The sequence below is a fragment of the Heterodontus francisci genome, chromosome 4 (assembly GCF_036365525.1).
Source record: "Heterodontus francisci isolate sHetFra1 chromosome 4, sHetFra1.hap1, whole genome shotgun sequence".
NCBI lineage: Eukaryota > Metazoa > Chordata > Chondrichthyes > Heterodontiformes > Heterodontidae > Heterodontus > Heterodontus francisci.
This window is the reverse complement of record NC_090374.1, coordinates 44,478,904-44,623,082: the sequence shown is the minus strand read 5'-3', so window position 1 is coordinate 44,623,082 and position 144,179 is coordinate 44,478,904. Positions and strand designations below refer to the sequence as shown.

The 144,179-nt window shown below is 40.4% G+C and overlaps 1 protein-coding gene across 3 annotated transcripts; it reads right to left on the bottom strand.

Moving 5' to 3' along the window:
• Window positions 1–36,239: 36,239 nt before the first annotated feature.
• On the bottom strand, window positions 36,240–139,583 carry pik3r1 (phosphoinositide-3-kinase, regulatory subunit 1 (alpha)). 3 transcript variants are annotated; one of them, XM_068029441.1, is made up of 16 exons: window positions 139,462–139,583; window positions 136,674–137,380; window positions 64,419–64,511; window positions 63,469–63,543; window positions 62,068–62,199; window positions 60,385–60,586; window positions 60,083–60,177; window positions 46,710–46,812; window positions 45,503–45,601; window positions 45,217–45,397; window positions 44,772–44,897; window positions 44,393–44,535; window positions 41,393–41,569; window positions 40,704–40,778; window positions 40,441–40,611; window positions 36,240–39,532 (listed from the first exon to the last, which is right to left on the bottom strand). In XM_068029441.1, the coding sequence occupies exons 2-16, from the start codon at window positions 137,002–137,004 to the stop codon at window positions 39,343–39,345; spliced, it is 2,193 nt and encodes a 730-aa protein (XP_067885542.1). In that variant the 5' UTR covers window positions 137,005–137,380; window positions 139,462–139,583; the 3' UTR covers window positions 36,240–39,342. The 3 variants fall into 3 exon arrangements, with proteins under 3 accessions (XP_067885542.1, XP_067885544.1, XP_067885543.1); XM_068029443.1 differs by lacking the exons at window positions 60,083–60,177; window positions 60,385–60,586; window positions 62,068–62,199; ... (2 more) ...; window positions 136,674–137,380; window positions 139,462–139,583 and adding an exon at window positions 51,377–51,610; XM_068029442.1 differs by lacking the exons at window positions 60,083–60,177; window positions 60,385–60,586; window positions 62,068–62,199; ... (2 more) ...; window positions 136,674–137,380; window positions 139,462–139,583 and adding an exon at window positions 49,315–49,488.
• Between the last annotated feature and the right edge of the window lie 4,596 nt (window positions 139,584–144,179).

Genomic DNA, 144,179 nt, shown 5'->3' with positions numbered 1-144,179 from the left:
AGCAGGGCACCTAGTTGAGACATCTGCCATCAGTTAGTCTTGCCCTTGCATGTTTGGGTTTTTAAATTGTTTGCATAGCAAGTTACCGAATGGCTGAGTTGATTATGTTGAGCGAGGGAAACTGGGCATCTGGGACCTGGGTTAACAGGGAAAGCAACTGTGGATTTCCTTAACCAGTCAGATTGAATGATTGCGAAGGAAACAGAAGAATGGCAAAAAAGCAATTATAGAGTGGGTGAATTCAATACTATGTGAAATAAAGAGAAATAAAGAAGGATTTGATTGAGAGACAGAAGAAAAGAGACAGAAAGGAAAAGTTTAAAACATTCAAACTCCCCACTTGTAATAATTAATTTTCAGTACCAGAAAGGCAGAAATTAATGTGTATCACTTCATTATTAAAGAAACTTGAAATGACTTGACTTAACTTTCTGTGGTGAGTTTACTTTGTATCTACCACACAACAAACGTCAATTCACACTGTTCAATGCATTTCATTGGTGAGGCAGAGAGCATAGTGCCATTTTTGTGAAGCTAATGCGGAGCAGTGCAACTTGGATAACAACACGTTGATTTTTGAGTTTAATCTTGCATCTGCCCCTCACTTGAAGTTGCTGTACCTTTTGCACATAAATAAGGAAAAGTGCCATTATCCTCACTGTTATTTTGACAGCAAAATTTGGGCCACTGTTCTGTTTATTTTCTTTATCTCATTAGGTATCTTAAATATCTCCATAAAAGTCCCTCTGAGCTATCTTATTTCTGGGTCTGAAATGCCCCAGTTTAACTAGTCATTCTAGCTCATCACTCTAACACCAGTGATTGACTTTGTTATTGTCCTCTGAACCATGTCTAAGGCCTTAATGGTCCTCTTATATATGGCAAGCAGAACAGTGTTCAGCACTCCTAGCAGACGTAGGGCAGAACACTGAACAGTTTCTTCATGACTTCTGGGAACTAGAGCTCAGCAGATTAGATAATATAATTCAGCATCCTGTTCACATTGTTTCGTGCAATATCAAGTTAACAAATAGTTCTAGGGCTCTTTCCACTTCCCACTTATCAGATTCACACTACGTCTTTTTATAAATGGAAATCAAGACTTGTTTATCTTGATGTACCCGAAGAATGTGATGACAATGCAACAGTAGACAACCGAAGCTGCTACTACAATATAACAGAGGTTAAAAGTGACAAAATACATCAGAGGATTTAAATTAGAACAAAATGTGACGTTACATTTTTGAAGCAGCAATCGAATTAAGCCCCCAAAAAAACACAAGCCACATGCATAATGATTCACTGGCAATAACAACGGATACTGAGGAACATTGTAGCACAGCTAAATAGGCATCGTTGAATTAATAAATTGAGAGATGAATGGGCACCAATGATCAATATATTAATTGAGCAGTTAGCATCAGTAAGTATATAAATTGATATAGCAGCAAGTTCATAAGAAAATTAAAAAGAAATAATGGAGCAGCAAGCATCAGTGGTTGATAAATGAATATAACAGCTGGTTCCAGCGAATTAAATGGAGAAGTGGACAGCATTGGATTAATAAATTCATACAGCAGTGGGTAACCAACAAATCAATAGATTAATGCTGCAATAGGCATACCGAGAAACCAATAAACTAATGAAGCAGCCGGCACCAGTGAATTAATGAAACATTGCCAACAACAAATCAATAGGCGGATCAACAAATCAATATGTTAATGAAGCAGTGGGTAGATCAAGAAATCAATAAATTAATGGAGTCGTGGGCACCAGAAAATTAATACATTAATGGAACAGCAGGTAGGTCAACAAAACAATAAATGAATAGAGCAGGAGGCATTCAGCATGGTCTTGAATATAAGAAGCAAAGAACAGTAAATCAGTGTTAATAGTACAATGGATGCCAGTGAAATAATAAATTCATAGAGTAGAGGACAGTCAATAGATTAAAGGAACATCAGACACACCAACAAATAAATAGGTTAATTGAGGATTGAGCATATGTGAGATCATCAAAGCTATGCCACAAAGGGTTTCTTCCTCCTGTGGTCGAAATTAGACTTTTGTTGATTTCATCAACTTTCTACTTTTCAAAGTGGTTTCCAAAATGTGCTTGTAAGGATTCTTGCTAATTAAAAATTCTGCGTACGACTCAGCCACCATGAAGATAGGTCACCAGGAAAGCTCCCAGAGAGGAGTGCTGCTGCAGCTAAACATGTGATTGGAAGAGTCAGCGGTCGTAAGAACAAAAGAACATAAGAACATAAGAAATAGGAGCAGGAGTAGGCCATTCGGCCCCTCAAGCCTGCCCCGCCATTCAATAAGATCATGGCCGATCTGCCCCAGTCCTCAACTCCTCTTTCATGCCAGCTCCTCATAGCCCTCAACTCCCTGACATTTCAAAAATCTATCTACCTCCTCTTTAAATACTTTCAGTGATCTAGCCTCCACAACTATCTGGGGTAGAGAATTCCAGACATTCACCACCCTCTGAGAGAAGAAATTCCTTCGCATCTCAATTTTAAATGAGTTTCCCTTTACTCTGTAACTATGTCCTCTAGTTCAAGATTCCCCCACTAGTGGAAACATCTTTTTAACATCTACCTATCAAGCCCCCTCAGAATCTTGTACGTTTCAATAAGATCACCCCTCATTCTTCTAAACTCTAATGAATAAAAGCCGAGCCTGTTTAGCTGTTCTTGGTAAGTCAACCCCTTCAAGCCAGGAATCAGCCTAGTGAATCTCTTTTGAACTGCCTCCAATGCCAGTATATCCTTTCTTAAATACGGGGACCAAAACTGTACACAGTACTCCAGGTGCGGCCTCATCAACACCCTTACAGTTGTAACAAGACTTCTCTATTTTTAAACTCCAACCCCCTAGCAATAAAGGCCAAAATTCCATTTGTCTTCTTAATCACTTGCTGCACCTGCATGCTAACTTTTAGTTTTTCATGCACAAGAACACCCAGATCCCTCTGTGCTGCACTTTTTTGGAGTCTCTCTCCATTTAAATAATAGTCTGCCTTTTGATTCTTGCTACCAAAATGCATGACCTCACATTAAACGCCATCTGCCAAGTTTTTGCCCACTCACTCAACCTATCTATATCCCCTTACAGATTCCTTACGTCCTCATCACAACATGCCCTCCCACCTATTTTTGTATTAACAGCAAATTTGGATATATTACACTCTGCCCCCTTCTCCATGTCATTAATATAGATAGTAAATAATTGAGGCCCTAGGACTGATACTTGTGACACTCCACTAGTTACGTCTTTCCAACCTGAAAAAGATCCATTAATCCCGACTCTCTGTCTTCTGTGAGTTAACCAATCGTCAATCCATGCTAATACATTACCCCCAATACTGTGAGCTCCTACCTTGTACACTAATCTTTTATGTGGCACCTTATCGAATGCCTTCTGGAAAACTAAATACACTATATCTACCAGTTCCCCTTTATCAACTCTGCTTGTTATATCCTCAAAAAACCCTAGCAAATTTGTCAAACATGAGGGCGGCACAGTGACGCAGTGGTTAGCACCGCAGCCTCACAGCTCCAGCGACCCGGGTTCAATTCTGGGTACTGCCTGTGTGGAGTTTGCAAGTTCTCCCTGTGTCTGCGTGGGTTTCCTCCGGGTGCTCCGGTTTCCTCCCACATGCCAAAGACTTGCAGGTTGATAGGTTAATTGGCCATTATATAAATTGCCCCTAGTATAGGTAGGTGGTAGGGAAATATAGGGACAGGGTGGGGATGTGGTAGGAATATGGAATTAGTGTAGGATTAGAACAAATGGGTGGTTCATGGTTGGCACAGACTCGGTGGGCCGAAGGGCCTGTTTCAGTGCTGTATCACTAAACTAAACTAAACTAAACATGATTACCCCCTCAAAAAACCATGTTGACTCTGATTGTGTTAAGCTTTTCTAAATGTCCTGCTGTTTCTTCCTTAATAATGGACTCCAGCATTTTCCCAATGACAATGTTAGGCTGACTGGCCTGTAGTTTCCTGCTTTTTTGTCTCCCTCCTTTCTTGAACAGGGACGTCACATTAGCAGTTTTCCAATCCGCTGGGACCATCCCAGAATCCAGTGAGTTCTGGAATATTTTGACCAATGCCTCCACTAACTCTGCCGCCACCTCCTTTAAAACCCTTGGATGTAAGCCATCAGGTCCTGGTGACTTGTCTGCCTTTAGTCCCATTAGTTTGCCAAATACTTTGTCTGTCGTGATAGAGACTGTTACAAGATCTTTCCTCCCATTAGTTCCTTGCTTATCTGATATCTGTGGGATGTTTATAGCGTCCGCCACCGTGAAGACCATGCACAATATTGGTTTAAATTATCTGCCATTTCCCTGTTCCCCATTATCAATTCTCCAGTCGAATCCTCCAAGGGTCCCACACTCACCTTAGCTATTTTCTTTCTTTTTATATACCTGTAGAAGCTCTTGCTGTGTGTTCTTAAATGGGCTGTAGACCTGAGGTAGTAAGCTTGAAGGTGGTCACAAAGTTGGGTAGCCAGCCACTAAACTAACAGGGTTATGGGATGTGTAGGATATAGGTAGGCCACAGGCCACAATTGGATAGCTGTGGAAGGGGTGTCCTGGGTGCCCTGTTTATTGAATGAAAAGCTGACAATTTTGTTCCAAACTCCTGATAAACTGGAATGGGGGGTGGGGCAGCAGAGCAGGAGAGGGAGAAGTCTAAAAAATCTATGAAAAAACAAAAGGGCTGTTGGAGTTGGGAGACAGAGTTCAGAAACTTCTGTCGCTGTATCACCAATTGGTTGGAGTCAGTAACTGCATCATGATAATGACTGCTAACGTACTGATTGGCGTTACAATGTTTACTTCAGCAGATTCAACTTCAAATGTTAACAGGAAAAGTGTTACTGAAAATCATAACAAAAATTAACTAAGGTTTGTGGACAGAAGATGTGTGCTACAGGCAAAACATTTAACAATATCTAGTTATGCCCGACTCTGCCCCTGTCTCAGCTCATCTACTGCCGAAACCCTCATTCATGCCTTTGTTACCTCCAGACTTATCTATTCCAACACACCCCTGCCTGGTCTCCCACATTCTACCCTCTGTAAAGTTGAGGTCATCCAAAATTCTACTGCTTGTATATTAACTCAGTCCCAATACCCATCATCCCTGTGCTCGCTGACCTATGTTGGCACCAGGGCAAACAAGCCTTGATTTTAAAATTCTCATCCTTGTTTTCAAATCCCTCCATGACCTTGCCCCTGTAACCTCTGTAACCTCTTCCAGCTCCACAACTCTGCAAGATATTTGTGCTCATCTAATTCTGGCCTCTTGAGCATCCCCAATTTTAATTGCTCCACCATTGGTGGCCACGCCTTCAGCTGCTTAGGTGCTAAGCTCTGGAATTCTCTATGTATATGTTCCTGTCTCTCTACCACTCTTTCCTCCTTTAAAGCAGTCCTTAAAATCTACCATTTTGACCAAGCTATTGGTCGTCTGCCCTAACATTGCCTTATGTGGCTGGGGGTCAAATTTTGTTTTATAATGCTCCTGTGAAACAACTTGGGACGTTTTATTATGTTAAAGGTGCAATAGAAATACAAGTTGTTGTTAACTAGTAGTTTGCATGGACTATATTGAACTTTATTTGCCATCAATCAGGCCATGTATTCTCTCAAGCTCGCTCTTATTCTCAAACTTAAATTGTTACTATTGAATCTGTTTCTACCATCCTTTCCGGCAGTGCATTCCAGATCACAACAGCTTGCTGTGCAAAAAATGTTTCCTCATGTTGCCTCTGATTTTGCTGATTAGCTTAAATCTGTCCTCTAGTTATTCATTTTTCTGCCAGTGGAAACAGTTTCTCTCTATTTAGTGTATCAAAACCATTCATGATTTTGAACACTTCAATCCTCTCAACCTTATCTGCTGTAAGGAGAACAACCCCAAATTCTCCAGTCTTTTCACATAACTGTTGTCCATCAACCCTGGTACCATTCCAGTAAATCTCCTCTGCAGCCTCTCTAAGTCCTGGACATCCTTCCTAAAGTATCAAGCCCAGAATTGAAAACAATACTCCAGCTGAGACCTAGCTCGTGTTTTAGAACAGTTCAGCATAACTTCCTTGCTTTTTCATTCTATGCCTCTATTAACACAGCCAAGGATCCCAAATGCTATTTAAACAGCCTCCTTAACTTGTTTTGACACTTTCAAAGATTTATGGTTATAAACCCCCAGGTGTCTCTGTTCCTGCACCCCCTTTAAAATTGCATCATTTATTTTATATTGCCTCTCCTCATTGTTACTACCAAAATGTATCACTTCACATTTCTCTGTGATAAATGTCACCTGCCATGTGATTGCCCATTTCACCAGTCTGTCTATGTCTTCCTGAAATCTGTTACTATCCCCCTTATAGTTTACTACATTTCTGAATTTCGTGCCATCTGCAAACTGGGAAATTATGCCCAAGTACAGGCCACTAATATATATCAAATATATGTGGGTGTACCTATCCCACATGGACTGCAGCGATTCAAGACGGCAGCTCACCACCACCTTCTCAAGGGCAATTAGGGATGGGCAATAAATACTGGCCTAGCCAGCGACGCCCACATCCCATGAATGAATTTTTTAAAATGCAGCGGCCCTGATACCGACCCCTGGGAAATACCGCTGTCTACTTCCTTCAGTCTGAAAAACAACTGTTCATCACTACTCTTTAGTTTCTGTCCCTTAGCCAATTTCATATCCACACTGCCACTTTCCCTTTAATCCCATGAGGTAAGCAGTCTATTATGTGGCATTTTGTCAAATGTCTTTTGAAAGTCCATATACACAACATCTACTGCACTAGTCTCATCAACCCTTTTCATTACTTGGTCATGGACAAGGGATTCAATTAAGTTAGTCAAACATGATTTGCCTTTAACAAATCTGTGCTGACTTTCATTAATTAGCCCATACTTTTCCAAATGCCAATTAATTTTGTCCCAGATTATTGTCTCTAAAAATTTCCCCAACACTACTGGCCTACTGGCCTGTAGCTGCCAGGTTTCTCCCTCTCTCCATTTTTAAACAAGGGTGTAACATTTACAATCCTCCAGTCCTCTGGCACCACCCTGATTTCTAAGGAGGATTGGAAGATCTGTGCCAAGAGTCTCTGCAATTTCAACCCTTACTTCCTTCGATACCCTACAATGCATCCCATCTGTACCAGGTGACTGCTGTACTTTGACAACTCTCAACATTATGAGTACCCCTTCTTTATTCTATCCAATATCACTACTGTCTTCTCCTTTACTGCCACATTGGCAGCATCCTCTTCTCCAGTGAGAACAGATGCAAAGCACTTATTTAGTACCCCAGCCATGCCCTCTGCCTCCACAGCTATATCGACTTTTTAGGCCCTAATTGGCCCACCCTTCCTTTGATTACCCTTTTACTATTTACATGTTTTCAAAGACTTTTGGGCTCGCTTTTATGCTATACTCATACTCATTCTCATTCTCTCAATTTGCCCCTTTTACTGCCTTTTTTAGATCTCCTCTGTACTTGTTATTTACAGCGTAGTACTCTATTGTAATATGTATTTTAAGCCTTCTTTTACCGTTTCATTTTAACCTCTCTATCTTATATCATCCAGGGTGCTCTGGCTTTGGTTGCCTTTCCTTTCACCATTGTGGGAATATGTCTATTCTGTACCCAAACCATCTTCTCTTTGGAGATTTCCCATAGGTCAATTACTGTTTTGCCTACCAATTTTTTAATCCAATCCACCTGGACCAGATCCCTTTTCAACTTACTGAAGTTAGCTGTCCTCCAGTTATATATTTTTACACTTGATTGCTCTAAACCTAATAAGACCAAATATTTGTCACACCAAATATTTAAGCTTCTTAACAGTAAAGTTGTGTTCCAAAGGTGTTACATTAATCACAAATGATTTGCAAAACATCCAGAGCATGAAGTAGTAGTTGCCAAATTTTAATCTTTCCACTTTAAATGATAAATACTTTACAACATCTAAAGACATTTTGTAAAATTATATTTTTAACTCTTAAACTGCCAGCAGGTACAAGAATATTCCTTTCCTGGTGGCCTAAATGGTTTTGAACGCTTCCTGCCCATAAACCGTTACACTGAAACAGCACTGATACTATAGTAATAAACTAAATTGTCAGGGTTTTTATTACCGTAGTTAACACTAAATTGTTAAAATAAAAATAGGCCGGAATTTTACCTTATAAAAACAGGAGTCCTCCGAGGCGGCTGAGGTGTAAAATGGCGAGCGATGACGTCGGGTCGGGTCTACGACGTCAGGATGCCCAAACGCCATTTTACGCTGGTTGGACGGCGGACGAGATCGAGGCGCTGCTCGCCGTCCGCTTAGAGTCAATGAAAGACCAATTGAGTTTGTTAATAAAGCACTTGACAGCCATTTTACGTCGGCTGTCACATTTTACGGCAGTGGGTGTGGAACCTGACAGTTTTAAAAGAGCGACAACCAGTGTATCTGTGAAGGAGTTGGAGGTACCTTTTTTTGATTCATTGTTCGTTGACATTTCTTTGCGTGACTTTTAAGTTTGGGATTGCTTCTGCTGGCTCACTAGGGGTCAACTGATCAGGCCACAGCAGTATTGATTTATTGGGTGGAGGGGAGTGCCTGTTCTTACAGCAGGCTGGTAATACCTGTACTAATTACATCTCTGGAACACTACATCAATGGGAATTGTCCACTCTGGAGGCGGCTCATCTAATGAGGAGGACTACACCCCAAGGAGGGACAAGAGGACAACTGGCCAGGGGAACCAGCAACCTGCTGGCCCAGTGCAGCCTCGTAATGGGGGAGGAGGAGAAGAGTGGCCCGGGTGCAACCACCTGTCAGGAGACAAGCCTACCCAGCAGACAGGGTCTATCGCCCGCTTTTGAGCTTTCTACAAATGTCAAGCGCCAGTGCCGAAGAAGACTGCGCCTGCCATGGGAGACTGTCACACCTCTGTGTGAGATATTGGCAGCAGAGGTCGCTTCCAACTGTGTGGGTGGCCATCCAATGCCAGTTGCACTGAAGCTAACAGTTGCACTAAACTTCTATGCATCAGGCTCATTCCAGGCTTCATCAGGAGACATGAGCGGAGTCTCAAAGTCATCAGAGCATCACTGCATTAAGGTGGTAACTGATGCTATATTCAGGCATGACAACCAGTTCATCAAGTTCAAGAGGGATGTCATCAGTCAGGCCGAGAGAGCCAGAGGCTTCAGTGCCATTACTGGGTTCCCCATGGTCCAAGGCGTAATTGCCTGCACTCGTGTGGCCATTAGAGCACCTACAGGCCAGTCAGGGGTCTTCATTAATTGAAAGGGGTTTCACTCAATGGATGTTCAAATCGTCTGTGACCGTCATAAGGGAATATTGCAGGCGTGTGCTCGTTACCCTGGAAGCAGTCACGATGCATTCATTCTCCAGAACTCCCAGGTGACAGCATTATTCAGCCCTGCTGAACGCCTGCAAGGATGGATACTTGGCGACAGGGGCTATCTGCTGAAGACATGTCTGATGACACCGGTGAGGAACCCAATGAGTGAGGCGGAAGAACGTTACAATGAGAGCCATGCAACCAACAGAGTCACCATAGAACAGACCATAGGTCTTCTCAAAATTAGATTTAGGTGTCTTGATCGCTCAGGTGGAACCCTGCAGTACTCGCCATTAAGGGTTTCTAGAATTATTGTTGTCTGCTGCGCCTTACATAACCTGGCGATGGAGAGGGGAGAGGCCCTGGAGGATGATCAAGTTCAGCACGAGGCTTCCTCAAATGAGGATGGTGATACGGATCAGGAAGAGGGGCTGCAGCCACCTGAACAGTGGGGGGAGGGAGCTCGAGGCTTGGGGGAGTTAAGTGCAAGGGAGACCCGGGAGGCTCTGATACTCAGGCGTTTCTCCTGAACAGAGACTCAGCAACCAGAAACTGACATGGCAGTCTGAGATGAGGCATTAATGGGAGCTGGAAGTGCAGAAGCACTCACCTTCATGGGAAGGAAATCTCAGCTGCTACGGGCCACCTTTCCATCAACCACCACACAGCCCTAATGTGTCACCTTCCCAAATATCCTTCTCATGCAGAACAACCAGATCACCTAAAACATCAACATTGACTTGTGACATATGAAAATGCCAAGTGAAAAATTTAATAAATTTTAGAAGGTTTATACATCAAATAACTATTTACAAATTACACCTGTGACCCTGGAGTGCTGTTACTGTGATTTTCTGAAATATTAGCGAGTGCTCATGCGTGTGGACGATTCCTCGCCGCCAGCCACACCAGAGGCAGATGGTTTATCAGGCTGCCGGGTTGCTCTGGATGACATTGGTGGGTGCCTTCTGCCTGCCCGAGGTCATGCGGGCCGCGGCATGTGAAGGTGACCCTGCAGAGTCTCAGGAACACCCTCTGATACCCTGGGATTACGCGTTGCTGATGTCACTGGCAGAGGGGACAAGGAGATGCAGGATGCATCAGGAGTGCCCTGAGAGAGCTCCCATATACAGTCTGCTGCTACCCCTGTGCCCGCTCGATGCTCAACTGGTCCTCTCTGCTGACCTCGGAGGGACGAGCAACTTCCAAATGTCGCCTGAGCATCAGAGACAGATCTCTCATGCTCTGGTCCATGGTTATGCATGGCCTCCAGAATCGGGCCCTCCAGCGCAGCCACCAATCTGTCAGTGGAGGAAACCTGATGGGCAGATGACAGGGACTGTGCGGTAGTCATGGCCTGTATGGAGATCTTCAAAGTCCGAATCATAGCATGCAATGTCTTTGGTATCTCCGCCAAATCTCCACGCACTGCATGCTGCACTTGCAGCATCTCCCACCGAATGGATGTCAGCAGAGGCTCATCATGAGCTTGTGGCTCTGCACTGGCCTGGCCTACCACAGTTCTCCAATTGTCAGAGGCATCGGCTGGTACTGCTTCTGGCAGCTGGTCAGGCAACTGTGTGGTGCTGACACCAGATTGTGACCACGAATCCAAGGAGACACACATCCCAACCAAGGTGTATGTCTCTGAGCTGGCGCTTGGTGCGGGGCAAGGATGTGACCCTGCACCCTCTGAGGTTCACTCCTCCTCCTCAGAGGTGGACGGATGTGCCCCAGAGACACTTCTTGACCGCTGCTGTGTTCACCTGTAGGGAAAATCAGAATGATCAGATGTGATCAGCACTCTTGACTGGAGGACATGTCATAGACTGCATTGTGGGCACTTCTGTGTGATTTTAAGTTTGTGGGCGCCCTTCATTGCCTGAAACAATCGCCGCACCCCCCACCCCACCACCTCCACCCCTTGACTACACTCTGGGGAACGCACCCGCCTGGCCAAGTGCGCCGGCTTCACCATCATTACTGCGAGTCCTCCATCCTCTCCTGCAATCGTCAATGCATCCTCCTCCAATCTAGTCAAAAAGGCAAGGTTGGCCACTCCACCACCGGTCTGGGCTATCTCACACGCATTATGTGCCCTCTTCTCCTGTGAAGACACAAGGCAATTAGTTAAGACCCATTACTTAATAGATCACCCACTCACCCCTTGGGCTGAGTGCTGCATCTCAAACCAATGCCAGTGAAGTGCACGGATGGAACACATCTGGACCACTGTGCATCACAGATGTGCCCATTACAGCCAATCACTGAAGATGGATGATTTCGACCTTGCAGCATCAGCACCCATTGGCCCTCCCGTGTCAGTTAAAAGCTGCAATGGCTGCGGAATGCCCCTTACCCTGGCAGAGAGCAGAAGGTCACTGACACGCTTGTGGCACTGCAGCCATGTCCTCCTCACTACTCCGCGACTACTGACCTCCTCCGCTACCTCCAGCCATGCCTTCTTGCTGACCTGGGGAGGCCTCCTCCTTCTGTCTGATGGGCAGAGGACCTCCCAACTTGCCTGGAGGAGGACCTGCAAGGAGTCCTCTCAGAACCTGGGGGCCATGCTGCTGCTTCTCCCTTCCGTTGCCGTCAGCGGGTTCTGGTGGGCTTTTGTTTTATTTCAAATAGTTGGATTAGTGGGCACTTTCATTCTTCCTCCAGTCCTTTCACTCTCAGGCTGCTGTCTTTCCTTTGGTGATATGCTGTTGCTGCTACAAATGAGATGTTTGCTGCGGAGCCTCTCGGAGCCACAGAGGTTGCTGAAAGCCCTTTTAAATGGCTTTCAGCAACCTCTTCCGGCTCCAGCCCCGCTCCCACCGATGCTCAGCCTCCGCCCACACGTGCGCTTTTCATTCAGAAATATACCCTGGAGCCGTTACTTGGCTGCTTTGCGCGCGATAGCGGCGGCTGCTAGGTGCAGAGCGGCAGTGAGTTCTGCAACCGCTTCTGCCTCCCCGAACTTGGAGCTGCCGACAACAACACAATTCCACCCATAATTTCAATTACAACACACCTAATTCTGCTTGTCCTCTTGTGTCTTACGTTAAGTTTACCTTTTACTTGCTCCGAGCTAACACCATCTATTAGAGGTGGCAAGTTACAAAAAATTTGGTTTTGATTGGGTGAAACTGGCTTTCACGGTGATCAATTCAATCTTTTACACATGAAACACATCAAATGTGGAATGAGGTTGATTTCCCCAAAGGGACGTAGGAGCATACAGGACCAGAAAAGACCAATGGGCTCCATCGGCCACTTCCAGCCTCTAAGAAACATCATATCCCATAATACCTCTTATATTCCTCTATCTAATATTTAACCCGATGCTTATTTAATTCAAGACATTTGATGCAGTCAGTCCCCAAGGAGTAAATGCTTCTCTGATTCTAGAAGAGTGAAGCAACCTTGAATTTCGAGCACAAAGGAAGAATAACTTGCATTGCTCCAATATGATACTGTAGGAAATTCCAAAGTGCTTCATAGGCCATGGAGTACTTTTGACACGTAGTCACTAATCTAATATAGGGAAATATAACAGTCAATTTGCATTTAACAAGGCCCCACAACAGCAATGATCAGATTTATTTTTTATTCATCACTGGTAAGGCCAGGATTTATTGCCCTTGAGAAGTTAGTGTTGAGCCTCCTTCTTGGCAACTGAATGGCTTGCTAGGTGATTTCAGAGGGTAGTTAAGAGGCAACCACATTGCTGTGGAGTCACATATAGGCCAGAGCAGGTAAGAACTGCAGATTTCCCTTTCCTAAAGGATGTTTTTATTACAAACCAGTAGTTTCATGGTCACCATTACTGGTACTCACTTTTTAATTTCTGATTTGTTTAATTGAATTTAAACTCCCCAGTTGCCATGATGAAATTTGAACTCATATCTACAGTTCATTAACCAAGTAAATTAACTCCTATGTTACCATACCCTATGTGTATTTTAGTGATGTTGGTTAAGGGATGCACGTCGGTCAAGATACCAGGAGACCTCCCCTGCTCTTCTTCAAATAGTGCCACAAGATCTTATACATCTCTGTCAGGTTTAACATCAGTTTTGGTGTAACATCCCGTTGGTAGGCAAGTTGATGGAAAAGGTGCTGAGGGATAGGATTTCTGAGCATCTGGAAAGACACTGCTTGATTCGGGACAGTCAGCACGGTTTTGTGAGGGGTAGGTCTTGCCTCACAAGCCTGATTGAATTCTTTGAGCAGGTGACCAAGCAAGTGGATGAGGGTAAACCAGTGGATGTGGTGTACATGGATTTTAGTAAGGCATTTGATAAGGTCCCCCATGGTAGACTTATGGAGAAAGTCAGGAGGCATGGGATAGTGGGGAATGTGGCCAGTTGGATTAAGAATTGGCTAACTGATAGAAGGCAGAGAGTGGTCTTAGATGGTAAATACTCAGCCTGGAGCCCAGTTACCAGTGGCGTGCCGCAGGGATCAGTTCTGGGTCCTCTCCTGTTTGTGATTTTTATTAACGACTTGGATGAGGAAGTCGAAGGGTGGGTCAGTAAATTTGCAGATGATACAAAGGTTGGTGGAGTTGTGGATACCGAGGAGGGCTATTGTCGTCTGCAAAGGGACTTGGATAGGTTGCAGTGCTGGGCTGAAAAGTGGCAGATGGAGTTTAACCCTGAAAAGTGTGAGGTCGTCCATTTTGGAAGGACAAACATGAATGCAAAATACTGGGTTAACGGTAGGGTTCTTGGGCATGTGGAGGAGCAGAGAGACCTTGGGGTCTATGTGCATAGATCATTGAAAGTTGCAACTCAAGTGGATAGGGCTGTGAAGAAGGCATATGGGGTGTTAGCGTTCATTAGCAGAGGGATTGAATTTAAGAGCCGTGAGGTGATGATGCAGCTGTACAGGACCTTGGTAAGGCCTCATTTGGAGTACTGTGTGCAGTTCTGGTCGCCTCATTTTAGGAAGGATGTGGAAGCCTTGGAGAGGGTGCAGAGGAGATTTACCAGGATGTTGCCTGGAATGGAGAATAAGTCTTACGAGGAAAGGCTGAACATTCTAGGCCTCTTCTCATTAGAAAGGAGAAGGATGAGGGGTGACATGATAGAGGTTTATAAGATGATCAGGGGAATAGATAGGGTAGACAGTCAGAAACTTTTTCCCCGGGTGGAGCAAAGCGTTACAAGGGGTCATAAATTTAAGGTGAAGGGTGGGAGATATAAGGGGGATGTCAGGGGAAGGTTCTTTACCCAGAGAGTGGTCGAGGCATGGAATGCCTTGCCCGGGGAAGTTGTTGAGTCAGAAACTTTAGGGACTTTCAAAAGGCTTTTGGATAGGTATATGGATAAAGGAGAATGATGGGGTATAGATTAAATTGTCCTTGACAGAGGACAAAGGATCGGCACAACATTGTGGGCCGAAGGGCCTGTTCTGTGCTGTATGTTCTATGTTCTATGTTCTATATGTTCAAACTATGGTCTTCAAAAGTGCGGCACTCTCTCAACACTGCACTGAAGTGGCAGCCTAGATTACACTCTCGTCTATGTATCTGGCTATTACAAGATCATCAGTTACATAAAAGACAATGTTGAAAGTGGTGTGCATTTATTTAAATAGCGTGCTTGTCATTCATTCTTGCATTATACATTTTGGAGCACACACCTAACTTAATACTTGCAAAACTCCAAATAACAAGATAGTAGACTAAACACCACAACAGTTTAATTATTTTAGAAATATATTTTGAACTACTCATGGCCCCAGGTATCTGTAAAGCACTAATGAAGGTGGAATCCAACATCAACTGTTGTTTCAGTTCATTAAATGATTTTTATCTTAACCTCTGAAATAATTACACCACACCACAAATCATCAGCTTTCATTGTCTTGGCTAAATTTTATAGGCTTAATAATAATAAATCTATGCTTTGAAATAGTTTCTACAGATTATATCAATCAGTCAAAATTCTGCAAGCTTAAGAACTATTAATGCCATATAGCAATAACCCAAGCACTGCAGAAATCCATCTAAATCATCCATTATCACTGAAGATACACTTTAAGAGCCTTAAGATAAAAGCTGCAGCATAGAGGTTATATTACACTGCTATTTGTGTCACTCACTCAATCATACAGTTGAGTCATTGCAATGGTCAATCTTTTTGCATTATCTGGAGACTATTAGCGGTGATAATTAGGTAGACGACATGATGTCTGTGGAACTCATTTTCCTGCTATATTAGACAGAACAGCATTTTCAGCATGGAGAAATGCAGGCCAATTCTATCTGCACTGCTAGACTGTTTGCTTCAAACCCTTCCCATGTAATTTCCAAAAATCAAACTCTTGTGTGTTATGTGACATGAATACCCATCAACCAGGTTCTGAAAATGACATGGCTGCAGAAAATAGGAAGTTAGCAAAGTGCAATTAGGGAGAATGAGATGACACCATTGCATCACCAATTCTACCCAGATACCATGATTTTTATGAAAATGCAATTTTAGATATTCTGCACTTTGTGCACAGTTTTTAAAGAGGTATTGTTCCTGATTGTTTCAGTAATTGATTGTTCAGTAAACTCTCTAATGAGACATTCATGTGCCTTCGATTATACAAGCAATAGCTTCTTGGATACTTTGACTTTATTTTCGTTAGGTCTGACGTGATTTGTACAGAATGCAATTTGGATTTTAATTCACAACTTTCAAATAAATCTTCTTACTCTAATTCCCCAGCACAACACACAGAAGGGCCAATGTTCAATTACAAATTTCTGAAATTAAGAAGACATTTCATATTGTCTGCAGAAATCCTTGGGCTTTCGTTAGCATTTAAATTGCCGAGTCATGAGAATTTTTAAAAATTCATTCATCGGTTATGGACGTCAGTGGCAAGGTCAGCATTTATTGCCCATCCCTAATTGTCCTTGAGAAGGTGGGGTTGAGCCATCATCTTGACAACTGAGTGTCTTGATCAGACATTTCAGGGGGCAGTTAAGAGTCCCCACATTCCTATGGGTTTGAAGTTACATTAGGCCAGACCAGTTAAGGAAGGTAGACTTCCTTCCCTGAAGGACATTAGTGAACCAGATGGGCTTTACAACAATCCAGTAGTTCTGGTTACCATTACAGATACTAACTTTTTATTCCAGATTTAATTAATTAATTGAATTTAAATTCCCCAGCTGCTGTGGTGCGATTTAAACTCATGTCTCACAGATCATCAATCCAGGTCTCTGGATTACTAGTCTACTGACAGAACCACTGTGCTACCCTTCCTCAGCCGCAGTTGCAGATACAGCATATGGAATGTTGCCTTTCACACTGGTATGAAAAAATAATCACCTTTCTGAATGTACAATTGAAAATCTATGCAGAAAATGGGGGAAAATGTGATGGGTTCAGTATACAAACCTTTGAGAGAAGTTTCCAAAATGTTAACATTTCAAAGTCAACCAAATTCTGGACAAGCTCAATAGCAAAGGAATAATAACTGAAGGAATGCTCAGGAAATCAAAAGGGTGTACTACCACCAACAATTTATCCTTCTGTTTCATAGTTGGATGTTAGTCCTCATGGTAAAACGTAACCAATGTTATGTCTTCCTATGGAGAATGGGTGTTGATAATGATCTGGATCAGCAATGGGGTGCAGCCTGAGGTACTGATGAGGGTGATAAAATTAGTCCAGCATTTGCCAGACTTAAATGGCTGAGCTGCTCAGATGGAACCAGTACCAGGAGTTGTTAACCAGCTGCTGAATTCAAATTCTGGGTGAAGTATTTGATGGTTAAAATGGAAGGATCGGAGTGCCCTAGCAAATTCACTAACCATGTTAGCTGGTGCACAAAGAATGCTACTTGACCAGTACATCTGCATTTTGTTTTGGAATGCAGGCAACACCTGTCACTTATCCGCAAATGTCTAGCTGAGTTTTAGGTAAACTCAGCAGAACCAAAAGGACGTCTGAAAATTGAAGAGTTCAGCTGTATGTGATGCAGTCAGGACAGCTTGGCAGTGAATGAGTGGGTTATGCAGGGTCCTTGTACTGAGTTTTCAGCTTATTTCACTCTTTTGAAAAGCAACAGAACCATAGAAAACAACAAAGACATGGATGGGGATGCAAAAACGTGGTATCGCATCTGGTCCCCATTATACGTCCCATTCAATATTCAACTCCATTGACATCAATGGAACTGAATTCAGACGGGGTGTATAACTGGAGCTCATGCTTACTTTTATTTTTTTTATTCGTTCCTGGGATGTGGGTGGCACTGGCCAGGCCAGCATTTATTGCCCATCTCTAATTGCCCGAGAGAAGTTGGTGGTGAGGAAGGTCATTGATGAAGCAGCTGAAGATGGTTGGGCCAGGACACTACCCTAAGGAACTCCTGCAGTGATGTCCTGGAGCTCAGATGATTGACCTCCAACAACCACAACCATCTTCCTTTGTGCTAGGTATGACTCCAACCAACGGAGGGCTTTCCCCCTGATTCCCATTGAACTCAGTTTTGCTAGGGCTCCTTGATGCCATACTTAGTCAAATGCTGCTTTGATGTCAAGGGCAGTCACTCTCACCTCACCTCTTGAGTTCAGCTCTTTTGTTTATGTTTGAACCAAGGCTGTAATGAGGTGGTAGAACCCAAACTGAGCGTCACTGAGCAGGTTATTGCTAAGCAAGTGTCACTTAGTGGCACTTTGTTGTCCTCCGATGGGTAAATTGGGCCTATACTCTCTGGAGTTAGAAGAATGAGAGGTGATCTCATTGAAACATGCAGGATTCTGAAAGGGTAGACACTGAGAGGATGTTTCACCTGGCTGGGGAATCTAGATCATGCAGGCACAATCTCAGGACAAGGGATTGATCATTTAGGATGAAGTTGAGGAGAAATTTCTTTACTCAAAGGGTTGTGACTCTTTGGAATTCTTCATCCCAGATGGTTGTGAATACTCCATTGTTGAGTATATTCAAAGCTGAGATAGACAGTGTTATGATCCTTCTGGAGACCACCAACAAATCAAAAGAATCGAATCCACTGACTGATCCCAATTTAGGAAACAAAAATCAAACGGACTTTACTGTGTGGCTTTTAAAGGGCGGCACAGTGGTGCAGTGGTTAGCACCGCAGCCTCACAGCTCCAGGGACCTGGGTTCGATTCTGGGTACTGTCTGTGCGGAGTTTGCAAGTTCTTCCTGTGACCGCGTGGGTTTTCACCGGGTGCTCTGGTTTCCTCCCACAGCCAAAGACTTGCAGGTTGATAGGTAAATTGGCCATTATAAGCTGCCCCTAGTATAGGTAGGGGGATATAGGGAAGGTGGGGATGTGGTAGGAATATGGGATTAGTGTAGGATTAGTATAAATGGGTGGTTGATGGTCGGCACAGACTCGGTGGGCCGAAGGGCCTGTTTCAGTGCTGTATCTCTAAATAAATAAAAAAGATTTCACATTTATAAATTTTACTTTAACACTCAAACCAAAACCAACATAAATTAAACTTTAACTAACAGTTAACTCACAATTGATGTTTGAAGATTACCTATTAACTAGCAGGCAACAAAGATAGTCCTTACTGATCCTCTGAACAGACTTATCAGCAAGTTGGCGTTGAACAGTTCCACAATACGACAAAATCAGGAACCTCCTCAGGTACTTTTCCATGTCCTGTCTTCCAGTATGCAGATAGGGAATTAATGAGGTTCTGTCGATAGTCAGTGATGCAATCTTCCCTTTAACAGTTTGGTCTTGTTGCCTCTCGAACAACCTCAGCTTCGTCCACCATTGTCCTGATGGCGTGGTTCTGCTGACAACTTTTTAAGTCGCCGAAGACAATTGCCGTAAGTCATTCACCAATGGTCAGGCCTCAGTCCAGGCTCCTCTGCCTGCAGCCAAAACAACTACTTTGTAGTCTGTTTCAATTCTAAGCAGCTTCTTTGGAAGCACAAAAATCTGACGCTCTCAGCTTGTCTCTTTAAACAACAACTGGCTGCTTTTTTCCTCTTCACTGCAGAGTTCTTCTAAACCCTGAAACCTGAGCACCAGTCACATGTCTCAGGTTAAAAAAAAAATTTAAACCTGGTTCTGACCTCCCAGAATCTTGAAGCTTTTAGGTTCATTTTTAAATTGGGTTCTGTCTCAGAAAACACACTTTGAATCCAAAGTCTTAGCACCCAACAGTACAGCTGCACAGAATGCAGTCTGCACGTGAGGACTACATCACAACAGATCTTTGATTTCTCAGGGAATTGAGGGATATGGGGAGTGGGCACGAAAGTTGAGTTGAGACAGATCAGCTATAATCACATTGAATGGTAGAGCAGGCTCGAGGGGTTGTATGGTCTACTATTGCTCCTATTTCTTAAGTTAGGTCCCTCTGAATGCAAACATTTCCCTGTCTCTCACCATTCAGAAAATATTCTTTTTTATTTTTCCTACCAAAGTGGATAACTTCACACTTCCCTACATTGTATTCTATCTGCCATGTTCTTTTCCATCCATCCAGCCTATCTACGTCCCTCTGCAGTCTCTTTGCCTCCTGCTCACCACTTACTTTCACACCTAATTTTGTACCATCAGTACCTTGAATACGTTACACTCGGTCGCCTCATCTAAGTCATTAATATAGATTGTAAATAGCTGAGATCCAAGTACCCTGCTAGTTAAAGACTGCCAACCTGAAAATGTTCCATTTATTCCTCTCACTGTTTTCTATCTATTTACCAATCCTTAAGCCATGCTAATATATTTTCTCCAATCCCATCAGTCCTAACTTTGTGTAATAACCTGTTGTGCAGCACCTTATCGAATGCTTTTTGAAAATCCAAATCCACTACATCCACTGGTTCCTTGCTTATCCATCTTAACTAGTTGCATCAAAACATTCTAACTGATTTGTCAAATATGATTTCCCTTTCATAACTTTGTGTGGACTCTGCTTAATCATATTATGATTTAAATATCCTGTTAGTACGATCCTAATAGATTCTCACATCTTGCCTGATGTTAGGCTAACTGGCCAATAGTTCCCTGTTTTCTCTCTTCCTCCTTTCTTAAATAGCAGGGTTACGTTTGCTACCTTCCAATCTTTGGGAACTGTTCTGGAATCTAAGGAATTCTGGAAGATCAAAACCAATGCATCCACTCTCTCTGCATCTACCTCTTCTAAAACTCTAGGAGTTGAGTTTCAGGGAAGATGGGCTGAGGCAAGGGTGGAGATGGGTGATGTTACGGAGATGGTCATTATGACAGAGTATGTAGGGTTGGAGGTTCAGCTCCGGGTCAAATGGGTCACCGAGACTGCGAACAGCCTGATTCAGCATGAGGTAGTGGCCGGGGAGGGGGATGAAATTGGTGGATAGAGAGTTTGTGGCTTTAGTCTTCCCAATGTTTAACTGGGACAAATCACAGCTCATTCAGGACTGGATGGTGGAGAAGCAGCCTGACAATATAGAGGCAATGGAGGTGTTGAGAGAGGTGGAGCTGGGTACCGTCAGCATACATGTGGAACCCGATGCTGTGCCTTTCGATGATGATACTGAGGGGCAGCATGTAGATGAGAAATAGGAGGGTGCTAAGGATAGATTCTTGGGGAATTTGAGGTAATAGTGTAGGGGCAGGAAGAGAAGCCATTGCAGGAAATTTTCTGGATTCCATGCAACAGTAGCCCCACAAAGCTGGACAGCGGAGAGGTATTGGAAGATAATGGAATAGACAACATTATCAAGGAGCAGACAGGCTGAGAAGGATAACACAATCTTCCATCTTTGGCCTCCTTGTCTCGAGAGCCAATGGGTAAGCGCCTGGAGGTAGTCAGTGGTTTGTGGAGCAGCACCTGGAGTGGCTATAAAGGCCAATTCTAGAGTGACAGACTCTTCCACAGGCGCTGCAGGTAAAAGTTGGTTGTCGGGTCTGTTACACAGTTGGCTCTCTCCTTGCGCTTCTGTCTTTTTTCCTGCCAACTGCTAAGTCTCTTCGACTCGCCACGCTTTAGCCCCGCCTTTATGGTTGCCCGCCAGCTCTGGCGATCGCTGGCAACTGACTCCCACGACTTGTGATCAATGTCACAGGACTTCATGTCGAGTTTGCAGACATCTTTAAAGCGGCGCCATGGACGGCCGGTGGGTCTGGTTCCAGTGACAAGCTCGCTGTATAATGTGTCCTTGGGGATCCTACCATCTTCCATGCGGCTCACATGGCCAAGCCATCTCAGGCGCCGCTGGCTCAGTAGGGTGTAAATGCTGGGGATGTTGGCCGCCTCGAGGACTTCTGTGTTGGAGATACGGTCCTGCCACCTGATGCCAAGGATTCTCCGGAGGCAGTGAAGATGGAATGAATTGAGACGTCGCTCTTGGCTGACGTACATTGTTCAGGCCTCGCTGCCGTAGACCAAGGTACTGAGGACACAGGCTTGATACACTTGGACTTTTGTGTTCACAGTAACAGAGGATGTCATGTCACTTTGATTAGGGTTGTTTGTTGTGTCTGATAGAAGTCTGATTGGAGAGGTTCAAATGCGGAGTTATGGGAAAGATAGGTACAAATTTGGGAGGCGACCAATGTTCCCTCTAATTTTTCTTTGATGCGCTTGGCCCATTTGCTGCAATGCGCCATCCCTTTAAGATTGCCTTGTGGCTGTGCATTGCACCCACCACAAAGGGACTGCTTCTTGTGCACAGCCTGTTTGTCCCCTAAGTTCTGGACTGCTGTGCAATTGCACAGCTTAGAGAGAAAGTTGGAAACGACAAGTTAAAAGGACTTGTGGAAAGGGAGGTTGGAGGTGGGGCAGTCATTTTCAAGGATTGAGAGGTCAAGGGTGTTTTTTTTTTTAGGGAGAGGATGATTATGGTAGATTTGAAAATACAATGCAGAGAAATATGAAGTAATATGTCTTGGGAGAGCAAATTTCAAGTAACAAGAATTTATCAATGGAGGGAAAGAGATCTAAGGACAAAGATAAATAAATCATTCTGGTGGGAGTGCAAGTAGAAAAGCCCATAAGCAGGCAAATGGTTCTCTGCGTTTTTTTATATGGTGTATAGAAGTGACAAAGCGATATTGAATTTATACAAAACATGGATTTGGCCAGTTACAGATTAGATGTCCATTAAATGCAGCCTTGCCAACAAATTATATAGGGTTAAAATAACTTGTTTTGATTTTAAAATGCCCTCAAGGCATATGCTGGTATTTGGATTTGCTGCATTAATAAAACAGCTTTGTCAGAGTGAGTAATTTTCCTTTTCCAATGTTGAAAGACATTCATTGTGTATATGCATATTGGAACAAAAAGAGTGAAATGCATTTTTAACTACATTAAAATCCATCTGCCATTTCTCAATTTACTCTGTTCAGATTCTTTGAATGCTACCTTATAGTAATTAACATGATAAAATTAGGCTTGGCTTTGCACATATGTTATTTTAAAAGTTGAACATTTTTCTTCACTTAAGAAGAATTGCTCGAAGAGGAACAAAATAGGGAAAATACTGCGGCGTCACCATTTTTAGGAACATAGAAACATACCCCTCGAGCCTGTATCACTATTCAATTAGACCATGGCTAGGTACCTCAACTCCAGTTACCCATCTTTGTTTTATAGCCTTAACCAACAAAAAAATCTATCGATCTCGGTCTTGAAAATTTCAAGTGACCCAGCAACCACAGCATCTTGGGGGAGCAAGTTCCAGATTTCCACTAGCCTTTGTAGGAAAATGTGCAGCCAGATTTCATTTCTAAAATTACCTAGCTCTAATTTTAAGGTTGTTCTGGATTGTTTTCTTAGTCTGGATTATCCCCACCAGAAATAATTTCTCTGTATTTACCCTATCAAATCTCTTAACTATTTTAAATACTTCAATTAGATCACCCTTCAACCATTTAAACTCAAGGGAATACAAGCCAAGTTTATGTAAACTGTCCTCATATGTTAACCCTTTTAATCCTAGTATCGTTCCAGTGATTCTGCACTGTTCACTTTCCTATGGTTTGGTGCCCAAAACTGAACTTTATTCCATTGGAATCCAACCAAGGCTCTGTACAACTGAAATATCACTTCCTCCTTTATGAATTCCAATTCCCTTTAGATAAAGTTCCAAGTTTTTTGATTACTTTGTGTATGTGAACTAGCTTTTAGTGATTTGTTTCCATAGACACTTAAATCCCATTGTTCCTAATTTCTCATCATTAAAAATAATTCCAAAGTGTCTTTCTTGGCTCCAAAGTGGTTAACCTCACATTACTCCCACATTGAACTTCATTTGCCATTGTTTTACCTATTCACTTAGTTTATGTCCCTGTGTGTGCTCCTTCCCTTATCCACACAATATACTGCATCTCCTTAGTCATCTGCAAACTCAGATAGACATTTTTTTATTCCTTCATACAAGTCATTAATATATTAGAGTAAAATGCTGTGACCCCAAATTGAATCCCTAGGGAACGCCACTCATCACTTTCCACCAAAGCAGGAACACTTTACCCCAATTCTCTGTCTCTTACCTCTGTCAGAAATGGTCTACCCTCCACAAATCCATGCACACTCTCTTTGATCAACTGATAATCTGTCTAAGAACTCAGTCACGCTGTCTTTGATGGTGGATTCCAGTAACTTCCTGACAATTGATGTGAAATTTACAGGTCTGTAGTTATCTGGTTTTTCATTCTCTTCTTTCTTAAATATTTAATATTGAGGCTTAAACACTATTATTCCGGAATGTGCAATGCCATATAGCTATCTATATATATCTATCCAGTAGAACAGACAGGAAAAGTTAGTATTCCTAGTAAGGCCAAATACTGTATGATTGGTCAAAGGTTTCTAAGGAGTAATGTGTATTGCAATAGCAGTTCAAACTAATTAGGTAGTGATTTCCCAAGAATGCAAATAGGTGCTGATGGTTCACACTTATTGCAAAATTGATATGCAAAATTGATTACACACAATTTAGGCTTTTGTGCAGATATACCACAGCCACGAAGTGTTAGATGAGTAAGTTGGTGCTGCATTGAATTTCTTTTCATTCGTATTCTCAAATACTGTTACAGGCTCTTTAGTAGCACATAATATATTATGCGAACTGCCCATGCACATACGTACATTTTAAATAAATTCACCCATTTCTGGTTAAATGGCTTAGATAGCCTATTTATAGAAAAAAAAACTATTTGGAGCTAAGTAGTACAGTATGGGTATGGGTGCATAGTGGTTACGTTACTGGATGAGCATCCAGAGGCATGGACTAATAATCTGCAGATATGAGTTCAAATCCCTCTACAGCAGCTAAGGAATTTAAATTCAGTTAATTAAATAAAAAAAGAACCTGGAATAAAAAGCTAGTGCCAATATTAGTGACCATGAAACTACAGGATTGTTGTAAAAACAAATCTGGCTCACTAATGTTCTTTAGAGAAGGAAATCTGCCGTCCTTACCTTGTCTGGCCTACATGTGACTCCAAACCTGCAGCAATGTGGTTGACTCTTAACTGCCCTAGCAAACCACTCAGACACATCAAACAGTTACAAGAAGCAGTAAGAATAAAACAGGACAAACCATCCAGCATTGATCAAAGCACCAGACACAACAAAGAGACTCCCAGCTCTGTCGACCCTGCAAAATCCTCTTCACTTTCATCTGGGGCCTTGGACTTGATAAAAATGGGAGTTGTCCTATAGACTAATCAAGCAACACAGTTTTACTCTGAGAATCACATCTTTTGTGCACAGTTCCAAAGTGTTCCATCACCATCCCTGGATATATCCTGTCCCACCAGGACAGACCCACTAGAGGTGACTGCGCAGTGGTAGTCAGGAGAGTGCGGCCCTGGTAATCCTCAACATTGACTCTGGATGCCTTGAAGTCTCATGACATCAGGTCAAACATGGGAAAGGAAACTTGCTGTCCTCCCTAAGCTGGTGAGCCAGTGCTCCTCCATGTCAAACACCTCTTGGAAGAAGCAGAGGGTAGTAAGGGTACAGAATGTACTTTGGGTGGGACATTTCAATGTCCATCACCAAGGATGGCTTGGCAGCACCACTGCTGGCTGAGCTGATCGAGGCCTGAAGAACATAGTTGTCAGACTGGGCTTGTGCCAGTCAGTTAAAGAAATATGAGAAACACCTACTTGGTTTCAACATCACCAATCTACCTATCTTTCTTTCTTTGGCCTCCTTGTCTCGAGAGACAATGGGTAAGCGCCTGGAGGTGGTCAGTGGTGTCAGTCGCTGTGAGGCAACTATGGAGTGACCTCTCCATGGCGCATGCCTAGGCGAATGTGACCAGCATACAGTCTTGTGGAGATGAAGTCTTGTCTTCACACTGAGGATACCCTCCATTGTATTGTGAGGCATGAGCATCTTGCTAAATGGGATAGACTCAGAACAGATCTAGCACCTCAGAATTGGGCATCCATGAGCTGCTGAGAGCCATCAGCAGCAACAGAATTGAATTCCACCACATGGCCCGGCATATGTGGTTAGCACCGCAGCCTCACAGCTCCAGCGACCCGGGTTCAATTCTGGGTACTGCCTGTGTGGAGTTTGGAAGTTCTCCCTGTGTCTGCGTGGGTTTCCTCCCACATGCCAAAAAACTGCAGGTTGATAGGTAAATTGGCCATTAGCAATTGCCCCTAGTATAGGTAGGTGGTAGGGAAATATAGGGACAGGTGGGGATGAGGTAGGAATATGGAATTAGTGTAGGATTAGTATAAATGGGTGGTTGATGGTCGGCACAGACTCAGTAGGCCGAAGGGCCTGTTTCAGTGCTGTATCTCTAAAACTAAAAAAAAACATATCCCTCACTCTACCATTACCATCACCATCACCATCAAGCCAGTGGACAATTAAAAGGAAAATACTGCAGGTCCTGGAAATCTAAAATTTCTGATGTAAGGTCACTGACCTGAAACGTTAACACTGCTTCTCTCTCCACAGATGCTGCCAGACCTGCTGAGTATTTCCAGCACTTTCTGTTAAGCCAGGGGACAAACCTTGGTTCAATAAGGAGTGTAAGAGAGCATTTTCTTTTTATTGATTTGATCAGAGGATGTGGGCTTCGCTGGCTAAGCTAGCATTTACTGCCCATCCCTAATTACCCTTGAGAAGATGGTGGTGGGATGCCTTTTTGAACTGCTGCAGTCCTTGGGGTATAGGTACACCCACAGTGCTGTCAAGAAGAGGGTTCCAGGATTTTGACCCAGCGACAGTGAAGGAACGGCGATATAGTTCCAAGTCAGGATGGTGTATGACTTGGAGGGGAACTTGCAGATGGTGGTGTTCCCATGCATCTGCTGCCCTTGTCCTCCTAGGTGCTAGAGGTCATGGGTTTGGAAGATTCTATCAAAGGAGCCGTGGTGAGTTGCTGCAGAGCATCTTGTAGATGGTACACACTGCTGCCACTGTGCGTCAGTGGTGGAGGGAGTGAATGTTTGTGGATGGGGTGCCAATCAAGCAGGCTGCTTTGTCCTGGATGGTGTCAAGCTCCTTGAGTGTTGGTGGAGCTGCACCCATCCAGGCAAGGAGAGAGTATTCCATTACACTCCTGACTTGTGCCTTGTAGATGGTGGACAGGCTTTGTGGAGTCAGGAGGTGAGTTACTCGCCGCAGGGTTCTAGTCTCTGACCTAACATAGAAAATAGGAGCAGCAGTAGGCCATTCGGCCCTTCGAGCCTACTCTGCCATTCATTATGATCATGGCCGATCATCCAACTCAGTAGCCTGTTCCAGCTTTCGCCCCATACCCTGACCCCTTTAGACTCAAGAGCGAGAGCTAACTCCTTTTTCAAAACATACAGTATTTTGGCCTCAACTGCTTTCTGTGGTAGCGAATTCCACAGGCTCACCACTCTCTGGGTGAAGAAATTTCTCCTTATCTCAGTCCTGAAAGGTTTACCCCATATCCGTAGACTATGACCCCTGGTTCTGGACACCCCCACCATCGGGAACATCCTTCCTGCATCTACCCTGTCAAGTCCTGTTAGAATTTCATAGGTTTCTATGAGATTCCCCCCTCACTCTTCTGAACTTTAGCAAATATAATCCTAACCAACTCAATCTCTTCTCATACGTCAGTCCCGCCATCCCAGGAATCAGTCTGGTAAACTTTCACTGCACTCCCTCTATAGCAAGAACATCCTTCCTCAGATAAGGAGACCAAAACTGCACACAATATTCCAGGTGTGGCCTCACCAAGGCCCTGTATAATTGCAGCAAGACATCCCTGCTTCTGTACTCGAATCCTCTCGCTATGAAGGCCAACATACCATTTGTTTTTTTTACCGTCTGTTGCACCTGCATGCTTACCTTCAGCTACTGGTGTACGAGAACACCCAGGTCTCGCTGCATGTTCCCTTCTCTCAGTTTATAGCCGTTCGGATAATAATCTGCTTTCCTGTTTTTGCTACCAAAGTGGATAACCTCACATTTATCCACACTATACTGCATCTGCCAAGCATTTGCCCGCTCACTCAACTTGTTCAAATCACCCTGAAGCCTCTCTGCATCCTCCTCACAATTCACCCTCCCACCCAGTTATGTGTTATCTGTAAATTTGGAGATATTACATTTAGTTCCCTCATCTAAATCATTAATGTATATGGTGAATAGCTGGGGTCCTAGCACCGATCCCTGCGGCACCCCACTAATCACTGCCTGCCATTCAGAAAAAGACCCATTTATCCCTACTCTTTGTTTCCTGTCCACCAACCAATTTTCTATCCATCGCAATACACTACCTCCAATCCCATGCGCTTTAATTTTACATGCCAATCTATGTGGGACTTTGTCGAAAGCCTTCGGAAAGTCCAAATAAACCACATCAATTGGCTCCCCGTCATTAACTGTACTAGTTACATCCTCGAAGAATTCTAGTAGATTTGTCAAGCATGATTTCCCTTTTGTAAATCCATGCTGACTCTGCCCGATTCTACCACTGTTCTCTAAGTGCTCTGCTGTAAAATCTTTGATAATGGACTCTAGAATTTTCCCCACTACTGACTGGTCTATAATTTCCTGTTTTCTCTCTACTTCCCTTTTTAAATAGCGGGGTTACATTAGCTACCCTCCAATCTGTAGGAACTGTTCCAGAGTCTATAGAATCTTGGAAGATGACCACCAATGCATCTACTATGTCTAGGGCCACTTCCTTAAGTACTCTGGGATGCATACCATCAGGCCCTGGGGATTTATCAGCCTTCAATCCCATCAATTTCCCCAACACCATTTCTCTACTAATACTGATTTCTTTCAGTTCCTCTCTCTCACTTAGCCCTGTGTTCCCCAACATTTCTAGTATGATATTTGTGTCCTCCTTTGTGAAGACAGAACCAAAGTATGCATTTAGTTGGTCAGCCATTTCTTTATTCCCCATAATAAATTCCCCGTTTCTGACTGAGAGACCTACATTTGTCTTCACCAATCTTTTTCTCTTCACATACCTATAGAAACTTTTACAGTCAGTTTTTTATACTCCCCGCAAGCTTGCTGTCGTACTCTATTTTCCCCTTCTTAATCAATCCCTTGGTCCTCCTTTGCTGAATTCTAAACTGCTCCCAATCCTCAGGTCTGTTGTTTTTCCTGGCAAATTTGTATGCCTCTTCCTTGGATCTAATGCTATCTCTAATTTCCCTTGTAAGCCATGGTTTGGCTTCCTTTCTCGTTGTACTTTTGCGTCAGACAGGGATAAACAATTGTTGCATTTCATCCATGTGCATTTTAAATGTTTGTCATTGCCTACCCACCGTCATCCCTTTAAGTGGCGTTTCCCAATCCATCATGGCCAACTCGCGCCTCATACCTTCGTAGTTTCCTTTACTAAGATTCAGGACCCTTGTCTCAGCATCAACTACATCACTCTCCATTTTGATGAAGAATTCTATCATATTATGGTCACTCGTCCCCAAGGGGTCTTGCACCAGTAGATTGTCAATTATTCCTCTCATTACACAATACCCAGTCTAGGATGGCCTATTCTCTAGTTGGTTCCTCAACGTATTGGTCCAGAAAACCATCCCGTATACACTCCAAGAAAACCTCCTCTGCGGTATTGTGACTAATTTGATTTGCCCAATCTATATGCAGGTTAAAGACACCCATAATTACAGATGTTCCCTTATCACATGCATCTCTAATTTCCTGTTTAATGCCATTCCCAACATCACCTATATACAACCCCCACTAATGTTTTTTGCCCTTTAGTGTTTCTCAACTCTACCCATACAGATTCCACATCATCAGAGCTAATATCTTTCCTCACTATTGCGTCAATTTGCTCTTTAACCAGCAATGCAATTCCATCGCCTTTTTCTTTTTGTCTGTCCTTTCTAAATACTAAATATCCCTGGATGTTCATTTCCCATCCCTGGTCACCTTGCAGCCATGTCTCCGTAATCCCAACTATATCATACCCGTTAACATCTATTTGCGCGATTAATTCATCCACTTTATTGCGAATGCTCCGCGCGTTAAGGCACAAAGCCTTCAGGCTTGCCTTTTTAACATTAGTTGTCCCCTTCCTACTATTTTTCACTGTGGCCCTGCTTGATTCTGGCCCTTGATTTCTCTGCCGATCACTTTTCTTATGCCACTTACTGTCTTTTGTTCTTGTCTTTGATCTCCCCCCTCCTCTGACTCCTTGCAAAGGTTCCCATCGCCCTGCCATTTTAGTTTAAACCTTCCCCAACCACTCTAGCAAATACTCCCCCTGCTCTTGTAGCTATAGCATTTATGTTTTTGGGCAATGGTGACCCCCAGGATGTTGATGTGGGGGATTCAGCGATGATAATGAACATCAAGAGGAGATGGTTAGATTCCCTCTTGTTTGAGATGGTCATTGCCTGGCACTTGTGTGGCATGAATGTTACTTGGCCCACATCAACCCAAGCAGTGATGTTGTCAAGGTCTTGCTGCATATGGATATGGGATGCTTCAGCCTGACCACCTCCAGGCGCGTATCCGTTGTCTCTCGAGATAAGGAGGCCCAAAAGAAAAAAGAAAGTATGAGGAGTCACGAATGGTGTTGAATATTGTGCAATCATCAGTGAACATCCCCACTTCTGACCTTATGCTGAAGGGAAGGTCATTGATTAAGCAATTGAAGATGATTGGGCCTAGGGCACTCCCCTGAGGAACTCCTGCAGGGATGTCCTGGGACTGAGATGATTGACCTCCAACAACAACAACCATTTTCCTTTGTGCTAGGTATGATTCTAACCAACGGGCAGTTTTCCCCCGATTCCCATTGACTCCAGTTTTGCGAGGCATCCTTGATCAAATGCTGCCTTGACATCAAGTGCAGTCACTCTCACCTCACCTATGGAGTTCTGCTCTTTTGTCCATGCTTGGACAAAAGCTGTAATGACGTCATGGCCCAGCATATCCCCCACTCTAACATCACCATCAAGCTGGGGGACCAACCCTGGTTTAATGTCTCTCTGGGCAATTGTCTCACAGAATGCAAATTTGCAGCCATGTTTTCAGCCACTGCTCTGTGGTCTTTTTAAACAAGTTATTTCAATGTCCAATAAACATTCAAATAATGTTCCATATGACAAAATTAATATGTTTCCGTTTGGCAGGTGTGGTTTTCCGTCACAACTATTTTTGGAATGATTAGGGCCCATAGCCTTTGCAGTATCCAGTGCCTTCAGCCATTTTTTGATATCACGTAGAGTGAATCGGATTGGCTGAAGACTGGCACCTGTGATGCTGGGAACCTCAGGAGAAGACAGAGATGGATCATCCACTTGGCACTTCTGGCTGAAGATGGATACAAATGCTTCAGCCTTGTCTTTTGTACTGATGTGCTGGGCTCCCCCAGCATTGAGGATGGGGATGTTTGTGCAGCCTTCTCCACCTGTCAGTTGTTTAATTTTCCACCGCCATTCACGACTGGATGTGGCACGACTGCAGAGCTTAGATCTGATCCGTTGGTTGTGGGATCACTTACCCATCTATTGCATGCTGCTTCCGATGCTTGGCATGCAAGTAGTCCTGTGTTGTAGCTTCACCAGGCTGACACCTCATTTTTAGGCATGCCTGGTGTTGCTCCGGCCATGTCCGCCTGTACTCTTTATTGAACCAGGGTTGGTCCCCCAGCTTGATGATAATGGTAGAGTGGGAATATGCTGGGCTATGTTGTTACAGATTGTGGTTGAATAAAGTTCTGCTGCTGCTGATGGCCCACAGTTCCTCATGGGTGCCCAGTTTTGAGTTGCTAGATCTGTTTGAAATCTATCCCATTTAGCACGATTGTTGTGCCGCACAACACAACGGGGGTATACTCAGTGTGAAGACAGGATTTCTTCTCCACAAGGATTGTGCAGTGGTCACTCCTACACAGATGCATCTGCGACAGATTGGTGAGGATGAGGTCAAGTAGGTTTTTCCCTCTTGTTGGTTTCCTCACCACCTGCTGCAGACCCAATCTAGCAGCTATGTCCTTTAGGACACAGTCAGTAGTGGTGCTAATGAGTCACTCTTGGTGATGGACATTGAAGTCCTCCACCCAGAGTACATTTTGTGTCCTTGCTACCCTAGTGCTTCTTCCAATTGGTGTTCAACATGGAGAAACACTGATTCATCAGCCGAGGGGAGCGGGAGTGGAAAATCAGCAGGAGGATTACATTTCCATGCCCATGTTTGACCTGATGCCATAAGACTTCATGGGGTCTGGAGTCAATGTTGAGGACTCCCAGGGCAACTCCCTCCTGATTGTATACCACTGTGCCACCCCCTCTGGTGGGTCTGTGCTGCTGGTGGGACAGGACATACCCAGGGATGGTGATGGCAGTGTCTGAGAAATTGTCTGCAAGGTATGATTCGGTGAGTATGACTATATCAGGTTGTTGCTTGACTAGTCTGTGGGACAGTTCTCCCAATTTTGGCACAAGGCCCCAGATGTTAGTAAGGAGGACTTTACAGGGTCGACAAGGTTGGGTTTGCCGTTGTTGTATCTAGTGCCCAGGTCGATAGCGGGTGGTCTGTCCGGGTTTCATTCCTTTTCTTAGACTTTGTATTGGTTTGATACAACTGAATGGCTTGCTAGGCTATTTCAGAGGGCAGCTAAGAGTCAACCACATTGCTGTGGGTCTGGAGTCACATGTAGGCCAGACCAGGTAAGGACAGCAGATATCCTTCCCTAAAGGACATTAATGAACCAGATGGGTTTTTACAAAAAATCGACAATGGTTTCATAATCACCACTAGACTAGCTTTTTAATACCACTTTTTTTTTACGGCAGTAGTGTAGTGATAATGTCACTGGACTAGTAATGCAGAATCCCAGGCTAATACCCTGGTGACATGGGTTCGAATCACACCACAGCAGATGGTGGAATTTGAATTCAATTAATAAAAAAAGCATGCCAGGAGCAACATCAGGCATACTGAAAATGATGTGCTAACCTGACGAAGCTACAACACAGGACTGCATGCATGGTAAACAGCAGAAGCAGTACGCTATACAGAGCTGAGCGATTCCACAACCAATGGATCAGATCAAAGCTCTGCAGTCCTGCCATATCCAGTCGTGAATGGTAGTGGACAATTAAATTACAGGAGGCGGCTCCATGAACACCTCCACCCTTAATGATGGCAGCAATTGCTGAGTAGATGATCCATCTTTGCCTCCTACTGAGACTTCCACTGTCACAGAAGCTAGTCTTCAGTCAATTCGATTCACTCCAATAATATCATGTAACAGCTGAGTACACTAGAGACGACAAAGGCTATGGGTCCTGACAACATCCTCGCTATAGTCCTGAAAACTTGTGCTCCTAAGCTAGCTGCACCTTTTTCCAAGCTGTTCTAGTATAGCTACAACACTGACATCGACCCAACAATGTGGAAAATTACCCAGGTATGTCCTGTTCACAAAAAGCAGGACAAATCCAATCCAACCAATTATGGCCGCATCAGCAGACCCTCAATTATCAAAGTGATGGAAGGTGTCGTCGAAATTGTTATCAAGTGGCACCCACCAATAACCTGTTACCAATGCTCAGCTTGGATTCTGCCAGCACCAATTGGCTCCAGGTGGTTCCAAGTTTAAACATGGGCTGGAATTTTACAAGGAAGCATTGGCCCCACCCACTGGCTGGAAACTCAGGGGTAAGCCCGCATTTTACGTCCCTCAGCCAATTAATTGCCTGCAGTCGTGGCTTCCGCCCCGCTGAGGGAGGCTGTCCCACCAAGAGCTGCTGGCCAGAGGGGCTGGCAACTCTTCAGTCCCAATAGTGCCACTGGGAGCTGTGGCCACTGCTGGGACTGCAGGCCCTGGACCCAGCCAACAATGGAGCCAGAGCTTGCTGGGGGCCAAATAAGTCAGGCCCTGGCAAGAGGGGGCAGAAAAAAAAGCGGTTCCAGCAGGGATGACCTGTGCTACTGGGGGACCCTTTTGTGGCACAGGGTGCCTGATGAAGAAGCCCCACCCCAAGCTCATAAGGAGGCCGCCAGATATTATTGGGTGGCCTCCCCAGGTGGCAAAGTGCCCATCCACCGCTGGTAAAATACCAGTGGCAGTGGGAAGAGGCCCATAAGTGACCAATAAGGGCTTCAATTCTCCTAAGAGCAGGCAGGCCATCTGCCACCTCCCTCGCAGCTACTAAGATACTAGTGGGGGTGGGTAGGTGACAGGCATGAACTCCCTCCCCACTTCCAAGACCATTCCTAGGTGACGTAAAATTCAAACCATGGGCAAATGAGCTGAATTCCAGAGATGAAATGAAAGCGACTGCCCGAACATCAAGGTAGCATTTGACCGAGTGGCATCAAAGAGCCCTTGTACAAATGAAGCCAATGGGAATCTGAGGGAAACTCTCCAATCAGCTAGAGTCATATCTAGCACAAAGGAAGATGGTTGGGATTGTTGAAGGCCAACCATCTCAGTTCATGTCACCTGCAGGAGCTCCTCAGGGTATTGTCCTATGCACAACAATCTGCAGCTACTTCATCAATGATCTTCCCTCCATCCTAAGGTCAGAAGTGGGGATGCTCACTGATGATTGCGCAGTGTTAAGTACCATTTGTAATTCCTCAGATAATGAAATAGTCAATGCCCACATGCAGCAAGACCTGGAAAACATGCCGGCTTGGGCTGATAAGCGGCAAGTAACTTTCAAGCCACACAAGTACCAGACATTGACCATCTCCAACAAGAGTGTCTAACTACATCCCCATGACATTCAATTATGTTACCATTACCAAATCTCCAACATCCTGGGGGGGCGGGGGTCACCATTGACCAGAAACTCAACTACACCAGCCATTTAGATGCTGCGGCTACAAGAGCAGGCCAGAGGTTGGGTATTCTGCAGCAAGTGACTCAGCTTCTAAATTTTCAAAGACTTTCCACCATCTACAAGGACTAAGTCAGGAGTGTGATGGAATACTCTTCACTTACTGGATGAGTGCAGCTGCAACACAAGCAGCTTGACACCATTCAGGACAAAGCAGCCTGTTTGATTGGCACCACATCTATCACCTAAAATATTCACTCCTACCACTACCAGCACACTGCGGCTGCATTGTGTACCATCTACAAAATACACTGTAGCAACTCACCAAGGCTTCTTCGACAGCATCTTCCAAATCCACGACCTCTACCATCTAGAAGGAAAAGAGCAGCAGGTGCATGGGAACACGATCATCTGCAAGTCACACACCAACCTGACTTGCAAATATATCGCCATTCCGTCACTGCTGCTGGGCCAAAATTCTGGAACTCCCTCCCTAACAGCTCTGTGGGTATCCCTTCATCATGTGGACTACAGTGGTTTAAGAAGGCAGCTCACCATCACCTTTTTTAAGGGCAATTAGGGATGGGCAATAAACACTGGCCTTGAAAGCAACACCTACATTCCATGAACAAATAAAGTGGGAAAGGAGACTGTCAGCTATAATTCAAATATGGTCTAAAATGAAAGAAATCGTAATTTCATGGTTATGTAGTTCCCAAACAATAAGGTCTTTTAGAAAAACAATTGACTTTTAACTCCAATGCCATTAATACATTCATGTGTTTACAGTTACCAAAAGATTTTGCATCTAACAGATTCTGCATATCAATATCCATGGCAACTACACACTTCCCTCATTCATGGCTGCTTAAAATAACCGTGCACCTAATTACAAAAATCTGTAAGAATAATGCTCTGCAGTTACATGAAAACCAGCAACAGGCCACAGCTGCCGTGTAGGAAATTCTACACTACTTTTTCAAATTTTTCTTCCTCAATTCCACACAAGGCTTTTTTTTCCCAAATAAAACTTTATTCCTTATGTTAGCCAAATACATGGATTATAGCAATTTAAAACAAGACAACTATATCAGATCTAGAGCTTCAAGCATAGTTTTAAAAGGTTGTACGGTAATGGTGCTGTCTCCTCAGACAAGCTATAACTTGTCCTGCTCTCCAATCAATACTTAAAAGAAAATAAGCAATAGGCTTTTTAAACAAAGCAATCTTGACTACTTTACAAACATTATTCAACTAATGGAGTTTTTGAATTTCTAAAGTTTGAAAAATAATAGCAGCATATTGGGCAGCAATTGCAGTCTCATGGTGACTAATCATACAAAGTGAATGACTTTACCTGTGAATGTGTAAGCCGGGCTAATTTGTTTACGTTGTATCTGGTATTTTTTGGAAAGTAACTGGTCAAATAGAAGAAAAATTTAACAAAATGTTGTCTCACGTGAGAACAACAAAGAATTTCAGCCTGCACCCCATTTCCCCTTAGTAAATTTAGCCCAACCAACACACAAGGTACAGTCAACTCTGGTGAATGCCATGCTTAGCAACCTGTAGAGAAGAGATTTGGTATAGGGTGGTGGAGTCTTTTAAAATACCCAACTGCAGCACAAATTCTGCAACTACATTTATTACTTCAAGAAATGAAATGGCTCATGAATAATTACAAGATTAATATCCTTTCAAATCAGTCTTAAATGCATTTCCACATGAAAACCCATATGAATAGCCCACACAAAAGGAACTTCCACAGAAATGCAACACTGAACAAAAATGGCACACAATGCAATTTTTTTTTTAAAAAGCACAACAGCAGTAGTACCATTAAAACAAAGAAGCATTACACACATTAAAAGGAGCAAGGCTTCTTCAACAACACAGCTACAGCAAAATACAGAAAACGTACACAGTAGAGACATAGAAACAAATGAATTTCAATACAGAAGGAAAATTCTGTGCGCATAACTGGTTCTCAACATCCAAGTATTTAACAGTTGAATTAAATTTGTAAAGCTCATTGTACCTTTGGAAGATAAAGCATGCCCATGGAACCATAATTATCTTGTTGCAGCCTCCTGTATCGAGATTGTTTCACACTACCAAATGCAAAAGCATTCTGAAGTTAGAAGTGTATGTAAAAAGTGCAACAGGGTTAGTGGTGCACACAATAGGACAGTAAGATGAATTATCCTAAACTCGAGCTCATCTTTCATTGAAAGTCTAATACTTTACATTTAATAGCTTCATTATATATCATGTACTTAAGTAAATAATGCTATTTCCCCTAGCATGCTGACATTGGGTGGGAATGACATTTTTGCAGAGGATATGCATTGTACTTGCAAATTGAAATAAATTGTGCATAAGTGATAAGCAAATCCTCATTATTTCTCACTTACTAATGAGTCATTTTTGTTTTTAAAATAGAAGACCTGCATTAGCATCATTGTTTGATCTTCAGAACAATTAAACCAACATTAAATTGTACTTGATTGTCTTTTAGCAGGGTTGGGTTTCATGTTCTCTGTGACAACTCAAGTTGCATAGTTATGGATGCCCGCTTATGTAATGTGCAGATTTAATTAAAAGTTATATATTTCACAGTACAGTACTTTATTTTAGCCTCATGAAAGATTAGCTATAAGATTTATGTTTTAAAATTAATTTTGTTTCCCCGCTGTGATTAATTTCTCCTACTCCCTCACCCATCCCCCAACTCAAATAAAAAATTCCTGCATAATCTACCAATTTCCACACAGTCGCCTTTAGTGGGGTGGCAGTAAGGTTATCATGACCTAATTTCATGACTGCAGCCAATATTACTCTGCAGCTAGATGGTCCAAAGTGCTCTTGTAGATGGCAAGTGGCTTATTTTAAAATCTTCACTCTGGAGGTGAATTGAGATGACTCAGACAAGAAAACAAAACTTACAAATAAATAGTAGCTGAACTACTATATTGCCAATCCAGGGTTTTGAAGCCATGACTGTCTAATTCAGAAGGCTGGCACTTTACCCACCTTGTGCTATTGGGGCACAATATGCAGCTGAAAATTTGGCACTGCACGTGGGTATTTTGGCTTCTTTTCAGGAGTCTCAAAATGTGCACCAAGTTACAAAACACTTCAGCTTTTGTGTTGTGTGAAACAATAAACTGAATTGCAGCAATGCAATGAGCTCTATAAGATAAAGGATTTTAATATCAAGTATGCCATTTCCACGAACATGACTACTAGAGGTTCTGTTGCAGGGTTGCAATTACACCCATTACATACCTAATTTTTTCCTTTTTACAATTGAGGTACTAAGTTCAGGGTTAAAGCCCATCAGTCGAGGACAATGGTAAAGTTGAAAATAAATATGAAACAAATCAGAAAAAAAGCAATTAGATTATACTAAGCTTGGGCTTTAAAAGCCTGAAAATTATAGAAAGGATGAAATCTGAGGGAGATGGGGAGCTCCAGTTTTCAAGCTGGCACAAGAAAGTGTTACATACATTAAAAATGTTAACTGATGGCCTAGCTGACTTGTTTTTAAATTTATTTAGTGTTTTCTTGATACATCATAACAAAAAATGGTTGCATGTTAGGAGAAAGCAACTTAGCTAAAATTTATTTTTGATCTAGATGAAAAACCATTGCCATTTAATGAAGAATATCTGAAACATGTTTGAAGTCTCTCTTAAAAATTCCTGGCTTAACATAGCCAAATATGCTACTCAGATAGCAATAATAGATTCAGAATGCACCAGTTTCTCCCCCTCCCCTCCCAACTTTAGAAGTTGCATTCATAGGCACACTTTGTGTTTTGAAAACACCTAACAGAACTTTATAACAACTGACAACACTTTTAGGCAACAAAACAAAGCTTATATTGTTGATACTTTTTTCTGAAAATATGCAATATGATATGCAATATGCAGCCCTGCATAGCAATGTCTGAAAAAACACATCAGTTTTAAAATAGGAAAACAAAGAATGCAAAATCTGGTATGGTTAGGTTGATACCATTTTACTTGATCCAACTCTTCCAGAGTGACATAATTGTACACATATTATATACAATACTTTTATATACTGTGTGCCACTTTTTTTGTTGAAGTCTTTTTCTTCAGATTTTAAAGAGTTTATAAAGCAGGCTTAAATGGCCTGCATTCTACAAATCTGGCACTTTGTTGTGAGCGTTCCATTCCTCCCCCTACCAAACAAAGCATTCCCTTTCTCAACTTAATTCTGGTACAGATTTCCAAAGTGCCAGTTTGCTACACATGATAAAAGTCCTCATTTGTTTGTCAAACAAGTCATTCCATTTTGATACATTTCCTTAGTCAGGATCAAAGAAACACACCACTGGATATAATTAACATGTCAATGTTCTTGCTTCAGCTTTTTTCATATCCCTGGATTTGTAGTATCCAACATTCCAGCTGGTAAATCGTTTTGAAGAATGTAAACAAGCACCAATAAAAATAGGCCCCAACATCCCCAAAAAGGAGATAGTTTAGCAGTCCTCAATTAATTTGTGCTTTCTTAAAAAGCACTTTAGGAATTCACATTCACAGCTCCACATGGTTGCTTCTCCCAGTTAAATCTGTGGAAAGCCCAAATCAATGTTGCACACTGTCTTCTGAACAGAAGTCAAACTGAATCAGAGCAAAGGCGTAGGAGCCATTTCAATGACCTTTAGTCCAGCAGTCAAAAACTGAAGTCTTCAGCTCTCATCTTCTCTGATTAGCATATACTGGATAGGCTAGTGTGACATTGAGGGAGTCATTATGTTGTACAAGTGATGTGTGCTGATAATGTAGCACCAGTTCTCTAAGTGAGTTGTACAAGTTGTATGGTTCTGCAAATCCATATCCTGTGGGAGTTTTATTTATGACACAGTGTTTCACATCACCATCGACCCTACAAAAGGGGAAACATATTACTGTCACTGAAATGCATTAGAAATAATAAAAAGCAAACTCTTAGGAAAAAATAAAATACATCCAATTTTGTTTTGGATGGGAAATATCACCCTATACTTTTTTTTAGCTTAAGCAGCATTGCAGACCATTACAGTATTTCATTTTAATATTCAGCACACTTAGGGATGAGAAATATTTTCCAATAAAGGCAACAGTAATATAGCAATGAAAAAGGTTGCAACTTTAGACCAAACATTTGACTGTAGCTGAAAAGACTGCCTGAAAGTCAGTTTATGGGATTGCATACAAAGAATCATCACGTTGGTGAGGTACTGGCAGGAGGCCATGAGAGGAGAAAATCGGGTACAGGGGAGGATGTGAAAGGATAATAAAGGTATCGGGATATTAAAGACAGTCAAAGAAATGGTCATGAGGGATCTGTCCAAATTGTTGGTTAAAAATTGTCATCTTAGTTCAGTTGGTAGCATTCTTGCATCTGAATTACAAAATTGTGGGTTCAAGATGCACTCCAGGATATAAACTAGGCTGGCACTCCAGTGTAGCACTGAAGGAGTGCTACGCTGTTGGAGGTGATGTCCCTCAGATGAGATGTTAAATTGAAATCCCATGTGGCTGCTCATGTGTACGTTAAAGAGACAATGGCACTATCTGAAAAGAAAGGAGTTCTCCCAGTGTCCTGCCCAACACCACAACCTCACTGATATTTATGTAATCTTAAGTGCAAAATGGTTGCATGTTCACCTACAAAGCGACAATACTACAAACATAATTCATGTATGAGAAGCACTTTGCAATATCCTGAGTAGCATGTTAAATTGCTTTATAAATTCAAGGTTTTTTGCTTTCAATTTCTAGCATATCTACTACAAGGATGAGTATACATACACGACAGAGCAAGCATAACAGCCTGGCTTGCTGCTCTCTCGGACTAGGAATGTTCCATCCCGCTTTCCTCTCAGCAGACTCTCTGCTCGAGTCCTGTTAATATTCCCTACATTCCACGCTCGCTCATCATGATGGGGTAGATCTTCATCATCATCCACCATGGAGTATTGGCTAAAAGAAATGGATAATTTTCAATTATAAAAGCAAAGCACATGGAAACATGTTTGTACGCTCTTAGAAGTAAAAAAATGAAAGCCACTTACTCTTCAGCATTCTCATTCTTAATACCAAGCCACTCGTTGATCTTCTTTTGTCGAACACCCTTCTGTGTCAACCAACTTCAAAAAATAGATTAAAATGATATTACTGGAAGTGAGCGCGCATTTCATTGTACTTAAGAACATTTTTTAATTTCCTTTCTGACTTTCTATGCCTTGTTCCCTTACCCAAATTAGTCATGGCTACAGATGTCTCCATGACAACAGACAAATAAAAACTCTACATTGGACAACAAGAGTTGTGTAGTTAACTTGTCTGTTCTTCTCCCTTCCCAGTAAAACAAAATGTGATAGCGATGCATTCTATTTCCAACCCAATTACAAGTGATGTGACTAAGCCATAAAGAGTTTGAAAGTCAATGCTAAGATTTTGACCTAAGCATTATAAGAATCATACTCCCAACGGTTTTATTTATAAAGCTATCACATCCTTGTTTTTTTGACCATCATAAATACAGGTTTAAAAGACAAAAGCAAAATACTGCAGATGCTGTAAATCTGAAAATCAATATAGAAAAACTGGAAATACTCAGCAGGTTAGGCAGTATCTGTGGAGAGAGAAGCAGAATTAACGTTACTGTGAACGGTTTCTCCCTCCAGAGATGCTGCCTGACCTGCTGAGTATTTCCAGCATTTTCAGGTTTAAAAGCTCTTTCATTAAGTACTTTGCTTACGTAAGGTACTGGTCTCTTGTTTTTCTTAATTGAATCAGGTCAGGTTTAATGCTGTTCATCCTTTTGTCAATTTCCCGATAATCAGCTGCTTGTTTCTTCAAGTCTTCTTCTAATCTCCGCTTGCTGTCAACAATTTCACTGATGCGAGACTTCAGCTTTTCATAATTTACCATGATTCTGGAGAGAAATAGTAAAACATTAGCAATACTGAACTTAAGCAAAGCCAGATATTTTGGCACTAAACTGCAAACTAATCTAGAGGATATACAGCCTTTACAACTACAAAAAAACTGTCTTTCCACTATACTTTCTGAAACATGTTCCACTAAAGGTATGAGCAAACTAGTCATAAAGAGGCAAGGATCAAAAAAAAAACTGAATCTGAAGAAAAAGGCATTTACAAAATCTATAAACCGGTAAAAGAGAAGATAACGAGGGAATATGAGCAGCTGAGAAAAAAGACAATTAGGAAAGCAAAGAAATTTGAAATGAAAACATTAAAACATAATAAAAAGAGTAAAATATTTTATATACACATAAGAACAAAAATAAAATGAAGATAAGGATAGAGCCAAAGGACAAGGTAGATAGTCTCACAGGAGCTGAAATGCTAAGGATACTGAACAGATAATTTGCATCAGTTTTCACTTAAGAATCTATCAGAGAAGGAATGACAATAGTAGGAGGGATATTACAACAGCTAAGACAGAAAGAAGAGAGATATTAGAGAAATGAGCCAAACTTGGAGGGCAAAATCCTACATCCAGAAGTACTGCACCTGTGGAGATTCAAAAACTAGGGAGGAGATAGCAGAGGCTTTAATATTCATGTACAAAAATTCAATAGAAAAAGGAATAGTGCCAGAGGACTGGCACACAGGAATGCAATTCCCAACTTCAAAAATGATAATAGAACTAATCCGGGAAACTAATATAGATCGGTTAGATTAACAACAATGGTCGGAAAGATATTAGAATCTTTGCTAAAAGATCAGATAACAACACAAAGATAACAAATGGGCGGCACAGTGGTTAGCACCGCAGCCTCACAGCTCCAGCGACCCGGGTTCAGTTCTGGGTACTGCCTGTGCGGAGTTTGCAAGTTCTCCTTGTGTCTGCGTGGGTTTCCGCCAGGTGCTCCGGTTTCCTCCCACAGCCAAAGACTTGCAGGTTGATAGGTAAATTGGCCATTGTAAATTGCCCCTAGTGTAGGCAGGTGGTAGGAGAATGGTGGGGATGTGGTAGAGAATATGGGGTTAATGTAGGATTAGTATAAATGGGTGGTTGTTGGTCGGCACAGACTCGGTGGGCCGAAGGGCCTGTTTCAGTGCTGTATCTCTAAATAAATAAATATAAATAAATAAAAAACAGTCAACATGGATTTCCAAAGGGCCACGTTTAACCTACTTTATTTAATTCTAAAAAGAATCAGAAAGAGTGGACAAGGGCCATGCAATGGATGTGATATACATTGACATTTGATAAGATGCCACATAAAGATACTTGTGAATAAGGTCAGGGCTTGTGGAGTCAGAAGCAAGGTAGCAGAATGGGTTGAAAGATGGCCAGAAAATAAATAGAATGGAGGAGTTAAGGGAAGTTTCTCAGACTGGCAGAAAATAGAAGGTGTGGTCCATAAGGATCCATGCTGGGATGACTGTTATTTACCATACACACACATGATTTGGACTTAGCAATTTATCATATCGAAATTTGCAGATGATTACCAAATTGGCAGGGGGTGGCAACAGCTAATAATGTGGAGGACTGCATCAAAATACAGAAGACATAAATAGGGTTGCATAATGCATGGTTAAATGGAAAATAATATTCCATGGAAGGTATGAAACTAAATGGACTAGAAGAGCAAAGAAATATGGGACTACAGATACATAAATCACAAAAAGTAGCCACGCAAACTGATAAGCCATAAAGTGTGCAAAGTAAATACTCGCGTTCAATTCTACAGGATCAGAATTCAAAAGCTGCAAGGTAATGTTAAATTTACGTAGAAACCAGTTAGACATATGGAGTATGTGTGCAGTTCTGGTCACCAGAAAACATAATGAAGCACTATAGGAAGTGCAGAAAAGACTTGCAAGAACGTTACCAGAATAGAGAGAATGCAACTATCAATATTATTGGGCAGGTTGGAGGCTGGCTCTCTTTGGAAAAGAGAAGACTTAGGAGACCAAAAGGTCTTAAAAATAATGAAGAGGTTTGAAAGGGTGAATGTGAAGAAACTGTTTCTGATTGTGGGCAAGTCCAGAACAAGGAGACATAAATGTAAGATAGATACCTATGAATTAAAGACAGAATTTAGGAGGAATTTATTTTACACAGAATGATGAGAATATGGAACTCGCTGCCATATGTAGTTGAAAGATGCCACTGATATTTAAGGAGACGTTTGATGCATACATGAGGGAGAAGGGAATAGAGGAATATGGCAGAGGATGGGAAGTGGTAATGAGACTGATAGAAGGCTTGTACGGAGTATAAACACTGGCATCGACCAGTTGGTCAAAATGGCTTGCTTCTATGCTGTAGATTCTATGTGATTCTTATATTCTGTACAACTTTATGTAAGAATCACATAGAATCTACAGCACAGAAACAGGCCATTTGACCCAACCAGTCCACCCCACCATTTATGCTTCACCTCAGCCTCCTCCCATCCTTCCTCATTGAACTATCAGCATAACCTTTTATTCCCTTCTCTATCATATGCTTATCTAGCCTCCCCTTAAATGCATCTACACGATTTATCACAGGGAATGGTTGCGGTCATCAGCTCCACATTCTCTCCACTCTCTGAATAAAGAAGTTTCTTCTGAATCCCCTATTTGATTTTATGTAAATAAGTGCAAATTAAATGCCAAATAATACAATTAGAAACATTACATCTTTGACAATTTTCTGGAAATTAAAACAATTATAAAAATAATTTTTTGATCCGTCTACCAACCCAAATAAGATGAAACGTAGACAAAATACAAACCTCTGGATCTCTTTTTCATTTCCTTCTCGCCTGAATTTTTCAATATACTCCTTGCTATACCTTTCCTGTGTTTGACACTGTTCCTCAAATATTTTGATTGTTTCATTAAATGCTTCAATAGCTGTCCTTTTCATTTGAATTTCCTAATTGCAAAAAAATCATATATACAAATGCAACATAAAAATTTGGTAAAGCGCAAAATGTTGTTTTCTTTTATTGATAAATGGATCTGGTTTTAGTGAGAATAACTGAATTCAACTTAAAAAAATACAACCGTCCAATTAAATATTTTAACAATGAGATACCTTACAGAATTCACTTGTAGGAAAAATGCTCATTTTTAATGGAAGTAACCAGGTTGGTGACAAAAAGAACTCACTTGAGATGTTCTTGTACATTCTTCATAAAGTCGGTCATACTCTCGACTCTTTTCCTGGTACTGAGTGTGATATTCATGCAATTTCTTTCCCACGGCATCAATGTTGTCCTCTTTTACCACCTGATCCTGAAGAAAATACAGGAAATGCTGTGATACACAATCAATGGCACTGTACTGCTTTTAAAATCTGGTTGATCCTAAAGGCTATCTCAAAATGTATTATGCGTAGAATTCAATATTATACATTTATGTTTCCTTTATACTTTAAGTACAGTAAATATAGGGCAATAAGTTTGTTACGATTTAAAGGAATAGGAAGTCTTTTAAAGTACTATGAAGTCCAGGAATCAGAATACTCAACAATACACAAGGCAACAGACATATTTGTCTTCAATAAAATTGATTCTTCCATCATTTAGGCCAAAAATATAAAAATATATCATACCTGTTGGAACTTGGACACAGGGTACAACAGTTTAACATCTAGTTTAGGGTTGTACTGTGCCAACGATTCATGACGATAGTGATTTATAAGCTCCACCACTGAATTGAAAGTCAACGGATCAGAAAAGCCATATTTGCCATCTCGATGAAAAATTTTGATTAACTTATTGTTGCCCCCTTTCCTGCAAAAGAGTCACATTTTACAGTTTAAGGTGATAAATGAGAATATTTATCAATATTGTACAAAGAATGATTACTTTATAAGAAATATTCAGAAAATTTATTACCTCAGGGTAAGAGTATAGTCACCGTGCATTTTTGTAGAAGCATCACGGACTAAAAAGGTACCATCAGCAGTGTCGCGCAGTTTTTCATTGACCTCCTCTCTGGGGGGGGTGGGGTGGGGTGAGAGGGGAAAAGGTAGTTCAATTAGACTTCCATTCTGCACAGGCCTCAGTTCTGCATGGAGAAGTATCTAGCAAGACAATGGCTAGGAATTTAGCAAGCAGGGAAAATAAATTTAGCAGCATTTATACAAGTCCTCTTGGGAAAGAAATGCCAAAGCGTAATGTTGCTATTTTGGGAATTAGTTATTTGTTATGCTCTTTCTTTCCCTAGGAATAATTTCTGAATGTAATTTATATTCCATGGAAATTTCCATATACATGTATAACTGCAAACTACCAGTTTTACATTACATAGATTACATAAGATATTCGGCACATAAACAGACCATTCGGCCTAATTAGTCTCTTCTGGCATTTATGCCCCACACGAGCCTCCTCGCTCTTTCCTCATCTAAATCTATCGTAACCCTCTATTCCCTTCTCCCTCATATGTTTGTCCAGCTTCCCCTTAAATGCATCAATACTATTTGCTTCAACCAGTTGCTCTGGTCGAGTTCCACATTCTCACCACTCTTTGGGTAAAGAAGTTACTTCTGAACTTCTTATTGGATTTCTTGGTGACTCTCTTATATTGGCGGCCTCTAGATAAGCTCTTCCCTGCAAGTGGAAACATTCTCTCTGTACCCACTCTATCAAAACCTTTCATAATTTTAATGATCTCTATTATGTCACCCCTCAGCCTTCTATTTTCAAGAGAAAAGACACCCAGCCTGTTCATCCTTTCCTGATATGTACACCCTTGCATCAGTTCTGTTCTCGCCTGACTCCAGCAGGCATGAAAGAAATCCTATTAAAAGGCAACCTTGACTTGAACATTTCTGCTCTGATTTAAAGAATATCTTTCAATTATGTCCCTGCTGACAACCACACAAAGGCTCCACTCTAACCATTCAAATAATGAAAATAGTTTCAGGTTTGTTATCAGACTTGATGTTCAGTCATTTTCTGTCTTGCAACTCTCTGGTAGTTACATTTGCAAACAATTAACCAGATATAGGTCTGAGCAGCTGTCTCAGGTGAACTACAGTTCTCACTGTATTCTCTATACTCCTAAATCACAATAAAACTATCAAAGTTACAGACTTACCTTGAAATGTCGCCCCAGTACCATTCAGCATCTTGCAGCGACATGTTACTGTTTATCCCGTTATTAGTTACAGGTGTTGGTTTTGGTGGCTTTGGAGGCAAAGCTGTATGGATTAAAAATAAATAACAATTTCAGAAAATGCCCAACTTTTCCATGTTTTTTCCCTATACCTAATACAACAAATCTGCTTTATAATGCTCCCATGACAGTTATGTGAACAATATTCTAGGTGAGACAGCAAATAGAAGGGGAATTTAAAAGTTTCATCGTTCATCAGGGAGCCAGAAACAACACACATTACTTTAACTCATTGCACTCAAATGTCTAATTGCAGACACAGTAGTTAAATGTAACCACATGCTAGACTTAAGCAGTGCATTACAGTTGGCTCTGGTTAAAATCAAGATTCTGTTCAACTTTGCACTAATGCAATATTTTATATGAACAGCACCATACAACATATTTTAGTAGCAAGCTAGAAATCTGGTATTCTGGAATCAGCCAGTAGACCTAAAATATAACATAAAATACGATGTCATGGAACACATTCATGCTGTAAGTATTCAATCTTAAGGAAACACATCTTCACACAATATGGAGAAATAATCCATCTGTAATGAGGTCAACCATTCCCCTCCCCCTTCTTTTAGTTCTTCAGTTCTGAAGAACCTTTCTGCTTTCCAAAAACTCCAGACATTGATGAGAATAAACCAAAAGACTGCATCCCCCAAGGTAAATATATTTTAAAAATATATGATGCTGCTAATCAGTAATCAGCAATGCAGAGAGTTGGAATCCAAGCACCAGTCTAGCTTAATACTAAAATAACCTGGATCATTTTCTATGTGACAAAGTACAATACTGGTATATGACTAAGTTTTAAATAAATTTTCAAGTCATGCAAAAGCTGGGTTACACCACCAGCATCCCAATCTTTTAAAAAAATTATAAGTATTAATAAAATACAGAGGCACCTAGATTGAAGGACCCTACCCAAGCATAGACACAATTTAAAATAATCACTCTAACTAGTATTAGAAGATCAGCAGGAAATAAAGGCAATGAAAACTGTTAGATATTCAATTTACTGATGCAATCAAAAGCAATCAAACCATAACAAATTTGACAGATATACAATGGATATATTAAAACTTGAAATTCAAGCATGTTCTCAACATTTTTCAAATATTCTCATTAATCTTCAAAAGGCTGTTTCACAATCTCAGATTTATGCAAATAATTTCCAAGAAGCTACTTCAAAATATATTCTAGGTCCATTTAAGTACTTTAGTTGTTGGGGAGAAAATGACTAGGAAAGGGTTAAGGCACTGCACTGAAACCTTGCTCAAAAAGCTGTTTAAATGAACCATACAGAAACAGATCCTACAGCCAATAAAAATAATACTGCAGGATTTTTTTCAGCTTCAGTGGACATTAAACCTTCAAAGATTAGTCATTAATACAGACATATTACTAAGCATAGCTCAGTTCCATAGGTTTTTAGCTGAACTTTAAATATGGTCACTGGGACGTATCTCGCACCAGCCACAATACTGGTAATTAAAAATGCACATTAAAAACAATGGTGATTTCAGCTAATTCTGCTGAATGCGCATTTACAAAAAAAATGCACATGCATTTCATAAATCAACTATTTTTTCCACCCATTTTCAACAATTTTATCTGCAAGTGATACGGATTAAAATCTATAAATTTATTATTCCTAATTTGTAATGAATGTGGAAAAATTGAACTGAGTAGGGCTTAAAAATTCTGCAGCTTGGATAAAAGGTACTAGCTAGCTATTTTATAATGTACATTAATGAAAATACAATTAAAACTAAAAGCAGTGTAGATAAATATTACAGCTTAAAGTGATACAATATTTCATCAATTTAGCTACTGAAATATACAGATATACTTCAGTTTGTACTGAACAAGTAATCCTGGATTGAGCAACTCTCCTCTTAAAATTCAGTTCTTGTACAAACAGCGAATGCATACTGTTTTAATATTGCCAATTGAATCCTGCACTTGTCTCAATAGAACGTCGCTATGATGCTCGATATAATAGAAGTACAATTTTTCTGAGCAGGCTCAGGGGATTCATTAAAGTAATTACAGGAACTAATCACTGTTGATTCAATATAAATTCTTGTAAAAATTGTGCATTTACCATTACCACTTAGATTTCAGGAAAATGTACTGTGATGTACTTTCCAGAATATCAGTCTCTTACTACTCACCCTATAGCAAGATAAAAATGACATATTTATAGGAACATTTCACTATATAGATTAAGTTTTGTTGTAATTTTCTTTGTCAACCAGCATGCTTGACGAGGATAAATAAGGCTAGTCTTATCTGCTGTTAAATGGAGTTACAAGCAATGACTAAAGTACTCCCTACAGCACTGAAGTTAACGTATCCAGTAGAGAGGGGGAAAATGCTGCTCATCAACAAATATGCTTTATCTAGTCTGAAAATGTAAACATTTAACAACTCCAACCTGCAGTAATCATTAAAAAAGACCGTATCTGCTATTGTCAGACTGTACACACAACTACCTACATTAAAACCAGTTTTGCTTTTATTGTAGAATTACCTGGTGGATCCATTTCTATGTAAAACATCAAATCTGTGGCACAGTGAATTTCTGTTCTACGATAGTCTAATTCTAGTTCTTCCATATTCCAAACTGTGTTGCACATTAAGCTTCAAACATTGCTGTTCAGGGTCAATCATAAGAAGAAATGCAGTCTTTTTATAATGGTGTCTTGGAATTCATTTTAAAACCTATGAAGGGCTGCACTGTAACCTCTTACATCATACACCACAGCCAATCCAATCAAGATAATGTCACCAGACCACTCCTGTTCATTTCCTATATCTAGTGGCTTTCAGTATCAATTTATGTATCAATTCCAAAATTCAGTAAGTGAAAAAAATTACATTGAAACTAAAATAGATAACAGACTAAAATCCTGCAGGATAAATTAACACTGATAATTTTCTATTTCCTTTCTAATGCTTCCAGTTTGGTACATCCCACTTTTGGCAGTCTGACAAAAGCTTAACTGCAGCACGTAGGCTCCTCAATGCATCTGGCAGTGCACACAACTAGTCCATTCCAAGAAGTGTTAACATTTAGAAGGATTTACACTATTTTAAATCTATTTGAACCTTAGATGGCAAATCTAACATGAACAAAAAAAAGCACATTTAAACACACCCATGTGTTTAGAAAATTGAAGTATAATTTAAACATTGAAGTATAAATTCCAGTTGAAGATTTAGCCAAACAAAGTTTTAAAATATATATCCACAATACTTTAAAGCTGCCATTATATTATAGGTACAGGTGAAAGAGGTATCTGAACAGTGTGATGCCCAACTGGAAGAATAGAGCTGGGATACTGGCAGTAATTCACACTTGCCACAACCAGGAGAAACTTCTGTACAAAGGTGTTTGCAGGTATGCAGAGCTCTGCACTTGGAATAGCTAAGTATTAATGTTAAGTAGGTTGAAGCATCCACTTTCTCCTAATACTGAAAAGTTTACAAAATTATAGGAGGTCCAAACCAATGAGGAGCCTAAACAACAAGATACACATTCCTTCATTTAACTCAACTCAGAAGCTGGATCAGACTTCACTGTAACACTGCCACCTTGCATCCAAAAATCACTGGATTTAACAGGCAATACACCAATGGCCTGACATATTTACAAAAGAGCTTCCATGCAAAACCAACCACACAAATTTGCGACAAGTCATTTATAGTAATTAATAATTCAAATGTTTTTCTTGTCAAGAATCCATCATAGATTATTTACAAATGAGAAATTTGTTACTATTCATCTGCCTACTCTCAACAGTAAACAGAAGGCTACCTACACCACATGCACTGCAGCAGTTCAAGAAGGTGGCTCACCACCACTTTCTCAAGGGCAAGAATGGGCAGCGATACCCACATCCCTTGAATGAATTTAAAAAAACTACATTTGGAGGAAAATTCAAATGGGAGAAAAAGGCGGCACAATATGCAAAATTGAAACAGGTTTTTCCACTAAAGCTGTAACTTGAAGCACTTGCTGCTTTTCTGCAAGTTTTCATATGAAGAGTATTGAAATAAAATGTGTGACTATTTTAAATAAGTATTTAAAGTTAAAAATAGCCCATGTTTAAATTGAACTGTAATAGGCTAATGTGGAAAGGCACATTGTGATTAAGTATAATGTACAAAAAAAATCTCCTTTTGCTATGGAAGTGAAAAGAGATAGTTTTTTAAAGCCTAGAAATCAAACTAGAGTTCTGCAACTAGGACAGGAAATTTTTAATCCCTTCAGGGCTTTAGCAAAAGAGCCAAACCCTGGATGCATACACTTGTACAATCAGGTTAATGCTCAACTTAAACCAGTCTAGCTTGCTGCGACACCATATGCTAAGCTAGCACAGACAGAACAAGTGACGGACAGGTGATTTTCCACTGCCTCTGCATGGTTTGGCCAAATGCCAGATATATGCTAGCTGGGCACTGGGGGCAAGGGGGGCATGGGGAAACAAAGAAAAAGAAAAATCACATCTCATCTAAAAGTCATACTTCAATTCTGGAGGAGCAATTTAAAATCAGATTTTTAAAAAGTATACATTCATAGACAAGCTTACATCTTGCACTATGCATCATCAATATGGCTTTTCTGTTTCGTTAGGTATTTTGATCATCTGTTCTTAAGCAGGCTCCTTGCATTAGCTCATGTAACTACGTAGCTCTGAACAACTGGATATAACTGCAAAGCGATGGCCTTCTGCCTTCCCCAAGGGGTTTCAAGGTACGTTTAGTGCTGAAGTACCATGCTATCGATGTTGAAAACACCAGGGCTTGTATCCGAACATCGGGTTCTTGTGATTAGCTAGTCGAGATATGCATGCGATTAATAAATGAACTCTTTGCAATGTGTGTGCAGATACCGCTGCAGAGCACAAAGTTAATAATTAAAAATCAAACTTTAAGTTCTGTACTTCCAGCACAGTCAGTGGCCTGCATTTAACTAATGATAAAATCTCTCTCTAAACATTAACCTAGGCAAGCTCAAATATTTGCTGAGTTAGGGATTTCTATTTTGGGAATGGGGGACGGGATGAGGAAGGGAAGGCTGCAGGTTAAAAATTTGGGTAAGCTTTCATTAACAAAACTCCAACTTCTATTTAAGGGGGTATTTCTAATATAGAAAATGTCAGGGCCTGTTTAAGAGGCACTGGAAACTTTCTTATAATCACTGTAGTTGAACATAACATTACAGAAAGCAAACTACTTCAAGCTGCAGGAAGCAGCTAAGCTGGTTCAGCGAAAATAATATCAAAGCCTTCCTTGAGCTGCTTTCCTCAACTACCAATCCAACTCAGAACCTGACTCCATCTATCCCCTCAGGTCAGACTACAGGTGCAGAACAAAGACGACTGTGCATTACTTTAGACAGCTCATATTTCAGTCCTCAGTGTATTTCAATAATAAAAATGCCCACGTGGCAGGCAACCCAAAGCAAAGTGTACAGAAATTAAACAGAAGTAAGCATTTTTAACTTGCCACACCAAAAGAAAGGCTTTTTAAAATATTGCTGTTTGATGTACCTCAAAACTTCTCAATCCATTTTAAAGACCAAAAACAAATAGCCTGAGCATTTTACTCCTAACCAACAACACATCATGAGTTTCAAATCCAGGGTCGCTTTGGAAAGTTTAGCTAGAACTCAATCTGCACAGAGATGGTGAATTAGATTTGGATTTCCCAGGCCAGCTGACAGTAAGCTCATCAGCTTTAGCAAAGTTTAGTTTAGGATAAGTAACATTTATGATATTTTATATTAAAATTTAACTATTAGAAAGTAGCATAAAAGGTTTATGGAATCCTATATCAATATGTACCTTTACAGCTTTCAATCTGATTCAATGTTAGTTCAGTTAATGAATATTCAATTCTCAAACCCTTAGCATCTACCACGAAAAGGTAACAGCCTTTTATTCCACACAACACCACAGCGAAATCTATAAGCACTGCAACTGCATTTAACAACAATCGAGGCCCATTCACACTCTAAAGTCTAATCTGAGTTTGTGGGGATTCCTTTTGTCGTGAGGTCATGACTTCACAAGGCACGCAAACAAAAACTTAAACGCACACTTAAATTTATGAGGAAGGATTAAGTTGGCCTTATTCTCTTTGGAAAAACAGAAAATGGTGAAGTGACATACTTGAAGATTAAGGGAATTAGCAAATTTTACTGAAGTGAAATATCAACTCCAATCAATGGCTCAAATACAGTACTGAGGACTCATGTTAATAGGTTAGGATGTTCAGAGCAAGAAGAGGTCAATAGTGGACCAAGAATCTCTCTGCTTTTTCCTCCAACTTGTTCAAAGACACCAAAATAAATCCTAGCACTATTTCAATTTCAGCTGGGAACAACTACTTTGGTAAAGACTAGAAATCAAACAAGGAATAATTTTGGTCTAAATGACTGAGTACCACATTGCACGGTGTATTCATGCTCAGTCATCAGGAAGCCAATTATAATTAAGTTTAGAACATCCTAAAACTCTGTATATCACTTCAACTTTACTTCAGGATTTCCACAAGAAAGCTTTAGAAAATAATTTTTGTATGCATTTAAAAAAAATTGGCTCCAAAAGCTAAATTTGATTTCTCAGTATTCAAAGAGCAGGTATAATGACATCCAAATGAAAAATATAAATATGGTACCTGGGTAGAGGTAGAAGGAATGGGAATAGAATCCAAGACAGTGAATTAAACAAACACAAAAGAGACACAATCATATTTAAAGGGATAAGAGAACAATTTCAATTACGCACTTCAGAATTAATTCACTGTAAAGGACTTTAGGATGTTTCAATGTGTTAAGATGCTACTTTATTATTTAGAAACTCTCTACATCCCCACCCCCAAAAATGTACACATCCTTTAGACAGCTGCCCTAGACAGTTGAAAGCCATCCACATTTAAACTATTTTCTTTCCGTTGCAAGGCTTTCTTAATGGATGCAATTCTATGGACCATCTCCAGTAACTTTCCAAAATTACCATTCTTCACTTGAGTCTCGGTGGTGACGTCAGCAGGTTCTCCAGCCATGCACGATAGTCTGATCCTGTCCTTGCTCTGTGTCCAAACACACACATACTCCCAACAGGAAATCACTGTATAGCAAAGAGGAGCAAGAACTCTGGCAAATTTTTCCTCCCCTAACTGGAGTGGTGCAGTGAGTTACTGCCTTAAATGAAATCAGTTAACTCAGTACAGACCAGGTATCAAACATTGGACGTTCCTGGTTTGTATGGCTCAGACAGCAACCTAACCTCAGAGCTATGCAGAAGCCTTGAAGACATCACGATCAATTTGTTGTTTTGAACAAAACAGCAGCAAAGGGAATATACACCTACACCACACTAACAAGAGTTCCTGATCTTAACTGTTTTCCTACTATAAATGCAAATGAATTAATATTTGGTGAGGACTTTCATGCTTGACTGTGAGGGCCTTTAAAGTCAAATAGCCTGCTGACAGTCACTGTCTAGGACCAGATATGTAAAATGGTTGGATGGGAAAGTTCCAATAGGCTGTTCATGGAATTGTAGCCAGCAGACCTCGACATCTTCAGGAAAAGAGAAAAAAATCAAAAGAACAAAAGAAAACTACATATACATATTGCCTCAAAGTCAGCACATTGTTCTGCTTTAATATTCGGAGCCCTCTTCAGGATAAACATAAAACTTCATGTAAAATATAACAAGGTCCAAACTTAAGTTTGTGTCCACAGATGCTGCCTGACCAGCATTTTCTATTTTCATTTCAGGTTTGCAGGATCCACAGTATTTTTGCTTTTGTTCTAGGTTCGTCCAGAAGCTTTAGTTTTAAAGCTAAAGCTACGGGCCATTGTTTAACTTTTTTGCATTACAGACTATCTCAGCCACTTCGACAATAATTCAGTTGTATGCATCATGATAGCCATTCATTTTATTCTATTATCCCTTCCTATAGATTTTTTGTAGTACTTTAGAACTACAATAATACTTAACAAGAGGCAAGAAACACATGGTTGCAGCATCACTGTAGGTACACAAAAACTTGAAATTCATAGATACTAAAAACAGTTTCCAGCAGTTACTGCACCCAGGCTCTGCATACATTTCAGCAAACTACATTCATCTTGTATTTACTGAGCAAGATATTTCATCTACAATGTGTTCTTCTGCTGATACAATATAAATAGGACATAGAAATGCACATTGATGCTTTTGAAATCTAAACATTTATTTGTATGAAATCCACCATTGTTACACATCCTTTAGAATTCACACAAAAACATATTACAAGCTAAGGTATTAAAAGATGGCATACTCAACTTCCTACAATGTTGAATACACTTGGAAAGATTTGTAGTTGATCAAGTTTTTTGCCATATTCCACATAAAGAAAACTTATTTACAAATGTATTATATCCTTGATACCGCTCCAAGTGCTTTACGGCCAATGGATTATTTTTCAAGTATAGTTAGTTGTTACGTGTGCATACTGTTATATTCCAGAAAGCCAATTGGTGAAGGATGAAATGAGAACAGAAAGAGCCGGAAATACTCAGAAGGATGATACTGGAGGCAATCCTTACCCAGTCTTATATTTATTTAAAAAGAGTGAAACATTACAAGCAAACACCACCTAACTCAACCACACTACAGTTTCAGTAAGTTTCTTTATATGTGCTCTGTGAAAGCCCAATTAATGCTCTCCATCTGCATATAATTAAACATAACTATTATACAAATTAGAAATACATACATGGCAGCCAAGTTGAACATAACAGTCACGTAGCAAATGAATGAAAAAGGTGAAATCTGAACACTAATGATCAAATATGTTATAATACTGAACACTTTGCTTGGGGTAACGTCATTGATACATAAAATTGCTTGGAACACTATAACCTATTGAGACCAACTATTTTAAGATTAATAAAATTTGATCTTCACAACAGGCTGACTGTAATGATAGCAAGGGCACAGAAAGTAGTTTACAGTTTAAAAAAATTCACCTATGCTTGGGCATCATTCTGACTAACCAACTTAGCATAGAACATAGAACATTACAGCGCAGTTCAGGCCCTTCGGCCCTCGATGTTGCGCCGACCTGTGAAACCATCTGACCTAAACTATTCCATTTTCATCCATATGTCTATCCAATGACTACTTAAATGCCCTTAAAGTTGACGAGTCTACTACTGTTGCAGGCAGGGCGTTCCACGCCCCTACTACTCTCTGAGTAAAGAAACTACCTCTGACATCTGTCCTATATCTATCACCCCTCAACTTAAAGCTATGTCCCCTCGTGTTTGCCATCACCATCCGAGGAAAAAGACTCTCACTATCCACCCTATCTAACCCTCTGATTATCTTATATGTCTCTATTAAGTCACCTCTCCTCCTCCTTCTCTCTAACGAAAACAACCTCAAGTCCCTCAGCCTTTCCTCGTAAGACCTTCCCTCCATACCAGGCAACATCCTAGTAAATCTCCTCTGCACCCTTTCCAAAGCTTCCACATCCTTCCTATAATGCGGTGACCAGAACTGCACGCAATACGCCAGGTGCGGCTGCACCAGAGTTTTGTACAGCTGCAGCATGACCTCGTGGCTCCGAAACTCGATCCCCCTACTAATAAAAGCTAACACACCATATGCCTTCTTAACAGCCCTATTAACCTGGGTGGCAACTTTCAGGGATTTATGTACCTGGAATAAACTCAACTCTAGCTCTAGCAAATCTTCCTTTCTCTGCACTTAGCCAAGGTGATTTTCCATACAACACATAAAAACAAACTGTCAAAATGAATGAGCTCAAATTAATTAGCATCTACTGCTGTGCTTTTATTTAATGTACCATATTAGCCATAATCTCAGGAACATGACATGCCATTAGACGTTATGATACAGCAATCAGTTGACCATCGCATATCCTATAGAACTGATTTAATAGGGGCTTTCTCTGTTCAAATCCAGAAACCCATTAAGTTCTTAAATGATCAAGAGTATAAATTGAGACAAAAGAAGAAAGATCTGTTGGAAACTGACTGGGTATAGCTGATGGCTCTGATCGTGGGCTTCAGGAGGTAAGAAGGGAAGGGATGAGATCACATTTTGTGTCCTTAAAAATCAGCAAACTTACCTTACGTAGGACTCGACACAGTTACTAACTTGGTAAACAGGAATTCCAAACAATTAGTAGCGAGTGCTTTAAGGGGCTACAGTCTCTACAGATCAATTTTCAAGCACAATACTGCATGGACATGTATTTTTAATATGCTCTTTATTGCGATAACTTTACAAGACGACTGTGTGGATTAGTGTGTTAGCATACTAGTACACTCAAGAAAAGGAAGTCTTGTCTGCTCTCTCACTCTGCAGCTGCAAAAGTCTTAAATGACTTTGAAGATGTCTTGCCCAGTTCAGCACAACTGGCAAACTCACTCAAGCCAAAAGGATAACAATATGGGAAATGTGAAAGGGAACAAAAATACACCTGTGCAGTGGCATGTGCTTTTCTGAGTTTGGGATTAAAGGACATCGTTGGAACAAAATGTGGACACCTTTACTCCACACCCAGACCATGCGGATGCCTGACCTAGGACTTCTTAACGTAGAAACAGTGCCAAAAATGGGAAAGGATACTGCTTCTCATCACATGAATTAAAAAGTAGCAATTGGTTATCCTTAAGCAGAATTAGAGGCTTTTGCATATATATATATATATATATATATATATATATTATTTACATTTTATTACAGGCACTAATATGAACTTTGTTTGTAGTTGAAGTTTGATTTGACATTTCCAGGAAATTGTAGAACTACCATTAAAAAAAATAAGCTTAGCATTATCTGCAGCAAGCAAGCTGAATCTGAGAATCAAAAACTAATGTTCTGTTTTTGCTAACCACGACCTTTTTTATAGTTCATTCTCAGGATGTGATCATCACTAACAAGACTGGCATTTCCTGCCTACCTTTAGTTGCCCAGAGAAAGTTATGATCCAACTGATTGGCTTGCTAGGCCACGTACAGGGGGCCATTAAGAGTCATCCATGTTGGCATGGGGCTGGAGTTACACATAGACTGAAGACCAGATAAGGTCGAAAGGTTTCCACAACAACCCAACAGTTTAACTGTCACCTTTAGTTGAATTCAAATTCTCCCTTTAGTTTATTCCCCAGGACTCTATCACAAGATCAGTAACCTAACCACGATGTTACCATATCCTCAGAAAGCCTCCCACTGCAAAACTTTTCTCAATAAAATGTTATCATTTCAGTCAGTGGCATTAAATCTATTTCTTTATTTATACTTGATTTTATGGTACAGTCTAAGATGATATTGATAAAGTACTGCAAACTCATGAAATTTAATACTGCATTTTACTACTACATCAATGCAAAGTGATTTCAAGTATGCACGGACGCAAAAGTGACAGTACAAGCCCCGTACAGTATTGCAAGTGATGTGACTATCTCAAGTAGGTAATTTCAAACCGCTTCGACTTCATACCAGGCATAAATATATCTTCTGCCTAACAGGAAGCCACATTTTAACAGACCTTGGCAAGTCCAAAAGATGTCCTGGGAATGTTATAAACTTGCTTTTGAGCCTTTTAAAAAAATGTCATGATAAAATTAAGTCCCCAAGCTTTGGGAGGCAGCTCCCCACAGCAGCACAGTCAAAGTGAGTACTTGACGAGGGCCTCGAATTTATATTTTACCACCAACACAATACTGGTTCTTAAAGACTATCCAACCCTGAATTCAACTGTTTGATTTTCAATTTATGTTCCTTCAACAAGGAATTGGAATAATTACAAATAATAGAAGCCATGCAGCCCACCATAGTGCAATTATCCAGTCCTTCAGCGTGCCCCTACTGCAGTATCCAAATTGACTCCTAAATGATTCCAGAGTTTATAGGTACATTTCAATGCAGTGATCAATCTTGAAAATGCAGAGAGCTCTTTAACTCTCATCTATGAGAGCTACTTTTCACTATATCTACAGGTTTGTGGCTCTGGCCTTGAGAGAAAAAAAGAATTAAATTCATAGGATGCTCTCCCCAATCCCCACCAGGTCAAAAATCAATACAAGCAGTTGAACTCTTAAATCTCACGACTCCATGAGTTATAATTTGGATTAAGAGGCTAAAGTTTAAACTTCATCCAAAATCGAAAAACTTTAAAGAGGTCAAAGGCTTTTGCTCCTCTTCCACCTCATCCAAAAAAGGAAAGCGAGAGGTGTAGAAAAAAAATGAAAGAATCCTGTGAAGTTAGAAACAAGTTGTAAAGGACTATGCTACATGATTGAAACTTGAGTTCAGCAGCCAGTTAATTAAAACATCCTGACAAGAGTCTGGAAGTCACTTTCCCCTCACTTATTCAGGTTAGAAATGTTGATTAAATTTTAATTTATTATAAGAAATGTACAAAACAATGTAACATTGATAAGATATGAACACATTTGCATCTTTAAGAATTAAAACATATACTTAATGCAATAGCCTAGACTTTGCAAAATATAAATTTTTTAAAAAAGCTGCATGGTATATTGCATTTTAACTTTTATATATAATCTCAAAACTAAAGAATCAGTGTGCAAAAAACGAATGGCCGTGAGCAAATAGGTTCTGCAGGAGAGTTCACTTGCTACTCTATACTTAAAGACTAAATCGGAACAGGACAGCTAGGAAGAGACCCAATCTTGGCGAGTCTTACTGTCTGGGTTCACATTCAAACCTTTATTCAAGGATACATTAAAAATGAAGGGTTACATAAAAACTGATCTCAAATTTTAATTCCTTAAAGGTTTCAATATAATGATAGCTAGCACATAGGCATCAGATGCATTTTGAGTGCCGATGCAACACCAACTGAACGCAGTGCAGCAAAGCTAAGTTGTCCAGTATCAGTTCATTGTTCTTATTGCATGCTTTTTGAACATAAAACTTCCATTTTACAATACACAAACTCCACTAACAGTCATCTTATTTAAATGACATCTTGCATACTTTAAAATGAAAATAAAACAATTTTTTGTAACAAAGGATAAATAATTCTATGCAAAAGCATTGACAGAAGGAGGAAAACCATTGTAGATTACATAAACAGCCTAATTTCATTCAGAATTGAATGGTTTACATTTTATAACTGTACTTGCTCTTATACCAAAGGCAAAAAGTAATCGTGCCTAGAGTTAGAAAACCACTCAACCCTACATAAGCTGCAAGTTATTTTTAACGTTTAGCCAAGATGCATAGCTAGATTTGATCTTACCTGGTGCTGGTGCTTGTGTAGTTTGTGTTTCTTGGCATTCACTGGCTATAAGTACTTCTATAATTTTAATGTGGTATTCAGGATTTGTATCTGAGCTAGATAACCAAAGGCAAAAAATTAATCCAAAATCTGAATCGTACAGTTAAATCGGAACCCCAAACATTTGTTTTTTAAAAGGACACCTATTTTAAAATGTTAGAAAAATGCTAATGCTATTACAATATTTAATGTACATTTTCAAATATTTTACAAAATACACAAGAGTGCAGCTTAGGAAACAGTCTTCCTAGTAGCATACATACCTTGCTGCCTGTTGTCTAAAAAGCAAAGGACTGAAGATTTCTGCCAATGTTCTAGCACTCAGGTTGTTCTTCCCAGAGTTTTGGCAAAGTTTGCAGAAATGCTTGATCAAATAATGAAGTGTAAGCCAATACTGGTGAGGCACATTATGGGACCGGATAGCTCTCCTTAGCAACTGTGCACACTCCTCTGTATTGAGTACCTCTGCATTTGGAGAAATTAAAAGTCATGGCTGTCAGTGAGGCAACAGAACTACTAACATTCGGCACTCTTGATCAAAATCTGCTGCACCTCAACATGCTACTTTTAAGGAAACATTTAGACAACTGATAATCTGTGCCTGGTAGTAAGAAAATAAAACCCTTCAAAAGGTACCGTGGGCAGTTAGTGGAAAACTGTACGCATTGTGATGTAGACCACAAGTACTTAGTATGTACTATACTATAGGTCTGCTACTTCTTGTGATGCAAATGATTGGGTAATTTAAAGATACAGCAGATAACAACCACATCCTTTGACTGCATTATGCATTCATATAAAAGGTTAATAGATCTATACTTTGTGCAAGTTACTAGCCCTCTAGACTGTGCAACAAGAAGTCTTCTTCGCTTTTAATCTTTGTAACAATCACACCAAAATTTACAAACCACATAGTACAAATGGTCCTTATGTCTCAGTACTTTGCGTGCACAAAGATCACGGCAGAGGTTTACACTAACTGAATACAGTTACTACTTGTTAACAAATGCAATTATGACATCATAGGATAATTTGCACATTGATGGTTTAACTTGGTAAGTTTTTGCAAACAAGGAGAGCAGAATCTAAGTTCAATAAATAAAGCAAAGATCAGATTCTAACCACAATGTGAGATATCACTTGGACCATTTCAAGATTTAATCAAATTTGAAAACTGCTTAAAATTCACAAGAATTAGTATTGTAGAAGTTGTATCATTCATTTTGCCAACATCTACAAAAAATTTAGTCAGAGGATAACCAAACAATAAAAGTAGGTATGAAGCAAACTGCGTGGGGAATGGGATGGGGTGGGATAGAGCAGAGAACAGGGACATAGGAAAAAAAGACACTTTATCCTGAACTTTTTGATATGTCCAATCAATCCTTTAGCATCATTAAATAAGCCACTGCTGCACTTCCCTTGCACTGTGTCCCTTTTGCTTGATCATACTAGTGGATGCACGTGTTAGCAGAAACTACCTAATGTTTCATTATCTGACTTGAAATTTTGGGTCTTATTTTGGAAAAAAGCAAAAAAAGTTTGTGAATAGCTACAAAAATCATGGAGAAGGCCAAAAACCTCAGGCATGCTGCTGACAATTTTTTCTTCTTTTTTTAACAATCTGACTCGGATTTTCTGCTTAGCTAATTCAGTGACAGTACTCTCTCCCCTGAATCAGAAAGTCTGTGGGTTCAAGTCCAACTCCAGGACTTGAGCACATAATCTCGGTTGACATTACAGTGCAGCATTTATCCCTCAACTGTAAGCACTTAAATGGTTTAATTGGTCATTTATCTTTTAACTCTTTGTGGGACCTGGCCTTGCACAAATTGGCTGCTGTGATTCCCTACAACAGTAACCATACTTTCAAAGTATTCAATTAGCTTTGTGATGTTCTGAGGTTGTGAAAGATGCTATGTAAATGAAAACTCTTTCTTTCTTACCTTGAGCTATATAAACCATATCACTGTAGATGGATGTTGGAATGACAGGATTTGGCAGGTCCTGAAGATATTGCCGTAATGCGTCAGCCAGTGACTGGAGATCAAACTGCTCAATGTCTACTGAAGCTGCATCTAGTAAATTGAGAAATGCACATGACTACAGAAATATTTTGAAAACAAACTGGTTATTGAGAGTTTTTACTGGATTCTTGTCTTTATAGAGAGGACATAGAGTTACAAGTATGAAGAAATCGGTTTATAAAAAGCAGTGGCATTGTTATGGGATATACCTTCAGAAAAGCGTAAATGCTAGGCAGATTTTCAGCAAAGAAGCACACTTCAACAAATAAAAGTCATATTAGGACTCCCAATGGTTGGGTTACATGGAGCAGTAACAGTAACAGCCCAGGTTCAATCTCTCATCCATTCTAAGGGTAACCAATCTCAGTCAGAGCAGTACCAATGGGGCTGTTAATAGGGAAGAGAACAGTCATGGGTCCCATTTCACTCAGAAGTGCACTTCTGTGGACTTTAAATGATGACAGGGCCAGACAAAATTATCAGTAGGATGGTTTACCAACGTCTAGGTCACTATAGATTGGGCATTTGAATTCCAAACCAGACGGCTACTGGTATCTGCGATGCCACAACCAATATAAGCATCTTCTGAAGAGGGGAGAAAAACTGGAGTGTAAAAATGAGTTGCATAGCAATTTCTATCAGAGTACGAATGTAGACTGAACTTTAAAACAAAATTGATATCAAAATTGATATAAGAACTACATTTGCTTTGTAGTAGAATGTATGAATGCACACCATACAGTGCAAATGTACAGTTCATTCATATATAACAAGTTAATTTACAAAGCATTGGGCAGAACTAAAATTAGGTGAAAGAAAAAAAAATCAGGGCAGAATAGATGGCAACAATTTTGATCTTGATTATCATTGGGTGCATTAGCTGTGGAAAAAGCAAATACCTTTTAGTCCCTGGTTTATGCCACCATTTTCAATTTTTGTAATAATCAACACAAAATGCAGTGTTAAGAAGCCCCCTAATGGTAATCCAGCATACAGACAAAGTAGTTCTGCACTGTAAACAAACCCATTGCTACCTAGATCAACTTGCGTTTCAGAAACTACATGCTGAGGTTATGCAAAAGCTGTGAATTTACAACCTGAGAATTGAAATCATTTACCCCACTCCTCCCAAAAAGGAAGAAAATGCTACTGCAACACCAATTTATTACAATGAGTGGAAAGGTATAAACAGGGGAAGGGAGCAAAAGTTCACTGAAGTGGCAATGCACTTAACCACAAATAGAAAAAAACTCTGTATACATTTGTACCAAGAATGAAGTGTTGCAACTTGGAAAACATCCAAATGTGGTGTATATTTACCATAATCTAACAACTGCTTTAATTCAGCACCACCACATGAACCAGAAGTCCGGTATAAATTGGCACTCTCTAGACCTGTAAAATATAAATCAAAATGCTTACATTAGGTGAGCTACAAGTTCCTAGTTATACAAGAAAAAGGTAGGAGCTGTGAAAATGCAGTCTAGAAGGTTGATCAGCTCCAGAGCTTAGAGAACTAGAAAGATAGAGTTAAGCACCACCCTTTTGCAGCATTAATAGGTAAATGCAGTTAATGTCAAAGGTACAGTAGCTTCTACATGTTTCCATTCATTAGACATGTTATTCTGATTTTAAAAATGTATTAAAGATAACACATTGCAAAAGAATCAGCATTGTTAAAGGGATACACTTAAAGAGGGGCAGCTTATAATTAAACCTGCTGTACAATCGCAGTTACTGTGGTCTGATTTTTAAAAAAATCTAGAACACCTTTAACATGTGCTAGCTTGCTTGATTGATCAAAGGTGTTAAAGACAGAAATGTAAAATTGTGGTGGTTATTCATGTCTCCAGTAACTCTTGCATTGGAATTTCTCATTCAGATATACAAATATTTGAAACAAAAAACAAAGAATTACTAGAAACATTTACCAAAATTTGCCATTTGACACAACAATCTGCAAATCAGTTGCATAATGGATAGCCACGGAGTGTGAAATAAGAGTATCTATATGACCAAATACTATTCAAATTCCAGCATGAATTAATATTTACCTGTCTCCAGAGCTGAATTACATTAATAGCTGCAACCCATACAAAATTCATACTTTTACAAAAATTATACTTACAAGAGAAGCAATTTTGTCCATACTGTGCTTTTGATTGCTTTGGCAATCTTTTTAAAATAAACTCTCATTCTAACACATATCGGGACTAGAAGTACCATTTTGGAAACTCACAGAAGCTATGAATTCAGATTATTCATCTTACCTGTTTTTTCAACAGCCTCTACTAACTTCACTAGGATTGTTGGAGCAATATCTGGGGGTGAGAACTGCTCTGTTAAATCTGGTAGAACAGAAGCTACAGAAGTAAAAAAATTGAATTTAGTTAATGTTCTAACAATCTAAAAATAAATGCATAACTGTTTAAGTTTTAAATCTTAAATAAATTTACTTATTGACTGTCAATACTACAGACACATCCACTCTAAGTCTGGCACTCACAAGTTACTTTTATTCTGATTACCCGAACATCACGAGAAACTTTTCTGGCTTAATGTTTGACTTTAGTTCTAAAAGACACAGGACTTGAAGTAATTTATTACCATATATATCAAAGACCAAAGGCTATTCTGAGTTGTTGAGCTGGTTACTCCACCCAATTTCTACTTTAAATAACTCCCAGCTTGTAATTTAACAGGGGTTTAAAAAATGTCTCTTGGCATCAGTTTTCTTTGAGCCTAAAATGTTATTGGAAGGCTGATAGACACATGAATGTGGTTCTAGGGCAGCTCTTTGCCCAATTGGCAACATCGTAGCTTACTTAAGTGATAGCAATTTTCAGACCCAATCCACATTACATATATTTGAAATTACTAAAGGAATTTCAAATATATATATAAAAACTTGAAATGGGTCTGAAACTGAATGGAGGAAGGGGAAGAAATGTATAGAAAACCCACTCAAAAATCAAAATGTTTTATTTGATTTCTCCTCCTACTTTGCATTTCAATCCAAGCAATTTGCTAAAATTTCCATGACTTAAACTGTGCTGCACTACTGCCATCAGATGAGGGCACTGCTGCTGTACTTCTGCTCTGAGAGTGAGCTATGAACAGAACTAAAAAGGAAACCAAATTTCAGTGAATCAATGCTATGGAGATAGAATTCACAGCTCTATCCCTTTACATTACAATAATAAAATTTAAGAACATAAGAAAATACAGGACAAGAAGTCTGTAGTCCATCTGGCAGGTCCCAAAATCTAATGCCTCAGTTGCTTATTCCTTCACATAACTACTGTGTTCCTTTACATTTTTCACACTATTCCCAGGCAGTCCATTCCACACTATTCCCAGGCAGTCCATTCCACACGTCCATCATCCTCAGCATAAAATAATTAAATCAAAACTGTGCGCACCATCCAAAGTTTGAGCCCATTTTACCTGGTTCTACCAGGTGACATGCTCAAAACATATTAGTGGGATTCAACATATCCATCCCTTAAGATTGATAAATATGAATAACTATTGTAAGCTAGGGTTTTAACACTGCACTTCAGCCTTTAGTTCTCCAGAGTAAATTATCCCAAACAAACCTCTCCATTACTGCAAGCCCCAGAACATTGACTAAAACTTGGTATCTTGCTTTACATACTTCTTGTATGTGCAGTACCATGCATATAACATTTCCCTCCCAAAAATCAAAAGAATATAAGACATGCCCCATATTTTATTTCACTGTACTATCTGCTGGATTCAGTTGTTAACCAAAAGTTGCAAGCTATAAAGTTTCAAAAATAAAAACATTTTTAAAGATAAAATTGAAAATGTCAGTGGGAAACCCAAGAAATTACAAAGATCGCTATCAAAAGAATATACAATGGGTGCTAGGGTCCTAGGAAGTACAGAGGGTCAGAAGGACCTTGGTGTACTTGCCCATAGATCACTGAAGGCAGCACCATAGGTAGATAAGGCAGTTAGGAAGTCATATGGAATACTTGCCTTTATTAGCTGAGGCACAGAATATATGAGCAGGGAGGTTATGATGGAGCTGTATAAAACGTTAGTTAGACCACAGCTGGAGTACTGTGAACAGTTCTGGTCATCGCACTATAGGAAGGATGGGATTGCACTGGAGAGGGTGCAGAGCAGATTCACCAGGATGTTGCCTGGGCTGGAGTATTTCAGCTATGAAGAGAGACTGGAGAGGCTAAGGTTGTTTTCTTTAGAGCAGAGAAGGCTGAGGGGGGGGGACATGATTGAGGTATACAAAATTATGAGGTGCATAGATAGGGTAAATAGGAAGAAACTTTTTCCCTTAGCGGAGGGATCAATAACCAGGGGGCATAGATTTAAGGTAAAGTGCAGGAGGTTCAGAGGGGATTTGAGGGAAAAAATTTTCACCCAGAGTGTGGTTGGAATCTGGAACACACTGCCTGAAGGGCTGGTAGAGGCAGGAACCCTCACAACATTTAAGAAGTATTTAGATGAGCACTTGAAATGCCACAGCACACAAGCCTATGGGCCAAGTGCTGGAAAATGGGATTAGAATAAATAGGTGCTTGAAGGCCGGCATGGACATAATAGGCCAAAGGGCCTGTTTCTGTGCTGTTTAACTCCAAGACTCTATGACTCTAAAAGGAAATTCTCCACTATTTCAATTATTTCCAGCCAGTCTTCAATATAGCAGGAAGAGGGATGTATGGTGGAAGAAATGCTCTTGATGGACACCTCTTCAATTAATTTCCTTTCCAGCTCTGGGAACTGCAGCGTTTACTGTTTTATAATTCCTTCAAATCTGACCCTGCACATAACAGCAGTCGCTCTACATAGTCAAGTAAGCTAGCTATTTGCTTCAGTTTCAGGAAGAAAACTCTACTCTTTGGAAGTAATGCACTCAGGTTGAGTTCAAGCTCCACTCCAGAGACCTGAACATGATACTTGAGTGCAGTACTGAGGCTATGTTGTACTGTCAGAGGTGCTGTTCTTTAGCTAGTAAACTGAGGCCCTGTCTTGCAGCCTCAGTTAAACATGAGGATCTCATCACACTATTTGAACAAGAGCAGAGATTCTCCTGTTTCCTCACCACACTTATCTCTCAACCATAATTGAATCTGATTTATCTCACTGCTATTTGTGGGACATGGCTGTGCATAAACTGACTGGTGCATTATCTTGCATTCAACAGTGACTACAATGCAAAATGCACCAAATCGTCTGTGAAGCACTCTGGGATGTCCCTTTTTTTAATTCGTTCATGGGATCTGGGTGTCGCTGGCTAGGCCAGCATCTATTGCCCATCCCTAATTTCCTTCAAGGTGGTGATGGTGAGCTGCCTTCTTGAACCGCTGCAGTCCTTGGGGTGTAGGAACACCCACAGGGCTGTTAGGAAGGGAGTTCCAGGATCTTGACCCAGCGACAGTGAAGGAACGGCGATATAGTTCCAAGTCAGGATGATGTGCAGCTTGCAGGGGAACTTGCAGGTGGTAGTGTTCCCATACATCTGCAGCCCTCGTCTTTCTAGGTGGCAGAGGTTGTGGCTTTGGAAGGTGCTACTGAAGAAGCCTTGATGAGTTGCTGCAGTGCATCTTGTAGATGGTAAACACTGATGCCACTGTGCATCGGTGAAGAAGGCAGTGAATGTTGAAGGTGGTGGATGGGGTGCCAATCAAGCGGGCTGCTTTGTCCTGGTGTCGAGCTTCTCGAGTGTTGTTGGAGCTGCACCCAACCAGGCAAGTGGAGAGTATTCCATCACACTTCTGATTTGTGCCTTGTGGACAGGCTATGGGGATTCAGGTGGTGAATTACTCTGCTTTTGTAGCCACACTATTTATGTTGCTGGTCCAGTTCAGTTTCTGGTCAATGGTAACCCCCAGAATGTTGATAGTGGGGGATTCAGCAATGGTAATGCCATTGAACATTAAGGGGAGATGGTCGGCACTTGTGTGGCACAAATGTTCCTGAGGTTGTGAATATGCTAATCACTGCAGGTTTGCTCGTTCTTTTGGCTTTAAATGTCCTATTAAACTTTAGTATTTGACTGTCCTCAGAAACGAACCTTTGTTTGTTTCTATATTAAACATTCATCATTTTCTACTGTACGAAATGGTGGAACACAAGCTTTTTCATAGCTTTTAAAACTAACATAAGCTTGCAGCATTCAAACTCCATGGATTTTTTTCCAGCAAATTCCAGATTGAAGACGTATACTGCTAAACCTTCAAAAGATTCTCTGCAAAACCTTCACATTGAAATTATTCTGAAAAAGATTGCCTGTATCGAGCACCATCCATATAGATGATCATTTAAAACCACAATAAAATTAATTCAGATTTGAACTTTATTTGATCCCGAATGCACTAGTACAACTATCCATTTGATTTCAACAGTTAAATGTGAACACTGTATTTAGCTCCAAAGCTGTAAGAGATTGACTAGATAGTATTATGCCCATCCTTTCCCCTTCCCTCAGTCCATTAACTACTTTCTGTATTTAAAGAAACTCTTATTTTCCTTTAAAACCTTACACCATGACAAAGAGTGCATTTAAAGCACAGCTACAGATTGGTGCAAATGTGCTTTCACTTCATATCGACACTGCAGTTATAGTATAGATGCAATCTAGACCTGGCACATAAGCGAAGAAGGGGGAGACTCATTGGAAGTGCACAGACATTAAAGTTAATGTGTAAATGCATCCATACACTAACATTTTTCAATAAAATGTTACAACATAGAAGGTTATCTGGTCTCCTGTGCATTCCCTACAACTTGCTTCACTACTGGTGGCCACGCCTTCAGCTGTCTAGGCTCCAAGCTCTGGTATTCCTTCCTCAAACCCCTTCACCTTTAAGGCATTCATGATGTGCTTCTTGGACCAAACTTTTGATCACCTGTCCGAATGTCTCCTTTGGCTCGGTCACTTTTTGTCTGATTATGCTTGCATGAAACACTTTGGGACATTTTACTACATTATAAACATTAGATAAATGCAAAATGTTGCTGACTACCACTGATTAGCAGAAAATTGGAGATGGATAGGCATCAGAAGTGAACAACTGCTTAGGTCTTAAATTGGAGAACTTTACACAAACTCAACATGATCTCTGCAATCTGAAGATTTAAAGCAACGAAAACTAAGATTTTAAGAGAAATCAGCATTAGCGAGAATTTTAACAAATAATTCTTCATACCCTATTTTGAATAGTGGTGTTGAGCTCCAATATTAAAGTATCTTCACTACTGGAGCATTGTTGTTTGTGCTGTATGCAGTTATGTCACAGAAACAATCTTTGAGAAGTGAAACTGAATTTCTATCCCCCATGTTATTGTTTACAGACATAATTTATGCTAATTTGGAGAAAATAGTAACCTTTATATACAACTACTCTTCAAACACAAAACAAAAAGAATAATTTAATACAAAATTGATTTTCCCTTATTTTTGGCAACTAATTTAAAAGGAATGATGCAATGCCATCAAGTTGTAACTGTGTAGAAATGGTTCCATGCATCAATATCCATCTGAACAGAGACAGACTGCTTCGCAGGTGCTGCTTCTAATCAGTTTAAATACAATACCAGGATATCCTAGTTAATCCAGTTGGTGCACAGTATGCAATATTTCCTTTTTGAACATTCAACTTCATTCTTATAAAAAGTACAACATTGTTTAATTCTTCACTTCAAATATACAAAGCTGAAACAGTGCGAACACACCTGGGATATTGTATTTTGCATTTATTAGCACAGGATCAAGCAAACAAACTTAAAAATCAATTAACGTAAACTACTTGCACTAAGATTGGGTAAATGTACTCCAACAGCAATCAAGTATTAGCAATACAGTCAAGTTCTGAGTATGCCCAGCTAAACATCATGGAATTAAAATAGGTAATAATACTGGTTGCATTGATGTTGATTTGATGAAGTGATTCCATCATGGTTATTGCTCACACCAACCTCCCAATACACAAAGAATGCCAAAAAAAAGGATACTACTAGGAAGGTAGCAGCATGTATTGTAAAAGATATTGTGCACTGGACTGATTGCAAGTCCGTTGGGATTTTTATTTTATATTAATGTGCTATATAATCACAAATTATGTTAATGCAATCCCATCTCAGCATTCGAATTCCAACAACAACTTTTATACTTTTATTTATATAGTACCTTGAATGTAATAAAACGCTCCTAGGCACTTCACAGGAGCATTATAAACCAAAATATGACACCGAGCCACATAATATTCCAGTTATGAACTGATGAATCTTTGCTCTCCCACACCTATTACAAACACCATGTTTTGATTACTTGCCTGTAATACATATTCATAACAAAGTCTTTCACATAGTATGGAACGCCTACAAGTACTTTACCACTATCCCATCTGCGATGCTGTATAGCTAACTTTTTAAGCATATGCAACCTCAAAATAGGCTTTCCCAGTTCTGGTTACACAGCCGGTGCAATGCAGTCCGTGTCAAGCAGATTGAAATTAAGACACCAGTCCACTAAGCTAACCTTACCCCATGTATCCTCTTCCAGGTGTGGCTTTTCCTGCTCCCTGCCCCAACACGTCATTCCCAACATAATGCTAAGGAAGCCACATTCTCAATCATGAAAAGGAACAGGCCTCAAGTACTTAAGCATTTTCTGCATTTTTATTGCCATAGTTAAAGCATAGAAAGCACAGACAACTTAAAGCCTGCCCCAACATGTTTACTTATGGTGGACGGATTCCCTAAAGGGTTTCCCCACCATTGCACTGAGAAAACCTCTTGTTCTTTAATGTACAAACACTGCCTTTGCTGTAATCGGCTCAGAAAGAAGGTTGTGCGTTCAAAACCCATTCCAGGACTTGAGTACACAATCTCAGAACACATCAGTGAAGTACTGAGGAAGTGCTTTACTATCAACGGTGGCATCTTTTGAATAAGACATTAAATCTGCTTGTTCAGGTGGATGTAGGAGATCCATGGCACTATTCAAAGAAAAGCAGAGGTCCCCTGGTATCATGTCCAACATTGATTACAAAGCACCAGTCTGGCATTTCTATTTTCCCACCGCAGCCATCGTTATTGCTTGAGTGAGGTAGATAATTTAAGATTGCGTACTAATGCTCACTAGGAACTGGTTGACACAGGCAAAATGTCTTTCACTCTAGGATCTTAATAGCCACTAGATCAAAAGGAACTGCATCCCATCATGCGGTTCTAGACTCTAACCCAAATCTCTTAGGTGAAAGCGATAGTTCTAACCCACTGTAGCCCCTAGGCTTCACAAATGACACTGACATTTTTATAAAATTAGCTCTCCTCAACTTACTTCCCCCCAATAAAAAACAGCCCCGTAACAGGAGTAGGCCATTCAGCCCCTCAAGCCTGTTCCACCATTCAATTAGATCATGGCTGATCTGTAACTCCAACTCCATACCCCTAGTTACTCTTACTCAACAAAAATCTATAGATCCTATGCTTGAACATTTAAATTGTCCTGGAATCCACAGCTTTATGGGGAAGTGAATTCCAGATTTCCACTAGCTGCTGTGAAAAAGTATTTCCTGATTTCACTCTTATATGGCTAGTACTAATTTTAAGATGCTCTGGAATCCCCAACTAGAGGAAACAGTTTCTCTGCATCTAGTCTACTGAATGGCTATCATTTTAAAGACCTTGATTAGATTGCCCCTCAGCCTCCTAAACTGTGGTGCATCACTTCCAAGGACAATATATATGTCCTGAGAGTACATACAACCCTCATTTTTAAATTTAGGACTACCCTCCGACACTGGTTTTAAACAGACCTAAATGTCAATTAAAATTAGAATGGATTACTTCTACACTTTATTAATTCATCACACTATCTTGTGCATACTGCAGCTCATGTACTGCTTGATTGAGACAGTGTAAACCATCTGGCTCTAAACTAATTTCTGTACACAATTATTTCAGTCCATCATCTACTATGGTAAAGAAAAACTTTCAAACTGTGCACTTATTAAATATTAAAGCATTTCACATTCCGTTTCTTTTTCATTGATCCTGATTTTCTAACCTGGTTAACATTAACTCCGTTATAAAGAGGAATTTCACACCCAATCATGAGCTACTAATAGATCTCTTGACCATTGGCATGGGCAAGCTATGCAAATAAATGCTCTCATTCACACAATATATTTGAAAATATTACCCAATGATACTGAGCCTACAGGATGGAAATGATTGTATTCAAATCTGATAGTACCCAACGGCTGTTTATTTATCCATGAACTGATGAAAAGATTTAATACACACACACACACACACACACACACACACACACACACACACACACACACACACACACACACACACACAGTGGAAAACAAACATGAAAAGGTGAAAGAGACAAATAAAGACACTGGATTGGTAGAGTTCAGGTTAGAGAGAGCCAACACATAAGAACGGATTAAGTATCTGTAAAAGTTTTGCCCATAAGCACTACCACGGAAGAATCAACCAGTGCTATAAATACAAAAAAAGCTGCAAAGCCTTTCAGCAGTATTCCTCAAACTAAATAATCGTTGGATATTGCAACTTGAAAAAGTAGTATTTCCTAATTTTGTAAACTGTCATGTCAATATCTAAAAGGAACGAAAATTGCAAGTGACCATAGTGACTTTTCATTAAGCTGTTAAACTAGTAATAGAATCAGTACAATCACATTCACAGCTTTTATGGCCAGCACACTATTACAAAGAAGTCATTCACAATAACTATTTTCCGCCAAGTATGGCTTCAAAAGACATTAGTTCCCAAACTGTTCCCCCATTCCACAGAGACTTTCGCTGTTTACAGCTCATAGCTTCAGTAATAAAAGTAGTAAATGATTTAACCAATAAAGGCTTGCAGGCTACATAAATCTATTGTGGCAACTTTGGGTCAGTATTGCCTCGATTTTTATGATTTTGACAAATACCAAAACCACTCAAGAGCCTACCTTTGTCACGCATTTATGAATTATGCACAATTTAATCAGTCAAACCCAGATAACTATACAATATCTTACTCACAATGAAGAGGTTTCTTTTGTGTATATAGCAATGAAGCAAAAGAATAATGAGAACCAAGCTTGTCTTTCAGAATTCGCGTAACTTTGTAGATTCCTTTGCTGTTTTCAATCAACTTTTCACTTAAAGTAATCATCTTTGTCGAATGCAGATAGAACAGATGTTAAAGCACTTGCACTCAGCTTGCAAAGAAACTGGTAGCTCAACTAGATGTAGTGTACACATTTATAAAGCCATTCAAACTGTCTGCACTCTCTATCATAAAGTTTGCTATGGATTTGATGTCAGTCAGGTCACTGCCAGACTTCTGATGACACATCACTATGGTCAGATTCCATATGTTCTATTTTTTACTGGGCTAAGCAACAACCGATCATACAAATCCATCCAAGAAAACCTTCCTATCCATGCTACAGTTCTTGGCAACAAACTCTAATGTTAGCAGAAACAGGCAACACTGCCTTGCGTGACAACATACTCTCAGATATAGTAATGGTTTCCAAATCATCTAGAGTTTCAAAGGACATTCTCAGATGGCAGCTTTTGGTAATTTTTTTCTTTCAATAAGATTAGTAACTAAACATGAGTTCACAATATCATGCTAATATTGAGCTGGTTGAGGAAAACTGTATGATGCATGGTTAATTTGTGAAGTGCAATTTAGACTACAACAGATCTATCTCAGCTCCCAAGCAGAGTTCTGCACTCAGAAAATGCATTATTCCACCAACTATATCTCAATATGGTTCTTCTAAATTATTCAAGGTATCCTTGCTGAACAATCAGTTTAGAATGGCTATTTTTTCAGCAATGTTTTGGCAGACTAAGATTTGGAAAGCATTCCAAAGGATTTCAGCAGCTCGTAACAAAGGCTAATTATTTGTCATGGTGCAATTTTGCATATTTTTTGTGACTTTCTTTTTCCCTGGGTGTTTTGAAAAATACAAAATGGCTTTCAGATTAATTTTTTCTGCTTTAGCTGCACTTAACTTGGTAACTAACTCATTTTGGGATAACAAATGAACACCATCCCAAAGAGGATTGGTCTTTACAGGTGGTAAAGATTTTTGTTTCGTTTTTTACCCCCAGTACGTGATCAAATTTGATTCTCAAATAATTTGTCCAAATTGAAACAATGGTCTTCACTTGTTACCAGAAGGTACTAGGGGAAACAAAACCAAACTGCAATTAAGCCGAGTTGCCTGGTTCAGGAACATGACGACATTTTATAAGTCATAATTTTCTTCATAAATTCTGCAACTCCGTAGCAAGTCCACAAGGGTAAAAATGTCCCTTTATTTGATCTTCTCTCCATTATGCATCCACCAATTCTAGCAAGTCAGTCAGGGCTTATTAAATCTGTACATTCGAGAGTAATGCTCAACAGGCTACAGCATAACTGCACATGCCACAAGAGTCCAACATCTACACTGCACACAAAGCTTTTATCTGTAACTGTAATTTTATATTTCAATAAAGAGAAGACTCAAATAGCCCTTTAATGTAAATGTCCATGTAGAATGTTAGGCTTCTTTCACTGATCACAACAAAAAGAGCAAATCAAACAATGTAGGACAAACTTAAAGGAATGGACCCCTTATTCTCAGATTTCAGAAGTTGGAAATGGAACCCCACATGAACAATTTCTGAATAGTTAGTAAATCCTATTAAACAGAACAAATACTTTCCCATACTTCTCGTGTGAGGCAATCTTCAAAAGAGCCATAGACGCTGGCATGAAAACATGCCAAAAGCTAATTCAAGTGCAGACATCCCATTTCAATTGTTGGACTTGCCTTTTATATTACAATAGTTAAGCCAAAATCTGGAAGAAAAAAAATTAAACTAATCAACTCTTACCATTCCTACCAATATGTGATGAGAAATAAACATTTTCAGCAGCAGGTTTCATCCTATAGAAGGGGGAACTAATTGGTCACAAAATGTACAAACACACCTCTAGGTATGCAGATTTCAGTTATGCATTTTTATATATATATCTTGTTCAAATGGACTTTGCTCTAGGAGGTAAACTGAACATTAGGTGAAGGAACTGCTTTGTAAAACAGAACTTTAATTAGTGAGGGTGTGAGCTTCAGTGAGCAAAATCACAAACTCTGAAGTTCAGCTAACTGATTTTTAAACAAAAAAAGTGAAATGGAGATCTTGGGGCTTCATGGGTTAATAAACAGCTCACTGTGAATTTATTTTGAGCTCCCAGTAATCCATCCAATTCCTACGGCATATATTCTAAGAAAAGTATGCTATAAATAATGACAGATGTTTTTTGCGAGGTCTATTATTACTTACGGCAGCTCCCTATTGCAGGCCAAAGGTTCATTATCATGAAAGAATTAGATCTTCCTCATTAGGCAGTTCGTTTTGTACCTTCTTGAACACTATATTATTCACAAATAACCTCTCCTTTGACAATTTCATCGAAATCAGGCCACATGTATTTTATACATCAGCAATGTAAAATGACAATTCAATCATTGCATTTTGGTTTGTTCAGTCAAATCTATTATTAGAACCACAATCTACCAACAGCTACATCTTTTCCTCTGTAATAACAAGCACATATCAGCAGGTATAAATGTGTCTGTAACTAAGTTCACATTATAGGAAAACAGAATTCATGGAGTATTTTTCCATATTTTAGGAGGATGACTTTTAAAGCTTCAGACACCTATCCCCAACACTTGCCTTCGCTACGTAGCTAAAAAAGCAGCTTCTATAAGCCGACTGAATTACCTACAAACGAAAGCCAGATCATTGAAAATGACAGCTTGCTCAGGTTTAACAATTTTAAACTCTGGTCAGACAAAATTACATAGAATTTACAGCATACAAACAGACCTTTCAGCTTTATGCTGGTGTTTTTTGCTCCACATGAGCCTCCTCCCACCTCATCACACAGTATCACCATATCGTCCATGTGCTTATCTAGCTTCCCCTTAAATGCATCTATGATATATCAATCACTAAAGAATACACAGGATGTTCATCACATTCCCTCTCCATTCATCTGCTAAACAAGGCTTTTGAAGGCTCGTTGCTTCAAAATGCAAATTCAAGTTCGCTTGCAGCCTTGTAGAACCCTTGCCAGAACCAAAATTGAACAACCAGGGAATATAATGGAATATCTTTCATGTTACAACCACTTCATTTAGATTAACAAACTGAGAATCTAACAGATCCTACACATTATATGCCAAATTCTTAAATGTTTGATATTGCTGTTTCCCATAAATATTTCCCTTTATGGTTCATCATTCAGAAAGATTAGCACCTGTAACCCTGCCTGGCAGTCCGCATGTTAATGTTTCAAATTGACTGCTCCAGCCTCCAAGAACTTTTTGAACAAAAACATTGGAGCAACAAAGAGAACCCATTTCAGATCAAATCCTTCCCCATTGATTATGATGACTAGGTCATGATTACCGTGGACAAACATGATCTCCCAGAATCAAAGAAATCTCCTATTTACTTTAGGGCAGCATCATCCTCTTCATCAACAAAAAAAGACTTCAGTGAGTAATCTCAATTAGTTTAAAAAACCATTTACTTGATAAAGGGTACAAACTGAATACATTTTGAAGTCTAGAGACAAAAATTCACAGTCCATCTGGTACTGACCATGACTTACATTTGATGTTCTTCAGTTATCAAGCTAGCCTGTTCATAGAGTATGAATTATATCAGATTCCTGGGTAATGCACATCTATTTACATAGTCAGATTTTAAAAGACTTATTCCATGGCATATAGTGAAACTTAGAGTTAAGGGTGAGTTGGAGCATTTAGGTAGAAAGAATAAAAGGAGGCCATTTACTGCTTGGATAGTAGTCTAAATGGAGTAAAGAAGCAAAGGGATATAGGAGTACAGATACACAAATCACTAAAAGTAGTGATGAGGTAAATAAGGCCAGTAAAAAAAAACAATCATGGGGTTCACTTCTAGAAGGATAGAATTGAAAAACAGAGAAGTTGTGTTAAAGTTGCATTACATCTTGGTTAAACCACACTGAGTACTGCGCACAGTTCTGATTTCCATATTATAAAAATGATGTAGAGGCACTGGAGAAAGTCGTAAAATGATTCACAAGGATGATACCGGGACTGAGAAGTTTAACTATCACAAAAAGATTGAACAGGCTGGATGCTCTTCTGTAGAAAAGACAAAGCCGAGAAGTGACCTGATAAGAAATCTTTCAGACAACAAAACGGTTTGGTAGGTTAGAGTGGAGAAAATGTTTCCACTTGTAGGGGAGACCAAAACTAAAGGTCATGAATACAAGATAGTCAACTAATAAATCAAATAGGGAATTCAGGAGAAAGCTCTTTACCCAGAGAGACAAGAACGCGGAACTCGCTACTACAAGCAGTTGAAGTGAATAACATAGGTGCACTTAATTTAAGCTAGATCAGCATGAGGGAGAAAGGAATAGAAGGTTCTGCTGATAGGGTTACACGTAGAAAGGTGGGAGGAGGCTTGCGTGCAACATAAACCGAGACATTAACCAGTTGGGCTGAATGGCTTGTTTCTGTGATGTAGATGCGATGGAAATGTATTGAAAATCTCACACAGTGATCCTGTCCACTTGCTTATCCTCATAGGCAATCTTACTAGGGAGGTACTAGTACCCTTCCATTCATAAAAAGCATTGCAGAACATGATTATGAATTCTACGCAACTGCACTAGAAGCGAGGAAGAAATACTTTCTTTGCACAACTGTTCAATCAGCCCCTATTGTTCAATGATACTTGTTCACTCTGATCATGAATGGAGTTTCCTCAGCTTTTGAAGAAAGCAGACAGCCAGAAACAAAACCACAACCCAACCGCTCATTTAATTTAAAACAACTGCTTGTGTGTTTCTGGTAGCTGTAGAATTCTTCGACTATAAGAAACAATTTGCCCCAGAATGGGGAGACCAAAAGCTGATTGGGAGACCCCTTTGCAGAACACCTCCGCTCAGTCCACAAGCATGGCCTTGAATTTCTGGTTGCTTGCCATTTTAATTCACCACCCTGCTCCCATGCCAACATTTCTGTCCTTGGCCTGCTGCAGTGTTCAAGTGAAACTCAACACAAGCTTAAGGAACAGCACCTCATCATCTGATTAGGCACTCTACAGCTTTCTGGACTCAACACTGCAGTGTGATTGTTTTTTTTTTAATTTTATTTTATTTTTAAGCATGGGACTGTCTTCAACTTGTTTTTCAGGTTTTTGCTTTTGGACAGAGCTGTTCATTATTCTGCCATTAACAGACTCTCGGGACTAACACTTTGTCTTTTATTACAACTATTAACACCCGCTTTGTCTTTGTTCTGTGACATCTTTGTCATTTAATCTTTCTTGCCCTAACATACACCTTCCCCCTCCATCTTTTCACTTGCTCAAAGCCTGTTGCATGTCTAACCTTTGCCAGTTCTGATGAAAGGTCACAGACCTGTAACATTAACTCTTGTTTCTCTCACCACAGATGCTGCCAGACCTGCTGACTATTTCCAGCACTTTCTGTTTTTATTTGTGTTCAAACATTTCTTAGCAGAATGGAGGTGTCAACAATTAAAGAAGTTGATGGGCAAGATAGAGAGAAACCATTTCCTCTGGTGGGGGAGTCCAGGACAAGTGGCATAAAATTAGGGCTAGGCCATTCAAAGGTAGTGTTAGAGAACATGCGAATTAGGAGGAGTAGGCCACTCGAACCTTCGAGCCTGCTCCGCCATTCAATAAGTTCATTGCTGAACTGATTACTCCACATTTCCACCAACCACCAATAATGTTCCACCCCCTTGCGTGTTAAGAATCTATCTACCTCAAAAATATTCAAAGACTCTGCTTCCACTGCCTTTTGAGGAAGAGAATTCCAAAGACTCATGACCCACTGAGAGAAAAAAATTTCTCCTCAACTTTGTCTTAAGTAGGCAACCCCTTTTTTTAAACAGTGACCCCTAGTTCTAGATTCTCCCACAAGGGAAAGCATCCTTTCCACATCCACCCTGTCAAGACCCCTCAAGATCTTATATGTTTCAATCAAGTCGCCTTTTACTCTTCTAAATTCCAGTGGATACAAGCCCAGCCTATCTAATCTTTCCTCATAAGACAGCGCACCCATTCCAGGTATTAGTCTAGTAAACCTTCTCTGTACTGCCTCCAATGCATTTACATCCTTCCTTAAATAAGGAGACCACAGTACTCTAGATGTGGTTTCACCAATGCCCTGTATAGCTGAAGCATAACCTCCCTCCTGATGGTATGTATCCCAGAGTACTTAAGGAAGTGGCCTTAGAAATAGTGGATGCATTGGCGGTCATCTTCCAAGATTCCATAGACTCTGGAACAGTTCCTACAGATTGGAGGGTAGCTAATGTAACCCCACTATTTAAAAAGGGAGGTAGAGAGAAAACAGGGAATTATAGACCAGTCAGCCTGATGTCGGTAGTGGGGAAAATTCTAGAGTCCATTATCAAAGATATGATAGCAGAGCACTTGGAGAACAGTGGTAGAATCGGGCAGAGTCAGCATGGATTTATGAAAGGGAGATAATGCTCGACAAACCTACTAGAATTCTTCGAGGATGTAACTAGTAGAGTTGATGAGGGGGAGCCAGTGGATGTGGTTTATTTGGACCTGCAGAAGGCTTTTGACAAAGTCCCACATAAGAGATGAGCGTGTAAAATTAAAGCGCATGGGATTGGGGGTAGTGTATTGCAATGGATAGAAAATTGGTTGGCAGACAGGAAACAAAGAGTAGGAATAAACGGGTCTTTTTCTGAATGGCAGGCAGTGACTAGTGGGGGACCACAGGGATCAGTGCTGGGACCCCAGCTATTCACAATATACATTGATGATTTAGATGAGGGAACTAAATGTAATATCTCCAAATTTGCAGATGACACAAAGCTGGGTGGGAGGGTGAGTTGTGAGGAGGATGCAGAGAGGCTTCAGGATGATTTGGACAAGTTGAGTGAGTGGGCTAATGCATGGCAGATGCAATATAATGTGGATAAATGTGAGATTATCCACTTTGGTAGCAAAAACAGGAAGGCAGATTATATGAATGGCTATAAACTGAGAGAGGGGAAAATGCAGCGAGACCTGCGTGTTCTCGTACACTAGTTGCTGAAGGTAAGCATGCAGATGCAACAGGCGGTAAAAAAGGCAAATGGTACAGGAGCAGGGATCTCTTGCTGCAATTATACGGGGCCTTGGTGAGGCCACAACTGGAATATTGTGTGCAGTTTTGGTCTCCTTATCTGAGGAAGGATGTTCTTGCTATAGAGGGAGTGCAGCAAAGGTTTACCAGACTGATTCCTGGGATGGCAGGATTGATGTATGAGGAGAGACTGAGTCGGTTAGGATTATATTTGCTGGAATTCAGAAGAGTGAGGAGGGATCTCGTAGAAACCTATAAAATTCTAACAGGACTTGACAGGGTAGATGCAGGAAGGATGTGCCCGTTGGTGGGGGAGTCCAGAACCAGGGGTCATAGTCTAGGGATACGGGGTTAACCTTCCAGGACTGAGATGAGGAGAAATTTCTTCACCCAGAGTGGTGAGCCTGTGGAATTCGCTACCACAGAAAGCAGTTGAGGCCAAAACATTGTATGTTTTCAAGAAGGAGTTAGATATAACTCGTAGGTCTAAAGGGATCAAAGGGTATGGGGCGAAAGCAGGAACAGGTTACTGAGTTGGATGATCAGCTATGATCATAATGAATGGTGGAGCAGGCTCGAAGGGCCAAATGGCCTATTCCTGCTCCTATTTTCTATGCTTCTATGTTTCCCTACTTTTGTACTCAATTCTCCTCGTGATAAACAATAATTCTATTTGCTTTCCTAATTATGTGCTGTACCTGCATACTAACCTTTTGCAATTCATGCACTAGGACACCCAAATCCCTCTGCATCTCAGAGCTCTGCAATCTCTCAGTATTTAGCTAATATGCTTATTTTTTTATTCTTCCTGCCAAAGTGGACAATTTCACACTTTCCCACATTCTACTTATTATAATATTAGGAAGCACTTCTTCACACAAAGGTTGTGGTATTAAGGAATATAGACCCAAGCTGATAAATGGAGTTAAGAAATTTAAGCACCTGCCAATGGACTATCTACAGCAATCAGACTTTGTGGCCTTAAAGAATATGCCTACTTAAACACATCTGCATAGGAGCAACTGAATACCATATTGCTTGTTAACTTACAACTGTACTATTTTAAACAATGCATCATTCAATTTACCATGAGCAATGCCATAGGAGATAAAGGAATACAGCACAGCATGAAGATATTTTTATAAAAGCAAAATACTGCGGATGCTGGAAATCTGAAATAAAAACAAGAAATGCTGGAATCACTCAGCAGGTCTGGCAGCATCTGTGGAAAGAGAAGCAGAGTTAACGTTTCGGGTCAGTGACCCTTCTTCGGAACTGACAAATATTAGAAAAGTCACAGATTATAAGCAAGTGAGGTGGGGGTGGGGCAAGAGATAACAAAGGAGAAGGTGTAGATTGGACCAGGCCACATAGCTGACCAAAAGGTCACGGAGCAAAGGCAAACAATATGTTAATGGTGTGTTGAAAGACAAAGCATTAGTACAGATTAGGTGTAAATACACTGAATATTGAACAGCAGCAAGTGCAAACCTGAAAAAAAACAGTGGGTAAGCAAACTGAACAACGGTCGAGCTGTAGGCTGATCTAATTTGAAATTAGTCTTGCTATTGTAGAACAAAGTCAATTAAAAATAGCTTGTAATACAATACCATGAAGATTGTTAAGGTTTCTGGATGCCAAACTTCATTTTTTCATATAGAAACAATTTTTTGTGGACATTGGATTTACTGTCATTTTTATTTATAAATGAAAAACATATTTAGGAATGGAATTTCCTAGTTTAATTTTACATTTATCTTCTCAACAAATATGAAGTTTCCTCCTTATTGGAAACTCAGACATACAAAAGGAGGAACCAAAATGTACACAATACCACATTTTTAAATTAAACAATAATGTCAGACTCACAAACATCATACCAAACTTCCTAGAACTCCCTAACAAGAGAGCACCTCCGCTACACAGACTGCAAAAGTTCAAGGCGGCTCAATGCCATTTTCTCAAGGGCAATGCCATATCCCAAGAAGAAATTTAAAAAAATTCTGCTGGACGTAGCATTTCCTTAAATAAATTCTAAACTTGCCTGCAGAAATTTTTTTTAACTCCTTTTGTGCTTATGGAATGTTTGTAGCTAGTCATTTCCTGTGCTAATTTCCACAGTAAATGATGCAGGATGAGATGGAGGTCAAGTCCAACAGTTTCATAAATAAGCTCAGACTAAAAGAAAATTTAAAAAGAGTACATCGTTCTTCTGGTGGGCACTACAAGAATTTATTTGGTTTAGCACTAAAACATTGGACTCAGTGCTCGTCACTCTCAGAATTCTTCATCACTTTTCTCTAAAATCTACTTACAATGGACGGCCATTCGTATAATAAAGATTATTTGCTTACTTCAATGTTCATTGCTTAATAAAGTGAGGAGTCTCAGATTTTTTGCAAGCTTGAAGTTTTTTTTGCTAAAAAATAAAATCAGCTTTGCACTATTTTTAATGGATTGTGCCCCTCATTTAATTCCCTAAAGTTACATCACAATTAGAATTCTTAAAAGATACTGTGTATCTCTTATTGGAAATGCCATCCATGGACATAGATATTTGAGCTATGAGTCCAGTACTACATAAAGCAATGTCCTCTGATCAGGATTCACTGTACCTGCTGCTGCAATTAAAGTCCTCAGGCCATGTTCCAAGTTATTTTTTTAGCAGATCTGTTGCTATCATAGATCAAGCAAACATTAAAAATAGGTCAACTGAAGCCTCATGTTTTATCATATTGTCACATTCTAACTTACGAGGGGAAGAGGGAAACAGATAAAGCCAGAGACAAATTTTCACTGCAAGCTACAACTATAGGCTTACTGCTTACAGACCGGAGAATTATAATACTTTTAACCTGAGGGAGATGGCTCCATTCTTCTCCCATTTCTGGGTCTCCTTGGGCCATGTAACAAACTTGTTCTCAGCCTTCCACATATGCTGCTGTGAACCGTTTGGTAGTGTGCATGAACAACCTAGGAAGACTCACCCTGCAATTTGCCTCCCTCTTCATTGGAATATGATTGGCTGCAAGTTGGGACTTCTCCTTGGTATCATGACAAGATGTGTGTCATTTGGGGTAAATGCTCGTGGGAACAGTGACTTGGTCCATGCAAGTTCAGCAGTAACCTGCTGTCTAAGGCTACTGGGAACAGGATTCATAAGATATTCATCAAGAAGTTAAAACACAGCTGCACAAATTACAAAAAATAAGATAGTCACTTTTTTAGTTTAAATTTTTTTTAGACTAACAGAAGAAAGTTAGCTGCAAGTAGAAAGCATAAAATAAAATATGCAATGGGCGAGTTCTACTTACCTAGGCCCTCCATAAAGATTCATCAGGGATTAAGATGATCCACAGCCTGAAGATTTTTTTTAAAAAGGGTGGTGCTGTGTTGAAATAAATCCAAAACACCCAAGGGGCCAATTGTGAAAAGCAAATTTAATTTTAGCAATCCTCATTAAAACAAATTGAGGAAGAAAGCAGCTGAAAGAAGTAAAACAAAGTTATAGGGAATGAAATGTGTTGTACAAAGAACAAAGAACAGTACAGCACAGGAACAGGCCATTTGGCCCTCCAAGCCTGCACCGATCTTGATGCCTGCCTAAACTAAAACCTACTGCACTTCCGGGGACCGTATCCCTCTATTCCCATCCTATTCATGTATTTGTCAAGATGCCTCTTACACGTCGCTATCGTACCTGCTTCCACCACCTCCCCCGGCAGCAAGTTCCAGGCACTCACCACCCTCTGTGTAAAGAACTTGCCTCGCACATCCCCTCTAAACTTTGCCCCTCGCACCTTAAACCTATGCCCCCTAGTAACTGACTCTTCCACCCTGGGAAAAAACTTCTGACTATCCACTCTGTCCATGCCACTCATAACTTTGTAAACCTCTATCATGTCGCCCCTCCACCTCCGTCGTTCCAGTGAAAACAATCAGAGTTTATCCAACCTCTCCTCATAGCTAATGCCCTCCAGACCAGGCAACATCCTGGTAAGCCTCTTCTGTACCCTCTCCAAAGCCTCCACGTCCTTCTGGTAGTGTGGCGACCAGATCTGCACGCAATATTCTAAGTGTGGCCTAACTAAAGTTCTGTACAGCTGCAGCATGACTTGCCAATTTTTATACTCTATGCCCCGACCGATGAAGGCAAGCATGCCGTATGCCTTCTTGACTACCTTATCCACCTGCGTTGCCACTTTCAGTGACTTGTGGACCTGTACACCCAGATCTCTCTGCCTGTCAATACTCCTAAAGGTTCTGCCATTTACTGTATACTTCCCACCTGCATTAGACCTTCCAAAATGCATTACCTCACATTTGTCCGGATTAAACTCCATCTGCCGTTTCTCCGCCCAAGTCTCCAACCGATCTATATCCTGCCGTATTCTCTGACAATCCTCATCACTATTCGCAACTTGTAGGACAAAAACGAGGAGGATAAAGAGATGTGAAAGATGTTTGATCAAAAAAGCTAAAGGAAAGTGTTTTGGCTCGAGAGTAGGAGATACAGGAAATTACATGTTTAGATGCAAGTATGTTATTGAGGTCAAGTCCTACTCAAAGCCATCACAGGTTAGTTAAATGGCTGGGATACCATTAGAGTGTTGATCAATCGTCAGGAATCAGCAGTACAACCAGGAATAGAGATGCCATGAAATGTTGACCATACAGGATATGTAAATACTTAAAAGTGACAAGCTCAGGCTAAACAGGTGTGATGCTTGGTGGATTGTTAAAGAAATTGAAAATTAAATACAGGGGAAGAAACCTTTACAAATTCTGTAAAGAAAAGGGATGGGGTTCACTTGGATAGACAGAAGAACACGCAGAAGCATGGCAAAAGGGTGCTCAGAGGGGCCAAGATGGGACCAAAAAAAAACTACAGCTTTAGACATAAACCTTAATAGTAAGAAATTATTTTATTACTACAACATTAAGAGATGAGGCAACAACCAGACAGGCAAAAGAGCTGGAAAGAGGAGAAGCGCAAGACAATACATATTCCTACTAGTAATCACCAGGAAGGAATTTTTCTCCACACAAGATCAGGGGGCAGGTTGTTCAACCTTGCCCGTCTAAGAGCGAAGTCCAAAGTACGGAAAGTCCTCATCAGAGAACTCCTCTTTGCTGACGATGCTGCTTTAACATCTCACACTGAAGAGTGCCTGCAGAGTCTCATCGACAGGTTTGCGGCTGCCTGCAATGAATTTGGCCTAACCATCAGCCTCAAGAAAACGAACATCATGGGGCAGGACGTCAGAAATGCTCCATCCATCAATATTGGCGACCACGCTCTGGAAGTGGTTCAAGAGGCTCAACTATCACCAGTAACCTGTCTCTAGATGCAGAAATCAACAAGCGCATGGGTAAGGCTTCCACTGCTATGTCCAGACTGGCCAAGAGAGTGTGGGAAAATGGCGCACTGACACGGAACACAAAAGTCTGAGTGTATCAGGCCTGTGTCCTCAGTACCTTGCTCTACGGCAGCGAGGCCTGGACAACGTATGCCAGCCAAGAGCGACGTCTCAATTCATTCCATCTTCGCTGCCTTCGGAGAATACTTGGCATCAGGTGGCAGGACTATATCTCCAACACAGGAGTCCTTGAAGCGGCCAACACCCCCAGCTTATACACACTACTGAGTCAGCGGCGCTTGAGATGGCTTGGCCATGTGAGCCGCATGGAAGATGGCAGGATCCCCAAAGACACATTGTACAGCGAGCTCGCCACTGGTATCAGACCCACCGGCCGTCCATGTCTCCGCTATAAAGACGTCTGCAAACGCTACATGAAATCGTGTGACATTGATCACAAGTCGTGGGAGTCAGTTGCCAGCATTCGCCAGAGCTGGCGGGCAGCCATAAAGACAGGGCTAAATTGTGGCGAGTCGAAGAGACTTAGTAGTTGGCAGGAAAAAAGTCAGAGGCGCAAGGGGAGAGCCAACTGTGCAACAGCCCCGACAAACAAATTTCTCTGCAGCACCTGTGGAAGAGCCTGTCACTCCAGAATTGGCCTTTATAGCCACTCCAAGCGCTGCTTCACAAACCACTGACCACCTCCAGGCGCGTATCCATTGTCTCTCGAGATAAGGAGGCCCAAAAGAAAGAAAGAAGAATCACCAGGAAAGACATGAACATGCCTTCCCCAAAGCTAACCCAGGGAATATTAATTATGTTAATATAAAATGAGTCCTCGACAAGCCATGACGGATCAAAAGTAATGAATCCCCAGGGATATACATCTATCCCACAAAGCTAAAGGAGACTAGGGAATTTGTGATGCATCACCACAAGGGAGTCAATGGACACTGGGTCCCTTCACTTTTAATTTTATAGATAGCAGAATAAATGATTAGGACGTACACATACGATTAAGGTAGAAGCTAAAATATAAAACTTTGAAAAAATGTTTTAAATTGTAGAATTTCATATCATGGAGAAATTTGGTGTTCAGCAAATATAAAATTATTCTTTCAAGGCCAATAAGGCCTTTTAGCAATAAATGTGAATTTAGTACACTAGGATACCTAGAAAACCATTTGTTTCTTCTTAAAGATAGCATGCAAAAGTTTCAAGAGTATGTCATGATTGAAAAAGAAATGCTAAAATGGGAAGCACCTGAAGAGGTGAAAATCGTAGAATCATAGAATATTTACAGTACAAAAGGCTGCCATTCGGCTAGTCGTTCCAAGAGTAACTCAACCAGTTCCCTGCCCGTTTCCTGTAGCCCTGCAAACTCTCTCTCGAGATGGTTATTCAATTCCATTTTGAAAGCTATGATTGAAGCTGCTTCCACCATACTCTAAAGCAGTGCATTCCAGATCCTAACCAATCGCTGAATAAGAGTTGTTCCTTATGTTGCTATTGGTTCTTTTGCCAATCACCTTAAATCGGCGTCCTAGTTCTCGACCTTTCTGCAGAATGGGTACAGTTTCACAGACCTGAAATGTTAACTCTGTTTCTCTCTTCACAGATGCTGCCAGACCTGCTGAGTATTTCTAGCACTTTGTTTTTATTACAGTTTCTATATCTAGAGCCCTCATGATTTTGAACATCTCTTATCAAATCTCTTCACAAACTTCTCTAAGTAGAACAGCTAGAACCTATCCATGGAACTGAAGTCCCCTATCCCTGGAACCATTCTCGTAAATCTTTTCTGCACTCTTTCTAAAGCCTTCACATCCTTCCTAAAGTGTGGTACTGAGAATTGGACACAATACTCAAGTTGAGGCTGAACCAGTGTTTTATAAAGGTTCATCATAACTTCCTTGCTATTGTATGCGATGCCTCTCTTTATAAAGCCCAAGATCCCGTATGCCTTATTAACCGCTTTCTCAACCTGCCTCACCAGCTTCAACGATTTGTGCACATGTACCCACAGGTGTCTCTGTTCCTGCACCCACTTTAGAACTGTACACTTGATTTTCTATTGCCTCTCCTCGTTCTTCCTCCCAAAGTGCATCACTTCACACTTCTCTGCATCGAACTTCATCTGCCACTTGTTCGCCCATTCCATCAGCCAGTGTCCTCTTGAAGTCTATCACCATCCTCCTCATAGTTGGGAACCCCACAGTATACCTTCCTCCTGTGCAAAAAAAATCTTCATCATTACTCTGTTTCCTATCACTCAGCCATTGTATCCATTCTGCCACTTTCCATTCCATGGGCTTCAGATTTGCTGGCAAATCTATTAAATGGCTAGAAAAATTTGAAGTGCACAGTTTTGAGTACTTTCCAGAAACTGGTAAGCAGATACTAATTTAAAAAAAATTAAAATCAACTCCTGAACACAAAACAGCTAATGAGTTACCTATAAAGTGTGCATTTTAAAAGGGGGATGGGTAGGTAAGCAAATATTCTTTATACTGAATAGATTGAAACAGATGCTCACAACACTAAGAAACTACTGGATAATAGTAATAAACAAACATTGTTGAGCAGATCCAGTTCTTAGTAGATTCCAACAGGTAAGTCCACACTTATCAAGAATACAGATAACAGTAACAAACTAAAGACAATACTCTGTGTCTAAAGAAGAAATACTGCATAATTTAAAATGTTGGCAATCTTATTCAGAAGATTTTCAACATAAAAGCAAATACATAAAACGGAATGCTCAAAAATAAAAATACTGTACATCACCCTAAGTCTACACATTTGATAACTCTTCCCACATTTGGGTTCACATGTTCAAACAGCATCTGATGTTATTCTTACCCATGATATGTAAAGTTTTTTCAAACAATAACATGAAGCGTTTTCTGTTGCACATGGCCCTTTTCCTTGGCATGCAGTTAATCCTGCCAGCAGACGAGCTATGCTTCCTCAAACCTAGCTTTGCCAATTTAAACAAAAGGCTCCTCAAGCAATCAAGTAATGAAACACACATGTGCACACTTGCACGCACATACTGGAGAAATACAGCCTAAAGTTTCTACATTAATTAGAAACCCTAACTTGGTATAATTAAAAGAAAAAAAAATACTAGTTTACACTGCCAGTTTTTTTTGTGAGCTATCTTAATAGCAGTTGAAATCTCATTCATTTCTTATCTATGAATAAAGCCACTATTATCATAAGCAGGGATTTTTAATAATCTGGGATCCACTAAAACCATTGGCACAAGTTAGCTACAATAACTTAGTTAACAGTTACAGTGTTAAAATAACACAATGGTAACCCAAAATCAACAGGGCTCAAACTTGGTGGCACCCTGTCCTTCTATATCAAGGAATAGGGCAATAGGCTATTCAAAAACATTACCTTTGGTCCAAGAGCACACTTAGGAATCTTTACTTCCAAATACTAGACCTAGATTTTTTTTCCCCCCTTGTTAGTGCTTCCACAGTTTCACAGTGATGTTTGCATTTTTTGTACAAATAAAACATGTTCCCCTGGACACTAAAAGTAAACAAGCAAAAATCAATGTACAGCGAGTGCCCATGTCCTTTGGCTCTTGGGGTAGGTTACCTTTCTTTCCTCCCAGGAGATGCAGACTAGAACTAACATTAGCACATACAAATGCTTAGTGGAAACTTGAACCTACTGCGGCATTGTCCAATATGTTAGCCACTAGTGACATGTGGCTAAACAAAAAAAAGTCACAATATTCATTCACACAGTGCAGGTGTGCTTGAACCTTTTAGTATGTTGATTAGCAAAATTATAGGATGAAAAGCAGAGTGCGAGTGTTTTGTGATTGTTGTGAGTGCTTTACTTCTTTGGTTACTAAATGTTAAGTAAATATACACATGTGAAGGTCACTTACCTGCATTCTGAGAGTGTATGGAAGCCATTTTCTGATAAGATTAATGCAAACGGCTAAAATGGTGTCGCCACAGAAACAACTGTGGTTAGTCAGCAATTTCTATTGGACAATACTGACTTACTGTGGTGCCATTAGCAAAAATATTCAGGCAACCACCATATTGGTATTCCCAAATCCCAATTACAGCCTTCATTAGTATTTAAAAGTTAACCGATTAATAAACAAAGTCTAGTTAAACTTACAAGTAAGAAAAAGATTACAAATCTGAAATAAAAGAGAAAATGCTGGAAATACACTTCAATATTGAATGTGTATCCTTCATCAGAACTAAAAAAATAAAAAGATAACCAAGCTTTATATTGAAAGGTGGAAGAGAAAGAAAAAAAGAAACAAGTTCTCCAATAACAGACGGAGTTAATGAATTGAATAACCTCCAAATTGCTTTATAGAGACATGATAACATAAAAGATCATCTCCATAAACCAATGACAATATTAAAAGAATGTGCAATTAGTTAAAATAATGTTTTTTATGCTCTTAATTATTTATTCATTTAATTGAACATTGAGAGAATTGTCCATCCAGCTCCTATTCTTTTGCTATTGCTATTAATTTTGGTCAGCAGAATTTGGATTGCTTATTTGCGAAGAAAATTCTCATTATGGCCATATTCTCAAATCCAATGACAGACGTGAGATGAAGTATATTCACTTGAAAGGCTATAAAAAGATTTTGTGACATGCTGTCGGTTAAAGCAGGCTTTCTGTGATTGAGTATATTGTGTAGTTACTTCAGCAAAGGAAAAGCAATGCAGTTTGCTTACTAATCAAATTGATATTTGACTTAAAATTTAAGTTAACTCTTTCTTAGTAAACGCACCATAAACCACGAGGATAAATGTTTACAAAAGTGCAGTTACATAAAAAGTAGAACAAATGCATTCAGTCTCACTGCATTCCATCTGCCTTCTACAAGAAAGTATGGTACAAAAGGTTAAAAGGCTAGGTTTCAAAAGCTGTCAAAAGCCCACTTTGCTTCTTAGTACTATGCATACTGTGAATATGGAGATCAAATCCTTTGAGTTAGCTAGATTTTCATTCGTGGGTGTACAAAAATATTTTAAGGACTAACAAAATGAAGTATTTAAAAATCCACCAGGCCAAAAAATCAGATTATAGTGCAAGTGCCCAATGCATAAATGAAACTTCTCATACCTAAATACAACTGCAACACACATTTCACAAATTCCTCGCTAAGTAAGCAGGGTAGGGACATCAGCATTTTATTTAATGGCTGCAGGAAACAGTTTGTTTTATTTATTTTTTCCAGAGCCATTAGTTGGCATCAAGTATTTCTCCATTTTAGCCAACAACCTCCTCTGTTCTAAATCAGTCATTAAAATAAATGTGCTGTAAAGCAAATAACAAGGAATAAAAATTTGAATATTTAATACATAAAAATTTGCAATTCTCAGCAGCTTTTCCAAATATCTTTTAAACTATATTTTACCAAGCACATTGATAAACCTCTTGTAATACTGCCCTGGTACTGGACTTAATGATTGTAAATGTGCATCTCGTGTTATAGAATAGAACCATGCCATTTACAACAAGAGATGGCCTATTTCGCTATTTGCTAGTTTTTTTAAAAACTGGAGCAGCCTGTCTTAATCCCACTCCACTGATCTTTTCCCAAATCCTTTTTATGTTCTTCCTCTTCAACTAATTATCCAAGTCCCTATTAAATGGGAAGAGTGTGTGCCTCAAAAGCCACTTCTGGTAATTTTACTACAATGTACAAAACATTTCTTCAAATTTCTACCTTAATTCTTCAGTGATAATCACAAGTCTATACCCCCTCTTGTTACCAATTCACTATCCAGTGAAACAATCTTTTACTATTTACCTTCTCAAAACTTTTCATACTTTTGAACACCTATTAGCTCTTCACTTAACCTTTATTCAGTGAAAAGTTATAACTTTAAGCCAAACTTCATATTATTCATCTTATTTCTGGTATCATTCTAGTGAATCTTTGCTATAACTTTTCCATAATTTAAAATTCATTCATTTTACATTTAACCCCATGTATAAAACCCAGAATCCCATTTGACAGTTTATGGCCTTTTTAAAAGATCGATATATCTGTACACCTAGCTATCTTTCGCCATAATGATACAATATATTTATTTGTTTTTACTATTCCCCCCCCTCCCCAAAAGGTACTACTTCACATTTTCTCTGTAATAAAGTGCATCGGACATCTCTCTACACAATCCCTACATTCTCCTGCATCTCATTTGCTTCCTCAGTTTTTCATCCCCTTAATTAGGTAACAGCAAATTGCTATATCATTCAACTTGTACCTGTTCAAATCATTTTATATAAATGGAAACCAAAGAATATGGTAGTTCCAACAGAGATTCTGGAACACCCCATTTACTTTTATTCGCTACTTTCTGTCCCCTATCCATGCAGCTACATTCCCTTTAGTAACATCTTAATTTTCATAACAAGTCTCCATACCACCTTCTCAAAGAGCTATGAAAACACAAAAACCATAGACAAGATTAATTGGACCATAATTTCTCACCTTACCCATTTGTCTTTTTTGAACAATGGCTAACATTTGCCACCCTCCAACCTTTTAGCACAATTCCAGTTTCCAAATATGTTTGGAAATTATGGTCACTACCTCTACTGTTTCTTTCCCAACCTCCATTATTTTGGGATACATTCATCTGGGTCTGGTGACTTGTTTTTCATCCCATTAGCTTTCTAAATATTTATCTCCAGTAGTGGTTATTTCACATCTTCTTCATACCCACAATATTTACTTCCACCTTGCACTGTAAAAACTGATGGAGAATACATCTCTACTTAAACCTTAAAATTTTGCTAGCAAATGCTCAAATGCAAGTGCACTCAGATATATCCAAAAAGCATGGGGCTTCAGTTTTTCACATAAATATTAAAAAGTGTGTGCTACATAAAGACATGGCAGTTAGAATCAGAGTACTGCAGCACAGATGGCAATTTGGCCCATCAAGTCTGAATCTGGTCTTTAGAAGTGCAATCCAATTAGTCCCATTCCCCCTGCTCTTTCCCCATAACCCTGCAATTTCTGTACTCCAAGTATTTATCTAATTCATTTTTGAAGGCTACTATTGAATCTGTATCTACCACCCTATCAGGCAGTGCACTCCAAATCCTAACCACTCGTTGCTTTACAAAAAAACTTTTCTTTACATCACCTCCGGTTCTTTTGCCAATCACCTTAAATCTGTGCCCTCTGGATATCAATCCTTCAAACATTGGAAACAGTTTCTCTTATTTTCTTAAACCCTTCTTCCCTCACCTTCAACAAGTGTAGGGAGCTCGTGGACTTCTTTGTCACAAAGTTTGAGGCCATCCGATCAGCTGTCTCTGCCTCTTCCCTCCCTTTCCCTAGTCTACTGGGCCAAACTTCACTCCTCCTTCCTTGCAAACTACCACCTCAGCTCCAACCTCCCTTTCCTCTCAGGTCCTTGAATGTGTTGTCACCTTTCAAATCTGTGCCCATTTTTCCTGGAACTCCAGGCTTGAATTAGGTTTCTGTTTCTTCCACAGTATCAGACAGCTCAAAGTCATAAAAGTCCAATGTGACCGCGACAAAGGTAAACAATTCTCCCTTGTCCTTCTTGACCTGTCTGCAGCCTTTGACACGGCTGACCACACCATCCTGCTCCAATGCATCTCCACTGTCATCCAGCTGAGTGGGGTTGCACTCACCTGGTTCCAGCTCTTATCTAACTGTAGCCAGAGAATCATCTGAAATAGCTTCTATTCCCGCTTGCACACTGTTAACTCTGATGACACTCAGCTCTACTTCACCACTACTCTCACTAACCTCCACTGTCTCTAAATCATCAGACTGCTTGTTCAATATCCAGAAATGGATGAGCAGAAATTTCCTCCAATTAAATATTGGGAAGACTGAAACCATTGCCTTCAGTCCCCACAGCAGGCTCCATTCCCTACACACTGACTCCATCTCTCTCTGGGACCTGCCTGATGCTCTACCTTGGCAAGATATCTTCTCCCCAAGATGAGCTTCCGACCAAATATTTGCATCAGCATTAAGACTCCCTATTTCCACCTCTATCACCAGACATCCCTCCTAGCTCACTGGCTGCTGAAACCCTCATCTATACTTCTAGACTTGACTACTCCAATGCACTCTTGGCTGGCTCTCACACTTTGCCCCCTGCAAACTGAAGGTCATCCAAAAATCTGTTGCTCATGTCTTAAATCACTACTATGCACTCTGACCTGCAATTGCCCCGATATTAAAATTCTGATCCTTGGTTTCAAATCCGTCCCTGGCTTCGCCTTCCAGATCTCTGTAATCTTTCAGTTCATGACACTCAGGAGGTGTCTGCACTCCTCTAATTCTGACCTCTTTCGAACTCCCAATTTAAATTGTTCTACCATCGGTGGCCACACCTTCAGCTGCCAAGGCCCTAAGTTATGGAATTCCCTCCCTAACCCGCACCACTTTCTATCTCTTTCCTCCTTTAAGATGGGGCTTCTTTAAACCTACCTCTTTGTCTATATTTTTGATCATCTGCCCTAATATTTCCTTATGTGGCTCAGTTTCAAATTTTGCTTTATAATGCTTCTTTGAAGTGTCTTGGGACATTTTATATATTAAAGGTGCTATATTTATACAAGTTGCTGTTTACTGTATCTGACGCTTCATGATTTTAAACACTTCTATTAAATTTCCCCTTAGCCTTCTTTGCTCCAAGGAGAACAACTCTAGCTTTTCTAGTCTTCCCGCATAACTGTAATTTCATATAGCTTTAGCATTAGTCTGTTAATTCAGCAACAGTAGCAACATTTCCTGAATTTCCCACTGAAATTCAGCTGTGTTCAAGTTAAGAAATATGATCTAATCTGGAAGAACATCAAGTAATAGCCTTCTCCCTCAACCTTTCCTTGGGCCTCGTGTCTATCACACATTCAAGAGGAAGGCGGTTTAGAAATAAAATGAGGTAACTAGTTTAAAATTTGTTTCAGTAACAAGAGTTTGACCTGATTTAACCGATACAAACCAGGATTCTTTATTCAAGCTACAAAGGGAGAGCTACCAGACTTATTTACAGCAGTAATACAGGCAGTAGGAGTTCAACGTAGACAGAGAAGATTTAACAGAAATTTAACATGAGAATAAAAATTAACAATGCACAGCACTTTTACAGAAATGCAAAATATGTAAAACATGGAAACCCTGTGGTATATTATCTGAAGTGTTGATTTACAAGCACCTTCCAACACCACAACCACTACCACCTAGAAGGACGAGGGCAGCAGACATATGGGAACACCACCGCCCACAAGTTCCCCTCCGATTCACACATCGTCCTGACTTGGAACTATATCGCTGTTCCTTCACTGTCACTGGGTCAAATCCTGGAACTCCCTTCTTAAAAGCACTGTGGGTGTACCATCATCACATGGACTACAGTGTTCAGGAAGGTCACTCACCACCACCTTCTCAAGGACAATTGGGGATGGTCATTGTCAGCAACACCACTTGCCATGAACAAATGAGAACATAAGAACATATGAACTAGGAGCAGGAGTAGGCAATTCAGCTCCTCGAGCCTGCTCCGCCATTCAATACGATCATGGCTGATCTCATCTCGGCCTCAACTCCACTTTCCTGCCCGTTCTCCATAACCCTTCAACCCTTTACTAATTAAAAATCTGTCTATCTTCTCCTTAAATTTACTCAATGTCCCGGCATCCACCGCACTCTGGGGTAGTGAATTCCACAGATTCACGACTCTTTGAGAGAAGTAATTTCTCCTCATCTCTGTTTTAAATCTGCTACCCCTTATCCTAAAACTATGACCTCTTGTTCTAGATTGCCCTACAAGAGGAAACATCCTCTCTATGTCTACTTTGTCAATCCCCTTAATCATCTTATATACCTCAATTAGATCTCCACTCATTCTTCTAAACTCTAGGAGAGTAAAGGCTCAATCTCTCTTCATAAGACAAACCCCACATCTCTGGAATCAATCTAGTGAACCTCCTCTGAACTGCCTCCAATGCAACTACATCCCTCCTCAAGTAAGGGGACCAAAACTGTATGCAATACTCCAGGTGCGGTCTCACTAATGCCTTGCACAGTTGCAGCAACACTTCCCTACTTTTATATTCTATTCCTTTAGCAATAAATTCCAAAATTCCATTTGCCTTCCTTATTACCTGCTGTACCTGCAGACTAGTTTTCTGCAATTCATGCACGAGGACACCCAGATCCCTCTGCACCGAAGCATTCTGAAGTTTCTCTCCATTTAGATAATAATTTGCCTTTCTATTCTTCTGACCAAAATGGATAACCTCACACTTATCCATGTTAAACTCCATCTGCCAAATTTTGCCCCAGTCACCTAACCTATCCATATCCATTTGTAAATTTCTTATCTCTTTATTACAACTTACTGTCCCACCTATTTTAGTGTCATCTGTAAGTTTGGCTGTCGTACCTTCTATCCCTGCATCCAAGTCATTAATATAGATTATAAATAGTTGGGGCCCGAGGATCGAACCCTGTGGCACCCCACTAGTTACATCTTGCCAACCAGAAAAGGACCCCTTTATCCCAACTCTGTTTTTTAGTTGGTTAGCCAATCCTCTATCCACGCTAATAACTTGCCCCTAACTCCATGTGATCTTACCTTGTGTATTAACCTTTTGTGCGGCACCTTATCAAATGCCTTGTGGAAGTCCAGATATACTACATCTACAGGATCCCCATTATCCACTTTACTTGTTACATCTTCGAAGAACTCTAGCAAATTAGTTAAACACGATTTACCTTTCATAAAACCATGCTGATTCTGAAATAAAAAACAAAGTAACAAAATAAAAAAATGTAATGTCAATTCACTGATTGTGTTCTTTGCATCTGCGAAGACCATAGCTGTGCACCCCATGGAAGAGCAACATATCACTGACAGCAATGACCAGATTCCTGTGTTTAACTGCACTTGTACAAACACCAAAGGTTGCTGTCAATTTTACACAGTAAAGACGGTAAGCACTTATGGTTTTGTCATCACGATAACTGCAAATTCCAGGCCAATGAAACTACAAATAAAAGAGAACCCTTACTTTTGACACTTGGCTGTTTTTGTTTTATTTTTAGATTCCCTTTCCCCCAAAATGTGGTTTGGCTTTCCTTTTGTTCGAATTGTCTTTTTAATGAGTATATATATTTATTAATATACTGCACTGGTATCTTTTTATATTTCACTTTCCAGTCTACAAAACAGTGCAGACACACAAGAGTTAGTTCGAACCACAATTAAGGTAAGTTATCCTAATATCCCTCAAGAAGTTGGACTATACACTTTACTCAAGAGACTAATTTGGGTAGAGACCTTGCTGTGGAGTACATAATTTGCACTGTTGGAATGAGTAGGCTTGACAAACTAAACTGCTTTTTATACCATACCATAAGTTGTCATTAAAAAGTCAGTCAATGTTTCTACAGGAGACAGTAGTAGATAACTGTCTCCCTAATGTAATCAGGGAGTCATCATCTGCAAGTTTCAGTGCTGTATCTCTAAACTAAACTAAAGTTACTAGTTACAACTACTAGTTTCAACACTAGTTACAGTTCCACATTTTCATTGAAATTAGGGGAAGCACAATTACAGATTGTACAAAACAAGTTATAATTTCTTAGCTATTGCCATTCTCCTTTGGGTCCATTCCTCTCCACCACCACCCCCCACAACCTCAAAGTTGCCACAGTGCAAATAAGTTTGCTTACTTCTTTACAAGATTGCATTTGTCACTGTTCCACTTTCATTACAGCATTATCGATGACTAAACAAATGTAAATGCGCATCTATCAAGGTAGGGGCGGCACAGTGGCGCAGTGGTTAGCACTGCAGCCTCACAGCTCCAGCGACCCGGGTTCAATTCTGGGTACTGCCTGTGTGGAGTTTGCAAGTTCTCCCTGTGTCTGTGTGGGTTTCCGCCGGGTGCTCCGGTTTCCTCCCACAGCCAAAAGACTTGCAGGTTGATAGGTAAATTGGCCATTATAAATTGCCCCTAGTATAGGTAGGTGGTAGGGGAATATAGGGACAGGTGAGGATGGTGGTAGGAATATGGGATTAGTGTAGGATTAGTATAAATGGGTGGTTAATGGTCGGCACAGACTCGGTGGGCCGAAGGGCCTGTTTCAGTGCTGTATCTCTAAATCTAAATCAAATCAAAATATTGTATAAGTTATAAGGAGGTCAGATGATTCCCAACAATTACATTCAGCATAATGCTGTAAACAATTCAAAAGTGTTTCTGTAACTGTAGTACAGGGCAACCATTCTGCCCTTCACATTGATATCTTCACATACTTGCATTGTTAGATAACACTTTTTATAGTAGATGGAGCAACTTAATGATCTTCATTTGGAAATTGACAGGTCAAAACAATTATGGGAGGAATGAAATTTAAGCAGTTGCACAAGTTGATAATTTTTTAAAGTGCATTATTGGCTGTTACTGAAAATCTTCTGGCAAATGGCATTCCACTTTTACAGTTGGTATCATTATCCAAAAGTACAGACAGATGTTGACCATGCCACAAGGGGCAAAAAAAAAGTACATTACCTCAAACAATAAATATGAAGTGTAACCCAGCAATATAGCCCACATTTATCGGTTAAATAAAGTCCATAAATGGTGTGCACTTGAGGCAACCACCAGGACTTACAAATCTATACGCTTGACATCAAACCTAGCAATCTAGTTCAATTCACAAAGATGGGAAATTGCATATTTAAGCGTGTAAAAGCTGAAACAGAGCTGTTCAATTTCTTTGTCTCATCAGCCATGTTTTTTTGATCAAGAATCCAGGATAAAATTGCTGCTCTTTGGTGCTGAATAGCACTTTCACATCGTTAACTGGCATGGAAATGGACAATGAAGAATTCACATTGTTGCAATAGAACATAATCCTTTGAGATTAAGACACAGATTGCTGATGTAGAGCAGTGAGCGTGTTATTTTAAATATGGTCCATGCTAAAACTGACCATGGATTGGTTGATACTGTCATAGAATACCAAAAGTTTTTAATCCCCATTTTAAGCAAAAAAAGCCAAACTATAAAGCATGTTGTACAAAAATTAGGTTTTGCTTTTGCATACCTGTTCTTAGTAATGACAGTCACCTGAGTTTCATTAGGGAATAATCCAAATTGTGTAAGTATATAAACATACCATTTTACAGTAAAAAAATTGCACAGTCATATAGCAGGTTATCAGAACATACTCAAATGGGGAAATTTTGTTTTATTAGAGAGGTCAAGACAGTTTGGCAGTACTAAACACCATTATCATAAAGCTAGGGACATACATAAGTTCAGTTCTTGCTCTGCCTAGTCCATTATCTGAGCCACATAGAGACTTGTGTGATTTCAGAGGGGAAGAGAAAAACAAATCAAAGGCGACTGCCAGAACTGGTGACCTCTACGATCTACTGGCTATAGTTTGTATTACCAGCACTGAGAGCACTGTGATGCTTAGGTCAGATATACCAAGATGAGTAATAACTTACAAAGAAAGAAAATAATGTAAGAAGGATAATTCTTTAGATGGTTAAAATGTTGAAAAACATACACAATGTAAAATACATAAAAGAAAATTAAACCTAAATTGTAATAAAGCAATTGGAGTGAACAAGCACAAACTGGCAAGATTCAAAATGTGACTAGAAACTAGAAGTACTTTTCAGAGGATCATAGGAAATAGGATCAGGAATAGGCCATTTGGCCCATCGAGCCTGCTCCGCCATTCAAACAGATCATGGCTGATCATCTACCTCGATGCCATTTTTCCCACTATCCCCATACCCCTTGATGTCATTAGTATCCAGAAATCTATCAATTTCTGTTTTGAACATGCTCAATGCTCGAGCTTCCATAGCCAGCTGGCGTAGAGAATTCCACAGATTCATCAACCTCTGAGTAAAGAAATTCCTCCTCATCACAGTCTTAAATGGCCTGCCCCTTATTCTAGACTCACCAGCCACGGGAAACATCCTATCCACATCTACCTTGTCACGCCCTGTGAGAATCTTGTAAGTTTCAATTAGATCACCTCTCATTCATCGAAACTCTAGAGAACACAGTTTCTGCAATTCCACCATCCCAGGGATTAGCCTGGTGAACCTCCATTACACTCCCTCTATGGCAAGTATATCTTTCCTGAGATAAGGAGACCAAAATTGTACACAGAACTTCAGCTACTGTCTCACCAAGGCTTTATACAATTGCAGCAAGACTTCTTTACTCCTGTACTCAAATCCCCTTGCAATGAAGGCCAACATACCATTTGCCTTCTTAATTGCTTGTTGCACCTGCATACTATCTTTTAGTGACTCATGAACAAGGATACCCAGGTTCTTTTGGATATCAACACTTCCCAACCTCTCACCATTTAAGAAATACTCTGCCTTTCTACCAAAGTGGATCATTTCACACTTATTCACATTATACTCCACCTGCCATGTTCTTGCCCAAATCCTCTTGAATCTTCCTTGCATCCTCACAACTTAAATTCCCATCTAGTTTTCTGTCATCAGCAAATTTGGAAAGATTATATTTGGTTCCCACTTCCAAATTATTTATATAGATTGTGAACAGCTGTGGCCCAAGTACTGATCCTTTTTCCTCTATAAAGTAGTAGACAAAGTATGAATACTGATCACCAGTAATTCCTTTAAAATAGATGTATAAATGGCTGGTTAAAGACTAAAAAGTATAAATGTAGATTATTAAATCCTCTATAAAATGCTATTTTGTCAGTCATATCATCTGTGGAATGCAAGTAGGTTAGAGCTAAGTATTGTACTATGTCGGTGCTCTGAATATATGCATTATTAAATTTTACAGATGAAACATTTTTATATGTGAGTTTTAGCCATGAAAGTAAGCAATACATGGGGAATGTAATGAGCAAACACTGACTCAGGACAAAAATGTTATGACAAAAAAACTTTTGCATACTTAAGTATTACAATAACAACTTAATTTCCTATCTGCCTGAGTTTAATTGCTAAGGTTACTCAATGAACCTCCTGTGTTTTAAATAATGAAAAATGGTTTCATCTGTTTTAACAGAAACAGTACATTTAACAGAGTGGAGTAGTAAATTACCAAATTTACTTGCATTTTTCTACTTTTCTAGGATTGTTTGTTTGACCATCAGTGAAACATGACAGTATGGTAGTCTTGTATTATAATACATGCCTCTAACTGTAGTAACTTCCAGCATTCTAGCCTTTATTTATATTACTAAGTATCAACTGAGAACAGTTAACTCCCATGGAATAAACTAACAAAGAAGCTTGTGGAAACAAGCTTTTACATCTCATATCCTGCCAGACTGCAGCTCCACATGCCTGCATTATAAACAATAGGCATTTTACTTAAGATCATTCATGCCAAATAAAACCGATCAAGTGAAATATTTAAGCCACGTCTTGTCTTGCTTCCTATCAAAGCAATACTAGCACGATAGGTCTTTCAGTTACTTTATATAAAACCCCATTATTTAATCTATGGAGAGGAGTGCAAAATAATATTACATTTTATATGTACTGACAGTTCATCGCAGCATTAATTCTGTGTAGTTTGCCAATTTCAAGTCATTTGGGAAAGTGGCTATAATGTTTACAATCAAATATTTCTAGCATAAAATGTGCAATAAACCAGGTTTGGTGAACATCCATTTGTTAATGATACTTACTAGAAAAAAAATGAAGAGTGTTAACAAAAACTCCCAAATATTTAACTTGTCACATTTGAAAACCAATTAAAAAATGCCCATTCTAGTTACCATAAATGAATTACTAAATTTGAACCTCAGCATTATCCTGCTATACTTCTAATTGTAAGTACATGGAAAATGTGAATGAAAGGCATTTCAGTTTACACTCATTCCAGGTCAAGACAAAGCAAACCCCTTATAGCTCAAAATGCAGGGGCCGTGTTCTTTACACAGCCCAATGGCTGTCATCGAAACTGGAGAGCCATATGCTTCTACAAAGCGGACAACAAATCAAATACCACAGGCAAATAAATTTAGCTTCCCCCATTGCCCACATTAAATAAAACAGAGGGCTATCCTTTCCAGAACTTGAGTGCATTTTAAGATACTTTTTTTAGCTTTGAATAAACACAGCATATGATTAAAAAGGCAAAAGAAACCAAAAAGATTAGAAGCTATTGTACACCACACTGATTGTATTATGTTACAGGGAACCTAGTCACTGGAGAGAAAAAACAAAAATGTCTCAAAATTAAAAAGATTTGTGTAAGCATTAAAATTTAACAAAATCAAAACAAATCTCTACTCACTAGCAATTTTTGGTACAGTTATACATTTGTGGCTTATCAGTCTTATACAGTAATGCTATTTATTTGCCATGAAGATTGCAAAAGCATTTAAAATTGCTATTCAACTGTTTACACAAGCAATTTTTGACAAAAGGTATTAAACACTCATTGGAAATTACCTCATCTTACTCAACTGGCTTGTATTAGGAACAATATAATATTGGTTAATTATAGCTGTACCATAACATAAAATATAAAACCAAAGCATGTTCACCCTTTCGATCAGGTTATTCAAGCCTTTCTATTTGTCAACAATATATCTACACATCATGCAGATGTGGGCACCAATTCTAAAGTTTAAATCCGTTGATTTGCATACATCTCAAGCTGCTGATAGCAAAAGACCTGATGTTCGGTTTTAGAATTTGTCTATCAACGAGGCAACAACACTAAACTGCCTTTTCCAAATCTCCAACTCTCAAAACTCTGAGTCGGTAACTGAGACATGTTTGCGCAAGCAGAATTCAGTTGCCTCAGGAAAGAGCGCCAGACTGCCAGAGCTTGGAGGTCGCAGTTTGGCATTCATACTTTGGAGTAATAACTTAGTATACAGTATGAATATTTCTGGCATTAAACAAAATATATTTAATAAGTCTGAACTCTGTCCTGTTTAATAACATGTTATTAAGGCTAGTAGTGTGAGTACCACTGAGAGTTTGTTGTAGCAGCTATGCTAGCCAAGCTTTCTTGATGGTGCTGACTGACAGCTCTTTATCCCAGAGAAAAATATTTAGCAGCTTTTGGCCGAGTAGTTCTTCCAATTCTACTGTACTGTAGTTTGCAAACAAGTATGTATATGAACGCTTGCAGGCTGGAATTAGCCTCATAAACAAAGTTCCCTGCCTGACGGACAGTGGTCCAAATTCAAGTATTAGGAAAGTTATAACAGCTTTATACTTTATATTTTGTAAACCAAAAACCTGGAAGTTATAATCTAATGCAATCTACCAGGCTGCTCTTTTAATTTTTTTTTTTACTTTTTAAGTAAACCTGATTCTTGAATTCTAGCCTAAGCCCCACACTCAAGGTGGTTATTTTTCTTGCATCTAAAGACAAACACAAAAGGGCTTGTCATTTACAAACAAGGGCAGTCTTTTCCACGCTGAGCAATATTACATGACCAGATATTATACATGTAGAATCATAGAATGATCAGCATGGAAGGAAGCCATTCAGCCCACTCAGTGAAAGAGCTATCCAATTAGTCCAACTCCCCTGCTCTTTCCCCACAGCCATGCAAATCCTTTTGTGTTTATCCAACTACCTTTTGAAAGTTGCTATTTGATCTGTTTCCATCACCTTTTCAGGCAACATATTCCAAATAACAATTTGTTGTGTATTTTTTTCATGTCACCTCTGGTTCTTTGCCAAATTACCTTAAAAGAATCTGCACCTTATGGAGGCAGGTATTGAACACAGGGCCAAATACATGCAAAGCATGCACTCTGCCACTGCGCTACATCTCCAATATAAAGTTCGACTTTCCAAGACAGTGAGACTTGCTTATGCTTTGCATTGAGCACACAAATATTCAGTGCAAGCGTAAAAGGTTTAACAATGACAGATGCACTGTCAAACTGTAATAGAAACAGCACTACTCCAATTGGATCAAAAAAATTATTTTATTTAAAAAATATAACAGTTGATCCTCTGAAAGCCCCTTGTTCCACCACAACTCAAAATTCATAATTAATCTGTTGCAAAAGCATTCACAATACAAATATTTCGTTCAATCCTATTGCTTCCTACCGAGTGTTGTAATTAAAGCACTACTCCTTCAATTCCCTTCCCATTTTCAAGCACACTCATAAGGTAGTTTTACACGATTGTAAGAAGTCACAGTGAAGCACCAAATAATTTACACCTGTCAATAATTCGGATACTTTACTGTGAAAACTACTGAGAGGCCAGTCTCACATAACTTTTAGATTTTTTTTTTAGATTTAGAGATACAGCACTGAAACAGGCCCTTCGGCCCACCGAGTCTGTGCCGACCATTAACCACCCATTTATACTAATCCTACACTAATCCGATATTTCTCCCACATCCTCACCTGTCCTTATATTCCCCTACCACCTACCTATAATAGTGGCAATTTATAATGGCCAATTCACCTATCAACCTGCAAGTCTTTTGGCTGTGGGAGGAAACCGGAGCACCCGGAGGAAACCCACGCAGACACAGGGAGAACTTGCAAACTCCACGCAGGCAGGACCCAGAATTGAACCCGGGTCGCTGGAGCTGTGAGGCTAAGCAAAAAGCACTAGGAAAGAAAGAAAAGGAATAAAGACTTGCATTCATATAGCACTTTTCATGAGCACAGGATGCCCCAAAGTACTTTACAGCCAATTAAGTACTTTTGAAGGGCAGTCACTGTTGTAATGTAGGAAACCCAACAGCCAATGTATACACACCAAGTTTCTACAAACAAAATGATAATGAGCAGGTAATCTGTTTTTGCGATGTTGATTGAGGGATAAATATTGGCCAGGACATTGGGGATAACTCCCCTGCTCTTCTTCGAAATAGTGCCGTGGGATCTTTTACATCCGCTTGAGGGGGCAGATGGGCCTTCGTTTAATGTCTCATCTGAAAGATTCCACCGCTGACAGTGCAGCACTCACTCAGCACTGCACTGGAGTGTGAACTTTGATTTTTGTGCTCAAGTCCTGGAGTGGAACCTGAACCCACAACCTTCTGGCTCAGTGGCAAGAATGCTACCTACTGAGCCACGGCTGACAACTAAATTGAACAGAGAATTACTGTACATGATCACCCATAAGTCCACCACCACAAATTGCACACTGGAGGAAAAAATTCTAAAGGAAGGAATGAACAAAATGGAAGAACTTGCATTGAAATAACACCATTCACGTTCTCAGGATAGCCAATAGCACTGCACAGCCAAGTGATTACTTAGAAATCCTATCACTGTTAGTAGGCAAATATGGCAGCCAATTTGCATACAGTAAGGTTTCACAAACAGCAAGGAGATAAATAACCAGCTATAATAAAAACAAAGTGCTGGAAATACCCAGCATGTTTAGCAGCACCTGTGATGAGAGAAACGGAGTTAACTTTTCAGGTCTGTGTCTTTTCATCAGAACTAGACAAGGTTAGAAATGTAATATGTTTTGAGCAAGTGAAGGGGGAATGGGGGGGGGGGGGCAGGAGAACAAAAGGGAAGGTGTGTGATAGGGCAGAGGAGATTAAATGACAAAGATGCCATGGATCAAAGGCAAAAGGGACTGCTAATAGTTGCAGTGAAAGACAAAGCATTAGTCCAGAGAGAGTGTTAATGGCAGAATAATGAGCAGCTCTACCCAAAAGCACAAACATGAAAAATAATATTGAATTCAACAACTTCATAGCATGACTGGCATTTTTAAAAATGTTATATTATTTTTTAACCATGTGCCTGTCTTGAATTTGTTTTTCATGTTTGTGAAGAGAGGTTGGATGGAAGCAGGCCACTCTGCCACCAGATTAAGTGGAGTCTGGGGGTGCCAGGGCCAGTCAGTCAGGCAGACAGGCCTCAACAAGCTGGGGAGTGGTCGTGAGGGCAGGGTCTTGCTGCGGGGGAAACCACTGCCGGCAGGGGGGCCCCTCCATGAGCCAGAGTGCCCGAATAGGAGGGCTCACCCCCACAACCTCCAAGCAGGCCGTCAGGATGTAGCAGGTAGTCTCTCCACGTGGCAGAGGACCCTTAATTGCCCACTTAAGTGGCTCAATTGTCCTCTGGATGAGAGGGCGCCCTCCACCTTCCCTGCCGCTGGTAAAATAGCATGGCGGTGGAAGACGACAAGTACTCCCCCAACCCCCCCCGCCTCACTATTTTATGGGCCGGCATACCTCCAAGCCTGTCCACACAAGGCTGTTAAAATCCAGCCCTATAAGTCACAACAAACCAGCAAATTAAGTTGTTCATTGTAAAAGTTCATAGTATTATTCCTACTCTAAAAATCACATTTGAAAACGTACTAAGATGCTGGACAAGTACACCCAATCTGCCGAGCTCTCTAACTATACAATGCACCACATCACTTCATTTTTGGCATTCGCTAACAAACTTTATATTTTTAGCTGCTTATGTCAGGAATCATATACAACTGTAACCAGTGTTGTACTGAAAACATATCTGAGACAGTAAGATAGTGGAATATGACCCTCAGTAAATGTGAATAGTTAGTTATTAACCATAAAAGACTATTCTATTAAAATTGATGAGACATTGCTCATCTCGTCAATGATCTAGATATATTGTAACACATCAGAAAATAAGTTTACCATGGATAATACAAATCATGATTTATATTAACATGGAACAAGGATTGGCTTTGTCTCGCTTTACCAAGTTTTTTACTGCTATTAGAGACAGGTACAAAAAGGGGAGAAAATGCTTTTTGTTAATAGACAGGTTTTACGTAGATGTGACTTATTATCTGCATAAATTGTACTGGAGATACTGAGAAAATCTTTTGCATTTTTGTTCGACAAAATCTTCCAGTCATTCCTCCAAAGTTAACGAGAAACTCATGAAGAGGCAACTTTAAATATATATTTGCTCTCTGAATGTGAACAACATTGACTGTTGCCTTGAGGTCAGTAAGAGTCAACATGCATTGTGGGCTGGAGTCATGTGTAGGCCATATTGGGTGGGGTCACGGGGGGGCCGCGAAGTGGGAGAGTGGTAAACAGGTTTCCTTCCCAGAGGCCATTTTGAAAAAAAAATTCTAGCAGCTTCCAGGAGTCATTTTTTTCTGGTGCTAGCCCACAAATCAACAGATTTATTGAATTCAGTTTCATAACTTGCCGTGCTCAAATATGACTTTTTATTTGTTTAATGGGATTTGCGCATCGCTGGCAAGGCCAGCATTTGTTGCCGATCTCCAAATGCCCTCAAGGTGGTGGTGGTGAGCCACCTTAACAGCTGCAGTCCATGTTGTATAAGTGCTGTTCGGCAGGAAGCTCCAGGTTTTTGACCCAGCAACAGTGAAGGAACAGCAATATAGATCCAAGTCAGGACAGGGTGTGGCTTGGAGGGGAACATTCAAGTGATGCTCCCTAACTTGCTCCTACTAGATGGCAGAGGTGGTGGGTTTGGAAGGTACTGTTGAAGCAGACTTGGCGAGTTGTTAGCCTTCACAGGGTATGGTATTGTTATGGTACAGAACTAGTATCCAGAGTAACAATACCATACCCTATAAAGACTAGCAATTGCTAGGCATTGTTTTAATGTTTATATACCTCAAACAAACAATGAAGGTAATATCACTTTCAAAAAGTGAAAGATTTCAATGCGAGCCTGACTAGATTGCAGATTTGGCACCCCTCTTGAAAATGCACAAAAAAAAGAGATGGAAGTCTTCAGGAACTTAATTTCAATGGTTTCAATCTCTACACATATGGTGCATTTTTTCTACTTTAAGACATCCCACTCTTTTACAGACATTCTATATGTTTCAATCTGAAAACATTTTCCAAAAAAAGTCTATAATTCTTGCTGTTTTTATTGGCTTTTTCAAATCTATTTTATACTTTTCAATTTAGCTCTATAAAATAGTAAATCTAGCACAGTCCCTCACACTCCTGATGTCAGACTTCAAAGTGTCAAAAGTATAAGATAAAAAAAGCTAACAATTTCCTTCTGTTTTTCCTAACTTTGATAGCCTGGCCTCTCCCAAATGACAGGAGTCAGCAATTTACAAGCAATACATGATGCTTTAATTGACTTCAGGATATACCTATTTAGAGTATTTCCCCATGGGAATACCCAGGTAGTAGGTTTCAAGGGATAGAATAGGTTACATAAAACTCCATCTTAGCAGGTAAGATGTTCATGAGTACCCATGCAGAATGCCAAAAAATATATCTTCCTTGAAATGAATGCAGGAACCAGGCACAGGTCAGGCTGAAGATCAAAATCCTTGGTTTGATTAGCAGGCCTATTAAATTGGGAGACCCAGTATCTTTTGGTTCCCACTCCCCAAGATCACAATGCATTTTAAGATTGGTTAGCATCTGTAAGGTACAGGAGATAGAAAACAGAAATTATGCTTTAAAATATAAAAGAGTTTAAATTTTCCTGTATTTACATCTGGTTTCAAATTGGTCAGTGGTTTTAACATGACAATGCTCTACTGTAGGATTGAGAAAGTCAAAGTCTTAACTCCAAAGGGCTGGTTTGACCAGGTATGCGAGTCAATTGATTGGGAAAAATGACCCACTAAGGTGTATTAAAATGAAAATACATTTAATTATCAGGTCTAATTGAGATATTACAACACAATCCTCCACAAAAGGGTTTCTAGGGTGCTTAATGGTACACATTATATACATGATGTTACTATCTGCCCATCACATTTCAGGAATTGGAAGGCATAATATTCCTGTTTGCACAAGACAGCTCATCCTTCAACTCATGAGCATCATCACAGGAAATCCACCAGTTTTAATAAAGATATGGACTACAGTAATGTTGCAGCTAGAAGCTCCACCTCTTTTCCAAAATCCAAACAATACCAAGCCTCTGTTACATGATCAGAGACAAAAATAGGCCATTTTGTGTTGGAGACCCAAATGGAAGTATAGTAAAGAATAGTGGGATAACGATTCAATTAAAAACACAATCCACATGGATTACTACAACATAATTCAAACAGCAGACGACCAAGAGAGAAATTAATTTGTACTGAGACACCATGCATTCTCCTTGTACCCAAATTCCAGCAATTGGTTTATTTTTCATTCTTTAGACTCCAGCAAGGGAAAGGTGTTTGGAAGCAGAGAGCTATCCATAAAGAAAAAAATGATTTATGAAACATTAAGGCCAATAGCTCCAACAGGCATTTCAGTTGCTGTAGTAGCTGGAGCGTTTGGGGAAATGGAGGTGGCAACCCGGAGGTGAGAAGTGCTGACCTGGAGCTGCTCCCTTCGCACACCTGGAGGACAAGATCATACCTACATTTGTGGTGATCTGGGCCCTGCTGGTCAGTGCCTTCAACATTTTCATCATCAAGAGCTAATGGCTAAGGGAGTAAACCAGACACCATCTGGAGTTGAGTCCCATTAGGCAGTTGGTGTTTCCCTCAAGTTAGCACCTTCCAGCAATTCCTGCAGCTGAATAGGCCCCAGATTTGTTCTTTACTCGGGACACCAGCCTACGAGGTGGAGGCGGGTGGGGGGCTGCATGCAGATGCTATACAAGTCTGCACCTCCTAAAACCATGCCAAGCTACTAGTGCGCTGTGGTTAATATAGCCCAGTATTCAAATAGTTTTCTCCACTTTATTCGTTAAAAGACAGAAGGAGTAAAAATGCTGAATACTAGCAATGTATCTAACAGCCATTGATGGTAAGCAGAGAAATACAGCAGCAAATGAAGATCCAGTAGGCAGACCAAATTAGATAAGGAATTCCATAGTTTGGGCCAACGGGAAAGAATGTTAGAAGTAGGAAGCTATTTAAATATATAGAGATGTCATCTGCAGGGGGAAGACTAAAGCTGAATGGACACTTAAAATAAATAAGTTAAATAGTCAGTTATTTCAGAGGTTGGCTGTAAATCTAAGAAGCTTAGATGCTCTTAGGAACTGAAAGTGCAAAGTGAGCCATACGATTAAGCAAAACCCATTAAGTAAGTTCCCTCCCACCCATTGAAGCACCAACAACTTTATAGATTTGGCCAGAGCCAAGTCTTCTAATACAGATCAAGCTAAGAGTATCACATATGTTTCTGGGGTGAGTACTGAAAAAAAAAAAATCACCAAACTAAGATCAGTAGTCATTCACAGTATGCAGAATAACGAAAGCAATATCAAATATTAAGCATTTAGCTTTGAAGTGCTGCAGATATTCAGACAACAAGCTAAATAAATTACACACAGACATTTATAAGCACTTTTAGCAAGTTTCAAGCAAGGTAATAAAAGTCTATGGCAGATAGTTGAGCTGGAACTGCTTTATCTCCATAAGTTGCTTTCGTACTTTTAGTCCTTCTTCCTCATACTGGTAGAAAGGCAGACAATTTGCACCATCAGCAAACATTACTGCCTAAAGAAGAACTCATTACACGAAGACACTGAAGCCAGTTTGACAAAAGGAATTTCCACACTGCATACAGCTGGATTGGACGTGACAATCTGGAAAAGAGGTTCAACTTCGCACCCTGCAGAAACCATGTCAATATTTCCTTTCACATTTATTTTAAAGTAAATTGAGGAGAATTTTTTCATACTGTGATCACTTTTCAGTTTTCATACCACTCAAGAGCACTGTATTTAAACTGCATTCAAGAACTCCAAAGTAACTATCAAAACAGCACATTTTGAATAATTTAGGTAATCAAAACCCTGAAATTCAATTGCTGCCTTTCATAACACATTTTGCTCTTTTTTTGGACAAGAATATTAAGTGGTAGCTTTCAAAAGGACTAAATAGGCAACAGTGCAATATAAAGAAGAATGGTGTTAAGCCTGGAAGTATGAAGCATTAGAGAAATGTTAGATACATGTTGGATCCACTTATGTTCAAGGTCACAAGGTAAATACAGATGAGAATCATGCAATTCATCGTAATCAGTCTACCTGGAAGAGTCCCACAATTCTCCCCCCCCCCCCCCCCCAAATACAACATCCGATTGTTTCTTATATAATTCCATGCTTTTTGCCTCCACTACTCAATCTGGAGCCAATTACATAGACTGAACACTTATGGCGTGAAATAACATTTCCTGAGATTTAGGTAGTTATGATTTTCTTCTGAAAACAAAAGTTGGAGAGTTGGCAAAGAGGACACCAAACATCTTCAGAAGGACATACTGATGAAAGGAATGGGCAGACAGGTAATACAAAGAAATGGGAGATTATGCATTTTGGGAGGGAAGAAAACAAGAAATGAGTATAAACTCATAGGAAAGACACAGAAGGATGTATAGGAACAGAGAATGCACACAGAATTCTTTGGACGTACGACTGCAGGTAGACAAAAATCATAAAAAGATTTTAGTACTTTCCATTTTATAAACAGGACAGAGTACAACAGCAGAGATTATGACATTGTATAAGTCAATGACTAGGTGGCACTAAGAGTACTGTGAGCAGTTTTAGTCACCCCATTATAAAAAGAACACTTAAACCGTCAACAGCGTACAATGCAAGTTGAAAATCTATAACACTGAAGAGACTCTAGATACTGTACCACAGAAGGCTAAAAGGAGATTTAATGGAGGTCTTTACAGTTATGAAGTGTTTTTAATGAAACAAATAAGGAACAAATATACTTTATAATTAGGAATCAGTGACAGGACGTCATTTTAAAATCGCCACCAAACAATTTGAGAGAGACACAAGGAGAAATGTTTTACACAAAGGGAGTAGCTGGAGCAAAGAATATTGCATTCTTTAAAGGAAGAATGTATATGATATTTGGCTTTGTAACTAGAGGCACACTGAATACAAAAACAAGGAAGTCATGTTAAACACAGTTACAAATCACTGGTTAGGTCTCAGTAAAATTGTGCACAATTTTAGGTAGCACAAATGTAAAGGCCTTGGACAGGTTACAGATGTGGTTTACCAGGATAATACCAGAGATGAGCGACTGTAGTTATGTGGAGAGATGGGAGAAGCTGGGTTTGTTCTGTTTAAAATAGAGGTTAAGGGGTCGCCTCCTACAGGTATTCAAAATTATGAGGGGTTTTGACCAAGCAAGTAGGGAGAAACTTTCATCTGGAAAGCCAGTAGTTAACCAGAGATCATTGATTTAAAATAACTGGCAAAAGAACTCAAAAGGGAAATTGAGGAAAAACCTTTTCCAAAGAGTTATTAAGGTCTGGAACACACTACTTGAAAGGGTAGTTGAAGCAGATTCCATAGGAACTTTCAAAAGGCAATTGGACCTGTACTTAGACTTATAAGGGAGATGATTAAGCAGTCTGCAGATGATACAAAAAATGGCCATGTGGTTGACAGTGAGGAAGAAAGCTGTAGAATGCAGGAAGATATCAATGGACTGGTCAGGTGGGCAGAAAAGTAGCAAATTGAATTCAATCCAGAGAAATGCAAGATAATGTATTTGAGGAGGGCAGACAAGGCAAAGGAAGACACAATAAATGGTAGGATACTAAGTAGTATAGAGGAACAGAGGGAGCTTAAGTGCATGCTCACAGATCCCTGAAGGCAACAGGACAGGTCGACAAGGTGGTTAAGACGAAATATGGGACACTTGTCTTTATTAGTCGAGCCAGAGTATAAGAGCAGGGGAGGTTATATTAGAACTGTATAAAACACTAGTTAGGCCATAGCTAGAGTACTGCGTTCAGTTCTGGTCACTGCATTACAGGAAGGATGTGATCGCACTAGAGAGTACAGAGGATATTGCCAGGACCGGAGAATTTTAGCCACGAGGGAAGATTGGATCAGCTAGGGTTGCTTTCTTTGGAACAGGAGGCTGAGGAGAGATTTAATTGAGATGTAAAAAATTATGAGGGGCCTAGATAGAGTAGCTAGGAAGGAGCTATCTTTCCCTGAGAGAGCTGAATAACCAGGGGACATAGATTTAAAGTAATTGGGAGGAGGATTAGAGGGGAGCGGAGGAGAAATGTTTTCACCTGGAGGGTGGTAGGGGTCTGGAACTCACTGCTGGAAAAGGTGGTAGAGACAGAAACTTACATTGCTTTTAAAAAATACTTGAATATGCACTTGAGGTGCATACAAGGTATCATACAAGGCTACGAATCAAGAGCTGGAAAGTGGGATTAGACTGCATTGCTCTTTCATGCATAGCACAGATACAATGGGCTGAATGGTCTCCTTTGTACTACAAATTTGCTATGTTTCTATGAAGAGGACTAATTTGCAGAGCTATGGGGGAAAATGCTGGAGTTTGGGGCTAAATTGTGCAGCTCTTTCAAAGAGCCAGCACAGACACAAAAGGTTTGAATGGCCTGCTGTGCTACAAGATTCTATATTCTAATGAACATTAAAAGCAAAAGATATAAGGCAATGAGGACAGTAGGCATGAATTTGTGATGAAAAAAGACAAATCATTTTCCTCGCTTATAATCTAGTCTCCAAAGTAGGGATTTATATCCACAAGTGAAATTTGCAGCTGACGTACTGGGATTCCAACATTCTACCTACAAAATCGCTATTACTTTTTTCTAGTGATAGTACTAGGAAAACTAATGGGACTAAAGGTTGACAAGTACCCTGGACCTGATGGCCTGCATCCTAAAGAAGAAGTGGCTGCAGAGATAGTGGATGCATTGGCTGTAATCTTCCAAAATTCCCTAGATTCTGAAAAGGTCCCAGCAGATTGGAAAACCACAAATGCAAAAAGGAGTGAGACAGAAAGCTGGAAACTATAGGCCAGTTAGCCTAATGTCGGTCATTGGAAAAAATGCCAGAATCCATTATCAAGGTAGCAGCAGGACATTTAGAAAATCATAATGCAATCAAGTAGAGTCAATATGGTTTTATGAAAGGGAAATCATGTTTGACAAATTAGAGTTCTTTGAGGATGCATCAAGCAGGGTGGATAAAAAGGAACCAGTAGATGTAATGTATTTGAATTTCCAAAGGCATTCAATAAATGCCACGTAAAAGGTTACTGCATAAGAGCTCATGGTGTTGGGGGTAATATGTTAGCATGAATAGAGGATTGGCTGGCTAACAGGAAACAGAATCAGGATAAATGGGGCATTTTCAGGTTGGCAAACTAACTGGTGGGGTGCCACAGGGATCACTGCTGAGGCATCAATTATTTACAATCTATAATGACTTGGATGAAGGGACAGAGAATGTACTATAGCCAAATTTGCTGACAACACAAAAATAGGTCGAAAAGCAAATTGTGAGGACAACACATAGTCTGCAAAGGTATATAGATAGCTTAAATGAGTGGACAAAAATTTGGTAGATGGAGCATAACGTAAGGTTATCCACTTTGGTGGGGGGAATTAAAAGATATTAATTACATGGAGAGACTACAGAATGCTGTGGTACTGAAGGATCTGGTTGTCCTTGCACAAGATTCACAAAAAGCTAGCATGCAGGTACAGCAAGTAATCAGGAAGGCAAAATGAATGTTGACCTTTATTGAAAAGGAGCAGAATAAAAGTACGGAAGTCTTACTACAACTGTACAGGGCATCGCTGAGATCACACCTGGAGTACTGCACACAGTTTTTGTCTCCTTATTTAAGGAAGGATATACTTACATTGGAGACAATTCAAAGAAGGTTCACTAGGTTGATTCCTGAGATGAAGGAGTTGTCTTCTGAAAAAAGGTTGAGCAGGTTGGGCCTATCCTCATTGGAGTTTAGAAAAATGAGATGATCTTATTGAAGCATATAACATTTTGAGGGGGCCTGACAGGGTAGATGCTGAGAGGATATTTCCCTTTGTAGGGGAATCTAGAACTGGGGGCACAGTTTCAGAATAAGGGGTCTCCCACTTAAGATGGAAATGAACAGGAATTTCTTCTCTCAGGGTAGTTAATCGTTAGAATCCACTAACCCCGAGAACAGTGGAGGCTGGGCCACTGAATATATTCAAGGCTGAGTTCGACAGATTTTTGATCTGCAATGCAATCAAGGATTATGGGGGCATGCAGAAAAGTGGAATTGAGGCCATGATCAGAATAGCCATGATCTTGTTGAATGGCAGGGCAGGCTCAAGGAACTGAATGGTCTACTGTTCCCATTTCTTATGTTCTTAGAAAAAGTGATTAAAATGTGCTTTAGGCAGTATGAAAATGATAGGCATAAAACAACAGCATTTCAACAATATCTGAACTGAATCGCTATGAGATGATTAGATTTTATTAAAAGCATTAACAATCTTGGTAGTCTCCCAATCTAAAATAGACCCATTGCAAACAAAAAACAGAGCATTGTACATAAATTATGCAAACACTACTGGAAAGTGCATCAACAATTCAGAATTGCACCTTTAGACTGATTTACCACCAAATGATAGCTGCAGTGCTTTAGCTGCAGCATTTCTATCATATCTGGGGAGATTAAACTTGCCCATTCTTGAAGCTGCTCATGGAAGAATTTTGCTTCCAGGCATATGTTTGTTATACAATGAACCTTAAATCAGTCAGTTAAAAAGCAGCATATGACTTTACAAATACTTGAACTATTCTCAAAATGGAGGAATATAATTTTCATCCCTTCAATACTCGGCAGATTACCACAAAAAGCAGATTTATTGTGTCAAATAAAGCGAAGAAGAATCACTGACCAGAAACGTCAACTCTGCTTCTCTCTCCACAGATGCTGCCAGACCCGAGTATTGCCAGCATTTCTTGTTTTCATTTCAGATTTCCAGCATCTGCAGTATTTTGCTTTTATTTTAGATAAGAAGCTCGTTGGGAAAAGGATCAAAACCCGTAAGGCGCAATAGAAAGAATCATTTGGTGATAAATTAGTCTGTACGTGCAATTCTGAGCTGATGTACTTTTCAATGGCATTAGCATATTTAGCATTTTTTTGGCAAATGGTGTTCCACAAGGATCGGTCCTGGGACCACTTGTTCATTATTGAGAGAAACGATTTGGACTCCGGGAAAACCAAGTACAATTGCAAAATATGTAAATGACCCTGAATTGGGGATGTAGTTAATACAGAGGACTGTGACAAACTACAGCACAGGAACAGGCCATTAATAAACTTGCAGAATGGGTGTGTAATTGGGAAATTATGAATATGGATAAGTGTGAGATACTACATTTTGGTATTAAGAATAAGGAGGCTACATATTCCTTGGAAAATAAGTGTCTAAATGGGGTAGGTAACAGAGACAACTGGGGTTACAGATACACAAATCACTGAAAGTTGCAGCACAGGTTAATAAGGCCATAAAAAAGCAAACCAAACACTGCAGTTCTTCGAAAGAGACAGAACTGAAAAGTAGAGAATATGTATTAAACTTGCATAGAATCTTGGTTAAACCACACTTAGGAGTACTCTGAACAGTCCTGGTCTCCATATTGTGAAAAAGATATAGGGGTATCAGAGAGGTGCACAAAAGATTTACTATAGTGATACCAGAACCGAGCAGTTATAGTTATCAGGAAAGATTCATCAGGCTGGGGCTCTTTTCTCTAGAAAATAGATGACTGAAGAGTGACATGATAGAAATCTTCAAGATTATGAAAGGGTTTACTAGGGTAGACTTGCAGGCAAGACAGGTTCAAGTCCCACTCTCGGGGCCAGACATACAAGATAGTCACTAACATACACAGGGTATAAGGTGGGACTGATTAGAGACCAAATCGGAGATACTGAATGATTACTTTTAATCTGTGTTCAAAAAGGAGGATACTATAATGGATGCCTCCCTCTGCTCTATCATTCTATGATTCTAAATCCAGAAGGGAATGCAGGAGAAACTTCTTTAACCAGAAATGGTTAGGATATGTTGATGTTAGATGAAGGGTGGGATGCAGTTCGTGTGGAACATAAAAACCAGCATGGACTTTTGGGCCAAATGGCTTGTTTCAGGGCTGTAAATACTTTGTAATTGTTATGCCAATGTGTTTTGTTGAATGATAATTTTCTTTAATCCACTAACTGGAGATCTGAATTTTTTTAAGACATTGAAGAAGTATTTAAACTTTTAACGTGTGATCCATGGCTCGGTTGGTAGCACTCTAGTCATCTGTCAGGAGATTGTTGGTTCAAGTCCCACTCTAGGACTTGAGCACAACAATCTAAGCTGACACTCCAGTGTAGGACTGAGGGAATGCTGCACTGTGGAGGTGCAGTTTTTCAGATGAGACGTTAAACCGAAGCCCCATTTGCCCTCTGAGGTGGATGTAAAAGAGCTCATGGCACTATTTCAAAGCAGAGGAGTTCCCCTGCTGCCCTGGCCAATATTTCTCTCAATGTAAAAAAAAACGTTCTGGTCATTTTCACATTTCTGTTTGTGGGAATTTGCTGTGTGCAAGTTAACTGCCATGTTTCCTACATTATAGCAGTGACTATATTGGCTGTGAAGTGCTATAGGATGTCTGGTAGCCATGAAAGACACTATTAAAAAAAAAGTATTTTTACCATCTTGAAGATATAATTGATGCAATTCTGTTAAGAGCATTTATATGCAAATCAGGTTAAAAATAATCACAAACAATTTTTGTGCTCTTTGTTTATCCAATGTATAACTGATTAATGCTTAAGCAGTACAGGATTAAACTGGAATATTGTGGGTTTATTAAATTTCAAATACAGACAAAAAGAGAGAATTTCAGTGAAGTTTTTAACTGATAAACCTATCTAAAAACACAGATTAAAAGGACTCTGTAGACAGATAGCTGGTTTTGTTAACATGTTAAGACACATACAATGCAAGATTACAATCATATTAAGTGCAAGTGTCCCTATATTTTGATTAGGCAACACTATACTAATTGTTAGTGTTCCCAGTAACTCACCTCTCCCACCTTTTCCTTTGAGAAAAAAATCTAAATTTATATTGCTGCAGAACCCAAGGGCAAATCATCCTTCAAACCAAGGTATACATCTTAACGCATCTCCTGTTGCCTTTGGTGTCACAGAATGCAAATGCATAAGAAATAAAATTCCAGTAAAAAAAGAGCCAAGATACCAACAATTCATATTGTTGTTCTTCTTCTTTGGCTTCCTTGTCTCGAGAGACAATGGGTAAGCGCCTGGAGGTGGTCAGTGGTTTGTGAAGCAGCACCTGGAGTGGCTATAAAGGCCAATTCTAGAGTGACAGACTCTTCCACAGGTGCTGCAGATGAAATTGGTTGTCGGGTCTGTTACACAGTTTGCTCTCCCCTTGCGCTTGTCTTTTTTCCTGCCAACTGCTAAGTCTCTTCGACTCACCATACTTTAGCCCCGCCTTTATGGCTGCCCGCCAGCTCTGGCGATCACTGGCAACTGACTCCCACGACTTGTGGTCAATGTCACAGGACGTCATGCCGCGTTTTCAGACGTCTTTAAAGCGGAGACATGGACGGCCGGTGGGTCTGATACCAGTGACGAGCTCGCTGTACAATGTGTCCTTAGGGATCCTATTGTTCTAACATAACTAAATCACTCCAAACAAATCTAAAAATGAAATAGCAGCACATCTTTGTATAGTATTAGAGAATATTGGGCCCAACCAGTCCATGTTAGTGTTTATGTGCCACTCAAGCCTCCTTCCATCCTTTCTCATCTAACTTTCAGCACAACCCTCTATTCCCTTCTTCCTCATATGCCTATCTAGCTTCCCCTTAAATGAATCTTTCAACTCAACCACTCCCTGTGGTAGCGAGTTCTACATTCTCACCACTCTGAGTAAAGAATATTCTTCTGAATTCCCTATTTGATTTCTTGGTAACTATCTTATATGGATGGCCTCTAGATTTTAATCTCTCCAAAAGTGAAAACACTCTACCACACACTTTCATTATTTTTAATTATTAGGCCACCCCTCAACCTTCTCTTTTCAAGAGAAAGAGAGACCCAGCCTGCTCATCCTTTCACAATAACTATAATCTCACCGTTCTGGTATCATCCTTGTAAATCATTTTGCACCCTCTCCAGTGCCTCAATTACCTTTTTATAATATGGCAACCAGAACTGAGCACAATACTCCAAAGTGTGATTTAACCAAGGTTCTCTACAAGTTTAACATAAATTCCCTACTTTTCAATTCCATCTCTCTGGAAATGAACCAGTGTTTGGTTTGTCTGCGTTATGGCCTTAACGACCTGTCACAACCTTGTCATTCGTGTATCTTTTTGCTCCTCTACACCATTTAGATTTTTATCTTCCAGGTAACATGAATGCAGAGTAAAATTTCAAAATTTGCCGATGATACCCAACTTGGAGGACTGGGAAACAGTGAGGCTGATACAAATTGGCTGCAATAGGACATGGATAGGCTAGCAGAATGGACGTACAAGTGGCAGATGGAATTTAATACAGGCAGCTCACGACCATCTTCTCAAGAGCAATTAGGGATGGGCAATAAAGGCTGGCCTAGCTAGCAGCACCCACATCCCATCAATGAATAGAAAAAAGTGACGTGATGGATTTTGCCAGAAGGGATAGGGTGAGGCAATATAGACTTAATGGCACAGTTCCAGAGAGAGTTCAGGGACAGAGGGAACTGGGGTGCACGTGCAAAGGTCTTTGAAAGTGGCAGGACATATTGAGAGTGGTTAGCAAACCATATGGGATCTTGGGCTTCATAAAGAGATATTGAGTACAAAAACAGGGAAGTTATGCTGAACTTTTACAATGATCTGATTAGGCCACTAGAGGATTGCATCCAGTTCCAGTTACCACACTTTAGGAAAGAAGAGCAGTCCTTGAGAGGGTGCAGAGGAATCTTTTTTAAAATATTCGTTTGAGGGATGTGGGAATCACCAGCTAGGCCAGCATTTATTGTCCATCCCTAATTGCTGCCTGAAACCACTGCAGTTCGTGGGGTATAGGTACACCGACAGTGCTGTTAGGAAGGGAGTTCCAGGACTTTGACCTGGTGACAGTGAAGGAACAGCGATATAGTTCCAAGTCAGGATGGTGCGTGGCTTGGAGGGGAACTTGCAGATGGTGTTGCCATGTATCTACAGCCATTGTCCTTCTATGGGGTAGAGGTTGCGGGTTTGGAAGGTGCAGTTGAAGGAGCCTTGGTGACCATAATTTACCAGAATAGTTCCAGGAATGAGGGATTTTAGCTACTAGGTTTGACTGAAGAAGCTGGCATTGTTCTCCTTGGAGCAAAGGAGATTGAGGGTAGATTTGATAGAGATGTATGTACAAGATTATGACAGGTTTAGATTAGATAGACAAGGAAGAACTGTTCGCATTAGGGAACACACATTTAAGCTTTGGGCAAGAGATGTGGAGGGGATGTGAGGAAGAACTTTTTTTAAATGCAGCGAGTGGTTATGATCTGGAGCTCCATGCCTACGACGGTAGTACAAGCGGAGACAATGATTTTGAAAGGAAACTGAATAGGAACTTGAAGAAAATAAGCTTGCAGGACTGCAGGAATAAAGCAGGGGAATGGGAATGATTGGACTACTGCATGGAGAGCCGGCATAGACCTGATGGGCCAAATGGCCTCCTTCAGTGCCATAAATGACTGACTCCATGTAACCTCCTTATTTTTCTTAGAAAAAATTTAATATTTCACACTTTATGTTGAAATTCATTTACCAAATATATACCCATTCTGCAAGTTTAATAATACCGTCTTATAACATGTTGCAGTCCTCCTCAGTATGGACTCTCTGAATTTGGTGTCACTCACAAATTAAAAATTGTCTTTTTGATTCCAAAGTCTAAATTGTTAATTTACACTGATCCTTGGAGAGACTACTTCCCACCTTCTGCCATTCTGAATAGCTAGCCTTTACCCCTACTCTCGCTTTTTGTATTGCAGCCAGCTAGCTGCTACTTAACTTCTGACAGTCTTTCTTTCATCTTTGACTCCACCTGCTCAGATCTTAATAGCCTATTATGCGGTACCTTATCAAAGCCCTTTTGGAAATCTATATGTTACACACAGAATTACATAGTAAATATACAACACAGAAACAGGCCCTTCAGCCCAACCAGTCCACGCTGGTGTTTATGCTCCACTCGAGCCTTTATTACATCTAATGCATTATCCATGTCATAGAAGAACCATAGATCATGTCTACTCTCTGTTACCTCTTCAAAGAATTCAATGTTAGTCAAGGAAGATTTTCCCATTTGAAATACATGTTGATCACCTATTATACTTTTGGTTTCTAATGCAGGAGATGGGGAACAGCAATAGCAACTAGTAATCCAGAGGCCCATGCTAATATCTTGGGACGTGGGTTCAAATCCCACCATGGAAGCTGGTGGAATTTAAAATTAATTTTAAAAACTCAGGAATTGAAAGCTAGTGTCAGTAATGGTGCCATGAAACTATCGATCATAAAAACCCATCTGGTTCACTGATGTCCTTTACAGAAGGAAGTCTGCTGTCCTTACCTGGTCTGGTCTAACATGTGACTCTTAACTGTCCTCTGAAATGGCCTAGCAAGCTACTCAGTTGTCAAGGGCAATTAGGGATGGGCAACAAATACTGGTCTTGCCAGCAATGCCCACATCCCATGATAGAAAACATTTTTGATTCTATTTTCTCTAGCAAGGATTCCATTATTGATTTAGGCTGACTAGTCTATAGTCACATGTTTGATTACATATTAAGTATAATGTAGCCAAACAGTCCTCTGGGCACTACATCTTTAACAAATTAAAAATGTGCAATAATGCCTCTGCTATCTCTTCCCTAGATGATTTAAATGTATGGATGCAATCAGCCCAGACCAGGGATTTTATCCTCCAAGTAAGATTAGTTTATTTAATAATGTTCCCTTGTTATTTTAAACGTGGTTATATAATTTCTAATTGACCTATTTTCCCAGTAAACGCTGAAGCAAAGTAATTATTTAATTTTTCTGCCATTTTGTGAGCACTGCCTGTGGTTTCATATTGACCATCCCTTAGTGGCACTATTCCCATCCCAACTTTCCTTTTAATTTGTGTCTGTAGAGTATTTTACTGTTTTGTTTTATGTTCCTTAATCATTTGGTTTCATAGTTCCTCTTTGCCTTCCTAATTTTTTTTTGACTTCTCTCCTAGTCTCTTCATATTCACAAGGAACACATGAAATAGGAGCAGGAGTAGACCATATGGCCCACTGAGCCTGCTCCACCATTCAATACAATAATGGCTGATCTTAAGCTTCAACTCCACTTTCCCGCCCTCTCGGCCTATCCCAGGATTTCCTGGAACATCTAAAATCTATCGATCCCAGCCTTAAATGTATTCAATGATGGAGCATCCACAACCCTCTGGGGTAGAGAATTCCAAAGATTCACAACCTTTTGAGTGAAATAATTTCTCAACTCAGTCCTAAATGATCGGCCCCTTATCCAGAGACTGTGCTCACGTTTCCGCTAGTTGGGGAACTTGAAACAAACAATCGGTCTACCTTATCCAGCCCCTTCAAATCTTATATGTTTCAAGGAGATTCTCACTCGCATGCGCTTCCTCTACTTAGTGTATGTCACTTTCCTAGCCCTTAATTTTTTTCATTACCACTTTAATCATCCCTGGCATTTCATTAGCGTTTAGCTTTTTTTAAGCAAAACATACTTCTCCTGGCTGAACATAGTTTTAAAATATTTGCCACTGCAGTTTTTTTATTTTATTTTATTTGTTCTTCTGATATGAGCACCGTCGGCAAGGCTGGCGTTGCTGATCGCTAACTGCCTGCAGAAGGTGGTGGTGAGCTGCCTTCTTGAACTGTTGCAGTTTATCCGGTGTAGGTACACCCATAATGCTGTTAGGAAAAGAATTCAGGTTTTTAACCCAGCAACAGAGAAGGACGACACTAATATTGGTGGAGTAGCAGATAGTGAAGGGGACTGTCAGAGAATACAGCAGAATATAGATAGATTGGAGTTGGGCAGAGAAATGACAGATGGCGTTCAATCCGGGCAAATGCGAGGTGATGCATTTTGGAAGATCCAATTCAAGAGTGAACTATACAGTAAATGGAAAAGTCCTGGGGAAAATTGATGTACAGAGAGATTTGGGTGTTCAGGTCCATTGTTCCCTGAAGGTGGCAACACAGGTCAATAGAGTGGTCAAGAAGGCATACGGCATGCTTTCCTTCATCGGACGGGATATTGAGTACAAGAGTTGGCAGGTCATGTTACAGTTGTATAAGACTTTGGTTCGGCCACATTTGGAATACTGCGTGCAGTTCTGGTCGCCACATTACCAAAAGGATGTGGATGCTTTGGAGAGGGTGCAGAGGAGGTTCACCAGGATGTTGCCTGGTATGGAGGGCGCTAGCTATGAAGAGAGGTTGAGTAGATTAGGATTATTTTCATTAGAAAGACGGAGGTTGAGGGGGGGGACCTGATTGAGGTGTACAAAATCATGAGAGGTATAGACAGGGCGGATAGCAAAAAGCTCTTTCCCCAGAGTGGGGGATTCAATTAGTAGGGGTCACGAGTTCAAAGTGAGAGGGGAAAAGTTTAGGGGGGATATGCGTGGTAAGTTCTTTACGCAGAGGGTGGTGGGTGCCTGGAACGTGTTGCCAGCAGAGGTGGTAGACGCGGGCATGATAGCGTCTTTTAAGATATATCTAGACAGATACATGAATGGGCAGGAAGCAAAGAGATACAGACCCTTAGAAAATAGGCAACAGGTTTAGATAGAGGATCTGGATCGGCGCAGGCTTGGAGGGCCGAAGGGCCTGTTCCTGTGCTGTAATTTTCTTTGTTCTTTGAATGGCGATATAGTGCCAAGATGATGTGTCACTTGGAGGGAAACAGCACCACCTGCAAGTTCCCATGTGTCTGCTGCCTTTGTCCTTCTAGATGGTAGAGGTTGGGGGGTTGTGAAGGTGGTCACTGAAAGAGGGTTAGCATATTGCTGCAGTGCATCTTGTATATAGTACATACTGCACCAGTGGTGGATGGGATGCCGATCAAGTGAGCTGCCTTGTCCTGGATGGCGTCAAGCTTTGAGTGTTGTTGGAGCTGCATTCATCCAGGCAAGTGGAGAGTATTCCATCACACTCCTGACTTGTGCCTTGTAGATGGAGGACAAGCTTTGGTAATCAGGTGGCGAGTTACTTGCCACAGGATTCCTAGCCTCTGACCTGCTCTTGTAGTCACAGTATTTACATGGCTGGTCCAGTTAAGTTTCTGGTCAATGGTAACCCCCAGGATGTTGCTGGGGGATTCAGCACTCTACATCATTGTTTGCTAATATTGTTGTCCATTTTATTTCCCAAGGTTGTATTTTCAGCATCTCAGAAAATCAGCTTTTGGCCTATCTATTACACTGGTCTTTGTCATTCTGGTGTCCTTCTCAATTATCCTAATCTATATTATGGTCACTATTGCCTACACACAGCTAGGAGGCTCCACAAAACATCCCCATCCTCAATGATGAAGCCCAGTGCGTTAGTGCAAAAGATAATACCAAAGCATTTGCAATCACCTTCAGCCAGAAGTGTTGAGCGCATGATCCATCTCAGCCTCCTCCTGATATCCCCAGCATCAGAGGCCAGTCTTCAGCCAATTCGATTCACTTCACGTGATATCAAGAAATGGCTGAAGGCACTGGATACAGCAAAGGTTATGGGCCCGGCCAACATCTCCACTTAAGTACCATAAAGACTTGCGTCCAGAACTAGCCATGCCCCTAGCCTAGCTGTTCTAGAACAGCCACAAATCTGGCATCTACCTGAATGTGGAAAATTGCCCAGGTATGCCCGGTCCACAAAAAGCAGCACAAATCCAATCTGGCCAATTACTGCCAGTCTATTCTCAATCATCAGCAGTGAAACAGTTCTGAAGAAGGGTCTCTGACATGAAATGTTAACTTTCTCTCTGCACAGATGCTGCCAGACCTGCTGAGTATTTCCAGCATTTCTTGTTTTTATCTCCGATTTCTAGCATCTGCAGTATTTTGCTTTTATTATAGCACTGATGTTCAGTTTGGGTTCTACCAGGCCCACATGGTCCAAATACTGACAAAAATGCTGAATACCAGAGGTGAAGTGAGAGTGACTGCCCTTGACATCAAGGCAACATTTGACTGAGTGTGGCATCAAGGAGCCCTACTAAAATTTAAGTCAATGGGAATCAGGGGAAAACTCTCCACTGGTTGGAGTCATACCTCGCACAAAGGTTTTGGTTGTTGGAGACCAATTATCTCAGCCCCAGGACATTACCCTGAAGAACTCCTGCAGCAGTGTCCTAAACCATCTTCAGCTGCTTCAATGACTTCCCTCCATCAGGTGGTCAGAAGTGGGGCTGTTCACTGATGATTGCACAGTGTTCAGTACCATTTGTAACTCCTCAGATACTGAAGTCGTCAATGCTCGCATGCAGCGAGACTTGAACAACTTTCAGGCTTGCGCTGGTAAGTAGCAAGTAACAATCACACCACACAAATGCCAGACAATTACCATCAATGAATCCCCCAGCATTAATTCCTGGTTACCATCGCTGAATCCCACCGCCCCCCCCATCCAATCAACATCCTTGGGCTTACCAATGATCAGAAACTTAACTGGACCAGCCGATTAAATACTGTGGCTACAAGAGCAGGTCAGAGGCTGGGAATTCTGCTCACCGCCTGTCTCCCCAATGCCTGTCCACCATCTACAAGGCACACGTCAGGAGTGTGTTGGAATCCTCTCCAATTGCCTGGATGAGTGCAACTCCAATAACACAAGATGCTCAACACCATCCAGAACAAAGCAGCCCACTTGATTGACACCCCATCCACCACCAGCGCAGTGACAAGATGCACTGCAGCAAATCGCCAAATATCCTTCGACAGCATCTTCAGAACCCCTCTACCACCTCAAAGAACAAGGGCAGCAGATGCATGGGAACACCACCACCACCTGCCAGTTCCCTTCTAAGCCACACACCCTCCTGACTTGAAATTATATTGCCATTCCTTCACAGTCGCTGGGTCAAAAATCTGGAACTCCCTTCCTAAAAGCACTCTGGGTATACACCACTTGGACTGTAGCGGTTCAAGGCGGCATGAATAAGTTTTTCTACTTTTCTTGCTCTTATCTGCTCTGGTCCATTCCCCATTACTAGACCCAGTAAAGAATTCTTACATACTGGGTTAAAAAGGAATCCTGTACACATTGTAGGAACTCCATTCCCTTATCCCCTTCACCTACCTCTTCTGGCTAATTCATTTCAGGGCATGAAATGGAGCAACTCTGCAACTATTTATTTTTTGAATAGCTGACAATATATATATAAAAATGAAATGCTAGAAATACTCAGGTCAGGCAGCGTCTATGGAGAACTTCAAGTGTAGACCCTTTGGTAATTCACAATAGTTAACTAGGATTAAAGAAAAAGTACAAAGATATTCACTAGAAATATGGGTTAACATAGGGAAAAAAATCCAAATCCTCTTCAAGAACAGATAACCTGTTTTTTTCCAAAGTTAATATTTCTGGACATCCACGCTGTGACTTACAATGAGCATTTCTATACTATTTTTCACCTAAAGGAAGATGCAGGTTAACCTAGCAACTGTTTTCAGTAGTCAAAATACTAGAGCAAAGAGTTACTATCCACAAACTAATTAATTAAAATTACGCAGAATTAAAAATACTCCGAATTATACAAACCTAGGGACTAATTACTACATCTCAATATAAATTTAAACACAAAAATGACAGACATCCTACTTCTCTGACATCCGACTCTAATACAGATGCTAGTTCAAAGATGTTATTGATGCAATTGAGGGGTTAATCAGAGTGACAACTGAAGGATGCAGGAAGGCATGCCATAATCATTATCCCTCAGATAATCTGGCTGAGACAGGTCAAACTGGTTTTTGGAAGAAACAATGTGCCAGTTACGAGATCCAATAATCTACCCTTGTGGTTAAATACAGCATCCAAGTTTATACACTTCTAGCTCTTTGCTACAATTCTACCTTTAGCCAGAATGGCTGCAAACGTTAAGGCTCTTGATTGCCACTGATCACCTAAAACGGAGAGCTGCTGTGAACACACAACTTTTCACCTCCTTCCCCTCGACTGGGTACAGTCTTTAAAAAAAACACGTGAATTTCCATCTATTTCTCACCTACGTGCTCCTCCGCAACATCATACAACAGTGTCAAGTTTTCACGTACACCAAAAACACCCAGTTCCACCTCACCATTGCTTCTCAAATTGTCAGACCACTTGTCTGACATCCAGTACTGAATGAGCAGAAATTGCCTCCAATTAAAAATTGGGAAGGTTAAAGCCATTGTCTTCGATCTCCTCAACAAACTGTTCCCTGGCCACTGACTCCGTAACTTTCCCTGGCCATTGTCGGAGGCTGAACCAAACCACTCACAACCCTGATGTCATGTTTCACCAAGATGATTTTCCGACTGCATATCTGCGTCTGTGAGACTGCCTAATTCCATCTCCGTATCACCTGACCCCATCCCTACCTCAGGTCATTTGCTGCTGAAACCCTCAACCTTGCCTTTGTGACCTCGAAACTTCATTATTCCAATGCACTCCTGGTCAGCCTACCACATTCCACCCTCCATAAAGTTGTGCTCATCCAAAACTCTGCTGCCCATGTATTAACATGCACCAAGTCCCATTCATCCATAACTCCTGTACTTGCTGACCTACATTACCCCCTGGTTAAGCAATAGCTAGATTTTAAAAATCTGCACCTTTGTTTTCAAATTCCTCCACGGCCTCATCCCTCCCTATCCCTGTAATCTCCTCCAGCCCCACAACTCATGTGTTCCTCTAATTCTAGCCTTGAACATCCCAGACTTTAACAGCTCCATCATTGGTGCCCATGCCTTCAGCTGCAAAAGCCCCAAACTCTAATTCCCTCCCTAAACCTCTCTGCCCTCCTTTAAGACCTGCATCTCCTTTAAGACTTGCCTTAAAATCTACCTCTTTGGCCAGGCTTTTGGTCATTTACACTAACATCTTATGTGGCTTGGTGCCAAATGTTGCTTTATAATGCTCCCATGAGGTGCCTTGGGATGTTTTAGCATGTTAAAGGTGCTACATAAATACAAGTTGCTGTTGTAATATGAACTCAATCGTATACTTGAGTTAAAAGATCAAAGAAATGACAAGAGTCAACTATTCTAGACTGAGTACTGGCTACACTCAGCCAAAGTACATTATACACTAAATAAAGCAATTTATAATACAAAATGTGTAAAACTCACCAAGTCAGAACTTCATTCCTCCTAGTAACCAGTCAGCAACAAGCTAAAAACTAGATATTTGTGTGCCCTCCCTTTTGCATCAAATCCCATAAACGAAGATTACAGCACCAAAAAAGGGAGAAATTTACCTAAGATTCCATCACAAAGTTAATGAGAAAAGTCCATGAATTGCACCCAAAATATAGAAACATAGAAAAGAGGAGTAGGTCATTTGGCCCTTCGAGCCTGCTCCGCCATTCATTATGATCATGGCTGATCATCCAACTCAGTAGCCTGTTCCTGCTTTCGACCCATACCCTTTGATCCCTTTAGACCCAAGAGCTATATCTAACTCCTTCGTGAAAACATACAAAGTTTTGGCCTCAACTGCTTTCTGTGGTAGGAAATTCCACAGGCTCACCACTCTCTGGGTGAAGAAATTTCTCCTCATCTCAGTCCTGAAAGGTTAACCCCGTATCCTTAGACTATGAGCCCTGGTTCTGGACTCCCCCACCATCGGGAATATCCTTCCTGCATCTACCCTGTCAAGTCCTGTTAGAATTTTATAGGTTTCTACAAGATCCCCCCTCACTCTTCTGAACTCCAGTGAATATAATCCTAACTGACTTGATCTCTCCTCATATGTCAGTCCCGCCATCCCAGGAATCAGTCGGGTTAACCTTCGCTGCACTCCCTCTTTAGCAAGAACATCCTTCCTCAGATAAGGAGACCAAAACTGCACACAATATTCCAGGTGTGGCCTCACCAAGACCCTGTATAATTGCAGCAAGACATCCCTGCTTCTGTACTCAAATCCTCTCGCTATGAAGGCCAACATACCATTTACCTTTATTACTGCCTGTTGCACTTGCATGCTTACCTTCAGCGACTGGTGTACGAGGACACCCAGGTCTCGCTGCGAATTAGAATTAGAACATTACAGCGCAGTACAGGCCCTTCGGCCCTCGATGTTGCGCCGACCTGTGAAACCATCTGACCTACACTATTCCATTTTCATCCATATGTCTATCCAATGACCACTTAAATGCCCTTAAAGTTGGCGAGTCTACTACTGTTGCAGGCAGGGCGTTCCACGCCCCTACTACTCTCTGAGTAAAGAAACTACCTCTGACATCTGTCCCATATCTATCACCCCTCAACTTAAAGCTATGTCCCCTTGTGTTTGCCATCACCATCCAAGGAAAAAGACTCTCACTATCCACCCTATCTAACCCTGATTATCTTATATGTCTCTATTAAGTCACCTCTCCTCCTCCTTCTCTCCAACGAAAACAACCTCAAGTCCCTCAGCCTTTCCTCGTAAGACCTTCCCTCCATACCAGGCAACATCCTAGTAAATCTCCTCTGCACCCTTTCCATAGCTTCCACATCCTTCCTATAATGCGGTGACCAGAACTGCACGCAATACTCCAGGTGCGGTCTCACCAGAGTTTTGTACAGCTGCAGCATGACCTCGCGGCTCCGAAACGCGATCCCCCTACTAATAAAAGCTAACACACCATATGCCTTCTTAACAGCCCTATTAACCTGGGTAGCAACCTTCAGGGATTTATGCACCTGGACACCAAGATCTCTCTGTTCATCTACACTACCAAGAATCTTCCCATTAGCCCAGTACTCTGCATTCCTGTTACTCCTTCCAAAGTGAATCACCTCGCACTTTTCCACATTAAACTCCATTTGCCATCTCTCAGCCCAGCTCTGCAGCCTATCTATGTCCCTCTGAACCCTACAACATCCTTCGGCACTATCCACAACTCCACCGACCTTCGTGTCATCCGCAAATTTACTAACCCACCCTTCTACACCCTCATCCAGGTCATTTATAAAAATGACAAACAGCAGTGGCCCCAAAACAGATCCTTGCGGTACACCACTAGTAACTAAACTCCAGGATGAACATTTGCCATCAACCACCACCTTCTGTCTTCTTTCAGCTAGCCAATTTCTGATCCAAAGCTCTAAATCACCTTCAACCCCACACTTCCGTATTTTCTGCAATAGCCTACCGTGGGGAACCTTATCAAACTCCTTACTGAAATCCATATACACCACATCCACTGCTTTACCCTCACCCACCTGTTTGGTCACCTTCTCGAAAAACTCAATAAGGTTTGTGAGGCACGACCTACCCGTCACAAAACCGTGCTGACTATCGATAATGAACTTATTCTTTTCAAGATGATTATAAATCCTGTCTCTTATAACCTTTTCCAACATTTTACCCACAACCGAAGTAAGGCTCACAGGTCTATAATTACCAGGGCTGTCTCTACTCCCCTTCTTGAACAAGGGGACAACATTTGCTATCCTCCAGTCTTCCGGCACTATTCCTGTCGACAATGACGACATAAAGATCAAGGACAAAGGCTCTGCAATCTCCTCCCTAGCTTCCCAGAGAATCCTAGGATAAATCCCATCTGGCCCAGGGGACTTATCTATTTTCACACTTTCCAAAATTGATAACACCTCCTCCTTGTGAACCTCAATCCCATCTAGCCTAGTAGCCTGAATCTCAGTATTCTCCTCGACAACATTTTCTTTCTCTACTGTAAATACGGACGCAAAATATTCATTTAACACTTCCCCTACCTCCTCTGATTCCACACACAACTTCCCACTACTATCCTTGATTGGCCCTAATCTAACTCTAGTCATTCTTTCATTCCTGATATACCTATAGAAAGCCTTAGGGTTTTCCCTGATCCTATCCGCCAATGACTTCTCGTGTCCTCTCCTTGCTCTTCTTAGCTCTTCCTTTAGATCCTTCCTGGCTAGCTTGTAACTCTCAAGCGCCCTAACTGAGCCTTCACGTCTCATCCTAACATAAGCCTTCTTCTTTCTCTTGACAAGCGCTTCAACTTCTTTAGTAAACCACGGCTCCCTCGCTCGACAACTTCCTCCCTGCCTCACAGGTACATACTTATCAAGGACACGCAGTAGCTGCTCCTTGAATAAGCTCCACATTTCGATTGTTTCCATCCCCTGCAGTTTCCTTCCCCATCCTACGCATCCTAAATCTTGCCTAATCGCATCATAATTTCCTTTCCCCCAGCTATAATTTTTGCCCTGCGGTATATACCTGTCCCTGCCCATCGCTAAGGTAAACCTAACCGAATTGTGATCACTATCACCAAAGTGCTCACCTACATCTAAATCTAACACCTGGCCGGGTTCATTACCCAGTACCAAATCCAATGTGGCATCGCCCCTGGTTGGCCTGTCTACATACTGTGTCAGAAAACCCTCCTGCACACACTGGACAAAAACTGACCCATCTAAAGTACTCGAACTATAGTATTTCCAGTCGATATTTGGAAAGTTAAAGTCCCCCATAACAACTACCCTGTTACTCTCGCCCCTGTCGAGAATCATCTTCGCTATCCTTTCCTCTACACCTCTGGAACTATTTGGAGGTCTATAAAAGACTCCCAACAGGGTGACCTCACCTCTCCTGTTTCTAACCTTGGCCCATACTACCTCAGTAGACGAGTCCTCAAACGTCCTTTCTGTTGCTGTAATACTCTCCTTGATTAACAATGCCACACCCCCCCCCCCCTCTTTTACCATCTTCTCTGTTCTTATTGAAACATCTAAATCCCAGAACCTGCAACATCCATTCCTGTCCCTGCTCTACCCATGTCTCCGAAATGGCCACTACATCGAGATCCCAGGTACCAACCCATGCTGCACGCTCACCCACCTTATTCCGGATGCTCCTGGCGTTGAAGTAGACACACTTTAAACCAGGTTCTTGCTTGCCAGTGCCCTCTTGCGTCCTTGTAACCTTATCCCTGACCTCACTACTCTCAACATCCTGTACACTGGCACTACATTTTAGGTTCCCATTCCCCTGCTAAATTAGTTTAAACCCCCCCCGAAGAGCACTAGCAAATCTCTCCCCCAGGATATTGGTACCCCTCTGGTTCAGGTGAAGACCATCCTGTTTGTAGAGGTCCCACCTACCCCAGAAAGAGCCCCAATTATCCAGGAAACCAAAACCCTCCCTCCTGCACCATCCCTGCAGCCACGTGTTCAACTCCTCTCTCTCCCTATTCCTCGCTTCGCTATCACGTGGCACGGGCAACAACCCAGAGATAACAACTCTGTTTGTTCTCGCTCTAAGCTTCCACCCTAGCTCCCTGAATTTCTGTCTTAAATCCCCATCTCTCTTCCTACCTATGTCGTTGGTGCCTATGTGGACCACGACTTGGGGCTACTCCCCCTCCCCCTTAAGGATCCCAAAAACACGATCCGAGACATCACGAACCCTATTCCTCTCTCTCAGTTTATAGCCATTCAGATAATAATCTGCCTTCCTGTTTTTGCTACCAAAGTGGATAATCTCATTTATCCACATTATACTGCATCTGCCATGCATTAGCCCATTCACTCAACTTGTCCAAATCACCCTGAAGCTTCTCTGCATCCTCCTCACAATTCACCCTCCCACCCAGTTATGTGCCATCTGCAAATTTGGAGATATTACATTTAGTTCCCTCATCTAAAATCATTAATATATATTGTGAATAGCTGGGGTCTTAGCACCAATCCCTCTGGCACCCCACTAGCCACTGCCTGCCATTTGGAAAAAGACCCAATTATCCCTACTCTGTTTCCTGTCCGCCAACCAATTTTCTATCCATCACAATACATTACCCCAATCCCACGCACTTCAATTTTACATGCTAATCTCTTATGTGGAACTTTGTCAAAAGCCTTCTGAAAGTCCAAATAAACCACATCCACTGGCTCTCCCTCATCAACTCGACTAGTTACACCCTCGAAGAATTCTAGTAGATTTGTCAAGCATGATTTCCCTTTCGTAAATCCATGTTGCCTCTGTCCGATTCTACCACTGTTCTCCAAGTGCTCCGCTATTAAATCTTTGATAATGGACTCTAGAATTTTCCCCACTACTGACGTCAGGCTGACTGATCTATAATTGCCTGTTTTCTCTCTACCTCCCTTTTTAAATAGTGGGGTTACATTAGCTACCCTCCAATCTGTAGGAACTGCTCCAGAGTCTCACAGAATCTTGGAAGATGACCACCAATATATCCACTATTTCTAGGGCCACTTCCTTAAGTACTCTTGGATGCATACCATCAGGCCCTGGGGATTTATCAGCCTTCAATCCCAATTTTTCCAGCACCGTTTCTCTAATACTGATTTCTTTCAGTTCCTCTCTCTCACTAAGCCCTGTGTTCCCCAACATTTCTGGTATGATATTGGTGTCCTCCTTTGTGAAGACAGAACCAAAGTATGCATTTAGTTGGTCAGCCATTTCTTTATTCCCCATAATAAATTCCCCGTTTCTGACTGAAAGACCTACATTTGTCTTCACCAATCTTTTTCTCTTCACATACCTGCATAAACTTTTACAGTCAGTTTTTATGTTCCCTGCAAGCTTGCGCTCATACTCTATTTTCCCTTCTTAATCAATCCCTTGGTCCTCCTTTGCTGAATTCTGAACTGCTTCCAATCCTCAGGTCTGTTGTTTTTCCTGACAAATTTATATGCCTCTTCCTTGGATCCAATGCCATCTCTAATTTCCCTTGTAAGCCATGGTTTGGCTACCTTTCCCATTTTACTTTTGCGCCAGACAGGGATAAACAATTGTTGCAGTTCATCCATGCACTCTTTATAGGTTTGCCATTGCCTATCCACCGTCATCCCTTTAAGTAACGTTTCCCAATCAGTCATGGCCAACTCGCGCCTCATACCTTCGTAGTTTCCTTTACTAAGATTCAGGACCCTAGTCTCAGAATCAACTACGTCACTCTCCATCTTGATGAGGAATTCTTTCACATTATGGTTGCTCGTCCCCAAGGAGTTTCGCACCACTAGATTGTCAATTATTCCCCTCTCATTACACAATACCCAGTCTAGGATGGCCCGTTCTCTAATATAAAAGCAAAATACTGCGGATGCTGGAAATCTGAAATAAAAACAAGAAATGCTGGAACCACTCAGCAGGTCTGGCAGCATCTGTGAAAAGAGAAGCAGAGTTAACGTTTCGGGTCAGTGACCCTTCATCGGAACTGTGTTCCTGGCCTGTTCTCTAGTTGGTTCCTCAACGTATAGGTCCAGAAAACCATCCCGTATACACTCCAAGAATTCCTCCTCTACGGTATTGTGACTAATTTTATTTGCCCAATCTATATGCAGATTAAAGTCACCCATAATTACAGATGTTCCTTTATCGCATGCATCTCTAATTTCCTGTTTAATGCCATTCTCAACATCACCACTACAGTTTGGGGTTCTATATACAACCCCCACTAACGTTTTTTGCCCCTTAGTGTTTCTCAGCTCTACCCATACAGATTCCACTTCGTCAGAGCTAATATCTTTCCTCATATTAAGCTAATTTCCTCTTTAACCAGCAATGCAACATATGTACACAAGTATTCCATTTTCAAAATGTAATAGGAGATATCGTGACTTCACATTACTACCAAAAGAGCACAGAAACATAGGGTGATGAAGGGAACAAAGAGTTAAAAAAGCAGTACATTTGTATGGCGATCATGGATATAAGGCACCTTTAGTCCAAAACTTAGTTTTCAAGAGCCAAGTATTGTGCATGTTTAAACAAGGTGCGCTCTACAGTAAATGCTCCAAAACATCAAGATTGAGTTTTCTATAACAGACAGCACATATGTGATAAATGTATAGTGTACATAGTTCTTCCTGCATAATTATATGACGACTTACCCATCACGAAAAAGCAAACTGCTTTGCCAAATATTCCAGCTTGGCTGGAATCATTATCATTGAGCATGTAGACCATAAAATAGCAAACCCAATACCTCCAATATAAAGCTCTCATTCAGAACAAAGATACCGGGCCTTTGCTTGTGAACTTTGCAATGCCATGAATCATACAGGGAAGCATTTTATTGCAATATGCTAAAAATGCCGGATTCCCAAGGATCATGTTATGCAGAGGAAAAAGTTGAGAAAAAAACCCTGTAGATTCAAGCTTCAGGGAGAAGACAGGGGAACATTTCTATCAATATATGCAACTTCCATCCTTCTCCACAGGCAGTGCATTCATTACCAGAGGAACACCACCATTTGTTTCCCCCTTTCTAATGTCTATCCTCATCATGCACTCCTTCAACAACTCAGTCGTCTACAGCACAAGTTACATTGCTGAATAGGATAGATTTGTGAAGCCCCAAAGGAATGTTCGACTACCAGGATGTTTTGGACCAGGAAGATAGTAACATTCTCCTGTCGTGCATAACCAGGGCTAGGATTTTAAGCGGTGGATGGTAAAACCAATCTGTTTTATTACATAAAAACTAATCACCACTGCCTTATGTTTGATTCCAACAGCAAAATATTAGTTCAAAACAAACAAATTTAAGACTAATGTACAGAGCCTCTCAACTACCTTATTGCAACATTTTAATGAGCTTAATAATTAACTGCCAGATTGCTATCAGCTCAAGGCTTTATTTAATGTCTCAATAACATTTCCCATGAACCTCTACCATTCTAATGCGCCAGCCTAGAATCCGCATCCAGACAAGTAAAGAATCTTCCTATGACTGACTTTAGAATTGGCTCTGAAGGCCACTTTTCCAGGTAACTAGGAGATTGAACATTAAGATTTGATCAAGACACAGCATAGTTATGACCATGACAAAAATCGCATTTCACAAAAATGACTCAAAATGAAGGGGTAACATGAAAGCTGAAGATTAGTTTAGACCTTTTTAAAGCATTAAGCATTTTAAAGCCAATTCCTCACATAAACTTCAATACTAAAGCAATGAAATTCATTTGTTCTGAAACCAAATTGCAACTCCCCCCGCCCCCCCCCCCCCCCCCAAGATATTAGCATCTTAACTGCCTAAATGTATTTGCTATTCATGAAACCAGGAATAATTGCAAACAAAATTGCATTTATGTAGCACTTCATCACATCCTCAGGATGCCCAATGTGCTTTGCAACTGATGAATTAGTTGTGAAGTGTAGCAGCCCATTGTCATGCAAGCAAAAAGTCAAGTGGTTGAAAAAGTGAGAAAATCCATAAAAAGGGAAGCAACTCTGGATTTAATTTGAGACTTTTACAACAGATTTTTTTTTAATGCATAAACTAACTTTGTACATATTCAAAAATGCTTATGCAATTCACTTCATTTACACATATGTTTAATGTGTACAGTTACATTCCTCAATTCTGAATATTTAGTGAGTGAACAGAACCAAGGACTTGGCTAGCTGATCTCAGATATGGGACTGCACTAATTGATCTGACTGCAGATGGAGAAGACAAAAATAATGTACCTCCTCCAATTCTCTATTTAGTGATGTCAGCCTGAAAGCCTCCATAGTTGTCAAGAAAGTTAACATTCTTATTCAAATATGAGACCCATCAGTGTAAAACTTGACTTAGATCCAAGAAGGCTGCAGAACTCACCACCTTCAAGTGAAGAGCAAATACACATGGGCAATTTTCTGCTAACTACATTGTTTTTTTTTCAGTCCACAGTCCTACAACTGGTAATAATTTGGTCATTTTTCATGAACCTAGAAGAGCTTAATGCATAAATATTCTGCAAACAGAAATAGTTAAGAATATGAATGTGAGCCAGATTTTATAATTCAGCTATTAGCAGTAAATTATAATTCTTAAACTATTTATGAGATAAGTTTAAGAAATTAAGCTGTGCAATTGTTCCTTTTAAAAGCATTGTACTTCTTAATTAATGCATGCTATACTGCCACATTTCAATTTCCTTCATTATTCCTGGAGTCTCATCCTGAGTATAACTGAAAGGACTGACCTTGCTGGTCAGAATCTTCTGGTCTTGATGGATTTGGAGCCACAGGCAGTGGTCTAGGAGGCCGCGGCTTGGGCGTCGGTGGCATAATTTTCCTGAAACCATGAAACTCTACGTAAGTTCCTGGGAAATCTCCCCTTTCCTGTGTTGTTTCATTCAAGCCAGTGAGCCAGCCAATCTCATCAGGTCTAGACTCATCCCCCTCGCTGAAACCCAGGGCTAACAGGGTATTTTTAGTGACAATCAGTATGTCACCAGTATGTAAATCAATGTCTTCTTCTCGCTCCTTTTTGTACTCGTATAGAGCTTTATATTGATATCCATCGGCACTCATTTTCTCTTATAGATGCAAAACATACAAGCAGAAGAACCTTTGCCTTTTATATACTCAGTAGGTGATAAAAAATGTTTAAAAAGAGATGAGCTTTTCAAGTAAAAATGAATTCACCCAATAAAGTATTGCCAAATGTGGACAGTGTTTGCTTACAGTCAAAGAACTTTAGAACAGCTTTGTACCATCTCCTTCAAAACTTTGCAATGGCACTCTTCAAAAATAAGAATAAAGTACTTTTGTGTTCTTGATTGTGTTAGCACATCCTAAAAAAGTAAGATTCCACAGCTGAGCGAGTTGCCGTATCTTTCTGGTGCTTCATCCACAAAATATCCATCAGTCAACAACAAACTATTTTGGGCCTCTGAGTAGTTTCAACCTAAAAGAAAAGGGAATTAAAAAAAAAAATGCAATTTAAAAATAACATTTCTTCCAAAAAGCCAATTTGACAACAACTTACTCTTGTGACCCGTATCTAGATGGTTACTCTAAATCCATATTTATATATAATAAATTCAAATTTGTTCCAAAAAATGTAGATATTACAATTTACAACCTTACAAACCAGTTTAATACGGAGGTCCAACTTTATACAAATGGAGCATCTGAGGTTATTCAAAAAAAGGAACAAACTGGCGTGTAGATAATTAGCTAGCATATACACTGCAACAGGAACCAGCTGAAACCATTGCAAAACAACTGGTAATACGAGGCCAGTACCAGAGTTTGGAGCAGTTCTAATAATTAGATTTTTGAGACATACTGTGTAAAACCTTGGCACAGTATCTGCTCCCAAAAGAGAGATTTTCACAGGACATTACTCCAACTTCAAACTGCAAATGTTGCACCTCTTGATGTATAGAATTTTTTTTTTAAATATAGAAAAAGCAGCTAACTGGAAATTTTGGACTTCTCTTGATGTGCCAGGCAGAAATTTGATACTATCCCCAAAAAACCCTACGCTTAACAGAAGTGCCATTTTAGCACAGTAATACGTTGTGCTATCCCATGCAAACAAGGAATAAACGAGAACAAGGTCAGTGCGTTAACAAAAAATGACTCAAGTTGTGGCAATCCATGAATTAAACTGAAAGAATAATGGCAATCTAATACAGTATAATACATAAGTATCAGGTGGTAAACAGCTAAAAACTGAGCTGGAGATGCCCTAGGATTAACAATCCATCAATATCAGGTCACAGTAATGAAATCAAACTCAAACTATTGATCTTTGTTTGCTCAATGGGATTAATGGTAAACTAGTGCAAACATATAAATATCTTATCCATTTTACAGCAAAACTAAATGTTACCACTGACAAGTCCTTTTAAAAAGACCAAGAAGGAAACTGCAACCTGGAAATGGAAGTTCAGCAAGAAAGGCAAATGTCTCCCCAGAGCGCCGCAGCATGTGGATTTGATTACTCACATGAAGTGCAAAAATTCAGTGGATTGTACATTTCTGAAAAAAAAAGCTTTCTTCCCATATGGGCAGAGTTGCAAAAGATTTTTCCCCTAATCATGTTCAGAAAATAAAATGTATACCATTTTAAAATTGTACAATGGAGTTTGATTTTTGCAAATTAGTATGCAAGTGCAACATAGCAGCATTGAAGTCTCATGTAAACCAGTCAATAACTGGAACTATTATGTTTCAAAAGGAAATTTTAAACATAAATCTTTACGTCAAAGGCTTTAGTTTGCCCCCACCCCACCAAAAAAAGGAAAAAAACACCGGGTCTACTGTATTGCATCCCTATTTCTTCTGGAAAAATAAGTTTGCCAAAAAAGCAAAAGCGCCTTGCAGGTCATGCATACATTAATTCGAAGCGCCGCAGAACAATCCATATGGACTGCATTAAAGTCGATACGTGGTCAGCATATGTTCGCGGAAAGAGGCTTTAGGGTTTATTTCCGTTACAATTTTTCCCCAAAAAAATCAAACCTTCAAAAAAAAAACCAACACGACTGTTGCATCAGAATACAAAACAAGTAAAGAAATAAATGCTGATCAAGGACTGTTTTAACCCCTCGATCCTGGACAACAAAATGTTATTAAATGGTTTAACAACGGGATAAACGAGGGGAATTACTGCACTGTTAACACCATTTAAAGAAAAACTTTCTACTCGCTTTGTATTCTCAGGAATGCGGGCGTTCTCCCCTCAGAAGTTGCCCCCCCTCCTCCGAGTAACTGGGAGGAACAGCTCGTTAATCTCTGGCTCCGGTCACGATCGCCCAGCCCCATCCCTTTCAAGCAGGTCAGGGTCTGACAGAGGACGTCCGGCCAGGCCGCGCTTCCATCCCACACGGGAAAAGATCCCATGGATAAGGTACACAGACTAGAACCACCACCCTCCCTCTGAGCGGCCAACCCGAGGCCCAAGCCGCGCTCTGCAAACCGCCACCAACCTCCCTCTTCCCCACGTCTTCCCTTTTATTTAAACTAACCGCCATTTACCTAATGCCAACATTCACGAGGCCCGATCTCAGCTCGCGCCAGTCAGTTGGTCAGTCTGCCACCCGGCCGCCTCGCTCCCCTCCTCGCGATCTCCACTCCACTCCGCTCGCGTTAATGGCCCCGCGCGGCTCCTCCCAGCCGCAAGACACAGTATTGTTCCGAGAGACACGCCCCCTACCGCTCTGCTCCTTGCCTATTGGTCCGCTTCAATGACGACCAGGGCCCTTCGCTTGTCAATCACAGTCAACGGGCGCTCAACTCCTGCAGCTGCAACGCTGAGAAGGGTTTCTCACTGTTGTTGCATGTCCTCCTTCGCATTAAACGAATTACTCTTTTTCCTTTTTGAAATGCAGTTACGACTATCAACCAGATGTATTTGTGTATTGTGTAAGCCATTGTCATACACCTCTGTTTAATGATCTCCCATTCCTAACTTTTAGTGTTTCCACCCCCTTACTGCTTTCGGGGCCTCTTTGCAATTATGACACTTCTGATGTAGAGCTCCCAAGCTTCTGCGGTTCTGCTCTTTGACAACCACATTATACACCTACACAGCGCTTTTGAGGTACCAAAACATTACAAGGCACTTCACAACGAAGGTGCAATATGCAGTAGTTTGGGAAGAATACTAAGGGAGCAGTTGAAGGAGTGTGTTTTGAGGAAACTTTTAAAGGTGAAAAACAGGATGGAGTGCCAGAATGACGGAATCATCGAATAGTTACAGTACAGAAGGAGGCCATTTGGCCCTTCATGTCCACGCCAGCTCTCTGAAAGAGCCACTCCCCCACCCTTTCCCTGTAGCCCTCCAAAATCTTTCTCTGCAGATAATTATCTAATTCCCTTTTGAAAGCCACGATTGAATCTGCCTCCTCCACACTCAGGCAGTGCATTCCGAATCCTCACTACTCGCTGTGTAAACAGGAACAGGAGCAGGTCATTCCGCCCATCGAGCTTGCTCCACCATTCAATACGATCATGGCTGATCATCCACTTCAATGCCTTTTCACCACACAATCCCTTTTTCCCTCACTATCCCCATATCTCTTGATGTCATTGGTATTTAGAAATCTGTGAATCTCTGCTTTAAACATACTCAATGACTGAGCTTCCACAGCCTGCTGGGGTAGAGAATTCCAAAGATTCACAACTCTCTGAGTAAAGAAATTTATCCCCATCGCTGTCCTAAGTGGCTTCCCCCTTATTTTGAAATTGTGTACCCTGGTTCTAGACTCCCCAACCAGGGGAAACGTCTTGCCTTCATCTACCCTGTCTATCCCTTTAAGTATTTTGTAGGTTTTAATGAGATCACCTCTCATTCTTTGAAACTCTAGAGAATACAAGCCCCGTTTTCCCAATCTCTCTTCAATGGTAAACCTTTGTTGCACTCCCTCTATCGCAATAGTATCCTTCCTAAGGTAAGGGGACCAAAACTGCACACAGTACTCCAGGTGCAGTCTAACCAAGGTTCTATACAACTGAAGCAAGACTTTGCTACTTCTGTACTAAAATCCTCTTGTGATAAAGGCTAACATACCATTAGCCTTACTAATTGCTTGCTGCATCTGATTGCTAGCTTTCAGTGTCTTATTGACAAGGACACACAGGTCCCTTTGTAAATCTACACTTTCTAATCTCTTACCATTTAAGAAATACACTGTTCCTCCTACCAAAGTGGATAACCTCACATTTTCTGCATTATATTCCATCTGCCATGTTCTTGCCCAGTCACTAAATCTGTCCAAATCCTCTTGAAGCCCCTTTGCATCTTCCTCACAACACACATTCCCACCTAGTTTTGTGTCCTCCACGAACTTGAAAATACTACATTTGGTCCCCGCATCCAAATCATTGATATATATTGTGAACAGCTGGGGCCCAAATACTGATCCTTGCAGTACCCCACTAGTCACAGCCTGCCAATGCAAGAATGATCCGTTTATTTCAATTCTGTTTTCTGCCTGTTAACCAATCCTTAAACCATGCCAGTTTATTACCTCCTATCCCATATGCTTTAATTTTGCTAACCAACCTCCCATGGGGGACTTTATCAAAAGCCTTCTGAAAATCCAAGTATACTACATCCACCGACTTCCCTTTTTCAATTCTGTTAGTAACATCCTCAAAAAACTCCAACAGGTTTGTCAAACATGATTTCCCATCCATAACTCCATGTTGACTATGCCCAATCAGATCATTATTATCCAAGTGTCCATTTATCACATCCTTTAGAAGCGATTCTAGCATTTGCCCTACTACTGATATAAGGCTAACAGGTCTATAGTTCCCTGTTTTCTCTCTCCCTCTCTTCTTAAATAGTGGGGTGACATTTGCTATCTTCCAATCTGCAGGAACCACTCCAGAATCTATAGAATTTGGGAAGATGATCACCAATCCATCCATTATCTCCATAGCTACTTCTTTCAACACTCTGGGATGTAGAATATCAGGTCCCGGTGACTTATCAACCTTCAGCCCCATTAATTTCTCCAATACAACCTTTTTACTAATACTAATTTACTAATTTCCTTCAATTCCTTATTTTCCCTAGTCCCTTGGATCTCTAATTCTGGGAGATTTCTTGTATCTTCCTCAATGAGGACAGACACAAAGTAATCATATAGCTTCTCTGTCATTTCTCTATTCCCCATTGTAAATTCTCCTGACTCTGCCTGTAATGGACCCACATGTTTTAGCCAAGTGTTTCCTTTTGATGTACCTATAGAAGCGTTTACAGTGCATTTGAATGATTTTTGCTAGTTTACATTCATATTCTATTCTCCTTTCTTGATCAGTTTCCTGGTCCTCCTTTGCTGTATTCTAAAATCCTCCCAATCCTCAGGTTTACTACTATTTCTGGCAACTTTATAGGCCTTTTCTTTTAATCTTATACAATCCTGAACTTCCTTTGTTGGCCACAGTTGACTGCCTTTTCTTTGGGAGCTTTTGAGCCTTGAAGGAATGTATAGTTGCTGTAAACTATGTAACAGTTCTTTAAAGACTATCCGTTGCCTCTGGACTGTCATACCTTTTAATGTAATTTCCCAATCCACCTCAGCCAATTTGCCCCTCATACCTTCATAATTTCCTTTGTTCAAATTTAACACCCTGGCTTCGGATTGAACTACCTTACTTTCAAACATAATGTAACATGCTATTATATTATAATCACTCATCCCTAAAGGTTCTTTTACAACAAGATTATTAATTAATCCTTTCCTCCGAGTGCTCCGGTTTCCTCCCACAGCCAAAAGACTTGCAGGTTGATAGGTGAATTGGCCATTATAAATTGCCACTAGTATAGGTAGGTGGTAGGGGAATATAGGGACAGCTGAGGATGTGGTAGGAATATGGGATTAGTACAGGATTAGTATAAATGGGTGGTTAATGGTCGGCACAGACTCAGTGGGCCGAAGGGCCTGTTTCAGTGCTGTATCTCTAAATCTAAATCTAAAAAAATTCCATAATCCTAGATCTAAAATTGCCTGTCCTCTGGTCAGTTCCTCAACATACTGCTCTAGAAAACTATCCCTAACACACCCCAGAAACTCGTCCCCCACAGAATTAGTGCTCATTTGGTTTACCCAGTCTATATGCAGATTGAAGTCACCCATGATTACTGTTTAACCCATGCTACATGCTTCTCTAATTTCCTGATTAATACCATGCTCCACCCTACCACTACTGTTTGGTAGCCTATAAATAACTCCTACCAATGAGTATTTCCAACATTTTTGTTTTAGATTTCCAGCATCTGCAGTATTTTGCTTTTATCCTACCAATGTTTGCTGCCCCTTGCTATTTCTTAGCTCCACCCAAACAGATTCCACATTTTGTTCTTCCAGTCTGAGATCCTTCCTTACTAATGTACTGATCGCATCCCTTATTATCAGAGCAATACCACCTCCTTTTCCTTTTTGCCTGTCCTCCCTAAACATCGAATATCCTTAAATATTCAGTTCCTGGTCTTGGTCACTCTGTAGCCATGTTTCCATATTGGCAATTAGATCATACCCATTTACCTCTATTTGTGCCTTTAAATCATCTACCTTGTTGCGAATGCTGTGTGCATTCATGTAGAGTGCCCTTAACCTTGTCTTCTTGACATTATTCTTCATTCTAAGTTGATGCCCGCCTTTGTTTCGCCTGCCTTCCAATGTCGCTTGCTACTTTTCTACCTCCTGTTACCAGCTTTAATTCCTTCAAATTTGAGCTACCATCCCCCAGACAAGTTAATTTAAACCCTCCCCAACAGCACTAGCAAATCTTCCTGCAAGGATATTAGCTCCGGTCCTGTTAAAGTGTAGCCCATCCATCTTGGACAGGTCCCAATGACTTAGAAATCTGATGCCCTCCCTCCTGCACCAATTCTCCAGCCACATGTTCAATCGATCAATCCTCCTATTCCTATGCTCACTAGCACGTGGCACGGGGAGTAATCCTGAGATTACTGCTCTTGAGATCCTGCTTTTAATTTCCTTCCTAACTCCCTAAAATCTGCTTTCAGAACTTCATCCCTCTTCCTACCTATGTCATTAGTACCAATGTAGATCATGACCTCTGGCTGTTCACCCTTCCTCAGAAGGATGTCCTGAAACCTCTCCATGACATCCTTGACCCTGGCACCAGGGAGGCAACACACCATCCTGGAGTCACATTTACTGCCACAGAAATGCCTGTTTGATCCCCAGACTAACGAATCCTCTGTCACTCTTCTTCTT

Excerpts from the sequence above, each read along its gene's own strand:
- pik3r1 (XM_068029441.1), bottom strand. The coding sequence starts at position 137,004 with ATGAGTGCCGATGGATATCAATATAAAGCTCTATACGAGTACAAAAAG. Across the intron at positions 60,178-60,384 it reads TTTAGACAACAGGCAGCAAG|CTCAGATACAAATCCTGAAT; the intron begins GTATGTATGCTA and ends TTGGTTATCTAG. Across the intron at positions 44,536-44,771 it reads AATGTACAAGAACATCTCAA|GAAATTCAAATGAAAAGGAC; the intron begins GTGAGTTCTTTT and ends TTTTGCAATTAG.